Here is a 116,992-nt window from a genome sequence, read left to right on the forward strand (position 1 = left end):
CCCCTCCCCTTTCTTTTCTCAAAATGAAACTCAATTTTCCAGGGGTCCCTTTTCCTAGAAATTGCTTCCCAGAGCCAACAGTTCAGAAATAATACAATAGGTTGGGATAGTTCATAACAAAAAGACCAATGCTGAGTCAATAGCATCATCCAGTGGAAAAGCATGTGAGACTTGGTTCCTCTGCATTGGTTCCTGTTTAGCTTTAATCCTTAACAAGTCATTTATCAATAATATGCTTTTGGCTGCAAGTACAGAAAATGCAAAAGTGGTTTAAATAATAAGGAAATTTATGATCTCACATAAATAGCAAGACTAAAAGTGGGGAGTCCCAGAGTTGGTTAATTCAGAAGCTCATTCACATGATAAAGGATCCAGATTCTTTCCATCTTCCCCTCTGCCATCTTCAGTGTATTATCTGGGTGATGTGGCTAATTCTTCTCATGGTGCCAAAATGGCTGCTGAGCTCCAGGCATCACTCACACATGTGGCCACCATACTGAGAAGCAGAAAATAGGAAGTGTGTATTTGTCAAAACAAAGAAACCCTTTTTAGAATCCTTGCATCCACTTTCTCTCATGTCTCATAAGCCAAAAGTGTATCACCTACTAATCCCCTACACCAATCATTGGCAAAGGAACTGAAATTACTGTGATTGACTCAAATGCATCAAGACTTACTCCTGGGGCTAAGAGTAGCCCCTTCCCTGTGTGCATAGCTTGCCTGTGAATACCAGAACAAAATTTGGGACTTGCCAAAAGAAAGAAGGGTGACAGGGAATGGGAACAGGGCAGAATAGATTTGGGGAAGCAGCCACTTGTATCTGATGCACTGAACTTCTCTTCAGCTTGGTTTCTCCAACTACAAACTAGGCATGATGATACCTACTTCATCTATATGTAGAGATACTTTTAGAAATAAGATTTTGCAGGACACTCTCATGAAAAGAGTTTAATTACAAAACAGTGAGGTTCCTAGAGTAGTCAAATTCATGCAGACAGAGAGAATGGTAGTTTCCAGGAGCTTAATGGGGGAGGAACCGGGGAGTTAGTTAGTGTTTAACGGGTATAGAGTTTCAGTCGGGGAAGGTGAAAAAGTTCTGGAGGCGGGTGGCGGTGACGGTCGCACAACAATGTGAATGTACTTAATGCCACGGAAAGGTGCACTTAACAAGGGTTAAAATGGTAAGTTCTATGCTGTGTATATTCTATCACACACAAAAAATTAATAAAATAGTGAGGTTATTTAAGATATAGAGCAAAGAAATTGTGCTAAACTTGAAAAATGTACAATATAAATTCATGGTTCTAATAACCATAATGTTGAACTTTTACCTATTTTGATTTGTCGATGGTAGTCATTTCCCAGCCTCAGCTATCACTTCTGTCCAGATCATGTGCCATTCTCTCCTCTTTCCTCATATTCATTGTTATTTTGACCGAGGCGCGGATCAAGAAATTCTGTCTCCGAAAAATGCCCTGCAAGGGAATCCCCTGCCTGGAATGGAATCAACGACGATACCCATTTACTTTCCTCTTGAAGGTTACCTTCCCCTTCCTTCCTTTGTCTTCTGGTCCTTTTTCAATACAGCTGTCTCTCCCCACATCCATGCCCAGAGGCTTTGGGACAAGAAGGCAGAGAGGAAGACTCGGAGCCAGAGAGAAGCAAAAGCACAAAGCATCGGGGGGTGTTGGCAGCTCTCGCAAACTCTATTTACTGACAACACATATGTACTAATATTTACTGATCCCTCAGATGTCTGCAAATGAGGCAAAGCTGCTGTGTAGAGAAATGGCAGCTATGTATCCAACCCAAACACCCATTCCTAGAGGACCAGGTCATTCCCGCTGCAGCTACCAAAGCCCCTGCCCCCAGGTCCAGAGCCCAGAGCTGAGCCATTCTATTACATAAACTCGAAAACAGAGGTCTTCTATTCATATTTATTTGGGGTTTTTTTTGTTGTTTTTTTGGTTTTTGGCTGTGCCATGCGGCATGCGGGATCTTAGTTCCCCGACCAGGGATCGAACCCATGCCCCCTGCAGTGGAAGCACAGGGTCCTAAGCACTGGACCGCCAGGGAATTCCCATCATCTACTCATATTTAACCTACTCACTCTGGACAGTCTTTTCCAAAACATATCATAGATTATAAAGACCTTCAACATGGAACACTCACCGCTCCCTTAAATTCGTGTCCCAGAGCTTAGTCACACTATCAGAAGGTGTCTCCTTACACGTAATCTGCTGTAAATAAAATGGATTCTAGACAAACGGCCTCCATCAAGTTTTGAGTGATGTGTGCCCTCCAATGCAATTGAATGTTAGCAATCGGTTATATGTATTTAGCTCCTGATACTAGGCAAGTGCCCCAGGGCTCCCTTCAGGAATGATTGTCTTTTGTTCAGTGATCCTGGTCAGTCACCTTGCAAAACACCCTGCTGGTTACAGGAAAGAGAATCCATTTCCGTTCAGCCAGCATTGACTGAGCATGCACAGTGTGCCAGGCAATATAGGACTGAGGATACGGGGATAAATCATCAGCCCCTGCCCTTTAGGAATTCTCAGGTCTCAGGGGAGAAGCAGACATGAAAACAAACAATTACTGTACAATGTGATAAGTTTTATACCAGCTGCTCTGGGAGCACAGATGAAGGATGATTAGCTGTCTTCTCGGGATTCTCTGGGGAGGCAGGGAAGATTTCACCAGTATCATTGAGTGGGGTTTGGAAGAATGAGTACAAGCTTGCTGGAAAGATAAGGCAGGGAAAAGATTTCCAGGCAGAGGGAATCGCATATGCAAAGGCAGAGAGGTGAGGAAAGACAAGTCCTTCTGTTTTGGAAACAACTGGCAAGGTAGCAGAGGCTCAGAAATGAGGCTGGTTGAGTAAGGCAGTGGGCAGCTTAATCCCAACAATGACCCCTCCTTGGCCCTGGGAGAGGGGGACAAAAACAAAGCTCTAGCTCTATTGCTGGTGAATAAGCAATGTTATCTTCCAATATAAAGCTCATGGCCTTATATATCCTGTTCTGTGGGTGTTCTAGGTATTTTGCAAGATTATAATCTAATGGGAACTGTCTTCTCAAGGAACAGAGTTCTTTTATATATTTGAAAGGCCCTTGGGCAGGCCATGTGGAATCTTTGGGCTGTTGTGATGATCTGAAATGTGATTATTGCTGAGTGGAACTCTGAAGAGGATAAGCCAAGGCAGAACCCAGCCCTCCTTTCCACCCTCCCTGAGCTTCCTCTCCATCCTTTCAGACCCTTCAGGTGCCAAGGCCAGTGCCCTTCATTCAGTAAACACATGAAAATTTTGATTATTTTCATCCTCTCCTTAATTAATTAATTAATTAATTTAGTGTTGGTTTGGCTGAGCTTTCTGGAAACTTCCAGAACGAATTCTTTCTTAAGAGCTTATTAAACATGAGCAAAATGAACTGAAATTTCTCAAGGAACTCTGAGAAATGCTAGTCTAACACACAAGCCTTCCAAATGAGCTTTAAACCTTTCAGTCTGCTAAAATGTTTACTGGTCTGTAAAATACTCCCAGCTCTTCTCAAAGCTCTGCCTCTGATGATGTGAGCCGTAGGCAACTTAAACTAGGACAGGGATACGTTTTCAATTTTTCATAAAGTATTTATTTTTCTAGAATCCAATTTCTTTTTAGGCCTGGTCTTTCATCTTTCTGGTGCTAGACTTAATTTGCAAAACTGCACCCTTGTCTCACTCCAATCTGGCTGGCTGCCCTTTGCTAAATAAGTGAGTTTGGGATTTACAATAGGAAAACCCCGGGGGCCTAGGCACGGTCAGAGGAGAGAGCCTGCTTGTCTTCCTGTGGGGCCCACGGTAGGCACCTGCCCAGGTGCTCAAGGCCCTGCTGCCCTCTTGTGGCAAGCACCTCTGCTTTGCAAACAAAGAAACTCCTCTTGTTTTCAGGTTCACTGGCTGACGAAATGTGCTCTGAAACATTGCTGTGCCCCCCGCCACCCCCCAGCGCCAGCATGTGGGATCTTAGTTCCCCAACCAAGGATCAAACCCGCACCCCCTGCATTGGAAGCACAGAGTCTTAACCACTGGACCGCCAGGGAAGTCCCAGGACCCATGTGATTTTAGAACTGGAAGGAACCTTGGCCGAACCCCCTTTTTTTGGTGGTGGTGGTTGTTTTTTGGTGGAGAAGGAGCCTGAGGATAAGAGAGATATGGTCATTTAGCTAAGGACACACCCTAGTTAGAGAAGTCAGCAGGAATGGAACACCCACCCTCATGACAAGACAGGAAAGCAAAAGGAAACTGCCAGTTGAAATTTAGGAAAACAGAGAATGCTAAAAAGTTGCAGACCAGGTGAGCCAGCTGAGCCGGGAGGATCTGGTGGGCTTCTCTCCCAGAAGTGATCCGTCAGTGACCACTTCTCCCATTTTCTGCTTCCCAAGGAAAGCCACTTTGTAATTGCACACAGGTCTTGGATAAGGACCATCTCTCTTGTCTTTTTTGAACACTTTCTTAATGCCAAGGACACACCACTCCATTGTAGGAGATCAGGATTTTTGTCCAAGCTTCAACCTTTAGTTACTCATACCACACTCCCACTTTTGGGCCTCAGTTTTCTCCTCTGGAAAATGAGGGAGTTGGATTGGATGTTTTCTAAAGTTTGCTTTAGCACTGATAGTTTATGATTGTCTGTTTGCCTCTTGGCACACAAATATCTGGTGGTGTTATTAAGACTCGGAGTAACTTGAGGGCAGAGTCTTTTCCTCTTAATATCCCCAAAGCCCAACCCTATACCACTGACATATTAGATGCTCAAAAAGATTTATTAACAATAATTAGCATATTCAGTGTCTGCTGACACTGCCAGACACATTACATGATATTTAGATATGGTTTTATATTGGCGATCGCCACACCTGTGAAGTTATAGGGCACACCATTAAGCACAGGTGAAACCATGCACCTCAGATTGGAACTTGAACCCACATGCTGGGACTCGAACACGGCCAAAACCCTGACTGGGACTCAAACCCATGCGGCCGGGACTCGAACGCGGCCAAAACCCACAGTCTTCCAACTGAGATCACAGGACTTAATGAAGCTCAGGTTCTTGATGTCTCATCGCAGAAAGAATTCAGTGAGAGACAAAGCGATAGGTAAGAAGTGGACTTATTTAGAGAGAAACACACACTCCACAGACAGAGTGTGGGCCACCTCAGAAGGTGAGAAAGGCACCAGGGTATGGGTTTGTCAGTTTTTATTAGGGTGGGTAATTTCATAGGCTAATGAATGGGAGGAGTATTCCAGCTATTTCAGGAAGGGGTGGGGATTTCCAGGAATTGGGCCACCGCCCACTTTTTGATCCTTATGGTCAGCCTTGGAACTGTCATGGTGCCTATGGGTGTGTAATTTAGCTTGCTGATGTGTTACAGTGAGCATATACTGAGGCTCAAGGTCTAGTGGAAGTCAACTTGTCTGCCATCTTGGGCCCATTTGGTTCAAATCAGTTTATGTCATGTCCTCGGGCTATGTCGTTCTTTCAAAGGCTGTGCCCTGCCCCCTTCCCTCCTGTTTCACAAGGACTCTGGGACAAGATTTTCTATGACCGACTCCTGGTTCCACACATCTGTGCATCCTTTCTCTGTGTCTCAATTTCCTCATCTGTAAAATGGGAATTAAATGGCAGTAAGCACTCAGTAAATGTTCTTATTAGGTAGACATTATTATCTTATTATTATCGAAGACCCAACACAGCCATAAATAAATAAATAAACAAATACTTTAAAAAAAGAAAAGAAAAAAAAAAGAAGGCTAGAAATAAATACACCTAACTGCTAACCACGTTAGTGTTAAGGCAGGATTTATTTTTCTGTTGGTTTTTGTTACCTTTATTCTTCATTTTCCAAATTTTCTATAGTGTTCACTCTTCCCTCTCCAGCAGGGTTGTGTTCCCACACTGCCTTCTGTTCATGCCGGGATCGTTCCTCTCTTTGTACGTTTGCTGGTGTTATTTCCTTCACCTGGAATGCCTTCCTCTTTTGCCCTATTAATCCATCAAATATTTATTGATAATTGATACAGGCGTATCATGCAGCTTGTGGAATGTAATGTACATGAAAACACTTTGTAAACTGCTTTACAGATGTTAGTTGTTATTGTTAGGAGAAAAAAAAAAAAGATGAGGAGGATAAGGAAGAGAAAAAAACTATTATTTGTACAATAATGTGCCAGGTGCTAGGGGAGGCCAGGATGGAAAAATATAGAAAAGGGTTGCAGTCCTCCAGAAGTTTAGAATCTTGTCAGGTGAGTAGAGGAAAAAAATACCGCCATGTGGAATAGAAATCGATAGAAATGAAATGAATAGAAATAGATAATGGAACATGTGAAATGCGAATGTGAGAGAGGCAGACAGTGATATAAGAGGAAACAGAGAAAGGTGGGGAGAATGTGGAGCTAGAACCAGGCCCTGAGGGATTGGGGCAGGTAGGTTCAAAGAGAAAGGACATAAAGAAAGCTTGCACTGGGAAAAAATGTGGCGTGGTGGGGGGAGGGGGGCGATGATGAGCCCAGCTGAAGATCCTGCTGGAAAGTGGTAGGAGGTTAGGGGGAGGGGGAGATAAGTAGGGTGGGCCTTGCCACAGGTCTCTGCTGGAGTTTTTATAAATTTTTTTAAAAATTATTTATTTATTTATTTATTTATGGCTGTGTTGGGTCTTCGTTTCTGTGCGAGGGCTTTCTCCAGTTGTGGCAAGCGGGGACCACTCTTCATCGCGGTGCGCGGGCCTCTCGCTATCGCGGCCTCTCCTGTTGCGGAGCACAGGCTCCAGACGCGCAGGCTCAGTAATTTTGGCTCATGGGCCCAGCTGCTCCGCGGCACGTGGGATCTTCCCAGACCAGGACTCGAACCCGTGTCCTCTGCATTGGCAGGCAGATTCTCAACCACTGCGCCACCAGGGAAGCCCTAGCCTTTTTTTTAGAAACATTTTTTTTTCTTTTGCTAAGCTGTAATAAGTGTCCATAAAATTTTGTGTCCTACTTTTTTTCACTTAACATTCTAAGCACAGTTCCCTGATGTGACATAGTCTTCATAAAGGCCATTTGTAGTGAATGCATAATATTCTAGAGTGGCTGCATCTGCATGTACTTATCTATTTCTCTTTTGTTGGACACATGTTTCCCATTTTACACTATTATAAGAAGCACAGATCTCTTGTGCAGAGAGAAGAAATGGAACAAAACTGGGTCTTTGGTGAGACCTCAAATTATTCTATGAAGGCTCACCTGAGCCTAAAGCGTCTCTGGACTTTTTAGTCACCTGAGCCAGTCAGACTGATCCCTTATTGCTTAAGCCAATCGGAGCTGCATTTTCTCTGATTTGCAACCCACATTATCCCACCTAACGTAAGGGCTCCAAGGACAGGACTGAGCCTGTCTTGCTCACTGTCGTAAACCCACCTGAATCCTCAGTCCAAGGCACAGAGTAGGAGCCTAATAAACATGTGCAGAAAAAAGAATATGAACTCTTGTATGAACTATCCATTCTTATCCTGACCAGTGATCTAGAAGGATCTTAGTACTTTTATCAATATGAGCTTATCAACAAAAATGTTGCCTCTTCATCATATTTGCCACTAATAATTCCTCATTTTTTGGCCTTCTTTAGTTTTTCAATTTAGAAAGTTTACATTTTTATGAACTAAAATATTTTCCTTCATGACCTTTATTTTTATTTTTTACTGGGATATAATTGACATATACCTTCATGACCTTTAATACGAAAATTCTAAATGGATCTCCTCTCAGAGTTGATATTCATTTGTATTTTCTTCTAGTTTTTCTACAGTTAAGTTGTAGTATTTAATTTCTTTCATTTACGTAGAATTTATTCAGGTGTACTGTTTAAGGTTAGAATTCTTTTTTCTTTTTTTTCTAAATTCTTAACCAACTCTTCAAACGCCTTTTCCCCCATTGAGTTGCAATGCTTCTTTTATCCTTTTTTTAATGCTTATATAAAATTGAGTCTATTTCTGCCTAGCTATGTAATATTTCACTATCCGCCAAGGCCAATAATCCTCCAATTAAGCTCTGTCTTCAAAAGTTTCTTTGCCATCTCCCCTGTTTATTTTTCCAGATGAATTTTTAAAATAATTATATCCAATTCTAAAAGGACTCTTGGAATTTTCACTGTAAGTATACGAAGCCTAAAAATAAATTAAGGAAGAATTGACATCTTTACGATTTTAAACTTTGCCATCCAGGAAAGTTTTTCTTCATTAAGTTTCCCATATTTTTCAACAAAATGTGGTCATTTTCTTCACATAGATCACTGACATTTCAAATAAAGTTTATTTCTAGGTATTTTGTATTTGTTATTTTAGATTGTTTTCTAACTGGGATATTACTGGCATATGTAGGGAAACTTGCTAACTTGTCAAGACAGTCCAACTGACACTCTAATTGTCTGTTTGTTTCTTACCCATCTCCCTGCAGGTGCCAGCCACAAGTCTGAGTTCTGCCCTCTGGAGCTAGGTGGAGTGAAACTGCACCTCCTTCTACAGGACAGATTTTCATCTCTTGGAGACTGCTATCATGTTTCCGTCAGCCTTCTTTTGTCCTGGCTAAATAACCCCGCTGATGATAGGATGAAAATGTATCTGGGAGAAATTCAAATGACAGTGGTGAGGTGGGTGGATTTGGGGCAGGTTAGGCTAGAGGTGGGGTACCAGTGAAGACTGGCTTCTGTGGTAATCCAGGCTTAAAGAGATGGGCTAAGATGAGGCTGAGAACATGGGAAGGGGCAAGTCTGGGAGATATCTCAAAAGAGGAAACATTAGGACATATTGACAAACTAGATATAAGGAATAAAGAAATGCAAAGCGTCAAAGATGGCTCTAAATCACTGAAGAAAGTGATTCTCTCTACTAAGAGGAAGTATGAGAGTTGAAAAGGGAAGGTAGTTTCGAAGGAAGTCAATTTTGGTCCTCCTGACCCTGAGATTAAAATATATCCAAGGAGACAGATCTACAGACTAGTTGTGAGATAATAGAAAACCTATGTATTGGTCTGTGCCCTGGGTTCCTGGCACAGGGTTCCTGGCACAGGGTTCCTAACACCCTTGTCAATTCCTAAGTGATAAATGCACTAGGATCATCTTTTATTCTAATGAGGGGACTCCGGCCGGGCTCCTAGATGGGGGCTGGTCACCAGAAAGACCAAGCCATGATTAGAAGCTTGGAATTCTCAGCCCTGTCCCTCACTTATCCAGAGAGGGGAGAGGGGCTAGAAATGAAGTTCACGATTGATCATGCCTGCATGAGGAAGACTCCATAAAATCCCAACAGTATGGGGTTCGGAGAGCTTCCAGGTGGGTGAGCACATCCTTATACTGGGAGAGTGATGCACTCCAGCTTCACCGAGACTGAACCTCCTGCACTCGGGACCCTCCCAGGCCTCACCCTATGGATCTCTTCATCTGGCTGTTCATCTGCATCCTTTATTATATCCTTTAATAAACTGGTAAAGGTAAGTAGGTGTTTCCCTGAGTCCTGTGAGCCTCTCTAGCGAATTAATCGAACCCAAGGAGGGGGTCGTGGGAACCTCTGGTTTGCAGGCAAGTCAGACCAAAGTCCAGCTAGGGACCTGCTACTTGCGGTTGGCATCTGAGGTTGGGGAGGGACAGTCTCTTGCGACTGAGCCCTTAACCTTATCTCCAGGTAGATGGTGTCAGAATTGAGTTAAATTGTAGGACACCCAGCTGGTGTTGCAGAGAACTGCCTGTTACAGGGGGAAAAAACCCCACATACTTGGTGACCAGAAGTGAAGTGTTCTGTGTATGTAGTAAAGGAGACATACAGGTGAAAAACTGAGTTTTTCCTGAACATCAGTGTTTTTCCAATTTTCCCCCACAGTCATATGTTTTACATAGCAGGCCAGTTCAAACACAAACACATAGAAATAGATATAAAACAGATATAAGTGTCCTCAAACTCCTGCAGACTTATGCGAGTTTGGCCTAGAATGACCCCCCTGAATTGACAGATTAAGTCAAGAGGACAAATTACTTCCTTCCCCTCAGCTTGTGAGATCCTGTGGTCTAAGACTTGGCGACAAATACCTGGTCAGGAAATAAATTATCCTACCACCATCTACCCTCAATCCCATGTCCCAGAGGGCTCCAGAGGAAGAGAGATTCCAGAAGAAAGGCCACACACATTTTAGAGTTCAAAGTAGGTCTCACTGCCAACCCACAGAGCACACAGAGTTAGAAATTTCTCACCTTTTAAAAACACATCTCCTTTAGCCTCAGGCTAGATAAGGATTTTCCTTGGAGAAAGAGGGGCTAGAGAATATTTAGGTCTCCAACTTTGAGTTTAAAGGCCATGGGGCTTAGAACTGGGACAGGGAAGATAGGAAACACTTTCTCCTTGCGAAGTGAGAGTCCTAAATCGAAGCATGGAAAAGAGGCCAAGGGCCCTAGGCTAACATCTGCTGTTGGGTCAGAGCCTGAACAAACTCAGGCCCGAGCTCCGCAAGGCTTGGCCATGAGGAATGAGGGAGCCCACGGGATTAGCAGAGGCCCCACAAAAACCAGCAACACACATTGAAGAGCTGATTAAAGACAGAAATTTGCTTTTCTACCCCCAAGGGATATTACCCTCCTCAGTCAAATTAAGTTGCTTTAAGCCATATCATGTCAAAGCATCTTTACAGAGTACATCTTGGAACATTTCATAATACAAAATTTTTTTAAATAGAGTTGAAAATAAGCCAATCAATTTTTGGCTTTAGATACTTAGTTTTAAAAAAGAGGAAGTGAGAGAGTAGCACTGGCATATATACGCTACCAAATGTAAAATAGATAGCTAGTGGGAAGCTGCTACATAGCACAGGGAGATCAGCTCCGTGCTTTGTGACCACCTGGTGGGGGGGGATAGGGAGGGTGGGAGGGAGGCTCAGAGGGAGGGGATAGGGAGATATATGTATACATATAGCTGATTCGCTTTGTTGTACAGCAGAAACTAACACAACATTGTAAAGCAATTATACTCCAATAAAGATTTTTTTTTTTAAAGTAAAAAAAAAAAATAAAAAACTGAAGAAAAAAAACCCAAAAGAGGTCCAATGTACCATTTGGTTGAAATACCATGTCCCTGTCAGGCTTTTTTCTACTCAGGGAGGGGACAAATGAAGAGGTGGGAGGACAGGGGCAAGGAGTGCTCCTGCAAGCTTTTCCTACGTTGGGGTGATGCTCCGGGTTTACAGCAGCCTGCTGATGACGGCTGCGTGTCCGGGCAGCTCTAAATACCCAGCTCAAATAAACAGGCTGTCATGGCAAAGGTCCCAGGGAGTCAGACTCAATCTTCCCTCTACAACATATTCAAGGAGCACAGAGGAGTTGGCTTACAAATGACATAACGCAGGCAATAAACAGGCCGCTGAAGTCAGGAGCAGCTTCTTACCACGCCCTTTCTCAGGCCCTGGGCTCTGCTTCTGTCCTCCTCCAGTCCCCGTTCTCCATCTCTAATGGAAAAGTTGCCAGGATATAAACTACCTTTCCCTCAGCTACTTTTTCTTCCCATAGACCCTTCTTAGCCCCTGTTCCTTTCAGCAGTGGTACAACTAAACTCGGGGAAATATACACCAGGGGCACTTTTTGGTCCCAGAAATCTCTTAGAGCTCTAGTTTTGTTTTTTGTTTTTTTTTGGCCGTGCCACGTGGCTTGTGGGCTCTTAGTTCCCTGACCAGGGATCGAACCCCGGCCCGAGGCAGTGAAAGCGCAGAGTCCTAACCACTGGACCGCCAGGGAACTGCCGTTAGAGCTCTTGTTCTAATCTCCAGAACGTTTCCAGACCACCTCATTATCTCCAAGCCGAAGCTCTGCTCATCCCACCACGTCCTTGAGACCCAGCCCAGAGCCCCCCTCTCCTGTGCGGCGGCTCACTCGCTCCTGTCTCCTTCCAGCCACGCAAGTCGCCTTGGCACCTCAGGCAACCGCACCCTGCTTCCACCCTCTTAATATTCGGAGAACAAGCACAGTCTAGATACACCCAGGCCAAGCAAGACTTCCAGAGAAGGAAGAGAACCCAGGCTGTCAGAAGACAAACCCAGGTCTGGAATGGAAGGAGGTTTCCAGTGCATCCTGAAGCCTGGATGTGAATTAGCTGAGAAGCATTACCTGAGATGTGAATTAGCTGAAGCCTGGATGTGAATTAGCTGGGAAGAAAAGTCACAAGAGAAAAATTTACATTCTTTTGATTGAAGGAGAAAGGGGACTAGAGAGGAAATGCGGCCAGGGATGACGGGGGTTCCATTTCTTGTTTCTTTGGTCCAGGGAAGATTCGTGTAAATTTAGCTATGTCCCCCGTTGGGCCCTGCAGTCAACTACATTTTTTGGCAGAAGGAAAAAGATGATCAGTGGATTAATTGAATGATGCCTAGAGATAGCCCAAAACTAAAGCCTCAAACAGCTGCAGTCAGCATTTCCAGAGTACTTTTCATTTCTGCGAAGCACATGGAGTTAGTCATCTCCCTCCAGTGCTGATTGGTAAATCTCTAAGTAATCACAGGACCTCTGTCTGTGAGCAGATCTTTTCCAACTGAGGAAGACACGCAGTGGCCAACCTTAGGGATCCCACAAGGCCACCACCCCAGACAGGGTCAGAGCTCAAGTTAGGGGCTACCTCCTGCCATGGGGACTCAGACCATGGAGGTGAGCTGTTTAACAGAGACATGCTAACTCCTCCGAATGCCACAAAGTCCCCATATCATCGTGTTGGGGATGTCTCCATACCTCCCAGATGTGGATAGCAGGGTGCCCATCTGCAAGAGGCACTAAAATTATGCTCTTTCTTCCTCCCCGAAAAGTGGAAAGAAACCAGGCCAGGAGCTCGAAAAGACACATGAACATAATTTATTAAATTCACCACACAAAGAACATGCCACAGGAAAGAATATCAGAACTGGAAGGGCCCATGGAGATTATCTGGTCCAACCCCCTCGTTTCACAAATGGGAATGGCGTGAAGAACACCAGAACACCAGAACACGATGGACAAAGCCAGCATGGGAGCTCAGCCCTGATGCACAGAAACTGCAGACTTAAGGCTTCTGGTTTTGAGCCAAGTAGAACCTAAAGACTTAATGTTTATTCTTCATTTTTCTGTGTCCTACGGTACCACATTCTGATGCTTATCTCCTCCTTAAGGCTGCAGGAAGAGCCCTAAAGAAACTCGATGAGTGGCAGGTTCACGCAGAGCCAGGATAACAAACTGACTGTGGAGCAGAGGGGTACAGAGGGGTTAAGGGAAGAATTCAATCCCTCCTGATTGCTCTCTTCCCCCAAACAACAGACACTCAGACCCCGATGCTTCAGGGAGAATATATCAATCCTTGCCTTCCTGAGGTTTGGAGGAGGAAGGGAAAAGCAGCAGGAAAGAGAGAAAAAGACTATGACATCATTCTGAAATCGACAAGTCCACTGGGAACACTCTTTTCCCTCTGTCGAGCAAATCCAAACACTGCAAGAGAAGGCTGTAGAACTCTGAACTCTGGTATTTAATCAGTTGTGAGATGTAAGCAAAAACACCAATAACTTAGCAAAATAAATACCACGAGAGTTTCTTCACTGAGATGGATGTAACCCAGTGAAAACAGTTTTTAGGCGCTGAGTCGAGAAGAATGAGGTGTATCTTGCACTGCAACTTAGGGGGAAACCCTAAGAGATTCTGGGAGTCTTCACAGCAGACAGAAGTTACCCGTAACTGTCCATGGCCTCACAGAACCTTTCTGCTATGAGCTACTCCCTGAAGGACATTCCCCCTCCCCAAAAGACAAGGCCTGTCCAGTCAAAGTTGAGGTTCACAGGCCCCGACAGGTAGCCCCATTGTCTGTCTGCAGGAGGCCCGGGTCAGCATGGGGTGAGGGTGGAGCAATTAGAAAAACAAACAGTTCGTTGCTAAGAACTGAGCTGTGTTTAAGGAAGGAACTTCATGCCCCAGGGACACTCTCCAATCACTGCTGACGTCTGTGCCTCCAGCCTCTAGGGCTGAGGCAGATCTTGTCACCTCTCCCGATCTGATCTGCGGAGGGCCTGGCTTCTGGGGCAGAATAACCGGCCCGGGCTACAAACTCCAGCCTACAACAGAAGGGAGGCTCTGCTACAGAGAAAAATAGTAACTATGGGAATAAGGCTACTGCCCTGGCTCCTGCGGGCAGGATATCGCCGGCCTCCAGAGGCTGCAGTGTCCAGAGGGGGAGCTCATCCCCCGTCCGCCCAGCGTAGAGGATGGGCGTTCGGAACCATGAAGGGAGCAGTCGGGAAGTCAAAGTCAGGGCCGGCAGCCTCCAGGGGTGGTGGGCTCCTCCTCAGGCCAGAGGCACCAGCAACAGCAGCATCTTGTCTCCTGCAGCTCATGTTTCCACCACTCGGATGAGAGGCATGGGCTTTAGGCTGGGGGGCTTGGAGATCCTAACGCTGAAAAGAGAGTCGGAAGCGCTGCGTGCCCTGTTGTTGCCCACCCTTCACAGAGCCGCCCCTCCAGTTTGCCTCTGGATTCTACCCTGCAGGGCCCGCTGATCTCTTGGTTCTAATGCCTTGAAATAGTAATTGTCAGTGCTAAGAGATTAGGGGACTGGTACTTTTGTCCGGTGGCAGGGGTGGGGAAAAGAGAAGGCGCAGCTGAACACCTTAGGAGTGGGTATGGCTTTGATTCTTGATTTTTTTTCAGTCTTGGACCTTCTTGTGAATCTCTTGGAAACAAAAGGCCCTCTCCCTGGAAATATGCCCTTACTACACATTCACAGTTTTTGCATACAACTTCAGGGGGTTCAGATGCCTCTAGCATTGTTCATGGGCCTCTTTGGGGTTCTGGTATCAGGCTCTACTCTAACCTGGTTAGAAAGTGGTTCAGGTGGAGAATGGGTCAGATTCGAGACTGAGAGAATGAAGCTGGATTTAGAAGAGCCTCATCCTGGCCTTGGCACTAAAGGTCTCCTTCCCACGGCTCTGTCCCTCTCTCCTTCACTTCCTACCTGGGGCCCACTCCAGGCATGCCCACTCACCTGCCCAGGTTCTCAGTCTTGGTCCGGTTCTGGGTGCTGAAGTTGCCATGACTGACTTGTTTCTCTATCAGGTGTTCCATCCGGTCGTGCATCTCTAAATTCTGTAACACAAGTTATGAGATTAGAATTGGGCTTCCTCTGGTTTGCCACGTGCCACATTTAACCAGCTCATTCTGGTCTCCACCTCTATGCGCTGCTGTCACCCCCACCCCTACCGTGTGTGCCACCAGGATGCCCTCTCCCTCCAGTACTTGCCCCAGCCTCCTTCCCTGAAGGCGTGTTCTCTCAATAACTGTGCAGCACTGATCATCTCCTGTAAATCCTCTCTATACATTTCCTGCGTATAATTTCCTATAGTCCGCTGAGATATTTACTTATGTTTGTCCATATGCTTTTCTATAAAGTATTCTTAGGTATTTTTAAAATGTATTTTATCTATAAATCTAGACTGCAATCTCCCTGAAGATAAACAACCCTGTCTCCCATTTCTTTTTATCTCCCCCACTAGCTGGGACCCTCACACAATGGCTGCAAAGCAATCTCAGGTAGTCAGTCAATGGACAGGAAGGGCCCTGAGGTATGGCAGAAATCCGACCAAGAACTCATTAGCTAATCGAGCCCATTGCCTTAGCCAAAGAGAAGACTCCACCTGTAGAATGCATCCTCCTTCAAAGCTCAGCTCCACTGTCAGCTCCTCTGCCAAGCCCATATAGTCAGAATGAAGGGCCGGCCTCCATGCTGCTATGTGGCACAGGGCTTGCACCATGAGGATATATCCTTTTAGAGTGGGGACAGGTCTTACCATTGTTTGCAACTCCCTGAAGAGTCTTAGAAAATGTTCACTCAGCGGAACTGAAGATCATCCAACCACCCCAGCTACTCACTTCCAAGCAGCAGCTAGACAGGATCGAGACCCCCTCCAGAATCTCTCCCTCCCTATGTCCAGTTTTTTCTTCAAGAGTCTGCTCCCTTCCCAGGGCTGCCCAGAACACACACCTCGGCTTCCAGGTAGGCAATTTTCTCCTTGAGCTCCTGGATGGCAGTGTCCTTTGACTGTATCACAGCTTTTGAATTCTGGAGCTGCAAAGACGTGGCAGACACTGGAGCTTGTTCTGAAATGACTCATTACATACTCATCGCACTTCGCCCCGCTGCCGGGGGAGCCAGCAAAGACAAAGGGCAGAGTTTTGTACCTCTCTCGTGACTGGCTTAGCTTTTCTATAAAAGCCTTGTTTCAGTCACTGTTAAACTCTTGATTATCCCAGGTGTGAGGGCAGGGGTTTGAGGGGAACACCACCCTGATAATCCAAAATAATGGACGATTCAAAACCCATTCCATTTGACTTTGGGAAATACAAATTATGTATTGGTTCAAGAGATATTTATTGAGTGCTTACCATATGACAGGCCCTGTTCTAGAGAATGGGAAACAGCAGTGCACAAGACAGAAAAATCCTAGCCCTCATGGAGCTGACATGCAGCAACTATGCCCTCCCAATTAGGGTATCTTAAATTCTCAAAACGATTCTACAAAATAGCATATTCTGAGTGTGCTACCCTAGCTCAGGCAAGGGCAGGCAGAAAATGTGCATGAGGTGCAAAGGTTGAAAATCTACACACAGATAAGTGAGTTTATTGGGACTTAATTACTCATTTACCAGCACTCTTCAAAGTGTGGGAGAGAATAACCTTTTCCTTCTTTTCCCATGGGAATGCACAAGGCAAATAACCAAAAAAGTAGGGGGAAGATGGGAGAAAAGCAAATCCCAATCACCCTAACCTAGTAATCGGTTGCCATAAATGTTTTATGGGACACTTAATGAATATAAGCCAAGATACCCAAGAGAATAAATCAATAAAGGTGTAGACTTGATAGGAAAACAGGGCTAGACAATGTGGAAACTTCCAGAGGGGTAACCCAGAGCAGGGTAAGATCTAACCCTGCTTACCTGCTCTATCATTTGCCGGACTTTCCGCTGCTGGCTCTTAAGCATGTCATCCAAGTGGTGGATCTTCTCCCGCAACCCAGCCACTTCCTTTTCCAGGTTAGCAGCTCTGGGGATTAAGACCAGAAGGCTGAGGCAAGGGGAAAAGATGCTCTCTCCACCCAGTCACAGTAAGGGCCTTGGGCTCAGGGGGTTTCGATCAGGCATGATTCCCTCTGCCTGATTCCCCAGTGGTCTGCTGTAAGGAGGAGGTGGTGGGACACCTTAGAACAACACATCAGAAGCATCACTAGAGATCATCTAGTCCAAATAAGGGAACTGAGGCTCGGAAAGGTTAGAAAGGATAAGTCATTCTGGATAGTTCTACGGATAAAACTAAGGCCAATAGGTAGACGTTTCAAGGAAGGAGTTCTTATATTAACACGGGAAAGACTTTTTCAGTATTAAAGTTGTCAGAAAGTGGACTGCCTCGTGTGTAATGAACTCCTCCTTCCTGGAAAGATTCAAGTACAAGCTGGGATTATGATACCCTAGACCATCAAGCTTTGGCAGGGATTTTATATCAAGAGGGAGATGAGATTTGAGGACCCTTAAAGCCTCTTCACACAAGTCTGTTTCTAAGTCTCCTGATTCCTGCAGACACTGCTGTTTCCTTTGCCTCTTCTAAGCAAACTGGGCCAAGATCTCCAAAGGTCAGGCGGCTGGGGAGAGTGTCCAGGAGTTCAGAGCGCTGAAGAATTGCTGGTACCCATTACTCTCTGGGTCTGCCTGAGGAAACAGACAAGCGCCCACTGCTAGAAGATGGGCAGTGCTTGGCATGGGGGACAGTGCAATCTGAGCCTCCAAACTCATACTTCCTAAGCTTCAAACATTCTAAGTTGTCACCCTCAGCTCTCCAGTGCCCTATTACTCAGTCTCCTTTTATTTAGAAAATCAGCATTTATGATGCATAGCTGTCACTTGCCATCCCCAAGTCTCGGTTTTGGATTATCTGGTCTTTTGTGTTTCTCCTGCTCCTTCCACTCAGTCTCCTGCCCATGAGCATCTCCACCATTGAGGAGGGAGTGCTGAGTAATTTAAAGCAATTCTGGGGCTTCCCTGGTGGCGCAGTGGTTAAGAATCCACCTGCCAATGCAGGGGACACGGGTTCGAGCCCTGGTCCGGGACGATCCCACATGCCATGGAGCAACTAAGCCTGTGTACCACAACTACTGAGCCCGTGCGCCACAGCTACTGAGCCTGCGCTCTAGAGCCCGTAAGCCATAACTACTGAGCCCGCGTGCCTCAACTAATGAACACCGTGCGCCTAGAGTCCGTGCTCCGCAACAAGAGAAGCCACCACAGTGAGAAGCCCGTGCGCAGCAATGAAGAGTAGCCCCCACTCGCCGCAACTAGAGAAAGCCCGCGAACAGCAACGAAGACCCAATGCAGCCAAAAATAAATAAATAAATGTATAAAAAAATAAAAAAATTTTTTTTTAAATAAAGCAATTCTGCTGTGAAGTCTGAAAGAAGGCTACAATAAGATGTCTGCATTTTTCATGCCAGGCAGGCCTAGATCAAGGATATCCCAAAGGAGAGAAAAGGACCCCCCAGCAGACTGAGGGGTCTAAGAAGGCAAGGATTGTGTCTGTTTATCTTGGAATTCCTTAGAAGGCCCTTCAGGTAATGTCTGTTTAACTTAGAAAGGTCCAAATTATACAATGAAGTCCAGACCAATATACTAATGTTAAATTCGATGTACCAGGACTTCCCTGGTGGCGCAGTGGTCAAGAATCTACTTGCCAATGCAGGGGACACAGGTTCGATCCCTGGTCCAGGAAGATCCCACATGCCGCAGAGCAACTAAGCCTGTGCGCCACAACTACTGAGCCCGCGCTCTAGAGCCTGCGAGCCGCAACTACTGAGCCCGCCCGCCATAACTACTGAAGCCTGTGAGCCTGAAGACCATGCTCCGCCACAAGAGAAGCCAGCGCAATGAGAAGCCCACGCACTGCAATGACGAGTAGCCCCCGCTCGCCACAACTAGAGAAGGCCCGCGTGCAGCAACGAAGACCCAACGCAGCCAAAAATAAATAAATAAAATAAATAAATTTATTTTAAAAAATTTGATTTACCATCTGAGATCTTCTATATTATTTGCCAACAGCATAAAAAATTTCTAAATTCGTGAAGGTCCAAGAATGGCTCAATCTTTGCTCTGTAGGTTTCACTGGTCTGGGGCCTCTGATCCCCTCTGATCAGAGGGAAGTTGCAAAATCCTCTAACCCTGGAGTAGAAAGGATCTCAGAGATCCCCTAGATGCCACTGCGGACAGGTGGGTCTCAGTTTCTGAGTTGCTTCAGATGAAAGAAGTTCAGTATCTCTCCACGAATCTGCTCATTGTATTTTCATCAGCACAACTTGTGTGGAAAGTATTCAATTTTACCCTCAGATAGTTTACAGTTGGTTTTTGTTTAGGGGGGGAGTAAGCTGTGGTGTAATATTACCACTTCCACGTCCACTGTGACAACCACGGAATGATGTGCCACAACGGCAGACACTTTGTCAGCTCCTGCTTGACCCTTGCTCTAAAACTGTAGAAGCCCTTTCTTCAGGTTATTACTCCCTGGAAAATGAGCTCCTTGGAGATGGCAGCCTCCCCAACAGTATCTCCCTGGGCAGGGCCCCACACTGAGTAGACACACAGTGAGTCAGAGCTGGAAGATCTGACATCAGCACCAGCTTCCTCCCCAGGTCTGTGCCCTCCCCTCCCTGCACCCCAACCTCACGGTGAACCAGAGTCCTTACTTTTCTTGTTCTGCTCGGCAGTCAACCTTCTTGCTCCGAAGTTCCTCCAGAGCTGTCTCCCCTTCCCTGACCTTTGCCAATAAGGCCTGATGCTCCTGGATGGGCCAAAGGAAAGAAAATCTAAGATGAGGAGATGGCGACAGTTTCTGCGTTTGGGGTGAGATGGGCACTAGGGCTGGCAGTCAGCCCCTGCTGGGCCTGGGACAGCTGCCAAAGAGCAGCAGCCCAAGCTGGTTTGATGGGGCACTCTCCCCTGTCCGGGATAACCCTTCCCACCCCGGCGCATAGAAACTTCTCAGCCTCACCCAGCTGCCCAGAGGGAGGGTCTGGCCCTGCATTATCCAGGCCCCCCTGCCAACTATGGCTACCAATCCCGGAGAAACCAGCCTGAGTGGCTCCTGAAGAACCATCTTCAAAGGCCAAAGGGCAGCTATACAAGAACCCGCCTGAAATGGAAATGGGTTCAACTCTAGTTATCAAGGGCTAAGCTAGACAGAGAAAGACCTTCCCATTCCTTAAGGGCTAAGAGGTCCTCGAAGGTATTTGCCAAAGGAAGCTATGAAATGTGCTTTTCTGGAGCTGCTCAGAAAAGGACAGTCTCTGCAACCACCTCAGTCAATCCCCAGGCACCTTCCGACCCAGGAGTCTGAGTGCGGAAGAGCAAGACTCCAACAGTTACCGTCTCCATTCCCACAAAGCATCTCTGCAGCTCCCCGACTTCTGCCTCCTTCTGCTCCACTCTGTCCTCTGCTCTCTGAAGGGCCACCCGATTCTGTTCTGCTTCTCTCTGGTACCGACTGAGTGTGACCTGTGACACAGGATGGGGAGGCGTTAAGCATGCAGAGGAACAAACATGGATTAAAAACCTTAGAAAAGAAAACCCAGAGGGGGACTGCCCTGGTGGTCCAGTGGCTAAGACTCTGCACCCCCAATGCAGGGGGCCCGGGTTCAATCCCTGGTCAGGGAACTAGACCCCACATGCTGCAACTAAGCGTTCATAGGCCGCAACTAAAGATCCCGCACGCCACAGCTAAAAATCTCACATGCCGCAACTAAGACCCAGCACAGCCAAATAAATAAATAAATATTAAAAACAAAAAAACAGGAATCTGGGTGCAGTGATGGGAGGAGGGAGGCAACCCTGATGAGCACACCGCTGTCTCCCACTCACTGTTCCAGGACCACTCAGGAGACTAGCAGATTAACTCCACTGGCAGGGTTAACTGTCCCATAGTTGATCAAGCTCTACTTTAGAGTGACACCTGGAACCCACAAGCACCGCTTTCCAGATGGCTGACTTCGTCAACACCCCCACCAGCCCTCCAGTGCCACCCAAGCTTAACCCAGTGTTTCAGCTTTCCTCCTCGTGCAAACACAAAAAATCCAGGGGAGGAGATCTCCACGTCCTTCCTTCTGTCTCCCACTCTTCCTCGTCCTCACTTCCAGCAATACTGGAAAGGCCAAAATGGCACCCGGAAGGGCTACTAGCACCAGGAAGAATTTGCTCTTTGTCAAAGATGATAAGCCAACTTGGAAAGGAGAGAAGCAGAATTTGTAGTGAAAAAGTAAGAACTTGCCTCCTTTCCTCCCACGTGCATTTTGCCAACTCCAGTCATCCTTCAGGTCTCAGCTTAGACACCCCTTCTTCTAGGGAGCTCTGAGCTCGGGTGAGGAGCCCTTCCTTGTGTGTCCACAGAAGACACACAGCCCTTCCCTCTTATAGCACTGAGCAGATTTTGCCCGGTCACTTGTGTGCACCCCCAAGGAGACCATCAACTTCATGACGGCGGAGACCTTGGGCACCGTTACCTTTCCAGAGCTCAGCACAACACCGAGCACACAGCCGCCGCTCCATCATATCATGAATGGAATTGATGGTCATCTAGTCCAACCCTCTCCTTTCACAACTAAAGATCAACTGACCTATTCAAGGTTACACAGCCAATGAATGACAGAACCCGGTTCCTTCATCATCCATTTCAATGCTTCCCAGTTACCCCACACTGACTCCCCAGTCAGTTACTAAAAAAAATTCCAGGTAGCCTCCGGAAAGCCTAACCAGACCTGGTAAAACAGAACACCAGCAAGCAGTTTGTGTGGCTCCTCCCAAGTCAGAATCAAGGAGGAGAAAGCAAAGCACGGGATGATGTGTGATGGGATGTTTCCATGCTGCACACAGCTCTGTCCAGAGCGAACTCACGGCAAATCCTTCCTAACGGCCAGGAGCCAGCAGGATGGGAAAGCATGAGGTTTTCCTCATGGTAATTGACAGCCTTGCCCTTCCTCCCCCGCACGTTCAGAAAAGGAGACCAGAAAGTCTAATTCACCAGGAGAGACAGAGAAAAGCCTTCAAATGTCTCATATTAGCCTGGAACAGGCCAGCCCCATGGGCGGGAATGTAAAAATAAGGCCTCTCATTTCTGTACACAAACATTGCACCCAGGTTGATGTGTGCTCGGAGTACAGCATTAACGGGCCACAGATGATCCTCACACCCAGCTGCAGGATCACAGAGGAAAAACACACACACCCCTCTGCCACATGAGTCCCACAGCTCCAGCCAGCTCTGCCCTAAGGGAACCTCTTAATCATAAGAGGGTGTGGTGACCTACCCCAACAGCGGGAGAAACCCAAGGAGCATCTCCTATCGCAGGTGGGTGCTGCATGCCTTGGGGTTAAAGGGCAGCCCCCTGTAAGAAGCCATGGGCGTGTGGTTAACAGCTGTCAGGGGTCTTCTAGCCTTGGGCTTTTACTCAGGACACTTTTGCTCAAGCTTTGAAACCCAGGGCCAGCAGAGCCCCCCCGTATGCTGCCAAAACCAACCAGTACTTCACAATGTCTCTCAATGTAGAAATTTCTTTCTAAAATTCACAGTCTGGTCAGTGCTACAGCCTCGACCTCGCCTTCCTCCTGTTCTACTCCAAGAAGGTAAGGAACAGCTGGTCATTGAACCAATTCATTGTCAACCAAATTATCCAAATTGTGGAATCTGAAATAGATACAACAAACTCCTTTACTGCACAGCTACTCTGTTCTGAGACCAACTAATCTTAGTATTACCCTAAGCCCAAATTATTTAGGATAGGAAAACCCACATGTTAAACTGATCACTAAGAAAAATATAGGATATTTTTTGTTTCTAAAACCCTTTTGAGTAATAAATATACTTACATATATTACCTCACTCAATCCATACATCAAACCTGTGAGGTATATTTCATGACCCCTTTTTACAAAACTTGAAACTGATGGTTAGGGAGGTTAAACTACTCACTCAGGTAAGACTTCGACTACTCTTGAGGCAGTTGATCACTCGCACTGCCCTTCGTCCTCACCCTCAATACACCTCTCAAAATTCCCTCTCTTAGGGAATTCCCTGGTGGTCCAGTGGTTAGGACTCCACGCCTCCACTGCCGGGGGCCTGGGTTCGATCCCTGGTCAGGGAACTAAGGTCCCGCAAGCTGCGTGGCGTGGCCTAAAAAAAAATTCTCTCTCTTAGTCCATAAAACAGAAGAGTTCAGGCTGGGATTCCTCTTTCCACCAGACCCTAGCAAGCCTGGGCAGGGCAGAATCCTACCATGACATATTTCTGACCTAAAAAGTACTTTACGTGTGGGTGAACAATAGCACATAACAGATGGCTACTCTCACATAGAGCAGCTAGGAAAACTGCTCTGTTTGCCCAGTGTACCTCATCTTATACCCAAAGAATTGTCTGGAAAGCATGGAAGACATGACATACTTTTAATAGTGGGGGGCTTTCTCTATATAGAGATTTTTGTATTTTTTTTAATCTGCTACAATAACCTAGTATTACTTTTATAACAATAATTGAGATACTCACTCAAGAACACAGAGCTCTGGGCAGCAGTAGGGATAAACTGGGAATTTGGGATTAACCGATACTACTACTATATATACTGCAGATAAACAACAAGGACCTACTGTATAGCCCAGGGAACTATATTCAATACCTTGAAATAACCTATAATGGAAAAGAATCTGAAAAAGAATATATATATGTGTATATAACTGAATCACTTTGCTGTACACCTAAAAACATTGTAAATCAACTATACTTCAATTTAAAAAAAAAGATCACAGAGCTCTGTGTTGTAAAGCCAAGTCTTGATCTAAAGTCCCCTGACTCCATGGGCACAGTTCTTCCTAAGACCACACCAATTCATCCACTCCTCCTGTCCACACTTAAGAGGCACCCACCTGATGCCAGGTATTGTCCCAGACACTGGGGATGCAGTGGTGAACTTGACAGCAATAATCCTTGCCTGCATGGTGCCTAGAGCCCAGCAGTCCTTATAGAAAGGACTTCTGAAGTACCTGCTCTCCCAGACCAGCATCACCACTCTGCTCCAGTAGAGCACAGACTCAAGAGCTAGCCTTAGACAACAAAAACTATAAATATCCAGGAAAGGGCAAAGCAGACAGGAAGTGCTCCAGGCCACAGAGCCTAGCCTTTCCAGTTGATGGCACTCCAGCCAGGAAGACTTCATCTGCACCTGTATCCAGTGGCCCAACCCTTAGGGCACCTTCTCCCCAGATCCCAGATCTCACCTCAAAATCCACACGGTCTGACTGGTGCTGCCGCTCAGCCTCCTGCAGCTTGACAAGCAAGTCCTGCACGGTCCTCCTCAAGCTCTCGACATCTTCATCTCTATAGGTGTCCACCTGCAGCCAGAGCAGGGAAGGGAAGGTGAAGTTACTATGTTTGTGACTTGGTAAGAGAAGGTCCCCCCGACAACGCACACTTGTTTGGACCATCTTGCTCAGACCACCCTCACAAAAGAATTCACATCGCACAAGGGGAGAGTTAGTCAGTCATAGGCACCAAGGAGTTCTGAGTTATTCATACGAAAACACTCTCATACCCTAAAGAACTCAACTAGCTTCCAATCACCTGATTATTTTAGGACACACTAGTCATTTTTATACATGTATCAACTGATTAATGAACAGGTATGTTTATGCCGTTCTCATGTGTCTGTCCTGCTTCTGTCAGACTAGAGCTCTCTGAGAGCAGGGACCATGTTTCGCTTTGGACTACAGTTCCCCAAGGGCAGGGACTGTGCCACACTCATCATGAGGGGCATGTCCCAAAGGCAAGCCTTTTGTGGTTCTCTGCACTTAGCACAAAGATCAGCAGATAAAGGGTTACTGACAGATGGGCAGCTTAAGGCAAAAGCACCCAATAAGTCCAGGAATCTGATTCGATGGAGGAAAAGGTGTCTCACTGAGGTTACTGTGAGCCTCTCCCCCAGGCACACCCGAACTGGGGGTGGTTAGGGCTGAGCTGGCATGTACACTCTCGCTGCACTTCAGTTACCAGCTCCCTTGAGTCTGACAGAAAAGTCCCTCCCGGTCTTGCACAGCGGGAAGTAGCAGCACCTTCAAACAAGAGCACAGAGCTCAGCTGGGAGGAGGGGACAGGGTCCCTGGGTGGCTGTGTTATCACTGAGTCCTGTGGGCCTTGTTTCTCTATCTGGGAAGCAGGGAGAAGACTCCTTACCACGCCCTGCCTTACAGCCTGCCTCAAAACTAAGATAATATCCGGTAGGGCTTGGAGCTTGTGAGAAGAAAGGCTGAACAGATAGTGCCAGGTGTTATTATAACTTGTTGCCAACAGCATATTTGCCAAATATGGTGATTCGGGGAAGGGAAACATCCAAACTGCACATCTAAAGTAAGTGGCTAGAATCACAACATTCCAAATCCAGCCGTCAGTAAGTTATCTGGTCAGTTCCCCTATGTCTGCGCCTATGCCGCTGGGCAGGTGAGAATGTTTGAAAAGGCTCCTCCTGGAGCACAACTGTTATGTGTTTATTTCAAATGGCGTTCTCATAAGACTCTCTGATGACATGAAAAATTTAATGATACAGTATGAAGAGAAAAAAAGGGAGTTATAAAACTTTACATGCAGGAGCTAGAGACAACAAACCAGATTTTAACACAGCAACGTAGATAGAGCCTAAAACCATGGTGTTGGATAAAAAAGGAAAAAACAGAAATACAGCACAAGTCCATTATGAAAATTAAAAACGGGCTTCCCTGGTGGTGGAGTGGTTAAGAATCCGCCTGCCAATGCAGGGGACACGGGTTCAAGCCCTGGCCCGGGAAGATCCCACATGCCGCGGAGCAACTAAGCCTGTGCACCACAACTACTGAGCCTGCGCTCTAGAGCCCGCGAGCCACAACTACTGAGCCCGCGTGCTGCAACTACTGAAGCCCACGCGCCTAGAGCCCATGCTCCACAACAAGAGAAGCCACCGCAATGAGAAGCCCGTGCACCGCAATGAAGAGTAGCCCCCGCTCGCCACAACTAGAGAAAGCCTGCACGCAGCAACGAAGACCCAACCCAGCCAAAAATAAAAACAAATAAATTAATTAATTTTAAAAAACATATTTAATAGGCATATTTAAATCATATATTGAATATGTTAGAGTGAGTACCTTTTGGTTGGGGAGACAAAAAAAAAAAAAAGTGAAAGCAGTGAGAGGCCTTTATGGGACCAATGATGATAATGAGCCCTGAACTGATGGGAGGGTCTGATTCAGCTCTGCACTTGAGAGCCAAACAAACCTAATCCAAAAATATACCTGCCCAAGCAAAGAAACAAATGCAAAGAAATGCTATATACAGTCTAATCTCAGTATCATAAACATATATTTGCACTGAAGGAAAAACAAAGGAAATTTCACCAAACTGGTTTTTCTCTGGGTAGATTACAATTGATATCTTTTTCTTCTTTCAACTTTTCTGTGTTTCTGAATTTCCCTAATTTTCTACAATATGTGTGTCTTAAATTATTATGTAATCACAAAAAATATAATAACAAATGTCATTTAAAAAAAAAGTACAGCCATGTTTATTTGTCAATTATACTTCAATAAAGTTGGGGGGGAAAAGAAAAGTACAGCCATGGAAGGAAATATTTTGTCGTTATTCAAAAGAATGAGATAGGGGCTTCCCTGGTGGCGCGGTGGTTAAGAATCTGCCTGCCGGGGCTTCCCTGGTGGCGCAGCGGTTGAGAATCTGCCTGCCCATGCAGGGGACACGGGTTCAAGCCCTGGTCTGGGAAGATCCCACATGCCGCGGAGCAACTGGGCCCGTGAGCCACAACTACTGAGCCTGCGCGTCTGGAGCCTGTGCTCCGCAACAAGAGAGGCCGCGATAGTGAGAGGCCCGCGCACCGCGATGAAGAGTGGCCCCCGCTCACAGCAAGAAAGCCACGAGAAAGCCCTCACACAGAAACGAAGACCCAACACAGCCAAAAATAAATAAATTAAAAATTAATTAATTAATTAATTTTAAAAAAAAAAAAGATACCTTTAAAAAAAAAAAAAAGAATCTGCCTGCCAATGCAGGGGACACGGGTTCGAGCCCTGGTCCGGGAAGATCCCACATGCTGCAGAGCAACGAAGAGTAGCCCCCGGCTTGCCGCAACTATAGAAAGCCTGCGCGCAGCAATGAAGACCCAAAGCAGCCAAAAATAAATGAATAAATAAATAAATAATTTCAAAAGAACAAGATAGATTTACACATACAAATATGGAAAGAAGGCTATATATACTTTTCAGCTTAAAAAAATAAAAAAGCAAGCAAGAAATAATGTATTTATCATGACTGGAATTGTGAAAAGTATGTGCATATTATATACATACATTTATCCATGTATGTATATATAGTGCATGTGTATATATTAGTGTATACACACACACACATACATATGGCTTTTAAATATGGTTGTCTGTATATAGAAAAACACTCTAGAACTTTAGACTAGAATATTAGAACTAATAGAACTAATAGGCTAAATATTAGAATCACATGAAGAGCTTTTAAAAGTCCTGACGCGTAGGCCACACTTCAGACCAGTTAAATTACAGTCTCTAGGGATGGCACACAGATATTGCATCCTTTAAAGCTCCCAAGGCCATCCTAATGGGCAATGAAGGCTGAGAAGCACTGCTCTAAAAGGACCCACCCACGGGAATTCCCTGGCGGTCCAGTTAGGACTCTGAGCTTTCACTGCCAAGGGTGTGGGTTCGATCCCTGGTCAGGGAACTAAGACCCCACAAGCCACGCAGCATGGCCAAAAAAATAAAAATTAAATAAATAAATAAATAAATAAATAAAAGGACCCACCCACTTCAATCTGTTAACCTTGAATACTTACAAGGAGTGGGATTGGGGAAGGAAAATTTCCGCTTTATATATTTCTCCTTTGTTTGAATTTTTACAGCAAGTAAATATCACTCTCATATTTAGTGAGAGAGAGAAAGCAATAAACAAAGGATCAGGAAGGATTATTTCCTGCCTCTTGGCCAAGCAGTAGTTACCACTATTTTCCCTGTTACCTACCTTGGGTGGGCTGCTATGTGGAGTCAGGGGACCTTGACTAAAGCCATTTGGCTTTTCTAGCACCACCTATTCAAAGAAAAATAAAGTTGGTAGTGAAAACAGTCCCAAGCAATCAACTTTGAAACATTCTTCTCCTTTTTTTTTTTTTAATTGAAGTATAGTTGATTTACAATCTTGTGTTAGTTTCAGGTGTACAGCAAAGTGATTCAGTTATACATATATATATCTATTCTTTTTCAGATTCTTTTCCCTTATAGATTATTACAAAATATTGATTATAGTTCCCTGTGTTATACAGTAGGTCCTTGTTGGTTATCTATTTTATAAATAGTAGTGTGTATATTTTCATCCTAAACTCCTAATTTATCCCTCCTCCCTGATTTCCCCTTTGGTAACCATAGTTTGTTTTCTATGTCTGTGGGTCTATTTCTGTTTTGTATATAAGTTCATTTGTACCATTTTTTTTAGATTCCACATATAAGCAGTATCATGTATTTTTGAAACATTATTCTTCTAAGAGTTCAAATCTTAGATAGAAAGACAGAAAGAGGAGAGAGAGAGAAGGGGGGAGGAAGAGGAAGAAGAAAAAGAAGGAAGGAAGGAAGGAAGGGAGAAGAGAAAAGAAAAAAAGACATCTAGTGCTCTGTGGGAAAATGGAGAAAAGAGGGAGTGGAGAAACATGTGCAGCCTTGAGAGGGAATACTCTATCTAGCCTTGTTGGGAGGAGGAAAGAAACCCCAGGCTAAAACCTTTCAGCAGACTGGAAAATGTGCAGGCCCATTCCTCGCAGCCCAGGAAATACAAGCAGCTGTCTGCCATAAACAAAGGGTTTCCTTTGCCCCTCGGGGATCCTGACAAGGTCTGACAAAGCATAAATCAAAAGGGGAAGCGGCATTTGCTGCAGTTCTTTCCAACCCAAAGCCTGATTAGTCATCATACGACTGCCGTTTTGTGTAAACAAGGTGCCTGGACTTCTGGGCTCTGAACACATTAGGTTCTTCAGTCACCAGACAAAGCACCTCCCACCAGCCAGATGTGAGCTCAGGCAGTGAAAGTCTTACCTACAGCCAAAGCAAAATGAATTAGGGAGAATCCACCACACAAGCCTAGCACATGCCCAAGACGAAGGGTAATTTTGCTGGCACTAGCTGCTAGGTCACTGTTCCCCTTAGGAGAACGAGGGCAGGATCTACTGGAGAAAGACCACCTCAATCAAACCAAAAGCAAATGAAGGAGACACAGCTCGGAATCTAAGGGAAGATGAGGGTGAAGTCATGGAAGAGATAGTTCTGCTCTCCTGGGGACATTTCTATCCTCAAATTTTTGAAGAACTGAAAAACAGGATCCCAGGATCATCCATCCCAAGAGGGATGCTCCAATCAGTTTGGTCTAACAAACATTTACTGATGACCTTGTGCATCCCAGACCCTGGGCTGGGGTGTGGGGACACAGAGACGAGGGTCGGCGGGTGAACCCTAACCTGGAGGAGCTTCCTGTCCCAGGGTAGAGATAGCTATAGACACAGACAGTAATAATAGACAAGGACCAAGACTTCCAATTTACACCACAAGCATCACCAAATTAAGCAAGATCAGCTTATGAGAAGTTTGGATTTATAAGTTAATTGTCTCTTTATAAGACTTTGTATTACAAGAAGATTGATCACAGAATCCTTATATATAAGATGGCCTGCCATTGACTTAATAATTTTATTGATATAAATTCAATTTTTGCACATGCTTTAGGAACAGGTGTGCTTGTATGTAGGCTGATTAGTGTGAATACAAGTGTCCATCTGCTGGAGAGTCCTAACAAGGCTGTGAGTGCTCAGAGAAGCCAGCATCACTTGTATTCTCGCCTTTCCTGGCAGCGGCATTAGATTCGGCACCCACTGGGTGACTGGTAAATGGCACAACCCCACCTCCTCAGTGGGGACCCAACCATGGACCATTTCCTATTACCTGTATCTCCTGTTGATGGAGAGAATCTCCTGGATTTCCGTCGAGCTTCCTACTTATATCCTCCCGGAGCTTCTGCAGGCAGTTCCTGGCCTGGGAGGAGAGGGCAAGAGGCTTTAGCTTTGGGAAAGAGAGCACACCAACTCACCCACCGTTGTGCCTATCCACAGCCCATACTCCTATGAGTCAGGTACTGTTCTAAGTACTGGCTGGGAAAGGAGAGAGTCTAGTCAAGTGGGGCTGCAACCCAGTCCCTCCTATACAAGCAACAAAATAACAAAAACTATGCCCCGGTGTATCTAACATTTTAGTTGTGGAGACACACAACCCAAAAGACAAATAAGTAAAACATGTAATATGTCATGGTGACAAGTGCCAAGGAGAAACATGAGCCAGAGTGAGGGTTAAGAAAAGTGGGGAGGGGACTTCCCCAGTGGTCCAGTGGTAAAGAATCCGCCTTCCAATGCAGGGGACACGAGTTTGATCCCTTGTTGGGGAACTAGGAGCCCACATGCTGCAGGGCCCGTGCACCTCAACTGGAGAGCCTGCATGCCGCAAACTGCAGAGCCCACATGCTCTGGAGCCCACGTGCCACAACTAGAGAAGAGAAAACCTGCATGCCACAACTAGAAAGAAGCCCACACACCGCAATGAAAGATCCTGCGTGCCACAACGAGGGTCCCGTGTGTCGCAACTAAGACCGTACATAGCCAAAAAAATAAATAAAAGATAAATAAATAACATAAATATGTTTAAAAAAAAAAGTAAGGAAGCAAGGCTGGCAACTTTAGGTAGGATGACTGGGGGGACGGTGCTAGGTGCATGGTGCTTAATAAGTATTTGTTGATTAATGGATTGGTTGATTAATGGAAGGGTCAGAAATGATATTTACACATGAGGGGGCATGGTGCTTTGGAGATAACGAAGGGAGCAGAAGGGAGAAAATCAGAACTTACAAAAGAAGGGAGCCAAAAAAATGTGAGGTTCAGAGAAATGACCTAGGTCATTTCCACAAAGGGAAGGGGTTCCCACCTCCTGGATATACTGGACCTCACTCTTCAGCTGGTTAATATTCTTCTCATGGATCATCTTGTCTCCGGACTTCCCCTTCAAGTACACCTGAAATAAGGAAAACAACACTAATTAAGAGACCTCCAATGGAAGCAACCTAAACGTCCATTGACAGATGAATGGATAAAGAAGATGTGGTGTATATATATACACATACACACACACACAATAGAATATTACTCAGCCATAAGAAAGAATGAAATAATGTCATTTGCAGCAACATGGATGGACCTAGGATTATCTTACTAAGTGAAGTAAGCCAGACAAAGAAAGACAAAAATCATATGATACTGCTTATATGTAGAATTTAGAAAAATAAAATGATACAAATGAACTTATATACAAAACAGAAATAGACCCATAGGCAGAAAACAAAATTATGGTTAGCGAAGGGGAAGTGGGGAGAGGGATAAATTAGGAGGTTGGGATTAACATATATATACTACTATATAAAATAGAGGACTTCCCTGGTGGCTCAGTGGTTAGGAATTCTCCTGCCAATGCAGGAGACATGAGTTCGACCCCTGGTCGGGGAATATCCCACATGCCATGGAGCAACTAAGCCCGTGCGCCACAACTGCTGAGCCTGTGCTCTAGAGCCCGCGAGCCGCAACTGGTGAGCGCATGTGCAACAACTACTGAGGCCTGCGTGCCTAGAGCCCGTGCTCTGCAACAAGGGAAGCCACCGCAGGTGAGAAGCCCACGCACCGCAACGAGGAGTAGCCCCTGCTCACCACAGCTACAGAAAAGCTTGCACACAGCAACAAAGACCCAACACAGACAAAATAAATAAATAAATAAATAACAAGGACCTACTGTATAGCACAGGGAACTATACTCAATACTTTGTAATAACCTATAAGGGAAAAGAATGTGAATCAGTTTGCTGTACACCTGAAACTAACACAACATTGTAAATCAACTATACTTCAATAAAAAGAAATCTCCAGTTAAATTAACTCCACATAGGCAACCTCATACACTGCTGGTGGAAGGGTAAATTGTCACCATCTTTCTGGGTGGCAATTTGGTAATTCCGATCAGAAGACTTAAAACTATATTTACTCTTTGGGGGCTTCCCGGGGCTTCCCTGGTGACGCAGTGGTTGAGAATCCGCCTGCCAATACAGGAGACACGGGTTCGATCCCTGGTCCGGGAAGATCCCACGTGCCGCGGAGCAACTAAGCCCGTGCGCCACAACTACTGAGCCTGTGCTCTAGAGCCCGTGAGCCACACTACTGAGCCTCCGTGCCATAACTACTGAAGCCCACGCGCCTAGAGCCCATGCTCCGCAACAAGAGAAGCCACCGCAATGAGAAGCTCGCGCACCGCAATGAAGAGTAGCCCCTGCTTACCGCAACTAGAGAAAGCCCATGCAGCAGCTGAGACCCAACTCAGCCAAAACTAAATAAATTTTTTAAAAAAAACTATATTTACTCTTTAACCTATCAAATCTATTTCTGGAAATTCATCCTAATGAAATAAATTTAGCTAAACTAGCATAAATACTCACATACATATATGCAAATTCATGGAAAGGGGGTTGTAAAAGGGGATTTACACATTTTTCTCTGTATACCATGCTTGAATCTTTAACAACTGAGAAAGTATTTCTTTATCACTTGTATTATAAAGCACATTCACAAATTAGTAACATATATGCTCAACAAAGTATTGTTTATGGAGGCAAAAAATGGAAATAGACAAAATGTCCAACAATGGAGGATTAAAGAAATTATGGTATGTGTATACTAGAACACTCTGCACCCATTTATGGATACAAAGATGTTATAAACTACCATTAAAGGTGGGGCAAGCAGGGGACTGCCCTGGTGGTGCAGTGGTTAAAACTCCGTGCTCCCAATGCAGGGAGCCTGGGCTCGATCCCTGGTCAGGGAACTAGATCCCACAGGCATGCCACAACTAAGAGTTTGCACGCCACAACTAAGGAGCCGGTGAGCCGCTACTAAGGAGCCCGCCTGCCACAGCTAAGACCTGGTGCCACCAAATAAATAAATAAATATTAAAAAAAAAAAAGAAGAAGAAGAAAGAAAAAGTAAAAAAAGAAGAAAAACCCACAGAATGGGAAAAAATTAAAGATTTTTTTCGAAATCATATATCTGATAAGGGTCTATTATCCAGAATATATAAAAGAACCCTTAAATCTTAACAATTAAAACACAATTGAATTTTTAAATGAGAAAAGGATTTGCATAAATATTTCTCCAAAGAAGATATACAAACGGCATAAGCATTTCTCAATAAGCATAAGAAAAGATGTCATCAGGGAAATGCAATTAAAACCACAACAAGATATCAATTCACATCCACTAGGATGGCTATAATCAAAACGATGGACAATAACAAGTGTTAATGAGTATGTACAGAAACCAGAACCCTCGTACATCACTGATGGGAATATAAAATGGAGCAGATGCTTTGGAAAAAAGTCTCATAGTTTCTCAAAAGATTAAATATAAATATAGAATTACCATATGAGCTAGCAATTTCACTACTGCTAGGTATATACCAAGAGAACTGAAAACGTATGTTCACCCAAAAACCTGTACAAGAATATTCAGAGCAGCATTATTCATAAAAGATAGTGGAAACAACCTAAATGTCCATCAATTGATGAATGGGTAACAAAATGTGGTATATTCATTCAAGGGAACATGATTCAGCCGTTAAAAGCAGTGAGTACTGATGTATGCTACAACGTGGCTGAACCCTGAAAATACTGTGCTAAGTGAAAGAAGCCAGATACAAAAGGCCACACGTTGTATGATTCCATTTATATGAGATGTCTAGAAGGGGCAAATCCATGGAGACAGAAGGTAGATTGGTGATTGCCAGGAGCTAGAAGGAGTGACTGAAAATGTTCTGAAATTAGTAGTGGTGGTGGTTTCACAACTCTGTGAATATACTAAAAACCACTGAATTGTACACTTTAACCAAGTCAATTGTATGGTATGTGAATTACATCTCAAAAAGCTGTTTCTAAAAAAGAAATAACAAAAATTGTTGTAATTTTTAAAAATAAGTTCCATAAACACACTTCCCACCGGTCTCCACAACTTCCAGCAGCTAAACATGGACAGTGGATAAGCACCTAGAAAGGTCATCCCATCCATCCCCATGCCCAGGGCCGCGTAGCACCAAAGTCACTACAGACTGACTGTGGTCTCCTGGTGTTAATTAAGATCTTTCCAGGAGATGGCCAGGAGCTAGCATCGCAGGTCTGGTTCTTCCTAGTCAAACCACAAGGTCCCTTTGACGAAGTCAGCTGTTCCCTCTCCTGTGTCTATAGGGAGAAAGAGAGGAGGGAGAAACAGTGGAGGTGAACTAAGCTTACCTTAATGATCTCTTCATGTCCATCGTTGGACTCCACCAGTTCTGAGGCCAGAGAATGACCAGTTGAGCGGCCGGACACCATGGCATAGGTCTTCCTGCCGGCCTACCGGAGAGAGAGAGAAAAGTGGCTCAGAAACCATACGACAAGCACAGAACTTCTGCCCCTCAACCAATGCAGAAGAACTGCTCCTCAAAAGACTTGAAGGGTTAGTCCGATCTTCCCCTCCAAAAATTCATTTCAGAACCTCTACCAGAAGCCACAGGACGAACACAGCAGCAGCAAGAACATAGGATGGGGAAAATTAGTTGAAATTGCAGGTTAGTTTTAATTTTAATGGGGGTCTCTCCATCCCCCAAAGCAGTGCACAATGCTGAGGTCAGCTGGGTGTGTCTGAAAGGAGATGCTCCCGGGCAGCAGAGGAGATGGCTCCAGCCAGCACTGGGACGAGGGGTCAGCAGCAAGGAAGGAGAACTGGCGGAGGGGAGGAGGCCTTGCCCCACCAGAAACCTCAATACCTTCTGGGCTATGCGTTCAAGTTCATCTCCTGTCAGTTCACCCTGGAGAGTCAGCCTGAGAATGTCCACGCTGCCCTAATAATGACAATGACAGCAACAATAACCTCTTACCTTTATAGTCTGCTACCAGTACACATGCACTTTTGCCAGCCCTGTGGAGTGGGCCTTATTATCACCATTTCACAGACAAGAAAAGCTGAGGTCCGGGGAGGTGACATCAGCTTGTCCAAGATCAGTTCGCTCTTAGGTGATAAGGATGTCTCCGGGGACTCTGACAGTGCTCTTTACAATGCACAGAGACTACACTGCACACTGCTCCGTGTGGTTCCAGAGGGGCTACCCTGGTCCTTGGATTACAGGAAGCACATTGCATGCACTCTCCTTTCCCCAACCCTGAAGACGGCATCCCTGGACTGGTCATCCCCAATCCAGAATTTCTGCACCTGACAGCCAACCAGGTAGTTATTGATACACTTTATAAGACTAAGATATCCTTCCTGAACCAAACCATAGGAAGGTACATGAATCCAAACCCTTATTTCTATGAGCCACACAGAAATTATCCAAATGAAAGCAGGCACCTAACTTCAAAGGGAAAAGCAGATGTTCTTTCATAACTCAAAGAAGTTTTAAAAAACACATTGTGAGGAAGATAGAAAACCCGAGGGGGAAAGCATGCAATAAGAGGGAGAAGTGGGGGGCTGGAGATTTGGGGAGATAATAACATTGAGAGAGAATCAGCAAGGCAGAGTGGACCAAATCCTGCCAATAACCCATGTTATGTGTACAGGTGGACAAGAGGCTTAGCCACTCTGGGCCTCTGGATCTCACTGGAAAAATAAGCGTTGGACTAAGTATCTCTAAGGCTCCTTCCAGCCTTGATATTATGGCAGCATAAAAGAGGAGTATATGCCTCTCCCATCCAACGATGGGAAGATGGGTGCTGAACTAGCCAAGATGAAAGTGACCTTCAGGTCATCTGGTCATACCCTGCCATGAGGTCCAGAAGTATAAATGTCATCTTACTCTTAACACATTTTAAGGAACCCTCCTAACCTTCCAAATGTCTGTTGGAAAGAAAGAAAGAGGAAAGAATGGACTCTGCCCAGAGAGTTGGGAGAAGCTTTTCTGGGTAGGCAATAGTCCTACCTACACAAGAAAGAGTGAATTGGTGGAGAAGTAATCAGTCTCTGTAGTCAGATACTTAACTCTCAGTGTTCTCGCTATAAAATGGGAATACCATCCAACTGAGAGCTTTTTGGTTGAAGATTAACTGAAAATGTATGGAGGTTGTTCTCTGCCACATAAGAGGGAGGTACTCAAATATTAGCCTCCTCCCACTTCTTGTAATGAACCCAAATTTAAGAAAAATGGAAGACACTTCCACATGGCCCTTAAGCCTTCCCAATCCTGGCAATGTAGCTAGTTTTACAAAAACACTTAATTCCTACCAAATAAAAGCCAGACCCTTAGTGTGGCATTTAAGGCTCTCCACAGTCTGAGTCAACTCACATCTCCTGCTACTGCTCTTCACTGCCCCTGGTCCAATACGTCCCATGTCTTCCCACTTCTGTAACTTTGCTCTCATCATTTCCTTAGCCTTAAATGTGCTTTCCAATGACTATACTACCCAAAGCAATCTACAGATTCAATGCAATCCCTATCAAACTACCAATGGCATTTTTCACAGAACTAGAACAAAAAATTGCACAATTTGTATGGAAACACAAAAGACCCCGAAGAGCGAAAGCAATCTTGAGAAAGAAAAATGGAGCTGGAGGAATCAGGCTCCCTGACTTTGGACTATACTACAAAGCTACAGTAATCAAGATGGTATGGTACTGGCACAAAAACAGAAATACAGATCAATGGAACAGGATAGAAAGCCCAGAGATAAACACATGCACATAATGGTCACCTTATTTTTGATAAAGGAGGCAAGAATACACAATGGAGAAAAGACAGCCTCTTCGATAAGTGGTGCTGGGAAAACTGGACAGCTACATGTAAAAGAATGAAATTAGAACACTCCCTAACACCATACACAAAAATAAACTCAAGATGGATTAAAGATCTAAATGTAAGGCCAGACACTATAAAACTCTTAGAGGAAAACATAGGCAGAACATTCTATGACATAAATCACAGCAAGATCCTTTTTGACCCACCTCCTAGAGAAGTGGAAATAAAAACAAAAATAAACAAATGGGACCTAATGAAACTTAAAAGCTTTTGCACAGCAAAGGAAATCATAAACAAGACAAAAAGACAACCCTCAGAATGGGAGAAATATTTGCAAATGAAGCAACTGACAAAGGATTAATCTCCAAAACATACAAGCAGCTCATGCAGCTCAATATCAAAAAAACAAACAACCCAATCCAAAAAGACAGAAGGGCAGAAGACCTAAATAGACATTTCTCCAAAGAAGATATACAGATTGCCAACAAACACATGAAAGAATGCTCAACATCACTAATCATTAGAGAAATGCAAATCAAAACCACAATGAGGTATCACCTCACACCAGTCAGAACGGCCATCATCAAAAAATCTACAAAAAATAAATGCTGGAGAGGGTGTGGAGAAAAGGGAACCTTCTTGCACTGTGGGTGGGAATGTAAACTGATACAGCCACTATGGAGAACAGTATGGAGGTTCCTTAAAAGACTAAAAATAGAACTACCATATGACCCAGCAATCCCACTATTGGGCATATACCCTGAGAAAACCATAATTCAAAAAGAGTCACGTACCACAGTGTTCACTGCAGCTCTATTTACAATAGCCAGGACATGGAAGCAACCTAAGTGTCCATCGACAGATGAATGGATAAAGAAGATGTGGCACATATATACAATGGAATATTACTCAGCCATAAAGAGAAACGAAATTGGACTATTTGTAGTGAGGTGGATGGATCAAGAGTCTGTCAAACAGAGTGAAGTAAGTCAGAAAGAGAAAAACAAATAATGTATGCTAACACATATATATGGAATCTAAAAAAAAAAAAGGTTATGAAGAACCTAGGGGAAGGACAGGAATAAAGATGCAGACGTAGAGAATGGACTTGAGGACACGGGGAAGGGGAAGGGTAAGCTGGGATGAAGTGAGACAGTGGCATGGACTTATATATACACTACTAAATGTAAAATAGATAGCCAGTGGGAAGCAGCCACATAGCACAGGGAGATCAGCTCAGTGCTTTGTGACCACCTAGAGGGGTGGGATAGGGAGAGTGGGAGGGAAACACAAGAGGGATGAGATATGGGGATATATGTATATGTATAGCTGATTCACTTTATTATAAAGCAGAAACTAACACACCATTGTAAAGCAATTATACTCCAACATAGATGTTAAAAAAAAAAAAAAAGTTCTTTCCTCCCATTTTCACCAGGGGCATCTGCAAGTCCCTCAAGAGTTTGCATTCAATTGCCACATCTTCCATGACACTTCCCTACATCCTGTGGGAAACACCTACTCCCTTCCCTGAGCTCCCTCTGTATCACAGGGCCTCCAGTGGCACGTGCCTCTCACTTATTTGTGATCCATGAGGAATTACCCCTTCTAACTGTTAACTCCTTGTGGGCAGCTGTCTGCCACAGCCCCTAACAAAGGTAAGTATTTTCTGAATGCATAGTGAGTGTTCCATGACATCTAGGTCAAGAGAACGTTAGAAAAGAAAGAAGAAAAAATAATTTCAAAATAGCCAGAGTGGCTGCCGACTCCTTTTCCCTACGACACAGGCATGCATTCTGATTAAAACACAATCTCGGGAGTTCCCCGGTGGTCCAGTGGTTAGGATTTGGCGCTTTCACTGCTGTGGCCTGGGTTCAACCATGGTATTCTAATTGGAAGAGCACAGACAACTAGGCTGGATTTGGGCCCGGAGAGGTCATCTCCTCTGTTCATGTCATCAGAATCCCAGTTGGAGACAAGAAAGAGAGCAAGTTGAAGAAGTACTCAAGGAAATAATGGCTGAACCATCCCAAATTTGGCAAAAGACGAATTTGCAGATTCAAGGAGCTCAGCAAACATGATAAACCCAAAATTCATGCCAAGATATATTGTAATTAAACTTCTGATAACTAAAGACAAAGAAAAAATCATGAAAGCAGCCAGAGAAAAATGACACCTTACCTATAGGGGGAAAACACTTTGAATAACAACAGATTTCTCATCAGAAACCATGAAGGCCAGAAGAAAATGGGACACTATTTTCAAGTGCTGGGGAAAAAAAAACCTCTCAATCAATTTTTTCCCAGGAAAAATATTCATCAGGAATGAGGGGGAAATCAAGACATTCTCAGGTAAAGGAAAATTAAGAGAATTTCTTACCAGTAGACCTACACTAAAAGAATGGCTTTGAAAGTTCTCTAAACAGAAAAGAAACAATAAAAAAGGAATCTTGGAACATTAGGAAGACAGAAACAACATGGATAGCAAAAACGTGGGTTAATACAATAGGCTTTCCCTCTCTCCTTGAGTTTTCTAAATTATGTTTGATGATGGAAGCTAAAAATTATAACCCCGTCTGACGTAATTCTAAATGAATACACAGGAAATATTTAAATTAATTATAAATGGGAGAGGGTAAAGGAATGTAAAGGAAGGCAAGGTTTCTATACCTCACTTAAACAGGTAATACTAGAGCAATCACTACGAAGTCTATACAAAGAAATAATACTCAGAAACACTATAAATGAATCAAAATTGAATCATAAAAAGTGCTCAAGTAACCCACAGAAAGGCAGGGAAAAGAAAACAGAGAAATGAAGAACAGAGAGAACAAACAACAAACAAAAATAAAATAGCAGACTTACCATACCAATAATTACACTAAATGTACACGGTCTAAATACACCAATTAAAAAACAGATTGGCTGGAATTCCCCGGCAGTCCAGTGGTTAGGACTCCACACTTCTACTGCAGGGGGCCTGGATTCAATCCCTGGTTGGGGAACTAAGATCCCGCAAGCCACATGGCCATGGCCAAAATAAATAAATAAATAAAATAAAAATAAAAAACAGATTGGCAGAATGGATTAAAAAAAAACATGACTCATTATATGCTGTCTATAAGAAAGATACTTTAAATATAAAAATATAGGCTGGTTGAAGTAAAAGAATGGGTAAAGATATATCATGCAAATATTAATCAAAGGAATGCAGGAGTGCTGTATTAATATCAGATAATTTAAGCTCTCACTACAAGAATTTAGAAAAAGAACCAAACTCAAAGCAAGCAGGAGGAAGGAATTAATAAAGATAAGAGCATGAATAAATAAAATTTAACACAGAACAACAATAGGGAAAAAACAATGAAACAAAGAGCAGTTCTTTGAAAAGATCGATACAAATCATAATCTCTAGCAAGACTGACAAAGAATAAAAGAGAGAGACATAAATACCAATATCAGGAATGAAATAGGATATTTCTACAGACCCTGCAGGTATTAAAAGTATAAGGTAATACTATGAAAAACTCTATGAACGTAAATTTAACAATTTAGACAAAATGAATCAATTCTTCAAAAAATACAAACTACCACAGCTCATCTAATATGACATAGGTAATATGAATAGCCTTATAACTATTAAGGAAATTAAAGTCATAATTTAAAAATTCTCAGGAGTTCCCTGGTGACCTAGGGGTTAGGATTCCAGGCTTTCACTGCCGTGGCCTGGGTTCAATCCCTGGTGGGGGAACTGAGATCTCACAAGCGTGTGGCGAGGCCAAAATAAAATATTCTCAAGAAGAACTATCCAGGCCCAGATGGCTCCACTGAGAATTCTACCAAATATTTAAAAAATTAACACCAATTCTATTTCTACATAATCTCATCCAGAAAGTAAAAGGAGGGAACACCTCCAAATTCATTTCATGAATCTATTCCTATTGTGTGGCACCAAGACCAGACAAAGACAATTTTAAAAAGAAAAAAACAAACAGACTACAAACTAACATCTCTCATGAATACAGAGATTTTATTCTCTAACATTTTGTTAGAACACGGGTAAAAGACATGAAAAGATATTTCACTGAAGAAGATATACAGATGGCAAATAAGCACATAAAAAATGTTCAGCAACATTAGTCATTAGGGAAATGCAAATTAAACCCACAGTGAGATACCACTACACACCTATCAGAATGATTAAAACAAAAAATACGCCACATGCTGGCAAGAATGCAGAGAAACTGGATCACTCACACATTGCTTGTGGAAATACAAAGTGACACAGCGACTCTGAAAAACAATTCGCAATTTCTTTAAAAACTAAACCTACAACTACCATATGACCCAGCAATTATACTCCTGGGCATTTATCCAAAAGAAATGAAGACTTATGTTCACACAAAAACTTGCACACTAATGTTTATAGAAGCTTTATTTGTAATACCCCAAAACTAGAAACAACCCAGATGCCCTTCAATAGGTGAATGGTTAAACAAACTGCGGTACAGCCATACCATGGAATGCTTACCATTCAGCAATAAAAAGGAACAAATTATTGATGCATGCAACAACAATTTCCAAAGAATTATGCTAAATGAAAGAATTCAATCACAAAAGGTTACATACTATATGATTCCATTTATGTATTGATAATAGTCTTGAAATGACAAAATTATACAAATGGAGAACAGATTAGGGGTTGTCAGGAGTTAAGGAGAAGATGGAGATGGGAAGGAAGTGGGTGTGACTCTAAAAGGGCAACCTGAAGTATCTTTGTGGTGATGGAAATATTCTGTCCCTTGACTGTATTTACGTCACTATCCTGATTGTGACAGTGCACTATGGTTTTGCAAGATGTTACCACTGAGGAATGCTAAGTAAAGGGTACAGAGAACTCTATTATTTCTTATAACTGCATGTGAACCTACAACTGTCTTTTTTAAAAAAAGTAATACTTCCAGAGATAAAAATTAAAGAATATAATGAAAATAATTATAATCCTGGACTTCCCTGGTGGCACAGTGGTTAAGAATCCACCTGCCAATACAGGGGACATGGGTTCGATCCCTGGTCCAGGAAGATGCCACAGGCTGTGGAGCAATTAAGCCCGTGCGCCACAACTACTGAGCCTGCACCCTAGACCCTGCGAGCCACAACTACTGAGCCTGCGATCTAGAGCCCGCGAGCCACAACTACTAAGCCCGTGAGCCACAGCTACTGAAACCCATGCGCCTAGAGCCCATGCACTGCAACAAAGAGCAGCCCCCGCTCGCCGCAACTAGAGAAAGCCTGTGCACGGCAACAAACTCAATGCAGCAAAAAATAAATAAATTAAATAAATAAATACATTTATTAAAAAAAATAATAATTATAATCCTACTACTCCAAAATAGCCACTATTAAAATATTAGTGTATTCCTTATAATTTTTCTATGTATATTTTTGAAAGGCATACTACTATATACAGTTATATACGTGCTTTTTTCCCCATTTAATATTTCATCATTAATTTCCATCACATTAAACATTCTTCAGGGACTTTCCTGGTGGTGCAGTGGTTAAGACTCCGCACTCCCAATGCGGGGGGCCTGGGTTCAATCCCTTATCAGGGAACTAGATCCCACATGTATGCCGCAACTAAGTGTTTGCATGCTACAACTAAGAGCCCGTGTACCACACTAAGGAGCCCTTGGGCCACAAATAAGGAGCCTGCCTGCCACAACTAAGACCCAGCACAACCAAATAATAAACATTTTAAAAATAAATAAATAAATATTCTTCAAAATTTGCTTTTAATGGCTACTAGTATTCCACGAATAGATCAGACTAATTTATCCAGCCTACCCCCCCACCCCAGTACAGGTTCTTATCAACTTTTTGCATTTTATTTTTTATATATTTATTTTTTTATTTTAGAAAATATATTTTATTTTGATAGAATGACATGATACACAGCAGTACCTAGATCACCACCAGATTTACTGCCTGGTCCATTACTCCTCAAGCCCAACTTGATTTTCTCTCTTCTTTGCAGAAAAAGAATAGCATTTGGAACAGTTAGACCTTGGCTCAGGCACTGGCTCCAGCTTTTATTTGTTGTGTGTATTAATTTTATTCTCCCTCAGCCTTAGTTTAGTAGTTGGCAAGATGGATAGTACAACATTTAAGTGAGAACACAGTGACTAATACACATAGACATACAAAAATGCCAGTTCCTCAAATTTGACATAATGCTCCTCTTCCACATATTTTCCATAAGCATATTCCATATGCTTATAGGTTAAAGTAATATGCCTTGTCATGGAAAAAGATGCATATTAACTCCTACTTCACACTATATGCAAACATTAATTCCAAGTGGATTGTAGATGTAAGTGTGAAAAGCAGAACAATAAAGGTTTTATAGGAGAACATCTTTACGGCCTTGGAAAGGCAAAATTTTTCTTAACCACAGCACAAAAAAATCCTCCCCATAAAAAACTGATACATTAGACTATATTAAAATTTTGAACTTTTGTTCATCAAAAGACTCCACTAAGAGAGTATGACAACCCACAGAGTAGAAGATATTCACTCTATGACTATCTGACAAAGGATATTCAGAATACATTAAGAATTCCTACAAAACAAAAAGACAAAAAAACGATGTGGTATCCTGGACTGAATCCTGGATCAGAAAAAGGACATTAGTGGAAAAGCTGGTGAAATCCAAATAAAGTCTATAATTTAGTTAATAGTATTGTATCAACATTAATGTCTTAGTTATGACAAATGCACCATGGTTATTAAGATGCTAACATTGGGGGAAATTGGGTGAAGAGCACATGAGTATTATCTTCGCAACTTTTCTGTAAATCTAAAATTATTTCAAAATAAAAAGTATATTTAAAGAAAGAAAGAAAGTGGGGAGGGAGGGAACATGAGAGGGAGAGAGAGTGGTACCCAACAGAAAAATGGGCAAAAGGCTTCAATAGATACATCACATAAGAGGATATCCAAATGTCCAATAAACATATGAAAAGGGTTTCACCTTATTAGTCATCGTTATCAAAGAACTAGAAACTAAAACCATAAGGCGATACAACAAACTATCCATCAAAATGACTAAAATGAAAAAAAAAAATACCAAGTTTCGGGGGCTGTGGAACAATCAGAACGGATGGTGGGTTTGCTCATTATCACAATCACTTTGGAAGTATCTACCAAAGATGAACACATGCATACCTTATAACGCAGCAATTCCACACCTGGTTATCTACTCAACAGAAATGCATACATACTTTCCCCATAAAAACATATACTAGGGGCTTCCCTGGTGGCGCAGTGGTTGAGAATCTGCCTGCCAATGCAGGGGACACGGGTTCGAGCCCTGGTCCGGGAGGATCCCACATGCCGCGGAGCAACTAGGCCCGTGAGTCACAATTACTGAGCCTGCGCGTCTGGAGCCTGTGCTCCGCAATGGGAGAGGCTGCGATAGTGAGAGGCCCGCGCACCGTGATGAAGAGTGGCCCCCACTTGCCACAACCAGAGAAAGCCCTCGCACAGAAACGAAGAGCCAACACAGCCATAAATTTAAAAAAATTTTTTTAATGAATAAAAGCGCAATGTACATACAAAATATATATATATATATATACACTAGAATGTTCATAGTAGCATTTTTCATAATAGCCAAAAACTAGAAATTACCCAAATGTTTTTGGAGTAGAATGGATAAACTGTGATACAGTCATACAACAGAACACTGTACAACAATGAAAAAGAATGAACTAATGTACATGCAACATGGATGAACTTTACAGAAACGTTAAGCAATAGAAGTCATACACAGAAGTATACTATATGATTCCACTTATATAAAAAGTATAAAAGCAAGCAAAACTAATATATGCTTCAGAAGTCAGGACAGTGGTTACCCTTGAGGGTGGAGGGTAGGTAATGACTAGAAAGGGACAAGAGGGGGCTTCTGTGGTACTGGTAATGATCTGTTTTTTGATCTGGGTGATGGTTAGAGAAGTGTATCCAGTTTGTGAAAATTACTTGACTGTACATATATGATATATGCACGTTTATGTATGTATGTTATTGTTTAACATACATAAATGTATGCTTTTTTTAAAAAAGCAAACAAAGAAATTTAAAACGCCTTATTGCAGCATTAAAGTCCCCTTATGATCAGACCTATCACAGTATATATCACATAATGTCTTGACTCCCACCAGTATCCCACCTGTACCCTACATTAGCTATCCCAACGTTCCTGATCCAATTGCAGGAAGGCATCCAAATCCAAATTTCTATTTCTGTTGATGAGTTTTCCAATGCAATACACGCTCCCACCTCCCCACAAGTGTACATGTCGTTTTCTCCTCCAGGGATACGCTTCCCTCCCTTGCCTCCTTGGAGAATTCCCAGTCAACCTTGAAGGCTCAGCTCTAAGAGTCCTACCCTAGCACTCCTTAGTCAGAGCCTGCTCCTGCACCCCCTGCACCCTACATATCCTACACTGTAACACTGGCCCCCTTCCTTCATAACTACTTATTCATTCATCTCCCCAATAAAATCATAAGCTCCCTGAAGACCTCGATGGCTTATTTAGTACAGTGCCTTGCTTAGAGCAGGCATATCAAAGAATATGTGTTGTGTGAATTTCAGGTACTGTGGTCTGGGATTTTCCCACTTCTCTTTCTTTTGAGAACATAAGACTCCTCAGTTTAGAGAAATGGTATGGAATACTGGAAAAAGGCAGACATGAAAAGGGGAAAACAAGAAAAAAAAAAAAAATGAGCGAAGACCAAGAAAGGCAACACTAAGAAGAAACATAAGTGGCTAATAAATATATGAAAGATGCTCAACCTTACCAGTAATCAAGGAAATGCAAATTAAAATAATAATGAGTTATCATTTGGGGGGAATTTCATTAAATTTTGATTTAAAGAGTGTAAGATAAGACACATAGAAGTATGCTCACAGCAGCACTGCTTGCAATGGCAAAACACTGGAAACAACCCAAATGATGCACTGACAAGTAAATGGATGAATAAAATCTGGCATATTAGTACAGTGAACTACAGCTACATGCATTGACATGAAGGAATCTCAAAATTAATGTTATGCAAAAAAGTAAGCAGTAGAATATAGATGATACCATGTATACAAAGTTCAAAACATGTCAAACTAAGCAATATATTACTTGAGCATGTAGTAAAAGTATAATAAAAAGCAAGAAAATAAACACAAAATTCACAAATTCTGTGGAGGAAGCAGAGGGGTTATGATCCAGAAAGGACCCCAGGGGGCTTCAAAAGTATTGGTAATGTTCTGTTTCTTAACCTGGTTGTTCAGTACACCAGGACCATTTTATTGCTATGCTTTAAAACTTCCCATATAGGGACTTCCCTGGTGGTCCAGTGGTTAAGACTCCGTACTTCCACTGCAGGGCGCATGGCACGGTTCGATCCCTGGTCATCAGGGAACTAAGACCCCACAGGCCACACGGTGTGGCCAAAAAAAAAACTTCCCATATACACAAGAATCCTTTCTTGCTTTTCAGTAAGCGAGTGAGTTACTTCACGTGAATCCTACAGAAATATCATTTTTATTTTTATTTTTTTAAATATTTATTTATTTGGCTGCGTCGGGTCGTAGTTGCAGCACGTGGGATCTTTTTTTTTTTTTTTTAATTTAGCCTTGTCAATTTTTTTTTTTAATTTTATTTATTTATTTATGGCTGTGTTGGGTCTTCGTTTCTGTGCGAGGGCTTTCTCTAGTTGCGGCGAGCGGGGGCCACTCTTCATCGCGGTGCGCGGGCCTCTCACTATCGCAGCCTCTCCTGTTGTGGAGCACAGGCTCCAGATGCGCAGGCTCAGTAGTTGTGGCTCACGGGCCTAGTTGCTCCGCGGCATGTGGGATATTCCCAAACCAGGGCTCGAACCCATGTCCCCTGCATTGGCAGGCAGATTCTCAACCACTGCGCCACCAGGGAAGCCCTAGCACGTGGGATCTTCGTTGCAGCGTGTGGGCTCTTTGTTGCGGCGCTCGGGCTCTAGAGCACGTGGGCTCAATAGTTGCAGCGCTCAGGCTCTCTAATTGTGGTGTGCAGGCTCAGTAGTTGTGGCGCACCGGTTTAGTTGCCCCGCAGCTTGTGGGATCTTAGTTCCCCAACCAGGGATCAAACCCCGGTTCCCTGCATTGGAAGGCAGATTCTTAACCACTGGACCACCAGGGAAGTCCCAGAAATATTTTTAGATCAAGTGACTGGCAAATTTTAAAGATACTGATAATACCTAGGGTTGGTGAGGATGCAGGGAAAAAGACTAATCTCCCATGTATATCGTTGGAGATTATAAAAGTATTTTTAGAAACTAATTTGGCGATATTAATAAAGAGTTTGCATATTTTATAAACCCTTTGAGTAATTCCACTTTTACGAATATGACCTATGAAAATCCATGCACATTTGCCCAAAGATATGTGTGTAAATCTGTTGACTGCAATACTCTTTGCAATAGTTAAAGACGTGGAAACAGCATAAATATTCATGAGTAAGTGAGTGTGTGAATCAAGTATGGTAACATCCACACCATGAAATACTACACTGCTGATAAATAAATCTCTATAAATTGACAGGAAAAGACCTCCAAGACATATTAAGTGAAAAAAAAGCAAGTCACAAATTCATTCATAAAATATGACTTCTTATTTATTTAAGTACATACATATGTTCATAGTATTGGTAATTGCTGGTTCCTAAATAAAGCAATTACTACATGCTGAGCCCTATTGGGCGCTGTTCTAAGTGCTTTACATGTATTAACTCATTTAACCCTCACAACACAACTATATGGTAGGTATAAATTCCCATTTTATAGACAAGAAAACTGAGGCACAGAAGTTAAGTATCTTGCCCAAGGTCATATAACTAGTAAGGAGCAGAGCCAGGATTCAAACCCAGGACCTGTGGCTCCAGAGTCTGTGCTCCTACCCACCATGCCACGTTGGCATTTCTTGAAAGTAAGCACAACAGAAAAGCAATGAATTCATATACACTAAGCTAGAGAAAGTCAAGGGACTTTCAGTCCATATACTTCTATAGTGTTTTAAACTTCTGCAACAAACATGTATTTGTGTGACATTCCTATAATAAAATATATAAAATAAAGAGAAGGAAAGAAAAAGTACTAAACTTAGAGGTGGGATCTGAGTCCGACCCCTACTAATCCTTGAGCAAATCATTTTATTTCTCTGGGCAATTTTCCGTCTACAAAATGGGGGTAATAATACCTACCTTGCTTACACTTTAGGCAGGGTAGGTAGATGTGTAGGAACAGTGTGAAAGTGCTTTGCAAACCATAAATCACTTCACAAAAGTAAGGCAGCATCAACTTTCCCAAGGAGCTCTGGAAAGACTGCAAGGGAGGAGAGTAGGTGAGACAAACTGTCTAAAAGAAGCCTATGAATAAATCTAGGGTTCTCTCTGGCACCTCATCCTCTAGAACCAGAGGATCCAGTCTGTAAGGCCACAGACTTCACCCCACAACCCCAAACCATAGCCAAGAAGGAAAACCCAGGCCCCTCTCTGCTTGGTGCCATTGGTTGTTTTCTGGGGCTGGAGTGACCCCAAGGCTGCGAGCAGGCTCCAGGAAGCTTTAGGAATACCCCAAGATGTCTAGCAGGGTGGTCCCCACTGGGTACTCTCTGAACAGCAAGATAGGAAAGGGAGCCATCTTCTCTAAGGAAAAAGGAACAGAGCTAATCACAAGGTAAGCAGTCTCTAACCTCATAAACATTCTTGGGGAGAAGCCCAGCCACCTTCAAATTACAGGCAGCCTCTCCACTCTGTTCAAACAAATCTCCAGCTGTGACTCACTCCTCAGAGCGGGGAGGGGGTAAACACATAGCTGAGGGCTTAGAGATCAAGACGCTAAGGAGGAGTGATATGGAGATATATCAGGGAGGCCCCAGAGGTTCTCACATCACTGGCTCATGTGAATAGGGGAAAGAGCTATGGGAAAATACGTTTCCCCAGCTCCCACTCCCCAGGCTGCTATGAGGGCCATGAGGACTGGATGGCAGGTGAGGATCAAGGGACTCCGAGAAGGAAGTAAGGGAAGTGGAAGATTGCCCCTGAGCTGGAAACCAGCATCCTTAATTTACCCTCTCCCTATAACCCCCTCCTCCACCATTTTGTCCCTCAATCCTGTTCCCTGGTCCCACCGGGAATGTACATGGTCTCTCAAGCTGCTACAGCAGCAGCCACCTCAACTTTCCCCTTCTGAGAAATGGGAATAGCCAGCACCTTGAAACAATGGTTCCCAAGAGGTCAGGATGAGGAAAGCCCCAATAAAGTCAAAGAGGCCAGATGCAGAGGTTGGGGGATGACCCTCTCTTGGCTAAGACTCCTAACCCACTCAGCTCACAGATCTCAGGTATCCTTGGTCCTGCCTTTCACAGGGTTCTCTAGGTCAGAGATGGCCCTTTGTTGGGGATGGCACAAAGAATCATTCCTGCTCCTCCCCACAGATTAACCAACAGAACAGATATTTGCTTTTTGTCTGGCTACCTGCCCAGAGGCATGGGCTGGACAAGCTCTATGCAGAGGGCTGACCAGGGTGACTGGGAGGTGACATGAGAAAAAGGGATTTAGGGTGGCACCCTAAATGGGGCAGCCCTTCTCATTCCCTGGATCCCTAACACAGGGAATCACCAGGGCCTGGAAGTGAGAGTGTGTACATAGAGGGAGGTGGGCTCCTGAACTCTCCACTCTGAGGAAGACACCCTTTTGCTCAGCCAATCTCCCTTCAAGAAACCCACCTAGTGCCCAGCCAGCCTGGAATTCCCAGTTCCCCAGCACCCTCTCCCCTCTCTAGTCTCTGATTACCTTGCTTTGCGATTTTTGCTTCTTTGCCTCCAGGCCCTAGAAGACCATTTCCTCTTCTTACCCCGGTATTTTCTTCTCCTCTTCCTGCCCCTGCTGGCTAGGCTTAAATCTGGGCCAACAGCCTCCCTGGCACATACCTGTTCCCTCAACTAAACCTCCCCACCCCTAGGAGACAAAGGTGTTTCACAAGACTCTGCATCGTGACGCAAAGAGGCACATACCATAATTACCAGCAGGCGAGGAAGCCTGCCCCACCTGCTCTGAGCACGCGTGTGTGGAACCAAAACCATCTGCGTGCACACACCGCCCCACTACTCCCACCCGGGAGAAATATGGGCAAACTCTGGCGCCCAATGCCTGGTGACTGGGTAAGCCTCCTCACCCAGATCCTCCCACAGAGCCCAGGATTCCCCAAATTCCTGGCAGGCTTGGAGACATCAGCTGTAGTGCTCCTGAAGGTGAGAACTTGGCAATGAATGGGGGAGATGGAATGGGGTGAGGAGGAATTTATGGGCTGAGCTTGAGGCAGGTCGCATGAGTGGAAGGAACAGGCAGTCACCAAACTTGAATGGTTCCTCCGCCCAGGAGTTTCTTCCCCACCCAGGTATGACAGAGCCAGGGCTTCCACCGTTTTAGAATTCATTCATTCCTTTGGAGTAAGCATCAATGACTCCAGATGAATCCCCTTTTAAAATGCAAACATTCTGACCCAGCAATTCCAATCCTAGGTATTTCTTTCCAAGAGAAAGTAAAATGTAAGTCCACATAAAAACTTGTAAACAAATGTTCATAGCAGCATAATTCACAATACACAAAAAGAAGAAACAACCCACTAATAAGGACCTACTGTCTAGCACAGGGAACTCTACTCAATACTCTGTAATGGGCTACATGGGAAAAGAATCTAAAACGAGTGGATATATGTATATGTATAACTGATTCACTTTGCTGTACACCTGAAACTAACACAACATTGTAAATCAACTATACTCCAATAAAAATTAAAAAAAAAAAAGAACCCCAAAGTCCACTAACATTTATTCACAATGAACATGTCATAATATATCCATACAATGGAATATTATTCAGCCATAAGAAGGAATGAAATACTGATTCATGTTACAACATGGATCAACCTTAAAAACAGGCCAATTGAAGGAAGCCAGTCACAAAGGATCACATATTATATGATTACCTTTAGATAAAATATCTAGAATAAGCAAATCATAGAGAAAGAAAGTAGACTGGTGGGATTTGGGGGGTGTTGGAAGAAAATGGGGAGTGACTGCTAATGGGTCAGGATTTCTTTCTGGGGTGATGAAAATATTCTAAAATCAGTTGTGCTGATGACTATACAACTGTGAATATACTAAAAACCAATGAACTGTATACTTTAAATGGGTGATATGTACAGTATGTGAATTATATCTCAATAAAGCTGTTATAAAAAGAAATGAGGCCCATAGTAAGCCTTCAGTAAATTACAGCTTTAGTTTTAAAAAAAAAGAGTCGGGCTCAGGAAAGACTTGGCATGTAACTAATGCAGCTTCTGAGGTCCTAAAGGAATGACACCTATTCCAGGGTAAAGACAAAGGTTCAGACTGCAACTGATATAAAATTTCAGATCCACTCAGGCATTGAGAGAACCTCTCTGGCCTAGACTGACCAATATAAAAAAAGGAGAGGGGACTGGTGGTGGGCGGGGGAGGGGAGAGCAAATATTCTAAGGAAGGGTAACACTGATAGGATACTTAAAGGGAATCACTTTATCAGAGTCCAGTGCATCATGGGATACCAGCTGCCTTGGCCATGATTTCAGAAAAAGGAGGAGGAGGAAAGGAGCCCAGAGTGGGATGCTAAAATATGAACCCTGACTATCACTCTAAGACAGTCCTGGCTGAGTTGGGACTAGCGAAGGTTACGCAGGTCTTCACTCTGGGTCTACCTATAGGTCCCTTCTAATCCTCAAGACCCTCCACTGGCAGAGGAAAGGGGAAAGGAACATGTAAGAGCAAACATCAACATAATGAGAAGGAGCAAACCTTGACCAGACCACAGAGTTCCCAGACTCTTTCTCCATCCCTTGACCAGGGGAAGATAAAACACTCTAGCCAGTAAGTAACAGAATATAACAACTAACATCTGAGCACCTACCATGTGCCAGGCATTGTGCTTAATATTTCATATGCATTCTTCACAACAACCTTATGAGAAGGGTGCAATTATTATCCCCATTTTACGGAGGAGGAAACTGAGACTGAAGAGATAAAGTAATTTACCAAAGTGATCTTGGGCAAAGCAAACACTGAAGCCCTGACTCTAGTCCACTGGGTCAGATTCCCAGAACCAGGCTCTTAACCACAATGTTATTAATAGAATCATAGTTTAGTCAAAAATTGTGATATACCAAAAATGGGCAGAAGACCTAAATAGACATTTCTCCAAAGTAGACATACAGATTACCAACAAACACATGAAAAGATGCTCAACATCACTAATCATTAGAGAAGTGCAAATCAAAACCACAATAAGGTACCACCTCACACCAGTTAGAATGGGCATCATCAAAAAATTTACAAACGATAAATGCTGGAGACGGTATGGAGAAAAGGGAACCCCTCCTGCACTGTGGGTGGGAATGTAAATTGATACAGCCACTATGGAGAACAGTATGGAGGTTCCTTAAAAAACTAAAAACAGAGCTACCATATGACCCAGCAATCACACTACTGGGCATATGCCCTGAGAAAACCGTAATTCAAAAAGATACATGTACCACAATGTTCACTGCAGCACTATTTACAATAGCCAGGACATGGAAGCAACCTAAATGTCCATTGACAGATGAAGGGATAAAGACGATGTGGCACATGTATACAATGGAATATTACTCAGCCATAAAAAGGAACAAAACTGAGTTATTTGTAATGAGGTGGATGGACCTAGAGTCCATACAGAGTGAAGTAAGTCAGAAAGAGAAAAACAAATACTGTATGCTAACACACATATATGGAACCTAAAAAAACGGTACTGATGAACCTAGTGGCAGGGCAGTAATAAAGATGCAGACGTAGAGAACGGACTTGAGGACACAGGGGGAAAGGGGAAGCTGGGATGAAGTGAGAGAGTAACATTGACATATACACACCACCAAATGTAAAATGGATGGCTAGTGGGAAGCTGCTGCAGAGCACAGGGAGATCAGCTGGGTGCGCTATGACGACCTAGAGCGGTGGGAGAGGGAGGGTGGGAGGGAGGCTCAAGAGGGAGGAGATATGGGGATATATGTATATGTATAGCTGATTCACTTTGTTATAAAGCAGAAACTAACACAGCGTTGTAAAGCAATTATACTCCAATAACGATATTAAAAAAAATTGTGATATAATTTCTTTGGGAAGATGAGAGAAGGAAAGGGGAGCATGTAAGGAGTGGGAGTATAAACCTTCCTATAATTCCTACAATAGGAAGTCAACGATGTCTAAAACTGATAAATCATAAGCATACTATTTAGAAACATGGCAGCAAACACTAGAAAGAGCTAAACGAGTTAAAAGTGGTAACTTCCATGGGGCAGGCCTTGCGTAGGGAACTGCTTACAATTTTCTTTTAAAGGCCTTTTGATATTAATAGATCTTTTAAAAATCATACACATATATCCCTTTGATAAAAAATGATTAAAAAGGAAAAAGAAAGAAAATCAGAGATCATGCAAATCAAAGTCTACTGTTGCTCTTGCCACAGTTTCCATCCTCCTCCACTGATAACAGCACTTGGGTTTGGCTTTGGAGAATCTCCCTCCTTCACTGGGCAATCTGGTGGGCCTGTCAATCAAGGAACCCCAACATGCCCCGGCCAAGTGGGGGAAGGGGCCAGTGACACCCTCTTGGAATCTTGAGCAGAATGGCAAAAAGACCTAAAACAGCTGGAACCACTTCACCCAGAAGTAGAAACCCTCTATTAGTACCTTCCACTTACCCAGGCCCCAGGACTCCCTTGGTTTGGACTTTTTAAGCTCTCCCTTAAATCCTCTGAGTTGGCCATTTCCATCTAATAAATTCCTCTTTTGCTTAAGTTAGCTGGAGCCACTCTGTTGCTTATAATAAGGGAACTTAATGGGAATGTCTAAAAAAAATGAGTTTGAGGTTAATCTGTGCTTTTATTTGCCACTACAGTGGCTTGCAAACTTTTTTGACCTAAAAAATACATTTTACATCACAATCAAATAAACACACACACACATATATATAATACGTATACACAGATATAACTGAAACAAAAGTTTTGCCAAAATGTCTACCCTAACACTCTAAGAGTGTTAATTCTATTTCTTTTTTTAAAGACTTTATTGTTTTTAGAGCAGTTTTAGGCTTACAACAAAATTAGCAGAAAGGTACAGAAATTTCTCATATACCTCCCCACACACACGCATTATCAATATCATTCACCAGAATGGTACTTTTTAACCAAAGATGAACATACATTGATACATCGTAATCACCCAACATCCACAGATCACCTTAGGGTTCACTCTAATGAAGTGAATGGTGCTGCACATTCTATGGGTTTGGACAAAGGTATAATGACATATATCCATCGTTATAATATCATAAAAGCATTTTCACTGCCCTAAAAAACTTCTGTACTCTGTGTATTCATCTCCCCTCTCCCCGCAGACTCCTGGCATCCATTCATCTTTTTACTGTCTCCATAGTTTTACCTTTTCCAGAATGGCATATACTTGGAATCGCTTTCTTTTTTTTTTTTTTTTAATAGATTTATTTATTTATTTTTGGCTGCGTTGGGTCTTCGTTGCTGCCCGCGGGCTTTCTCTAGTTGCAGCGAGCGGGGGCTGCTCTTCGTTGGCCTCTCGTTGCAGAGCACGGGCTCTAGGCGCGCGGGCTTCAATAGCTGTGGCGCGTGGGCTCAGTAGTTGTGGCTCGTGGGCTCTAGAGCACAGGCTAAGTAGTTGTGGCACACGGGCTTAGCTGCTCCGCAGCATGTGGGATCTTCCCGGACCAGGGCTCGAACCCGTGTCCCCTGCATTGGCAGGCGGATTCTTAACCACTGCGCCACCAAGGAAGCCCTCTTTCTTTCTTTTTGAAAAGAGAGTTTAAAGCCTTTATGACTATAAGACCACTCATGGCCCACCCATGCATGGACTAGACAGGATCTAAAGGACAAACTCTTCTAATACTGCAACTTTTCATCTAATATTGAGCCCTGTCCCACTGGTCCTGCCCAGTGGAGGTACAGGGGGACATGTGTAGGGTATTTGTTCATAGGAAGGCCACAAGTTTTGTGCCCCTTGTTACAATGATTCCTGTTGGGTGTGTTGTAAACAGAGGAACCATTTCTTCAGGCCTCCTGCTCTGAGCACATCTATTTCTTTTTTAACGCTGGTTCTGACCCACTAAGTTGATCTCAGTGATTATGTGATTATGATCAGCAGTTTGAAAAAAAAACACTGGCTCCCTATACCTGCCGCATCTGCCTCCAACAATAAAAGCAACCCAGAGAATGAATTAGCCATATTTCCATGTCCATGTGTAGTGCACTGAGGCATATGGCCTGGCTGGTGGAGAAATACCAACACAGTCCCAGGGTCCTGACATTCACTAGGACACACCAGACAGTTAAACTGTCTACGCTGCGGACACCAGAAGAAACATCTGTTCGTTTATTTATTCACTCACTCACTTTACACATGCACTGAGCACTCCTTCAATGGTGTGAATATACAAGAGGTTCCTGGGGACTGTCCAGAGCCATAAATTCTATCTGCAGGATGGCTCAGAGGAGAGGAATCCAGGAAAAAGCTTGTCTCCTGACTGATAGATTGTTCACGATCTCCTCCCCTTCCTTAAGAGCTCAGGAATGTCTCTAACACCAGATCTCAGCAATAGTTATGTCATTCCCACCTTTGAAGTCAAATAACTCTCAAGCCCAGCTTAGAAAGAAGGGATAAAAGGGAATTTCTGTCTCCCCCTCATTCTAGAGGTCTCTGATAAGCTTCAAACTAATCTATGGCTGGAGATTGTCTGAATTCCTTGCTATATTTCAATCCACTATTTTCCCCCGCCAGACAAGCAGCAAAACATCAAGTGATAGAAGAGAGTGTCAATTCATTCTCAACACTGCCAATGCCTTAGACTTAAGACTTTTCTGGATCTCTTTTCTACAGCAAGCAAAAAGAAGCCCAAACACCCCTCTCCTTTATTTCCGTCATACCCCGTTCCCTGCCTCAACCATCCCAAGACAGTGAGCAAGCTCATGGGGTAGGACTTGGGGCTGACACAATAGAGGATGGATTTTTTCCATCTACTGAAGATGAGGGATGGAGGTACTGGGGTTGGGCAGTAGCAAGACCTGAATTGTAATGTGGTAGAAACTCTCACAGCCTGGGCAGAAACAGAGAGGGGACTGTGAACAGAATTAAGTGATCATCTATACCCTAAACTTGAAATGAGAAACTATTCAACAAATATTCTTTGAAGAGCCATAATTCAGGTGCACATGGGTTAGCTCTATCTCAAGGGCATGCTGAGAGAGGAAGAGGGGAAGGGAATCAGAATCGGAGTGGAGTGGGGGAAAGGGAGGCATACAAACGCCCCATCACCTTGTCTCCCATTTCATTCTCCCCCCACAATAGCTTGGAAATTGATGAAATAATACACACCCATTCTGGGTTAAGTTCCGCAGCAGACCTAGAAACACTCAGCCACAAGTTACCCTCCTCTGCCTCTGGAGAGGAAGAATCCTACGGTCTGCTGGGGTGGGGAGGAGACCAGGTACTGGGAGCCAAGGGAGTGAGGGGAGCTGGGCAGATCGGTTAGCCCTGGAGCAGACGGGTTAGCACTCCTCTCTCCCCCACTCATTCCGTCCAGAAGCTCTCGCGTAAGTCACTTCCCTTCCCTTCTCAGCCCAGGTTCTGGCATCCCCTCCATCCACTTGCCCCGGGCTTGAAGGCTGGAGATGGAAGCAAAACCAACAACACGTCTCAGGAAGCTATCAGTTAGCCGATGGGGGGAGGGGAGCAGGAGACCCTCCATGGGGGAAAGAGGAGAAATCCTCTTTCAGCAGAGAGATGGCCCCCAAGCAGACAGCCCTATACCCCCTAGCGAAAGATAAGAGTCCCTGGCCAATCTCGGCGTACCTGGAGTTCTACCGCCCCCACCCTCCAGTCCAATCCCTAGGATTTCACTCTCTACCCTTTGTCTTGCTACTGCTCACCCAAAGCCCCATGAAGTTCTTTGAAGGGCCCCTGAGGTCACCAGGACCCACAGAAAAGCCTAATCCCCCTCGTTGGGAACCAAAGTCCAAAAGAGCACAGGGATCCCCTCCCTGGAGCTCATTCTCCTACGACGCAATCTAGCGGCGCACAGGACGCCTGAGCAGCGCGCACCCGGAGACCCGCGCTCAGTTCCGGGCAGGAGCCGCAGTGTCCTCCCAAAGGACAGGGACGCCCCTTGTCCTCGAGCCTCAAAACAGTCTTCATCCCGCAACTCCCCAGGATTCCACCGCCCGCCGCGAAGCGGCAGAAAAAGAGAAGCGCCGCGAGGAGCTGACCGCTCCGAGCGCTGCACCAGGTGATGTCAGCAAACTCCTCGCTGGGCACTGGAAGGGCGGAATTAGAAACCGAGAATACCGCGCGAGGGAGGCGGTGCGGACGCTTTTTCTTACCGCGGTCTGCCCCTCCGGGTGCACATCCGCCACTGTACACCAGCTATGCGTCCCGTTCATCTTCTGCTGGGGTAGCAGCTAGGACCCCAACGCTGGGCCCTGCTGTCCGGCTTCTCCTAGACTGGCGCGCTCCGAACCTTCCCTTGTATAAGCGCGTCAGGGACTGAGGCACGATAGGACACACCCCTAGGACGCCGTTCGCCAACGAGCGAGCAAAGGGATGAAGTGGGCGTGGCCTAGACTTTTCAGGGCACGCCCGTCTGCGCTCGCTCAGATTTACCTAAAGGTGGGGCTTGGGAGCTGTTTATCTGCTTAACTGAAGTTTTGCCTAGCGTTATGTATGCTTGTACCTCAAACATTAGTCTTGCCCTCCCCTTTCAGCTCCAAGACCAGTATTGGTAAGACAGAATCACCCTGCCTGCCCCTAGAGGATGAGGAGTTCGAAAAAAGCTTCCATGCATTCTCCTCTCCCTATACATAGGCCAGCCTGTAGGCTTTGTGGAGCTGAGCAAACATTTCCTCCACTGTACAGGCTCCCAAGACCAGCTCACTCAGACTGGCCTAAGCCAGTCTGGCAGGTGCCCTTCCCTGGCAGGAAGCCCAGGACAAAGGCAAAGCCAGCTCGGCTCTGGGTGGGGCTTGTTTTGCAGAAGCTATTATACCAAAGCTGCCCTTATATGGATGGGAGAGGCGGGACACATTGCCTTAAAAGGAATTTGCATTCTTGAGAAGGAATGAACCTCAACTTCTCCAGTGGTATTTGCTCTCTAAGCCCAGGTTAGCATCTTAAGGGCCTAGAATAGAGGATGGCCAAGCAGGACCTTGGAGCCTCTTCCAGCCCAACTGCTCTCAGCAGGTGGCTTCTCCACTGGGCTATGGTCCACATGGACACCAGACAAGAAGAGGTCTGACCCACTCTTGAGTGGGCAAAACCCCTAAATCTGGCAATAGGCTCTGGTGAACAGCTAGCTCCCTCTTCAAGGCAACACAAGGGCAGGGATGACAGAAACTTCCCCACCTCCCATGTAGGGACTGGGTCCCATGCCTGGTAAGAATGGATGGGTATCTTTGCACCTGGGAGGTGCATGCTTGGGCTATCCCTATGCCCCAAAGGAATAAAACCCGTTTCTGGTCTGTCTCCTTTAACCCTCAAAGAAGGCATTTACTTGCCTTGCTATTCCCAGAAGTTTCCTCAGGAAAGAATGGAGCTGCTATAAACACTTCTCGGCTCCCTAAGTTCCATCTGATCTGTTGTAAAAGGCCTCTAAAAGTGAGGTGAAGAAAACCCCAGCTTCAGCCTCTAAGCGGTACAGTAAAATGGTTTCTTCATAAAATTTAGACCTCCAAATAAGTCAGGAAAAAGAATGAGAAGACAAGTCAAGGATTTCAGTATAGATATATAATTTTAATATTTAATTTAAAATAAATTCAATGCTGGATTGGATTGGGAGATAATATATGATTTGCAGAATAAAGGAAATTTTTTTTAATCATGAAATTACAAGTCATTGGTGAGAACAGGCTTCTCCCTCCTCTAGGCTTCTTACAGAGTCTGCTTAGAAAATAAGAGAGGTGAATCATCTCCCTTACCTCCTCCTACCAGAACGTGGCTCTCCCCAAATCCCAAAGGAGGAATAAGTCCACCATTGCCTCTTCCCATTTCTACCAAGAGTTGGCCTCTAGCCCCTCTGTATCAGATCCAAGCTCCTGAGATAATGAGGGTCCCTCGGTTCCCTACTGAGTTTGGGCACATCTGATCAGAGAAACCACAAGTTAAGGCCCCGGAAACCAAAACCTTTGCTTTTCAAACTTGCGTAGACAGTTGTCAGGGTTCCCAGGTGCAACCATCTTATAAGCACATCCATGGTCACAGAGGGAGAGGAGGAAGGATGGAAACCCTGAGCAGAAGCAGCCCCACCACCTTATCACGGCCCTCCCAAAGTCCCCTCACAGGGCTTCATAGGCAGGGAAGCCGGTAGGTCTCTCGACCAGTCATTGGAGCAGCAGGGAAGGCAGAGGGCCCCGGTTGGGGAAAGGGTGGGCCTTGGAGAGGTATGAATGTGCAGGTAATAAAAGGCAAGAAGAGCATCCTTATCTCCTCACCCCGCCTAAGGCACTGAGAAGAAAGAAGGAACATAGAAATGGTAAAGACGGGAAGAGGAGGAGAAAGGGTCCCTTGGATCCTGGCTTGGGGAAGACAAAAAATACAGGAATGGAGATAGGTGGGGACTACCACATGGGCCCCATGACTGTGCAAAGAAGAGCCTCTGAGAAGTGGGTAGATCCACGCCAGCATGTCCATTACCCATAATGTTCCCCTTACCCTGCTCCAGAATGGGAAGGAAATGAGTTGCAGGAGTCAAGGGGGCAGAATCACATAGGGTATTTCCCTGAGCCTGGGGTTAAGGGCTAAAGAAATAAAGCTTTATATACATGGCAATTTCTATCCCTTCCTATCCTGCTCAATCCCCCTCAGCCTATATGCTGACCAACCTACTGCTGTGAGGGAGCAGAGGAGGGGGTCGGCACTTAAGGAGGGGGCTCAGTTGGCCTAAAATGCCCACTCCTCCAGAGGAAAGGGAAAGTCCGTCTACCGGCTTAGCGCTGATGCCTTTTTTATCACCATCACTCACACCCCTCCCTGTCTTAGGTCTGAATAACTGGGTCTCCCACAGGGATGAGGAATCTGAGGCTGGGCAGAGCAGAGCAGGACTGGCCAGGATAGGCCTCAAGTGTGGTTCATGGGCCCTTGTGGACCACGAGCTAACAGGAGCTAGTCTGCAGGTTGCTCTCCGTAAGCAGTGAGGCGATGGAGGAAGGATTGTAGACACTGTCAAATTCCTCATCTGAGCTCAGCCCTTCATGTTGGAGAGTTGACTCAGCAGCTGAGCGGGAAGTTTTGCGCCTAAGTCAAAGAGGAATACTGGTCAGGGAAGGAGACAGAAAGATTTAAACAGCCTCCCTTTTCATGCTAAGGAAACTCCCAGTTCTCCTAAGGCCTAAAGCTACTCACAAGATTCCCCCACTAATTAGAGATACGGGGAGATGGGGTACAGGATGGGGACTGAGATACTAAAAGACAATCATACTGGCTTTCATCCAGGAATGAGTGCCTGCGAAGTCCCTTCTTAGAGATCCTCCTCCCCATCCAGTTCAGGAGAGCCCATTCCCTTATTGTTCTGCTATCCCGATGGAACAGGGGGCAGAAGAGCAGCCCGTACCAGGAGTCCTTCTCCAGGACTTTGATCCGGGCCTGGAGCTGTTCATTGACTTCATGCTGTTCCTCCACCTCACGCTGGGCCTTCTTCCTCAGGCCATCCAGTCGCTCAATTTCCTCTTCGGCTTCATCCACCTGCCGCTTCAAAGCCTTCACCCTCAGGCTTAGCTAGGCAGGATACCAAGTCCCCACATTAGAAAAGGAGCTGCTGCTACGGTGGCCTGGGATCCTCCCCTGCAGCAATCTTGACAAGGTATATACAGTTGCCCCTAGCAAAATGTTGAGACCACGGGCGAGTACCCTAACCTCTTAGGTTTGTCTTGGGGATTAAATAAGTTAATACATCACTTAGAAAGAGAGCCTAGCACATCATAAATGCTCGATACCCATGCTTACTATGACTGCTCTAATCTAGTCCTTTCACTCTAGTCTCTCTGACCTTATAGAAGGAAAGTCTAAGTTTAGAAGACATATGAGATGGGCCCTCTCTTGGCCTTCAAGCAAATGCATAGTATATACTCGCCATATGGTTGCCTGGCCCTAGCTGCCATCCTTACCTGGTCTTTCTGGTCATTCACATGCTGTCGTTCATCATCAATCTGGATGGACAGCTCTTTAACTCTCCGCTCCAGTTTTCGGTTGGTGGACTGCAGAACTGTCTTCTCCCTAAAAGGGTGGGGTAGGGGGATGTCTATGGCTGTTGTCATTTCTAAAGAAACTCCTACTTGGCCCCATATTGCCTCCAAGAACTCCAAGGGCTCAGCCACGAGCCCAGCCATTAGACTGGGGAGGACCCAGAGCAGATCCAAAGAACCAGGTAGATAGAGGTCATTCACATTTCGAATTTCTGCAACTCTCTCTTCTCCCTATCAAGAGAAGAGGCCTCCCAAAAGATCAAGCCTGGTTGGCCATGTCTGAAGCAGAAGATGGAGGGACACCAGAGGAGAAAAGCCCAGAGGGAGAGACAGAGGATGGGCTCATGTCACCTCTCTTCAGCCTGCAGCCGCTCCTGCAACTCCCGATTCTGGGACTCAAGCTGAGAGAGGCTGGCGCTGGGCTTCTGGAAGCCTTCTGAGCTGGCCAGCCGGCTCTTCAAGTCCTTGTTCTGAGAGGGACAGGAAGCCTCCTTGGTTAGCACTCAACCTGCGATTGCTTCCATGGTCATTTTACCCGCCTCCTGAGGCCTATCCCCAAGACTCCCCCCCTCCCCCTCACCTGTCTCTCCAAGGAGATTTTGTCACACTCCAGGTCCTGCCGAGCAGACCTCTCCTGCATGAGCTCTGTCCTCAGCTGGTCCACCTAGGGGGGATGGGCCAGAGGAACCAGACTTAGGGAGGACTAATGATGAACCAGCAAGTTGACCCAAGTGGGGCAGAGTAGCTGGAGGGTGCTCTCTGAATCCCCCAAATTCCCAGGCAACTGAGAAATCACAGCCTACTCAGATGGGAGGGGCCACAGAATTTAAACAGGGCCTCCTCAGTCTCACCAGGAACTAACGTCCCTTCTGAATGGAAGCGGCCCAGACTCAGATCCGCAGCCCAGGCCACCAGGATTCCTCCTCCATTCAAACTCCCGGCTTCTTTCCACCTGAGGAAACCCGCCAACCCCTCCCGAAAGCAGATGAGACCCTGCAGTAGAGCTGGCCACGCACCGATTCTGCAGCCAGAACTCCATATATGAAAGATGGGAAGGTAGGTTTGTTTTTGAAAGGGCCAAGAGGTTCTGTCGTCGGGGTAGACACGGATAAGGCATAAGGAAGGGGTTACCTGGTCCCGACCACGATTCATCCGTTCCGTCAGCAGCTCCACAGTGCTCCTCTCCTCATCTAACTCCACCTCCAGCCGTGAGACTTTTTCCTGTGGCAGAGGGCCAACAGGTTAATTCTGCCCCAAATGCTGGACACCAGAACGTCATACTCTGATCAGAAGCCTCTCAGACACCAGCCTCCACAGGTTCTTCTCTCTCCCACATCCCAGAACCCATTGGTCCCTGCCCCTGCCCAGAGCCACCACGGAGCTAGCGCCCTCTGCTGCCCAAGTGAGGCATCAAGGGGAAGGGGTGGGCCCGCTCTGACCTTGGCCCCTTGGCAGGATGACAAACCCCACAGTCTATTTCTCACTGGCGCAGCCCTATTTCCCAAATGGGAAAATAGAGAGAAACCCAAGTGCCCAGGCCAAGGCTGAGATAAAGAGAGTCAGAAACTGAAGCATCAGGGTACAGATTGGGGAAGCAAATTCGAGTCAGGCAGTACCATGTAGAGGCTAAGACAAGACTGCCTGGATTTAAAACTCAGATCGACCGCTTCCTAGCAAAGGGGCCACGGACAAGTTGCTTAGCCTCTCTGTGTCTCAGTTTTCCTCATCTATAAAATGGGGAATGGGGAGGGGGTGGGGTGAGATGTGACAGGGTGAGAGAGTGTCATGGACATATATACACTACCAAATGTAAAATAGATAGCTAGTGGGAAGCAGCCGCATAGCACAGGGAGATCAGCTCGGTGCTTTGTGACCACCTAGAGGGGTGGGAAGGGGAGGGTGGGAGGGAGGGAGATGCAAGAGGGAAGAGATATGGGAACATATTGTATATGTATAACTGATTAACTTTGTTATAAAGCAGAAGCTAACACACCATTGTAAGGCAATTATACTTCAATAAAGATGTTTAAAAAAAAAAAAAATGGGGAAAACAAGCCTACGCATGCCATATGGTTATTCTCAGGATTAAATAATTCTTAAGTACCTGGCACACAGCACAGTATGTAAGTGTTTGCTGCTGCCACTGCTGCTCTTATTACTGTTGTTGTTATTGCCAAATATAGCAAACTGAAGACCACTGTTGACTCTAAAGGGGAGAAGCCACTGCTCAGCTCCAGCCAACTGTTGCCATGCGGACAACTCAGGACTCAAAGCCCAGTGTTATTATATTTTCTAAATGTATAAAAAAAGCCAGAAATCCAAAATTTTATGTGACATCTATAAATTTCTAAACAGTGGCAATTAATTCAAAGTTGTTTACAACACTGCAGTCAAACAAACCCCATCAGCTGTCGGCTGCCAGTTTCCTATCCCAGAGGCTGGAGTGTCCTGGCTCTTTTCCCCACAGAAGTCCCACCTGTGCCAGGATCCACACCCCCTCACGTTCCCCATCCCACCCACCACCCGTCACCCCCTCACTGTCCTCACCTCAAGGCCCTTGAGCTGACGGCTCCTGTCATCCTGGGAGCGTTTTTTGTTCTCTGCCTCTTGCTCCAGCCCCTGCAGTCGCTGGACCAGCAGCTCTTTGTCCAGCCGGGCGGAGTCCCGCTCAGCCTGGGATGCCTGCAGGCCCTGCCGCAGCCTCTGAGTCTGGTCAGAAGAGAAAAATGCAGCAGCTCAGATAAGGTAAGATGGGGGTTGAAGGGTGGGAGCAGTCCACCCCGTGGGGGAAAATTCTTCAACTCTGACATTCTTTAGAATTGCCAGAGCACGGTGATGATAAAAAGACTTGACTTTTAGCCCATATTCTTTATCGTCTTAAAATTCTCTACACAAGTTTAAATCACCTGAGGAGTTTTTAGACGACTGATCCTGGATCCAAGCCCCAAGGGTTTATGATTTAAGTGTACAGGAGGCATCTCGGGTGTTGAGATCTTAAAATTCTCCCCAGGTGACCCTAATGTGCAGCAGAGTTTGAAAATCACTGCTGTGCAGACAGTGCGTCCTCTAATGTCTCTGCCTACAGTGGACAACTCCCCCCACCCTCCCCCACCGAAGTGATGAGACCTAAACCCAGGTCCCAGGATCCCCTGGTCACAGGTTAAGAGGTAATGACCTTCAAACCAAGGACGTTGGGACTCCTGCCATTTAGGCTCCTACCTCATCCTGAAGCCGGCTTAGCCCTCCAGCGGTCTTCTCAGCCTCACTGGCCCACTCCTTGGCCTGGCGCTGGGCATCTGCCACCTCCCGCCGGGCCTTTTCCTTGTAATCCTCCATCTGGGCCTGGAGCTGCTGCAGGGCTTGCTGAGAGTCATCCCCAATCTGCTCCAGCTGAGACACAGAGAAAAGAGATTTTTCAGCACTGCATCTCTTTAATGGATGCCTCTCTCCCTTCTCTGGGCCCAGACTCCCAAGACTCTCCCAGAGCCTCCTTCCTGCCAAAGTAGCCCTCTCTTGCTCTTTCCTGGACCTAGGTCCCTACTATGGCTGGGAGTAATATATAGATTTCCTGGGTTCAAATCCTGGCTCTACCACTTATTAGCTGTGTGACCACAGGCAAGTTATTTACCCTCTCTGTGTCTCAGTTCCCCATCTGTAAAATGGGATAATAACAGTGCACCTACGTCACAAGGTTGTTGTGAGAATTATGTTAACTAATTACGTAAAGTACTTACAACAGTGCCTGATACAAAGTAAACCTTAAATGACCATATTTCAGCAAACCCAAGGTACCAATGATTATTACAAAGAAAAAGAAAAATTTGCCAATTGAACTATAACATACCATCAATTATAAGACACAAGTCAATTTCAGAGATGATAAAATGTACATTTTAGAATTGATGAAATATATTAGGTGTTTGCTCCTGTTTTATAAATAAGCGATTAGGAGGAGAACCTTACCTGAAAAAAGCAATTTATCTCTTCTTCCTTTCTCCTTCCCTCCCCCAAGTATAAAATTCTACCAATGAAAATTCCTGCTTTTAGGTCTTACAGACGTCTAAGGAGGGATTATAGGCCTTTTTCCTTCCCCTAAATATAAAACTCTACCAACGAAGATTCTTATGTTTGGGTCTTACAGACTTCTAAGAGGAACTCCAGGAGACATTCTCCAAGGATCAAGATCATAAGGGAATGGGGTGTAGGGGGAGGTCAAGAACACTGAGGGGAAGTAGGAAGGATGCCACTCTGCAGATGCAGACTTGGCCTCCCCAACAATGAACTTGAGGAAAGCAAACACCACACGTTGTGACCCCGCTCCCTCCCCTGTCCACCCCCACCAGGCAAGCTTCTGTATGAGCTGAGCCTCTTCCTGAGCCCAGGCCACCCCGCGCCCCACCTCCTTGTTCAGCCGGTCCACAGTCCTGTCCAGCAAGCGCTTCTGCTCCTCCAGCTCAGCCTTGCTGCGCCGGAGCGCCTCCCGCTGCTTCCCCTCCTCCTCCAGGGCCCGGTTCAGAGCCTGCTGCTCCTGTCCCAGGCGGGCCAGCCCCCGCTGGGCCTCTTCCAGCCGTGCCTCCAGTGCCCGCTTGGCTGCTGCCAGGCTCCCCTCCTCTTCCTGAGCTGTGTTCAGGGCCTCCTCTAGCCGCTGTTTCTCTGCCTGGGAGTGGGGAAGGTGAGGGACGTCGGACTGAGAGGATGCAAAGCTTGGGCTCAAGCCATTTGGAGGTGAGTAAGTGGGAGGGAGGAGGAAGAGATATTTATGAAAAAGGTGGGTAATGAAAACAGGCTCAGAGGAACCAGCAAAGATCAGAGAACATGCAAAGAGTGGGAAATGGACAAAAATACCAGTGCAAAGGCTGAGACATTCACACTAAAGCACACTCCAGGAAATAAACCCAAGGTTAACAGAGGACTAGGGAGGCAAACAGAAGCACACTACAGGCAAAATCAAAGTGATGGCTGAGTATTTAGCCAGGGATGAGAGGAGAGAGGGCCAGGAGGAAGCCAACAATGTCAGCAAAAGCACTGACCTCTAACCGCTGCACCTTGTCCCGCAGCCGAGCCTCCGCCACTTCCCCACCCTCCGCCAAGCCTCGTGCCTCCTTCAGCTGCTGCTCCAGACCCAGGATGCGCCGTCGGAATTCATCATTTTCCTCCTGGGTCTCCCGAAGCGTCGTTTCCACTGCTGTCCGACGCTGCCCCAGCACTGCCACTTCTGCCTCTGCTGCCATCTGAGCCTGAGGCCGGTTCAGGGAGAGGTGGCTCAGACCCCAGGGCTCAAGGTCATTGACGACTCCCAGGAAAGCCACCCCAAAGAGAGCTCACACGAACCCAAGTGTGAAGAGGGGTAGTGCCACCAGCCAGAGGCTTCCCTGAGCATCCCACCCCTATAGAGATGCAATGGGTATCACCAGGTACAGCCCAACCTCCCCCTGCCACATCCTGGCTACTTTTAACCACACACCTAGGACCAAGGTATTTGGTCTATACATACCCATGATAGGTAATTTTCCACGCCCTCTGGCTCCTCAGCCCTCCAGACCCCTCAGCCTCCACCTCCTAAGCCCTGTGCCCACTCCCCTTGCCTTGGAAGCCTCTTCACAGTCTTGTCTCAGTTGCTGGAGGGTCTTTTGTAGCTGGAGGTTCTGCTGTTCCAGCCCCCGGCCTCGTTCAGCCTCTACCCTCAGCTGCTTCTCCAACTCCCGCTCCCGGTGTCGCCCAGTCACCTCCTGGCTCTGCTGCTCTGCCTGCAGCTCCTTAAGTTCCTCCTGTGTCCGGCGCAGCTCCTAGAAGGGAAGGGAAATGGTGACAGGGCAGAGAGAGCCAGCCTGGGATAACAGAAAGTGGAGAAACTGAAACTCTCATACACTGCTGGTGAGATTGTGAAATGGTATGGCCACTTTGGAAAACAATTTGGCAATGTCTCAAAAAGTTAACCATAAAGTTACCATATGACCCAGCAATTCCACTCCTAGGTATATACCCAAGAGAACTGTATAAACATATGTTCACAAAAAACTTGTAAGTGAATGTTCATAGCAGCATTATTCATTACAGCTAAATACAGAAATGACCCAAATATCCATCAGTTGATGAACAGATAAAAAATGTGGTATATCCATGTAGTGGAATATTATTCAGCCATAAAAAGTAATGAAGTACTGATACTTGCTACAACATGGATAAACCTTGAAAAACATTATGCTAGGTGAAAGAAGCCAGACACGAAAGGCCACATATTATAGGAGTCTAATTATATGAAATGTCCAGAATAGGCAAATCCATAGAGAGAGAAAGTAGATTAGTGGCTGCCAGGAGTGGGGAGGGTGACTGCTAATGGATACGGGGTTCTTTTTTGGGGTGATGAAAATGTTCTATAATTAGATAGTGGTGATGGTGTTGGTTGTACAACTCTGTGAGTATACAAAACCCCACAAAGTAAATTGTATACTTTAAAAGGGTGAATTTTATGGTATGTGAACTAAATCTCCATTAAAAAAAATTACATGGAGTGAGAACAGATGAGGGTATGCATAAAACAGGATTGGCTATTTTTTTTAAATGTTGAAAACCAAAATATGTGACACAATAAATATTGGTGCTGCTCTGATTTCTTTTTAAAAAAATTAAAATATGATTTCTCATTCTAATTCTTTATCTATTAGCTACTTCTGAAATTCAGAAAGTATAATTAGGCTGAAAGGTTATATGTATATAGTGAGTCTTCAGTGTAAGACACTAACATACTAATTACAAAGAAAAAGAGGGGACTTCCCTGGCGGTCCAGCAGTTGGGACTCCACGCTTCCACCACAGGGGGTGAGGGTTCGATCCCTGGTCGGGGAACTAGGATCCCACATGAGGTGCGATGCGGCCAAAAATAAATAAATTTTTTAAAAAATTTTTAAATAAAGAAAAATAGCACAGTGTATGGTCTACAGTGGACTGGGTTAGTCTATTTTCCTAATGTATATCTTATTGATTGATTAAATACTTAATAAAATTAGCTTAATATATGAGATAAATGAAACACTAGTTATTATTCTTTTGCTTTTTAGCTTTACCCAGCATAATAAGTCAACTGAGATTGTCCAGAGGAATGTCCAAGTTCACTATGTCAGCTAATACAGTTAACAGACTTCAGACTATCCTTGATATTTGTTAACTTAAAAACAGTATAGTAAAAATTAGGAGTACTTTTGATTTCACAACCACCAAAGTATGTTTGGTTAACATTTATTATCTTTTTCTCCACCAAATATTTTGCATAAGCTCAGGCTTTTATTTATCCGGAAAAATCATCATTCAGAGCTATATTTCTTTACTCATTTAAAAATATGATTACCTCGATTACAATTAGGTAGTCTTATAGTAAAAGCATGATAAACAAGAATTGACTAATTAATACTTGTTTACTGAGCACCTACTAAATATCCAGCATAGCAAATGAAAGAATATAAACCCAGAAGGATTCTCAGGAGGCCACAAATGCCAGTTCCCTATAATTAATGAAACTATTTTCTAATTTTCAAATCATCTGAAATAATTCACTGCTTTCTTTTCCTTCATAAACTGATACCAGGAATATGAAGAAATTATTTATGTGTTCACTTCAATTTTATGACCTTATTATTCATAAAATATCCATGCATGATAAAACATTTAGCTACCTGTGTCTAGATTCTATACTCTCTAAGCAGCCTTCAAATTACAATTTGGCTTCCCATGTAAGTCAGCTGGCCATGCCACTGCAAGTGTTCCAGTCCATGTGACAACACTACTCATCGTAAGTTAATAAACTGGCATTCTAACTATAAATGTTTGTTTCATAAGTGTAGTTAACGAGTCCCCTCTGAGAGACAGAGCAACTCCTGCTATGCTGACCAAATTAGGTTTCCAAGCTTGCAAAAATGACCCTGGAGTTTCACAAATCCACCTCAATGCTGCTACCCATGAGGTCTCTTGGGAGGCAGCCAGCAGCCTCTGGCTATAACCCAACCTGGTCACCGAGAGCCCTTTCCATTAGAAACTTCTATACTGAATGAGGAGACCAGTCCTGCTAGAGTGTGTGCTGGGAAGAGATAAGGCTGAGCAGGCAGGATGAAGCCTGAAAACCAAGCACACGGGAGACAGCCACACACGTGTGGAGGCCCTCGTGGATAGGTGAGGCAGATGCCCATCACCCCAACCTGCCCTATTGCCCCTCCAACTCCCAAGTACCTTCTTGAGCTCCTCCACCTGGCGAGTATCTCCAGCACCAGCTCGGGCCTGCCCTAATTCCCTCTGCAAGACCTCTATCTTCTCCACAAGTTCTTCTTCCATCTCCTCCTTCTCCATCCGCAGCTGCAGGAGTCTGAGCCCAGAAAGGTGAAATAAAAGGGAAAGGGAACAGGGTGAGGCCGCCTGCCTGGGAGAGGTTAGCAGGACAATGACAATGAAAACCACCTCCCTGGAGGCTGTACACTGGGCACCCACCCTCAAGAGGGCGGAAGGTGGGGATGCAGAAGGGCAGTTTGAGAAAAGGGAAAGGAAGGAGCACAGCACTGGCAGAAAAGAGGGGGGATATAAGAATCATGGATAAGCATCCTGGGGGGCAGTGTCCTTACTCTTGCTTGGTGGCTCTAAGCTCCTCCTTGTTCTTCTGAAACATGTTCTGCCAATGCCCTGTCTCCTCTGAGGTCTCCTCCAGCTCCCTCTGCAGCTCTCGCACCAGGGCTGACATCTTCTGCCTCTCAGCCTCCAATGCTGCGTGATCCTAGGGAAGGGGAGAGTCAGGGGCCAGGAGGCTCGGAGGGAAGAGCTCACTCTAAACCAAAGTGTGAGTGTGTAGAAGGGGAGGCTCAGGTCCAGAGGCACCATGCCCACTGCACACCCTGACACCCGGGGTACCTGGTGCAATGCTAGCAGAAGGCTCTCTTCCCAAGACACAGTCTGCCCCTCTGTCATCTACAGGAAGCCTCCCCCAGTTATTTCCCCATGGGACTTCTGTCACACATCCTCATGGGACTTCTGGCCTGCACTCCTTCCCTCTGCCCTTGTAGGTTTCCTGAGCAAGGTTTTCATTACATCTCACATGTGTCTTTTAGGGGGAGTTCCGGTTATGACCATGAAAAAAACCCCAAATACCAAGACCTCAAGGCAGCCCCCTTCCCTGGGGGCGCTCTCTTTTCCCAGCCCTGCTCTTGTCACGTGCCTGGGTTGCATCCTGCATGCTCCGGCGAAGCTGCTCTGCGTCCCGCTGGTACTGCTGCCGCACGTGCTCTACCTCCTGGTCATGGGAGGCCACCTCCTCCTTCAGGGCACCCTTCAGTGCTGTCAGCTCCCGCTCCCGCAGCCTCAGATGCTCCTCTACCCGCTGCTTCCCCTCTAAGACCTCTTCCAGAAGCTCCCGGGTCTCTACCAGGTCCTGGGGAAAGCGAAGGTGGAAGTACAGAGGTGACCATATTAGGATCCACCTGTCCATTCATTCATCCAGTCAATCAAAAATATTTATTGAGCACCTCCTATCTGTTAGGCATGGTACCAGGTGCTCTCTGCCCTCTAAGATGCCCTGTTAGGATAAAGGAAATCTACCATTCTGGGCTCTAGTGCCACCCCACCATTGAGTCGGCCTGAAAGCACCCTAAGGGATACCTGTAATCAGCTACCTACTCCCCATACTTTAGGGAAACTGCAGATGAGCAGACTTGAGGATGATCTAGCTGAAAGGAAGCAGAGGCTAAGGTACCCCAATCCTACTCCCTACCTTCATTAGCCCCTCTTTAGCAGGCTCAGGACCCTGGGCCTGTTTCAGCTTATCCTGCAGCTCCATCACCTGCGTCTCCAGCCCATGTCGTACCCTTTCACCCTGGTCCAGGAGGAGCTTCATGTTCTGGAGCCTAATAATTAATTATAGACAACATTATTGAGCACTATGTGTAAGGCCGTTTTCTAAACACTTTACTTACATTAGTTCCTATAAACCTCCTTCAAGTCTTTGTTCACATCTTAACAAGGCCTCCCCTGACTACTTTGTTTAATATTGCAACCTGCCCCTGTACAACCCAGCCCTCCTGATCTGCTTTAACCTATTCTACTTACCACCTTCTCATATGTAATACGTTTACTTATACAATATGTTAATTGTTTACTGTCTGTGCCCACTCACTAGAAGTTATGCTTCATCTTTATGGTTCACTGATGAACCCCAGGAATCTAGATCAGTGCCTACTACACAGTACTCATTGCAAAAACTTCTGCTACATGAATGATTAAATCCTCACAACAATCCTGTGAGGTAGGTACCATTATTAATCCCATTTTACAGATTAAGAACCTGATGCACAGAGGCAAATCCAGGGAGCCTAACTCATGCGCTATTAGCATTACTGATAGAGAAGGTAAAGAGAAAGGTCCTGTCTTTAACCTTCTCTGTCGGCCCCTTTCAGCTTCTGGAGATTTCCCTGTCTCCCCCAGCCCTGGGGGAGCCTCTAATGCTGGCTGAGGCCCTCGTGCAGCCCTGCGAGCACCGTCAGCTGCACTCACTCCTTGGTGCTCTGCTGGGCTTCCCCATTCCTCCTCTCCAGCAGCTCCTGCAGTCGGCTGCACTCTTCTGCCTTCTCCTCTAACTGCCGCTCCAGCCCAACCCGGGATGGCTCTAGCTTCTGCCGTTTCTGGAAAGGGAAAAGAGAGTAAAACAGAGTAGGTGGAGAGGAGGGAAAGCCTCTCAGAAGGACCAGGAATAATGGGAATACCTAACATCTCTTGACACTCACTATGTGACAGGCGCTGTACTAGGGACCTCATGTATATTATCTGCATTTAATCCTCATAACAAGCCTCGGTATTTGTAATGGTTTAAAATATGTTCACAAATTCTTTGACATTTCTTTCAAAAGGTGAAGCTCTCTCCTTGAGTATAGGCTGGACTTAATATAGGCTCCCCTTGAGTATAGGCTGCCTCTTCTAACAAATAGAAAAAGGGGGAAGTGATGTGTAGCTTCTGAGACTAGGTCATAAAAAGGCATTGCAGCTTCCTCCTTACCTTCTCTCTTGGATCACTCACTCTGGGGGAAGGTACCTACCATATTGTGAGGACACTCAAGCAGCACTATGAAGAGGTCCACATAGCAAGGAACTGAGACCTCCAACTAACAACCATTGAGTAAGCCATTTTAGAAGTAAATCCTCCAACACCTGTCAAGTCTTCTAATGACTACAGCCCCAGCCAATACCTTGACTGGAAGCTCATCACAGACCCTGAGCCACAACTACCCAGTTAAGTGGCTCCCAGATCCTGGGCACTCAGATACTGGGTGATGTTTGTTTTGAGGTAATTTGTTACACAGCAAGAGATAACTAACACAGCACAATTATTATCCTCACATTACAGTTAAGGAAACAGAGGCTTAGAACATTTAAAGAATTTGCCCAAGGTCAGTTACATAGCCAACAAGTAAGAGTACCAGGATTTGAAGTCAGTTTGACTCCACAGCCCACCGCTCAACCAGTACATGACACTGCTTTTCAGGAAACAAGGGGAGTTACAATCTAACACTTACTGCGCACCACCTATATACAAGGCAATGCTGTGACAGGTGGAAGCAGTATAAAAAAAGAGGAGTACGTAGGCTTGAGCATAAGACTCACCTGAATTTTAACATTCCTCCTCTACAACGTACCACCTTGAGCAATTCACTTAATCTTTCTGATCTTCAACTTTCTCATCATACAAGGGTCCAGGATGCCTATTTTACAGGGTCACTGTAATTATTACATATTACTCGGGATAGTACCTACTACAAAAATTAAACTCAATAAATGACAGCTACTATTACTGCCATCATTACTATGATGACGCCAAGAACTGAGGTAAATAATTTGCTCAAGATTTATACAGCCACAGTGAGTGGCAGAGCTAGGACAGGAACTTCCAAAGGAAATGGAATGAAAGGTAGTTAGACCCCTGATGAATGTGCTCCTCCTCTCTAAGCTCCAGAGAACCCCAGAAGTCCTTCCTGCGACTAGCACATACTCTTGTCTCACAGGACACGCAAGTGCTCATTCCATTGCTCGGAAGGGCCGGCCCAGGCCAAGGTTCTTTCCCCCTGTGGCCCTTCATCCCTCCTGCACCTCTAATCTCTCCTCACCTTCACTTCTTCATCCAGCTTTTTCTGTAGCTCCTCCACTTTTTGGCTGAGTTCACCCTGCCCTGCCTTAGTGGGACCAGAAGAAGCCATCTGCCAGAGACACGGGGGGAAGGAAGTGAGTCCACATCCAGATCCCAAGGCCCACAAGGCCCTAACCCTGCCCCCTGCCCCACCGTGAGAAGGGGCCACTCACCACCAGAGGCTGCATCTGCTCCAGCACCAAACTGACCTTCCTCCTCACAGAGGTTTCACTTTCTGAGCTTCTGGAGGATAAAAGGACAGATGCAAACGTTAGGGGGGGAAAGGGGTAGCAGAGATGAGGGAAGGAAGGGTTAAGAGCAGGGAAGATGGGGAACAAAGCTAGAAGGAAAAGAAGGGAGGTGTGTAACTCTGCTGTTGGGAGGGTCCCCACTCACCCCTCTCTCAGGACGCCGTAGATGGTGGCCTTCACGTGGTCCACACTGCCTGGTGGGACCGCCTCCTGCTGGTCTCGGAGAAGGTCTGGAGTTGATTTGAACTACAAAAAAAGTAAACCCAGAGCAATAGGAAGACTACGAAGATTACGCCAGAAGCGTGTGTGGGGTTCAGATGGAAGAGAAGTGGCAGTTGGGAGACGAGGCCCTTCGAGCACGACGAACAAGCCTGAAGTGGGGTAAAGAGGCAACACCTCTGAGGCCGGAGCAACAGGCCAGGAAGGGGTCCAAGCAAGGTACACCTCTCACTATTGCTGCAAACCAGATTTTGCTCGACAAACAGATCTCGACCAGTTGTGAGCTGTGTCACAGGTTATTTGTCACTAATGGCAGTTAATGTACTAGAATTTGTGAATGATTTACTTTTAGGATGGGCTTAACTTTGTCTCAGAGTAAAGTCACTCCCCCACTCACTCGCATTCCTGAGTGGGAGACAAAGGGGGGAGTTTTGGCAAGAGCACCAGAGAGCCACTCATATCCTCCAAGCCTGCCTCACATTTGCTGCAGACCTAGCAAATGCTGGTGACTGAGGCACAGTTAATGGTCAGGCAATGACAAGTAACTCTCCATGCTTGTGAATGGTGATTTCATAGTTACTTCCACTTCCTTTAGAATTTTGCCCATGGAAGTGTCTTGTACATGTGAATACCATCTATTAAGTAGACGGATAAAGTGGAGGACAAAAAGTAGACTTTCTGCCATAGGTCATTTGAATCAACATGGAGACCCAAGTAGGTCAGGGCTGATGAGAAGGGGCCAGGGCTTGGAAGCCACAGAGGGGTGAGGTCTGACCTGTAGCATGGGAGGGTCCTGTGCTCTCCCCCGTGGCTCCTCAAAACTCTGAAGGACCCAGTCCTGGGTCTGACGGGAACGGCTAAGGCCACCAAGACAGCTCTGGGCTGACTGTTTCAAGCTGCCCGTGTGCTGGTCATGCTTTGCGCTTGGGGTCCCGTGGTTGGGGGACCGGTGCTCCCGTTCCTCAACGGTGTCCCGTGGGAGCCGGTTGTCCAGGCTCTGGCTCCGCTTGCGCTGTTCAGGGGGCAGCACCCGCATGCGGCGGCCAGTCCGGCCCCGGGCCTGGCCCCCATGGTGACTGTCAAACTTGTTGATGAGGGAGTCCACCGAAGACAGGGGGGCAGTGTCAATGGTGCTGCCCGGGTAAGCTCCTTGGGGGACTAGCTCCAGCAGGCTGGTGCTCCTGTTGCTTGGACCCATAGGGGCAGGGCCTGCCAGTGAGGCCTGGGACTGGGAGCGCGGTAGCCTTCCATTCCAGTGGGCCCCGGGCTCCTCATCAGATGTGCTTCCCTGCGAGGGGGCAGGAAACTCCTTGGCCTGAGAGTAGGGGCTCTCGGGAACTTCTGAGTCGGAGCTCAGAGCTCCTGGGGCCCCTCGGTTGTTGGCCCCCTTGATCTGGACTCCAAAGGAGTCGTCACCTTTCTCTCCACTGTTGAGCACCACAAAGGGCTGCCCAGCGATGCCCTGCACACGCACGGCAACCCCATAGGTATTGGCTCTTGCATCCTTAGCTGGGCGTCGTCCACCACGACGTAGGGTGCCCATCTCTGCATCACACACTGGCTCTGTGATGAAGCGAATCTGGACTCCATGGTCTACAGGACCCCGGGGCTCGGCCATGGTGGACACCTGCTCCATGGGTAGGAGGGGTCCTAGAAGATGAAGAGTTTAAGCTGAGAGACTAGAAGTAGAAACCCAGAAACCTCCACTTGCCCAGCTTTTTTTTTTTTTTTAATTTATTTATTTATTTATTTATTTATTTATGGCTGTGTTGGGTCTTCATTTCTGTGCTAGGGCTTTCTCTAGTTGCAGCGAGCGGGGGCCACTCTTCATCGCGGTGTGTGGGCCTCTCACTATCGCGGCCTCTCTTGTTGCGGAGCACAGGCTCCAGACGCACAGGCTCAGTAATTGTGGCTCACGGGCCCAGTTGCTCCGCGGCATGTGGGATCTTCCCAGACCAGGGCTCGAACCCGTGTCCCCTGCATTGGCAGGCAGATTCTCAACCACTGCGCCACCAGGGAAGCCCTGCCCAGCTTTCGTGAGGCTGATTGCCCTGCCAATCCCTTCTACACAAAATAGTGGTTCTCATACTTCATCTGAGCAGCAGAATCACCGGAAGGACCAGTTAAAACAGACTGCTGGACCCTGCCCCCAGAGTGTCAGATTCAGTAGGTAGTCCCACACTGAGGATTTACAGTTCTAACAAGTTCCCAGGTGATGCCGACGCTGCTGGTCCAGATTCCACATTCTGAGACCCACTGACCCAGAAGAATCCATTTCCTCTAATACAGTCCTGGGGAGCTTGGTTTTGTCAAGAGTTTAAAGAGTTTTCTTGACCTTCACACGTACACATAGAGCACTACCATGTGCTTCTCCCACCCCCAGGGAAGGCAGAACCCAAGCCCCACCTGCAGACACCTCCAACCCAGTGGAGAATAGGGGCCTCCAATCCCAGAGCTCATTTCAAATACAGAAGACCTCAAGATAGGTCATCCCATTTCTGGGAGGATCCTCAAAGAAACCAATAGCAGTGATGCATCAGGGTTGGGGGAACGGAGGGCTGGGGACAGGGATGGGAGAATGACTGGCTTTCTATTATGTATCTTTTTGTCCCTTTTGAATCTGGAACCATGTACTACCTATTCAAGAAAAGATTTAAGTAACATTCAAGAGTACCAGTCCAGGAGTTAGTTCCCTGGCGGTCCAGTGGTTGGAACTTGGTGCCCTCACTGCCGAGGCCTGGGTTCCATCCCTGGTTAGGGAACTGAGATCCCACAAGCCGCATGGTGCAGCCAAAAAAAAAAAAAGAGTATCAGGCCCCAGGACAGGCAGATTTGTCCCAGCTGAGGGCCAGAGCCAAGACCACCTACAGGCCAGCTCCCTGGGTCTACATTGCCTAAGCTCAGAGTCAGCAAATGGAATGTGTTCCAGGTATTGCTTATTGCTCTGGCTCCAGGAACTTGGGGGGAGGTTCTCCTCTAAGCAAATAAAAATCCAGCTTCCCCACCCCTTCTGCTAACCTCCACCAGGGCCTAGCACCAAACTGGAGGAGGAGCCTCTGATATGCCAGAGACACAAACATACCCAGCTCAACCTCCCAGTGGAGCTCTGGGCCAAGGAAACTTGGCAAGGCCCCTTTCAGGGATTGTAGAAGTGCCAGGAAGCTCAGGAACCCAGGAGGGGTGGGGAAGGGAGGGGCGGAGCTCCAGGTGAGAAAGGAATTGGAGTAAGAGCATTCCTAGTCGCATTCCCAGCCCCTCCCCTACAGAGGAAGATACAGGGGGGAGGAACCCCTTATCAGCAATGGTTCTTCACCTTTTTTGGTGCCTGAGAAAATGATGAAAGCAATGCACCCTTCCCCCAGGAGACAGCCCATCCAAACTTTTACCACAGAATCTCAAGAGGTCCTTAAGGCCCACCCATGAACCCGAGGACCCGATCCTTCCACTATGCAGACACTGGGGAGGACTTTAACCAACCACTGACTCAGATACCCCAGAAAGCAATATTTTTAGTTGGCAGGGCCCTATGTTGGAATTCAAGTAAGAAATGGGACCAGAAAAGAAGCTACAAGGCAAAGGGGTAAGTTCTCCAAGCCACTCATCCAATAGAAAAGGCACTGGACTACAGTCGGGATCTGGCTTGGAATCCCAGCTTCTGACCTTCACTTGATGTATATAACCTTGGGCAAATCACAACTTTCCCAGCCTGTTTCCTCATCTGTAAAATGGGTATAATAATACCTCATGAGGTAATTACCTGTGAGAATTAGATAATAATAATTATGTGGGTATACACAACTGTAAAAATGTATCATGTTATACACTTAAGATTTTTGCACTTTATTTACTTAGATTCTACTTCAATAAAAAGAGGGAAAATGTCAAGATATTGAACATGAACGCACCTAGCAGCATAAGCCTGTCACAAAGCTGACAACAAATGTTATCCTGCACATATGCTGCTCCTTCCAACAGGACCTTCCTGACTTCACCTGGTTTACAGAAGGATGTCACTTCCTAGAGAAGCCTTCCTTGACCATTCCTTCCCACAAACTAGATCAGATTCACATTATACACTCTACAGTTGGCCTTCAGTGAGTGTGCCTCAGTTTATTTATATATTTATCAGAGTGATGATTTGTTTCCTATCTGTCTCCTCCACTAGATTATAAGCTCCTGAAGGGAAAAAAAACATTGCTCTCAGCTGACTCCTGTGTCCCCAGGGCCTGGCAGATGGTAGATGTTAATATATATCTATTAAAAGTTGTATCCCAAACCAAGGCAGACTCAACACAGCAGTGGGGAGATTTCCCAAGGATCCCGCACAGCCATTTCTTGTTTGTCCTAGTAACAGGACCTCTTCCTGGCCTGGACTCCCTGTCCTATTCAGTCATAATTTTGGAACCAGATGTGCCTAGAAGTCACATGATTTATTCATGATGCAGCTCTACCCTGACAGTACATCTACTGATCTTCCAGATCCAGGTCAAGGAGTTCCCAGCCTAGTCCCAGAGAGTGCATAGCCCTTGCCCGCCCAAGAGCACCAAGCTGCTCAGAGGCGGCACCAAGTGTACCCCTAGGTCCCAGTGACTCCCTAACCTCAACCCCCTTCAGTCCCAGGACATGTAGGTCAAGGGCCAGGAGGGCTAAAGGGATCTTTGGGGTGGGTCAGAAAGCAGGGCTCTAAATGATTCAACATGGAAAACCCGAAACCTATCCGCCTTCAGTTACAGAGGACAGTGGGGCGGGGCCAGGGGAGCAGGGCAGCTCCAAGGCCTTTCGTAAGCCCCAGAGGCAGGTAAATAGTGATCTAGTGCCAGGCAACAGGGAGCCCAGAGCCTTTCCTCTCACCAGATGCCTGACCCTGCTTTTCCCACCAACTGTACTCTGGGAAGAGACTAGGACACAAGTTAATTCAGCTTCATCTTTCTGTCTCTGTCATTCCTGCCTGTAAGGAGAGGGAGAACACGGCACCTGTATCAGGCAGCTACTTCTCCCTGAGTTACTCATTAGCCTGCCCTGCCCCAATTCCATCACCTCTGGCCCAGCCATAAGCGTCTGGCTTCCAACTAGGAGTGACAGGGTCTCTGGACTCCTGGCAGGAAGTGGGGGTGGGGTGGCTTCAGGTGTGCCCAGGAAGAACTGGTATACGTAGGGCCTGGCAATATGCTAGATGCTATATAATTGGCAGATGCAGAAAATGGGTGAACTAGAGGTACAGAGATTAGACTCCCCTCGGAGGTAACAAGGAAAGCAAATGGTGAAAACAGAAAAGGACAGTTCAGTGACCTTGCTCTTTCGGCTCCTATTTTCTCATAAAGAGTTAGCAAGATAAGGTTGCCCGAGGATCCAAAAAGAACCCCCCGTGTGTACTCCTGGCTCAGTCCACTGGAAAAGTCAAACCTGAGCACCAGACTAGAGCTGCTTGGCCAGTGGGGAAAAAAACACAATGAGGAACTGGGCCCCTGCAAACTGGCTGGACTGGTTTGAGAGGCAAGGGGAAGGGGAGGGCCGGGGAGACTCCACTGGCAGCTTGTGAAGCAGACCAGAGAAATTCCACACCACAGAGGAGGCAAAGGGGCAAAACCATGGGCAGGGACTCTGTCCAGCTTAGATGCCAAGGCTCTGAAGGAAGAGGCAGAAGGTGGGGAGGGAACACGCAGGAACAGATACACAGTGTGCCTGGTGACGGACAGACAGGCCAGTGTGTAACAGAAGACTTTGTCTCCCTCTACCCCTCCCTCTAAAGTTCCCAAGGTTGCATTCCAGATCCCACACTTAACCTGGGCCACCTCCCTGGCCCTCAGTTCTCCCCTTCCCTGGCGTGAAGAGAAGCAGCAGCCCTACCCCCTCCTCACCTCCCACAGGGGTGATGGCATGCAGGTCAGCCTGGGGAAAGCAGGAAGGGTTCTAGGAAGCCAGAATCCTCTTAGGGTCAGGCAAATCTCTGGATTAGCAGTCCCCTGGAGCCAGCCCCCCATTCCCGAATATCCAGGATGAAAAAAGAGGTAGAGAGGCATGTGCAGGCAGCCTGTCGACAACATAGCGGTTGCTAATTATTTCCCAATTACAACAACTCTCCTCAGGCAGGGCATCAAAAGGGCCAAGCTAAGGCTGGCTCTGGTTCCCTCACCTGCCTAAGGCAAGGAAATCTGCCTCAGAAATTTTGTCTCGGCTCTGATGTGCACCTCTCATCCAGCTTGGAGACTTAGAGGTGCTGAATCTCCTAGTCCGGTGGTCTCCTGAGGAGTCCTGCTTATTTCCTGCACCAGTGCCTATGGCCAGTCTGACAGCCATTATGGTCCAGCTGTCAGGGATGCCTGGGTTTCAGGGAATAATGGGGAATTTCTGAGAGGCATCAAGGAAATTGGTTAGGCTCCCGAACCTCACCCAGTGGCCCCACCTAGAACCACAGAAGTATGTATGCTTGGGGGGAGGGTTTGACATTAGCCCCCAGAAAGAGGCCTCATTAGAAAGAAGTATTTCTACATATTTTGTAGGCCTAGGGATCTAGGCTTACTCAAATCCCCCTCTTGTAGAGCACTCTCTCAAGAGGAAGAAGGAAACTTTCTCCCTGGCAAGAAAGCAAAGGAGGACAAAAACTGAAAGACTTAGCTTCACACCTGGCAAAGAGATGGGGGTGCCCTCTCGTTCTACCTCTCAGTGTCTATTAATTGCACCTGTCTTGCCCTATAGATGAATGGTTAGAGAAAGAGTCCACACCTCAGAGCCACCTCAAAGCCAGAAGGGAGGTATCAGCACCGGCTCAGACTGGCAGTCGGGTAAAGAACCTCAGGGAAACAGCACCTTTCCACGCCCTCTCCCTTACGTGTCTGAACCTCAGGCAGCAGTTCCCTTTGCCCAACTGAGACTGACTCCTTCCCCCCACCATTCCGGTCTCCAAGAGAAACTCTGCCCCGGGGACTGGCGTCTGACCTCCAGAGATATATTGGCCCTGAAACGCTTCCATGCCCTGGGAATAGCCTTAGCCTCAGGTGCCCCTCACCTGGCACCTTCCCAGGCACCTGCGTGTGGCATCTTAGAGTAGGAGCCAGCTCTTAATCAGTACTCCCACCCTAACTTGACCTCCCCTCCTCCTCTCGCCAACTCAGCACCTGTGCCCTGGGTATCTCTGATCGCCTGGACTCCCGCCCCTCAGGGGTACACCTGAGGGCTCGCCTGCCTCTCAGGTGCCCTTGCGCCCGCCCGGTTCACTCACCCCAGCCGGGCTCGGCGCTCCCGGGCTCGGGCTCGGGCTCGGGCTCGGGTAGAGCTGCACGCTCGGCTCCCGGGCCCTCCCCCTATGTCCCTCGGCGCTCCCTCCTTCTTTCTCCCCCTCCCACCAACCTGTTACTCCCCTCCTGAGCTCCACCTCCATTGGCCGTCACCACCCGCCCCGCCTTACCCTTCCTCGGTTGGTCCGTTTCCCGCGAGGGGCGGGGCCACCGCCGCAGGGACCCGGACCCGGGGTCGCCTGCCCGGGTGGGCGGGAGGGGCCGGCCGGGTCACGTGGGCCGGCGGGCGGTGGAGTGCGGGGGCGGGGGTGGGGCTGCGAGGGGCATCGGGAGGCCATTTTGGGGACGTAGTGGTTGGCCGCCCTTGACCGGCCCCCGCCCGGCCCCTGGACCAGGAGCCTCCAGCCAGAGCATCTTCTCTCCTCAGCTGCTGAAGAGTCCCCCGCCTGCCGGGTTCTCGACGGGAATCTCTGTCCAGACTCCTTTCTGCCCTTCACCTACCTCCGCATAAGCCAGAATACTCTTCCGTCGCATTCTGCGGAAAATATCTTCCCGGTCCCCCGACGTCAGCACCTCCTCCACTTCAGCTCCGTCTCCCTTTTCCCCAACCTGAGCTGGATCCCAATCTTGGATTCTCCTCCCCTGTCTCCTGGCCTCCACAAATCATTCAGCCTGGCACCTTTTTCTCGGTAGTATGTATCACTTTCCAAATCCTATAATTTAATCTAAAATTCATAGTCGTCGTTTGTCTCTCGCCCTACGCTAAGTTCTACCAGGGCAGAGATCTCTTGTTTTTTTCTCTGGTTTATCCCAAACGCCTGCAAAGGGATCGGCATATGTTAGGCGCTTAATAAATATTTGTTGAGTGAATGAATAGGAAGGGGCGGGGTGAGTTTACAGGGAACGGGAATGACTCTTATTCTAAACAGAAGGAGGTCTCAACCCCAGATTGTAAATCTATTTTAGGGTTTAGCCTTTCAAGAAGTGGGGAAATTGATCCCAGTGCCCTGAAGAGTAAAGTCAGGGGTGCTCAGCAAACTGCAGGCACTCCGCTAATCTACTAGGTGTAAACAGCGGTAAAGCTGACTTCCTAGATTTTAATCGTTAAGGTATGTAAAAAAGAGATTGACTTAGTTTACGTTGTTGGGTTCTGATATTCTCATTTATTCAACAAATATTTATTGTGTACCTATTTGGGGTTGAAGAGGACTCTTACATGCTGCTGACAGTCTAGTGCTTTCTCGGGAGCTCATTTCCTTCCCCTCCCCCCAAACTTCGAAGGCTAGATGTAGGTCCTGGAGATTAAAGTCCACCTCCCAGTTCATAGGCTGGGACGCAAAGTCTCTGCATTCCAAAGGAAGCTTTATGTAGGGATCTGAGCCATCAAACCGGCCCATGCCCCAGGGAGGAACAGCGGGCGGTAGAGTGCAGTTCCTTGGGGTGGGGGGTGGGGGTGGAGGGGGGGTGTGGAGGATCGGAAATGTCTCTCCAGGACTATGTTATCTCCAGACCACTGGGGTGGTTTTTTAAGAGATTTTTTTTTTTTCTGAAATGTGAGATTGTTTAATTGACCCAAATATTGGAAAAGTGGAAACTCCTAACTCTCCTAAGTTAACACCTCAATAATTAGGACATTTCGTGTATTTGTAGTAAATACAAAGTTAGAGTGGCAAAGGAGACACCCCACCCCACCACTATGAACACAGATTACAAGAAAAAACCAGGAGGCTTCTGAGTCACAGTCATCATCATCTGTTCCTCAGGGAAGTACTCAGTCTGAGAGAGACACTATCATCAGGCACAGATGGTAAAGATGACACTAATGCCTTTTCCAGAGTTTGTGGTCCGTCTCCTTAAGAAATGTTACAATTTGGCAAAATTGACCAGTTTATAAATAGAGCAAAGGTAGAAAATTAGAGCGAACTATAGTATCCAGAAAGAAGAAATGAATTACATTGATACGTACTCAAGAGAGTAATTTTACTTTTGTGAAATGGTATAGGAGAGAATGTTCTAAGTATATTGGAGACGGCTTCATGAAAGAAGTGAATTTGGAGCCAAATTCTTATCCTGCAATTCTTTCCTCAGTTCTTTCCTGAGTTCTCCAAGACTATCACCACTACCACTAAAAACTCTACCGAAATCATCTCAGAGATCACCTATTATTCTGTGGCCAATTCCTAAATGGAGCAGCAGGAAGCTACACAGGAAGAGTAATTAAAGATAAACAAATAACTGAAAGGGGGTGATGCCACTGGCTGAGATTGAAAGGACAGGAGACAGAAGAGATTTGGGGATAACCTGGAAGAGGAAGAATAAAATAAATTAACTTTGGAACTTGCCATCTTGGAGAAGTAGGTGGGACACACACATACACACACAAGTCTAGCAAACAACTGGAACTGAAGCATAGAAGAGAAGCTAGGGCTAGAGACAGATCTAAGAATCATCCCCACAGAAGTGAAAGTTTCTAAAGAGGACCAAAGAACAAACCTTGAGAAATATGGGACAGAGGGAGAAAAACAAAAACCAGTGATGGAGTAGTCAGAGAGGTAGATGAAAAAGTCCATAGAAGGGATGTGTTCAAGTAGGAGAAGAGACTGGAATTTGGCATTTAGAAGTTATGGTTGATCTTCCAGATGTCAGTTTCAGCAGAGTGGCAGACCCTTAGGTCAAACCGCAGTAACAGAAGTATATCAAGAAAAGAGGAGAAAAGGTACCTTGACTTAAAGAAAAACGGGGTGAAAGGGGAAGTTTTATGTTGGTTTTGTTTTGTTTTCAGGGAAGAGAGACTTGGTTGTATTTTGAGAATAAGCAAGAAGAGTGAGCAAGATTCAAGAAATAGAGAGAGAGAGCACTCAAAGCCTGGACATAGAAGAAAAGGTAAATTTTGTGTTCTAGAACTTAAATTGGAAGACCAGGTATGAAGGAGTGGGGAGTTGAGGAAGTTGAGTCAGGTAACTTTAGTTTACCAGATAGATGGACCTGCCAAAAAGAAGAGTGATTCTGAGGGCCGGAGACTGTGTTAAAAAGTTTTGAAGCTGTTGGAATTACCTATGAGCCTAAAAAAGGATATGAAAAGTGCCAAATGAATGGCACAAATGAAATAGTACTGAAAAGTCTTCCTTCCAACTAGAATGAGGTGGTATCTAATGTGGACCTTGAAAAAACAGGTAGGTGAAGAGGAGAGGTGGGGGGAAGGCCCTTGGGGCAGGAAAGCACAATGTTTATTTTGGAACTGGAAGGAGATCCCACAGGCTGAGCACAGGGACAGGCGAGTATTGAGAAATAGACTGGAAAGGTAGATTCTGGGATGAATTTTACAAGGCCTTGAATATCAGGATAAGGAATGTGGGCTTTATTGGTAGGTCATAGAGAGCTACTGAAGGTTTTTGAACAAGAAAGTAGCAGTACTTCAGAAGGTTCATCTAGGTTGGGATGATAAATGCCATGGCAAGGCTTGACTGAGGTGGCAAGCCCTGCACTAGAGTGGTGACCAAGGAGGGGAAAAGAAAGGGACCTGTCACCCTGACGTCCTTTGAGCACATTACTCACCATTTCTTTACAAGTTCCATTACAAATACTCTGCTCTTCAACGGCAGTCACAACCTGTAATTATGCTAATGCTTGGGGCTTTTCCCGGTTGAGTAAAATCTCTATTATGGGTGTTGTTAGGGAAGATAATAAGAAATGGTCACATTATATACTCGCTTGATATACTCTTCCAATCTTTGGATTCAGGATCTCCAAGTCCCCAAATGCTCTTTCATTTTTTCTGACCCACGTCCTCCACTCTTTCCACAAGAGACTTTAGGAGTGAACATCACTGAGGCAGAGTACTGAGTCAGGAGTCAAGAGACCTATATTCTAATTTTACTTCTGAGAAAGCTGTAATCCTAGCCAAGTTTCCTAAAATCTCTGGAACTCAGTTTCTTCTGAGAAGTTAAGGAGATGATGGGAATTCCCTGGCAGTCTAGTGGTTAGGACTCTGCACTTTCACTGCCGAGGGCCTGTGTTCGATCCCTGGTCAGGGAACTAAGATCCCACAAGCCGCACGATGTGGCCAAAATAAAAATTAAAAAAAAAAAAAAAAGATGATTGCAGATTCCGTAATTATATTGTTTCCTTTGGCTTCTTTGGGGGCGGAAGTCATGTTCTGTCTTCCAGCTTCTCTTTTTATTATCAGTTAGAAACATGAGTAAGTGTAACCATATCTGACACAAGATAACTGTTTGGGACAAAGAATTCCAAGCAACATTTTCAGCCTAATCAGAGTCACTCCCTGACAAGGGGAAGACTCCTCTCCCAGCTCCTCAGGTGACCCCATACCCTTCGATAGGTCCCAGCTGCCCCACCTCTAATGCTCTGAGCAACTAAATTCCATCATGTTCAGTCTCCAGCATACATTCAAAATATGAGTATTAATTAAAGGAAAAAAGAGCAAGAAGGCTACATACTTCCAATTCCAATGGTAATTAAAAGGAACAGATTCCTTCTGCATAATTTTTTTTTCCGAGTTGGTAAATTGCCATTCTGAGGAGACAGCCAGCTTTCCTCCACACAGCCAAACGAGAGCTGATTGTACCTCACACCCCACTTTCCTTTCCTCATCGGTGAAGGAGGCAGAAGCTAGGCAGCTTAAACCTATTCACACATTCTCTCACAGTCCATTGTGGCAAAGAATTCCAGCAGAGTCCCACTCTGATTTACTTAGGTTCTTTATCTGACTGTTTCTCAAAGTTCATGTCTCAAATACAGAGGCAAGATGATATATGGACACAGCACTGGACTCGAAGACAAAATACCTGATATGGCAGCCACAGAGATATGTAGCTCAGCTCTCCCTTTAAGAAAGACTCTGGGGCTTCCCTGGTGGCGCAGTGGTTGAGAATCTGCCTGCCAATGCAGGGGACACAGGTTCAAGCCCTGGTCTGGGAAGATCCCACATGCTGCGGACCAACTAGGCCCGTGAGCCACAACTACTGAGCCTGTGCGTCTGGAGCCTGTGCTCCTCAACAAGAGAGGCCGCGATAGTGAGAGGCCCGCGCACCACGATGAAGAGTGGCTCCCACTTGCCACAACTAGAGAAAGCCCTCGCACAGAAACGAAGACCCAACACAGCCAAAAATAAATAAATTAATTAAAAAAAAAAAAAGACACTGCCATTCAACTGCCAGAGTGCTGTTAGCTGTTAGCCTCCAGCTACATCACCTTTGGGATTTGTTACAGTGTTAGAGCTGAGGCCCCACTCTCACTGAGCAGCTATCAGCCTATGACTAGGCACCATGTGGACATTAGGGCTTGGCCATTTCTGCCCACTGTTGGACTCCTCTAGAGGACCCTTTTTGCTCTGGAACTTTCACTGGGTCAACTGCAACTTGGGAGGATCTGTCTGCATCATGACTTGAGATTCTCCTTGCCCAATTTTGTATCACTATCCAAACGCTTTACTTACCCATTCCTGCTTCCTTTCCCTTGATCTTTCATAGGCATTACTACCCAATAAATCTCTTACACTCCTAATTTTATCTCAGCATCTGCTTGCCAGACCACCTGAACTGACTCAGTTGGTTCCAGGAGTGGTCTGAGAAGGCTGGCAGTAAGATGGGGTTTGGGAACTGCATTACTCACCGCCTGCCTGGCAATAAGAACCCCTCCTGGATAGTATGTGGGGTACAGATAGTCACTGGGACAAGATGGTGGCGCATTTGCTAAAACTTTCACTGATGGTGAAGTGGGAAAATATTCCTATGGTGCAACAATTCGGACATATGTGGTAGGTGGAGGGATAGCAGCAAATACAAGGACAATGGAATTGGCTGACTGTTATTAAGTTGCATTGAGTCCTGCCAAGAGATAATGAAAAGCTGAGAGCAGTTACCAAACACTGAAAATTGACTGTGAAGGCCAGAGAGCCTCTTTGATGGGTTACAAAGAGGCCCTTATCTATAACAATGGGAGAGGGGGGAAAAAAAAGCTGAAGACCAAATTCAAGACTTGAGAGTTCCAGGAGGCAGATCTGTAATCAAGGTCAGGATCCTGGTTAGGAAAACCCAGGACCCTGACACATGGAATGGAGGTATCTAGGTGGTGCCCCCAAAGATTTTGGCTCCCTACACTCTTCTGAGCACCTCAGAGCCTTAAAAGGGGGCCCACCCTTTCCTGTTAGGAGCTAGCACTCCCTCCATGTGGGAAGACACTGCAGAGGGCTCTCCCCCTCAGAATTTGCCTCCATCTCCTCTCCTGACTGCCAGGATCTTAATTAGGGTTAAGTCACAGCATAGTCCAGTAAGAACATGCTGGTCTTGATAAGGGAAGAAAAGGACATACCCCAAAGTAGCTGCAAGAACTGACCAATATGAACTGGTAAGAGTTGGGGAGTATCTATGGGATTGGGTTTTTCTGTTTTTTTGGTTTTTTTGGCCTCTTTGGGTCTTCCTTGCTGCTCTCGGGCTTTCTCTATTTGCGGCGAGCGGGGGCTACTCTTTATTGCAGTGCGCGGGCTTCTCATTGCAGTGGCTTCTCTTGTTGCGGAGCACGGGCTCTAGGCGCGGGCTTCAGTAGTTGTGACATGTGGGCTCAGTAGTTGTGGCTCGTGGGCTCTAGAGCGCAGGCTCAGTAATTATGGCGCACGGGCTTAGTTGCTCCGCAGCATGTGGGATCTTCCCGGGCCAGGGCTCGAACCCGTGTCCCCTGCATTTGTGGGCGGATTCTTAACCACTGCACCACCAGGGAAGCCCCTGGGATTGGATTTTTGGTGATGCTTAATCAAGGGGCTAAAATACAAGACTGGATAAGGAAGAGTTTATTGACTGGGACCCCCTCCCCTGGAATAGAATTTAACTTCCTTGTAAGGACCTGCCTGTGTGGCTCCTAGAAACCTGGAGGATGTGATAACTTTTGCTGAGTGAAGTTCAATTGCCTGAATTGCCACAGCAATTGTGAGGAAGAAAGGATTAAATGGCTCAGTGAAGTGGCCATGCTAGAGTCAATTATAAGAGGCCAGAAACCCTACCAAAGGATGTTCCCTGGGAGGTCTAGAACAACCCCATTTACCAGTGCCATCAGGAATGTGCTGGTAAGAGGAGTACCAGCATTACTAAGAAGTTCAGTGTTGGCTTTCTTCTGCAAGCCAGAGCTAACAAGAGGAGATGCTGTCACAGTTTGGCTCTTCTATAGCAACAGCGATAGAGGCCAAGTGGCAGCATTTAACTGCCAGAGGCCTGGGGGTTATTAATGATCCTAATGACTGGCAAGGTCAGAGTGACAGCCCAGGAGCTTGACACAAAGAGTTGTGAAGATGAGTAATAGAACATGGCATCCCTAGGGGCAAAATAGATGGGCAGGCAAAACAAGGGTATTGCTGAATATATCAAAGGAAAGCAAAAATAGATGAGCAGAAACCTCAGGATGGAGGTCCCAGTAAAAAATCATGGTCCCTTGTCTAGTTCCCCAGCCTCAGTCAGTTTCCAGACCGAGAATTCATTGATAAAAGAGGTGGCCATGTCTCCAAGACCGGCAACACCACAGTAAGTGTATACTGTAGTGATTCCCCAGTCTTTCCAAAAAGGGACTTAGGACTATTTCCTCAAGTAACTGTAGATATAGGAGAGAACACCCAGGCATTCTGAGGACTGTTGGACACAGAATCTAAGTTGACATTGACACCTGGAGACCCAAAGTGTCATTCTCACCCCTCTGTTGGAGTGGGAGCCTGTGAGAGTCGGGTGATAAGTAGAGTCCTAGCCAAAGTCCAGCTTCCAGTGGATCCACCCTACCTAGTCAGAAGCAATCTGCACTGTGTGGACATCCTGCACAACATCCCTCTGGTCTGTTACATTGATGACATCATGCTGATCAGTCAGGATGAGCAAGAGGAGCTAGCACCCTAAAAGCCTAGGTAAGACACACACACTCCAGAGTGTGGAAGATAATCCCTACAGAAATTCTTACATCAGTAAAGTCTTACATCAGTTGGTCTTACATCAGTAAAGTCTTTCTTACATCAGTAAAGTTCTTAAGAGTCCAGTGTTTAAGAGACATGCCAGGACATCCCTTCCAAAGTAAAAGACAAACTACTTCATCTTCCATCCCTTACCACAAAGAAAGGATCACAGACCTGGGAGCCCTCTTCAGCTTGTGAAGGCAATACTTTCCACGCTAGGAATACTGCTCTGGCCCACATACTAGGTGACAAAAAAAAAGTGCCAGCTCTGAGTGGGTCCTGGAGCAGGAAAGGAGTAGCCCCACAGTCTTAGCTCGTGCTGTTACAACAAAATGCCACATATCAGGTAGCTAATAAACAACAAACATTTATTTCTCATGGTTCTGGAGGCTGGGAAGTACAGCATCTTGGTATTTGGTAAGGACTTCCTGGTTCTTAGATGTCTGTCTTTTCACTGTGTCCTCACATGGCAGAAGCAGGGAGGGGTCTCTCTTGGACCTCTTTAATAAGGACACTAATACCATTCATGAGGGCTCTCTCTGAGGGCCTAATCACCTCCCAAAGGCTCCACCTCCTAACACCATCATATTGGGCATTAGGATTTCAACATACGAATTTTGGAGGGACACAAGCATTCAGACAATAGCACCCACTTACCATCATTCTCAGTGACCCACTGGGGACTTTGTGCTTCCTGTTCCTGCAACTCTGGGCTCTGCAGGGTTTGAAGTTCTAATCCCCAAAGGGATATATTCTTTCCACAAGGGTAACATTGAGTTTCATGCAGTGGCTGCCACCTGGGCACTTTGCACTCCTTGTATACAGAGAGCAGCAGGCAAGAAAAGAAATTACCATGTTGTCAGGGGTCATTGGCTCTGATCAGGGAAGAGGTAGACTTCCTTCAGTTACCCAGTTGGGGCAGGGAGGAATGTGTGCGGTGACCCACCTGGGCACCTCTTGGTACTCCCTTGCCTAGTTGTGACCATGAATGGACAAGTGTAGCAACCCTGACCTGAGAAGGTACCTCAGACCCCTCAGGAATTAGTGTTTGGGCTGCACCACTGGGTAAGCCACTGAGACCAGTAGAGGTGAAGGCTGAGGGCAAAGGGGATTTAGAATGGAGGAAGGAAACAATGAGCACCAGTTGCAGCCCTGAGACCAACTGCAGCAATGGAGCTGTACATTATTCCACTAACCTCCCTCAACTGAGTTTCTCCTGAGAAGAGGTCCAGGGAACACTTACCCAATATGTATGGAGAAGTGAATCCACGTGACACAAGGTGTGGACTGTAGCAGCTGTGGAGGTGCCCCACTTGGATCCCCTTCAGGAAAGTATTTCTGTTCACCTACCAGAATGCAGTGATCTCACAGCTTCCAGTTGCAACACCTTCAGGATTCACTATTATATTCCAGTTGAGACCATACTCTTCCCAGACAGCCCCCAGCCAATGACTGAGCCTGATGTGGGTACCAGGACTGGCCATTTCTGCTCCATGAGACTCCTCTAACTGGCGATCTTTATCCCAGATCTCCGTGTTGGGCTGGCTGAGACTGTCAGAGCTGCATCATGACTTGGGGCTCTCCACACCCAATCCTGCTTCCTCTCTCTTTATCTTTTATAGGTGTTACCCCCAATAAACTTCTTATATTGTTAACTTTGTCTCAGCAGCTGTTTCCCAAAAGACCCAAACCAACACACCCAGGCAGTAAAATAATATTAACCAGAAAAATGAAAACTACGTATATATGTAACACATACTATAATTACAAAGATTTTTTACATTTACATAGATGAGACCTGGAAGAAGACATAGAAAAATAAAACTAGTTGATCTATTAGAGTAAAAGGATTGTGAATGAAACTTTTTTTTACCTGTCCTTTACTGTTAACATTGTTTATACATTACACAAAAATAAGGAGAAAATAAGGATATTGGTTCTGAATCTACTTTCTGCCTCCATGGGAAATTGACAACTGAGTTTTAATTTCCTTGTCTGTAATATAAGGATAATAATTGTGAAAATAAAATGAGATTAGGATTATGATCTCATTTTGCTATTGTACAACACTATGAAGTTGCAAAGTATTGTTTTTATTGTAGGCTGGGGTCTCAGATATAAGGAAGTTGGTCAATCAATAAATGTTTGTTGAGCATCTACTATGCATCAGGTACCATTTGTCTTCGTTTTCTATGGCTGCTGTAACAAATTAGCACAAATTTAGTGGCTTAAAACAACACAAATTTATCCCCTTACAGTTCTGGAGATCAGAAATCCTAAAATCAAGTTGTCACAGGGCTGCACTCCTTCTAGAGGCTAGGAGAGACTCTATTCCCCTGTCTTTTCCAGCTTCTAGAAGCTGTCTACATTCCTTGGCTCATGGCCCCTTCCTCCATCTTCAAAGCCAGCAGCACAGCATTTTCCAATCTCTCTCCCACTTTCTCACTGCTGTTGCTGTTGTCATATCTCCTTCTCTGACACTGATCCTCCTTCCCTCTTATAAAGACCCTCGTGATTACATTGGGCCCACCTGGATAATCCAGGCTACTCTCCCCACTTTGAAGTCCCCATCCTTAACTTAATCAAATCTGTAAAGTCCTTTTTATGACATGAGGTAATATATTCAGGAGTTCCTAGAATTAGGAAGTGGCCATTTTGGGGAAGCCATTATTCTACATTATTGTGGTAACACAGAGATGAACACAGGATGTGAGATCCCTGCTCCCATGGAGATTCTCTTCCAGTGTAGGAGAGACAGAAAATAAACAGGTAAATTAATTGATAAAATGCTAATAAGTGCTATGAAGTCAATTTTATTTATTTATTTTGTTTATTTATTTTTGGCTGTGTTGGGTCTTCGTTGCTGTGTGCGGGCTTTCTCTAGTTGCCGTGAGCAGGGGCTTCTCTTGTTGTAGAGCACAGGCTCTAGGTGCACAGGCTTCAGTAGTTGCAGCACACGGGCCCTAGAGTACGCGGGCTTCAGTAGTTATGGTGTGCAGGCTGAGTAGTTGTGGCGCAGGCTCTAGAGCACCCCGTGTCCCCTGCATTGGCAGGCAGATTCTTAACCACTGCACCACCAGGGAAGTCCCCTGAAGTCAATTTTAAAAGGGCATCATGACGGTGACAAGGTTTGGAGAGTGGTCTGACCAAGAGAACTCCCTCTGAGGAACTGGCTTTGGAGCTAAAGCCTGAAGGATTAGAAGGCAATTACTAACACACTTGGCTCTGTTCCCCTTGGAGTCCTTTGGATATTTTTGGTGAATTTGGGGCCTGTTAGTTCAGGAAGTGTGTTGACTTTTACCATCCTCACTTATGAATGAGCTTTATTAAGCAGACCAGTTCCAACTCACAAAGTAAATATGGATTTGTGACTCCCCACCCCGGGGATTTTATTCTCTAGGCTTTCTGAATTTCAAGTCAAGATCAAGAACCAACCCTGTCTCTTTAGGATTAAGAACAGCACCCAGCACTGTTTCATGCATATTGTCCGGCATAAAAGCCCTAAGGCTGCAATGTGATGGCAGAGCCCAAAGTGGGAGTAATTTCAGTCCTTACCCAATTAAATTTAATTCCTTTGGAAATGATTTTCAAAACCTCTTTAGAAAAGTTTAAAGTAAACTGGCCTCAGCTAGGATTTGGTTCACCACTGAGTCCTGGGGGCAGGGAAACCAGGTCCCAGATCCACCTATTTGGTAAGTTGTACTGGTGTCTCTCAAGTTCTGTAGTGTATCAGGAGGACGAAGAAATGGGACCCTTGGCACCAGCAGAATGGCAGAGCAACTGGCTTCCCTAGGAAAAAGCCATCTTTCTCTCCAGGCTGTGAAAGGGAGGGTTTTCTATAGATTGAAGTTTACAAGGAGAGCATGGCCTCAAGGAGAGCTAAATAAAGAATTATAAAAAGTTTATAAAAGGAACACAACATTCTCACCCCAGCTAACCAAAGACTTTTTCCTCTTCAGTTTTCACCCGAGGAGAGGGAGTAGCTAGTTTATCCTGGGATGTGGCTGGAACTCTTACAATGACCCTCTTTGTATCTTGTCTCCCTGGGTTGACCTTTGTTTTCCCCCCAAATAATTACTTTATTTCAAAATGACTTTTTCTTTGATTGTAAAGATAAATTAGATAAATTTATACATGCAATTAAAAAAATATAAATATATATGAAAATATAAAAAATATGTGTGTATATATGTGTGTGTATGTATATATATATATTCCAAACTCTGTGATCAAAAAATATTTACATTTAAGATTCTGTTTTCCTTTTTCTAAACAGCTTGATGGAGGTATAATCGACATACAGTGAACTGCACACACGTAAATATATAATTTGATAGTTTTGACACACACACACACACACACACACACACACACACACATATATATATATATATATATATATATATATATATACATCTGTGAAATCCTCACCAAAATCAAGAGGGTGAGCATACCCATCCACCAGAAACTGGGGGGAATGGGATGGGGTGGGGGTAGCTATGTTCTCTCTGGGTTTTAACCTCTTGTTATCAGCTCACAAATTTGTGCTCTGAGTAATAAGACATGAATCATTCATAAAAAAATGTTTTCTATAAAAGTGGGCAGACAGAAAAACAACTTCCCACCCACTTGGCAGATGATCAGTAGTTCATTAACCTAAATCATGTCACTGCACTGTCAGCTCCATTTCTTCATTGTGTATGGGACTCTGCTGGAATGCAAGGGCTGGGAAAAGTGCCCAGCTGGTGTCCCAGGCCAGCTCTTGGCTGCCCTGCATGGGAGCAGGAGGGGATTTTTGCCCTCAGTTCCCTGCCAGACCTGCCTTCCTGCAGTCCACCTTCACTAGGTACCTTATTATTCAGCCTAGGGCTTCAGGCCTGAGTTCCTTCCTCCCCCTCTGGCTCCTCAGTTTTCCCTACGATCTCAGAGGAAGAGATATTTATTTATCCTTCATTCTAAAACCAGCCTCTCCTCTTAGTGTCTAGACTTAATAATTCCTGTTCCTCTCCACTATTCAGCAGTATTTATTGAATACCTACCAGGTACCAGACACTGTTCTAGGCTCCTGGAATATAACAGAAGTCAAAACAGACAGAAATCCCTGCCTTCATGAGCTTCATCCTAAGTGAAGCAGGGAAACTAAAAGCTAGAATCTTACTTCCACCAATCTCCCTTTCCTCTTTATCATCTTCAATAATTCCCTCCCTGAGTTACTTTCCTTATGCCCTGAAAATGTATAAGAGAAACTTATCCTCATCCTTTTGCAACTTGAAGCTGCTCTCCTATTTCTTTCCTTTCTATTTACTAAGTCTGAGTCAAGCAGTTTATTATACAAGGGTTCCAAGTCCTCTGGTCCCTCCCCTGCACGTGAGCTGAGAAACTGAAGACCTTTTTTCAGTCCTCCCCTTTACTGAGTGGCTCTTCTTCCTCTGCTTCCTGGTTTTCCACACTCTCTTCTCCTTGGGTTCCTTCACCACTGCTCTGTCCATGGTCTTCCATAGCTCCAGCCCCTCCCCTGCCTCCTTCATGGGAACTTCTTCCCCTGTCTCCTAACTGTGGACAAGGTTCTTTCCTCTGCCCCCTGCTCTTCTCCCTCACTCTCATGCTTTCTGCTGCCACCTCCAAAAGCAGACATCTCTCCAAGCTCCATTTTAAACACTGACCTCTCATTAGTGTACGAAATCTGTATGTCTAAATTTTTCCGGGCCTTCTGCACTTGCGCAGCTCACCTGTACTTAGGACACATACAAACCAGGTGCACTAAGTTCCCCAGTACCCCAGCTCTCCTTCCCAACTTCCTTGCCTCTACTAATCGTAGCCCTTATTCTCTCCAATATCAGGAGCACCTCCTTTCTTAGAATTGTACCAGAGACTAGCTACTAAGAAAACCAGCCAGCTACTCTGATTGAGGGGATAAACAAACAAATAATTCTATAACTAAGCAAATAAGGCAAATTTATGGGACTATGTGGGGGGTTAATCCCTACCTTTGGCAAAGAAGGTAGAAAACAGCCTTTGATTTCAAAGGAAGACTTAACCATTGCTAGGTTAAGTCAGAGGTTAAGTCAGAGGGCAAAGAAGGAATGCGCAGGGCACTGGAGTGAATGTAGGGGAAGTGGAGGGTGCCTGAGAGACTCAGAAAAGGGGGATTGGAAGCAGGAGGAGAGTGGGGATAGGGATCTAGAGTCCGCTATTTGCTGATTCTGTATCCTGGGCATGGCTAGTTCAGATAGGCTTTTGCTCCCATTAGTGAATTGATGTGGAATGACAATGACAAAAAGCAGGAAACTCAATTGTCACAGTCAAGAGGAGGCTAAGAAGACATTACTAATAAATATTATATGGTATGCTGGAATAGAAAAAGGTTATGAGACTAAAAACTAAGGAAATCTGAAGAAAGTATGGACTTTAGTTAATAATAATGTGTCAATATTGGCTCGTTAATTGTGATAAATATACCATGTTAATGTAATATTTTAATATATAGTAGGGAAAACAAGGTGTAGGGTAGCTGAGAACACTCTCTGCTTACTATCTTTGCAACTATTCTGTGAATCTAAAATTATTCCTAAATCATTTATTAAAAAATAAAAGCAGTAAACTCTAATGAATTGTTGATTTTGAAACTTTGGCTCCCTAAGCTCACAGGGAAGACCTATCGCTGGGAGGATTCCTGCTGGAGGAGCCTGTACGGACACTATTATTATTCCCCAAACCTAGAAACACTGGTGTTATCTTTGATGTCTTCCTCTCCCAGGCCCTTTATATCTAAGCTATCATGAAGTGATATTGATTTAATTTTTTTTTTTTTTTTGCCACACTGCGCAGCTTGCAGGATCTTAGTTCCCATTCCAGGGATTGAACCCAGGCCCCTGCAGTGAAAGCGCCAAGTCCTAACCACTGCACCGCCAGGGAATTCCCTGATTGAAATTTAAAATATCTCTCTTCTAGAAGTTTCAGTGTATAACATGAAAAGCTTTGTTCCTGTACTGGAAATAAACAATGCTGCAAATAAAATCAAAAGACTCATAAGTCAGGGATAATATTTATAATTCATATAATAAGCAAAGGGTTAATTTCTTTCATTTATATAAAGAAGTACTAAAGACAACCTAATAGGAAAATGAACAAAGGATAGCAACAGGAAATTCAAAAACAGAGAAAAAATGATTAATAAATAAACATACAGAAAAAATGTTCAACTTCACACATGATTAAATACATGCAAATTAAAACAACTACAAAATACCTTTTTTGCTGATCAGACTGGCAAATTTTTTTTAAGTTTGGAAACTTATGGAGTCGGCAAGCTGTATTTGAGAATAGGCATTCTCAAACTTTCTTGGTATGAGTGAAAATCAGTACAAACTTTTTAGAGAGCAACAAGGCAATAATGATCACTATTATACTAGCAGCAATATTATTATACTAGCAGCAATATATACAAGGCAATAATGATCATATTATACTAGCAGCAATTCTACTGCTAGTATAGTGTATGAATATAATTTGAAGATATGCCAAAGCGTTTGTATATGTATAACAAAGATGGTCTTTTCAGTATAATTTCTAAAAATTCATAAACAAAGTAATGTCCAGCAATAGGAGACTTGAAAAATAAATCATGATACACCTATACTATGGATGTTAAAAGGAGGAAAGTAGACTTCTATATGTCAATATGAAAATATCTCCAAAGATATAATACTGAGTTTTTAAAAAAGGAAAATATAAGAAAGAAAAAAGGAAGAGTATTTATAATATGATCTCATTTATGAAATTAAATATGCATACACAAACATATATACAGGACCAGATACATAACTTGTAGCCTAGTGCAAAATGAAAATGACGTGCGGTCCCTTGTTCAAAAGTTAAGAATTTTGAGGGGTGGGGGGGAAGGTATGGCATTAACAGATACATACTACTATATATAAAATAGATAAGCAACAAGCAACAAGGGTTTACTGTATAGCACAGGGAACTATATTTGATATCTTGTAATAATCTATAATGGAAAATAATCTGAAAAAAATATATATATATAACCAAATCACTTCACTGTACATCTGAAACTAACACAATATTGTAAATCAACTATACTTCAATTTTAAAAAAAGTTAGGAATTTCAGGACAGTAACAACAGCAGAGCATTAAACCAAGCCTGGGGCCCTTCTGAATGTAGTCTCTGTGTGACTGGACAGGTCACATGACCAAGAAGCTGGTCCTCTCTCTATGTATGGTTCATCCTCATGATTTACAGTTTCTATACTTGTCAATTTTGCCTACTTGCTAAAATTTATCTGTAACCCCCCAATCAATAATCATAAGGCTTTCATGGTCATTCACAGATGTGTTCAGAGCAGCAAAAAATTTGAGTCATGGGATAGTGACGTTACCAACTGAGGTCCAACAGGGCAACGCTCTACCTCCTTGTTTCAGCTCTCATCCTGTAAATAAGTGTCCTATTCATGGTCTGTTTAGTGACATGTTTTTTGCTTTTGTGTGTATGCTTTTTGTTGGTGATTTTGCTGTTTACAATGGCCCCCAACTGCAGTGCTGAAGTGCTTCCCAGGTGCAAGAAGACTGGGATGTGCCCTACAGAGAAAAATGGTGTTAGATAAGCTTCCTTCAGGCATGATTTAGAGTGCTGTTTGTCATGAGTTCAATGTTAATGAATCAACAATAGATATTTAAAAAGGTGTCTTTAAACAGAAACACACACAAGGTTATGAATTTATCAGTTGAAAATGCTCTGATCAGAGGCTTGCAAGCACCTACCCTGTCTACTGTCTGGCATGCCTTCTCACTCCCCACCTCATCTGTAGCCCTGACCATGCCAGTTTCTGCCTCCATATTTTTGCCTGGATCCGGGCCACACCTCTGCGTCTTCCCAAATCCTGTCCATTATTTGGTTTCACTATTTTAGTGAAACCCTTCTTAATTTCTTTTCTCCTATGACTTTTCCCATTTCTGAATTTTTGTGGAGTTAAACCACAAAAGGAGTGTTTCATTTATAGGTTATCTATAAGTCTCTTAAGCATTTACTATATGCCAGACACTAGTCTAATTACTTAGGCATTTACTATATGCCAGACACTATTCTAATTACTTTACAAATATTACTTCATTTAGTCTTCATGATGATCTTATAAAGTAGGTGGTATTATCACCCTTGTTTTAAGTGTGGAAACCAGAGCTCAGAGAAGTAAGTTGCTCAAGGTCACACAGTAAGTAGCAGAGGCAGAATTCACACCCAGACAGTCAGATTCTAGAGTCTTGCTCTTAACCATATACAATTCTGTCTGCTGATTGCGCAAATGGATTAATTATATGATGAGTTCATTGAGGGAGGGGACTATATCTTCCATTTCCTCTCTTGAGAGCCCCATATCATGCTTAAGAAAGTCTTATCAACTGCCTAGAGTTTTCTGGGCCTCATTTTTATGGGAGGCTGACACTCCTAGCTCTGGGGATGGACTTGGTACTGGGAAGTCAGGCTAAGCATGGTTCCCTTGAACTTGGTAGCCGCCTTCCTCCTCCTTGAATACCCCATCTTTCTCCCATGGGTGTGCTGAGCTAAGCCCTTTGCTGACTTGAGCCCTCCCGGTGGGACTTCCTATTCACTGCTTGCCAAGAGCAGTGGGTCATGTGGCCACAAGAGGGCGAGATGGATGTCGGCTCCATGGGTAAGACTCAGGGTTACAGGAGAGTAAAAGGCAGGATTTCATTTATCCATCTGGTATCCCGCCCCTTCACCCTGTAGTCTGCCCACATTGGGTCCTTCCAAAATGCATGGGGAAATGCACAGTTTGGGTTTTTGTTTTGTTTTTGTTTGTTTTTGTTTTTCTGGCCTCACCGTGCAACTTGCGGGATCTTAATTCTCCGACCAGGGATCGAACCCCGGTAGTGAAAGCGTGGAGTCCTAACCACTGAACTACCAGGGAATTCCCAGAAGTGCACAGTTTTAAGATTCATGCGGGCCCCGGTCTGAATCTTGGCTCTACCACTTACTGTGTCACCTTAAACAAGTTACCGAAGCTTTCCGAACTACAGTCAGGCCTCTGAATGCGATTATGTTATTGCTAATATGGTAATGGCTAAGAGTGGGCACTGGGACTTCCCTGGTGGCACCTCCCAATGCAGGGGACACGGGTTCGAGCCCTGGTCCGGGAAGATCCCACATGCCGCGGAGCAACTAAGCCCGTGTGCCACAACTACTGAGCCTGCACTCTACAGCCCGCGAGCCACAACTACAGAAGACCGCGTGCCTACAGCCCGTGCTCTGCAACAAGAGAAGCCACCGCAATGAGAAGCCCGTGCACCACAACGAAGAGTAGCCCCCCGCTCGCCACAACTGGAGAAAGCCCGCGCGCAGCAACAAAGACCCAACGCAGCCAAAAATACATAAATAAATAAATTTATACAAAATAGGCAAGACAGGCCAGGTAGGGTGGCTCCATCCTATTAGGGACTCAGGCTGCTTCTACATTTCTATTCTGCTCTCCTTAGCTCACGGCTTCCATCCTCAAGGTTGCCTCCTGGTAGCAAGATTTGCAGCTGTAGATACTACATCCATATTCTAAGCAGCAGAAATGAGGCTGAGGCAAAGGTAGAAAGGGAGACCTCTCAGCGAAGTCAGCCACCTTTAAAGGTCTTTTCCAAGAAATTCCATCACATCTCATGGCTCCTCCTAGCGACAACGGTCTAAGAGATGTCGTTTCTCAGCTAGGCCCATTGCCACTTTCAATAACATAAGGGCTCTGTTAGTAAGGAAGGATGAAATATTGGGTACTGAGTAGGCAACTAGCAGTCTCCTCTCTCTAGGCATTGAGATGTCACATCCAGTCCAAGACACCAACATTTCAGAGTCCTCTCATTTGACAGTCTTTCTGAGATCTAACTTTCGTTTCTTCTGTTTTTGTGTCAACTTCTTGTCCTATCTTCCTCAAACCCTTTATTCTTAGACAGGGGGCAGACAAGAAAGAGCTTAAATGGTCCAAAGGTTCATCCTTGAATTGTCCAAAGGTCGAAAACCATTCATTCATTCACCTGACAAATCTTCACTGAGTACCAACTCTTTATCAGAAACCACAGGAGGCACTTGAGATACATAAATGAGAACACATGTTCTTGGGCCTCATTTAGCTTATAGTCTAAGGTGGGGAGAAATACATTTTTTAGAGCGATAACTATTCTTTACCAAACAATTATGAGTTTCCTGAAGGAAGGGGTGCATCACCAAGCTGAAGGGAATCAAGGAAGGTTTCACAGATGAAGTAACATTAAACTGAGAGCTGAAGGACAGGTGGGAGTGGGCCCAGGGAGGCTGCACGTCCAAAGCAAGGAGGCATGTTAGTGCATGGAGTGTGCCAGGAATAGAGGAAGTCTGTAAGGCTGGGCACAGAATGCCCAGAGCACAGTGCCAGGAGATGAGGCCTAAGAGGTAGGAAGGGACTGGAATGTGAATGCCCTCATGGGATTTTTATGACAAAAGTTAACTCAGGCTTGTGAGTGACAGGGAAACTACTAAAGCATAACACAGTGAGACTCACATGTTAGATGGGGCTGAGGTGGGTAAAGACAGATGTAGGGGCCTCTGATAGGAGGCTATTTTGATAGTTTAAGAAATAACGAACTAAGTAAGGCATGGCAGGGAGAATGGAAAGAAAAGTTCGAGTGTGAGAGAAATGAGCATAGCAAATAAAGACAACATTTTTCCTTCTGACCTTAGCAGCCAAATCCTTCTGAATTGTAACTAATGCCAATAGCCGTCAGTGGTCTCCAGCCTGGACGAAAGTAGGATGGATACATTCCCCATAGCTCACCCTCATCCTGGGGGCTCAGTCCTCTGTCTCCGTTTCAAACTTCAAGTTGTGTTTCCAGGTGTGTGAGCTACGTGTGCCAGAGTCTTCTAGTGCTCACCAACATCTGCCTTCTCCCCTTTTCCCTTTGCATACAGCTAGACCACGTTCCCAACCTCCACTACGGTTAGACATGACCATGAGACTAAGTTCTGGCAGAAGGTACATGGAGGGAAGGAATGTACACTAGTGCTTCTCATAACACATGTGGCAAAAAAGACAAGATTTTTTTTTTTCTTTCTAATCCATTGTGGACCAGAACTTTTGATAAAATATACTAGCAATAAGTTAATGGAAAAATGAAATTAAAAAATGAAGATATAAATTAAGCCCCAATTTTTTATTAAATTCAGCAGACATAAAATTACTCTATCAAAATTGCTATAAAATTTTCTAAAGGCTTACTCTCCATTTCCGTACTTATCTTGTCAGGCATCAGTAACAAACTGTTTGCAAACTGACACCCATCAGTGGAGCCCATTTAGGGGGATGAACCCTCCTTCAAGGCCCATAAAACCTCCCATGTGTCTCCTCCGTGCTTTCTGCAGGCCGTCATTAACCTGGGTTCCTAAACGGCTGCATGGAGGAGGGCGGCTCTGCCACCCTAGAAGCAAGAAATAAACTACTGTATGTGAGCCATTTTCCTTATTTGGATCTGTTATAGCACTTATCCTAACAAATACAACATGCTTCTACTATTTCTTTCACGAGAGTAATTCTGTTCAGAAAGAAATTCTCAGTAAATCTTTGTAGTGGGAGGTTAAGAACAAGCTGTTAGGATAGAATGTGGTACAGCCTCTGGAAGCGCATGGAACAGTGGTCAAAGTTAGGAAAAATGTTTCAGGTTGTGGAGGTCCCTTAATACTAAAGTATTTATTTATTTATTTATTTATTTATTTATTTATTTATGGCTGTGTTGGGTCCTCGTTTCTGTGTGAGGGCCCTCTCCAGTTGCGGCAAGCGGGGGCCACTCTTCATCGCGGTGCGCGGGCCTCTCACTATCGCGGCCTCTCCTGTTGCGGGGCACAGGCTCCAGACGCGCAGGCTCAGCAGTTGTCCAGGGCTCGAACCCGTGTTGCCTGCATTGGCAGGCAGATTCTCAACCACTGCGCCACCAGGGAAGCCCAATACTAAAGTATTTCTGTAGTTGGTCCTCATGCTGCAGGATCTCATTTCAGGATAAAATTCCATTTGGGAAAAAGCTGAAGGGTTTCTCTTAGATTAACATATTAAAGTGGTGTAGTAGAAAGATGTACATGGAGCTGCCTTGTATTTTGTAGTATCTATCTATTCAACAAATGCTTGCTGATTCTGACTCTGAATACCCAAGCATTCCCGGGGGCAGGGCCTCCCTCAGGCCAGGCCTGGGATGTGGGGGGGTCTTTTCTACACTTGATCTTAGCCAAAAGGCCGAGAAGCGATGGGGGGTCTTTTCTATAACAGAAACATCTTTTCTAGGCTAAGATACTCCCTCACTTGTTTTGTGTTGGTGTTGATTATGCCTTGACAGCCGGAAGTCCTTCTTGAATTATAACTTCCTTTCTTCCTTCTGCAGTTGCAGGATCTCTCCTTGTTCTCAGTGGAGGTAGAAAGAGTGTTGGCAACTGGCAGAGTTGTCTATGTCAGAGACATAAACAGAAAGATGAGTACACAGACGGTCGTAAATCCACTTTCTCAGAAGTACAAGGGAAGAGCCCATATGCCTGGGTTGGCTGTTCCTTCAAACAAGAGAACTGATCCTCCAAAGAAAGTGTGCAGTTAAGGAAACTGCCAGCTTTCAGCACCCTGAAGGTTTATTTAATTAGGTAATTCATTTATTTATTTACTTCCACTGACACTGAATAATTAACTTGCCTCACTGCCCTACTGCCAAGAGGCAGCAGCGATCCACCCAGGAGAGGCACAGCTACGGGCAGGTACCTGGGTCCTTCTGACTTGTTTCACATCACTAGAGGAGGATGCTGTGTAAACAGCCGCACCATTTTCTCCTCTACCAAACATGAAAGGGGATTGTTTTCCTCCCAAAAGAAGATAATACGTATTTTTCTATAGAAGCTCTCTATAAGAAGAGTTAACTGAAGACCATGCTGAAGTAAAAAGCATTTTAATTTAATCCTGATACAAGGCCAAGCTTTTCTGACTTTTAAAATGAAGAACTTGAGCCACAGAAGTACATAACTACGGCACAGATTTTGTTTGTTTGTTTGTTTTTGTCAGCTGCTCTGTGCAGCTTATGGAATGGGATCTCAGTTCCGACACCAGGGATTGAACCCCGGGCCATGACAGTGAAAGCCCAGAATCCTAACCACTAGACCACCAGGGAACTCCCTACAGCACAAAATTTCAAACCTATTTAAATTCTATACTGTAATAAACTAAAGCATGAAGGAGAGACAAGAAAGAAGAAAGGGGAAAGCAAGAAAGAAAAAAAAAAATTCAGATGATAAGAGACTGATAAGTGATAAGAGGAAGGAGGGGGTGAGAGGCAGATGGTTTTTTCCAGAGCCAGAGAGGGAAGAGGCAGGCAGAAACAAGAGAGTGAAGGGAGACGTGGGGAGAAGTAAACTTAGTGAGCAGAAGTCTTGTGCCAGGTGCTTTACGTCCATCATTTCACATTTGCTCAATTCATCATCTAGTTAAGGTTTGAATCAGGGGAGTGATATGATCAGATGGGCGTTTTTAAAAGATCACTCTAGCTGCAGAGAGGGCCATGGGTGGATGCAGGTAGACAGTTTTGGATGCTGTTGTGGAAGTCAAGGACAGAGATGATGCTGGCTTGGATTAGGGTGGTGGCAGGAAGAACGCAGAGGAGCAGAGAGAAGTATGAGATTTTTAGGCAGAAGAACTGAAGGAACTAAGCCCTTTTTATATGTTCTTGTTGTACCTTATACTTCTCTCGTCATTGCCTTTATTACATCTTATTGAAATTACCTTTTTACTCATCTGTATTTCCCTCTAGACCTGCGCTGCCCAATATGGTAATCACTAGTGGCATTTGAGCAGCTGAAATGTGTCTAGTGCAATGTGAGATGTGCTCTCAGCGTAAAATATACACTGAACTAGAACAACAATTCAAAATAAAGAATGTAAAATACTGTATTAATAATTCCTATATTAATTACATATTAAAATTATAGTTTAGCTATATTTGGTGGAAATCAAATATCTTACTAAAATTAATTTCATTGGTTTCTCTTAAATGTTTTAATATGGCTACTAGAAAATTTTAAATTACATACGTGGCTCACATTATATTCCTACTGAACAACACTATTAGACAATATAAGAACTGAGGTGTCTCCAAGGCCTAGCACTTAATAAATATGCGTTGAATGAATAAATGTATTTGGCCAAGGCACATTCAAATTTTGACTGCAGGTATGTATTAATGCTGACGGCTCTCAGCTTCAGTGTTGGTTGATATTGTTGACACTGTTGGCTAAAAAAGAATGTAATTTTCTAAACCAGTTAGACCCAACATTGCCTAGAATTTGGCTAAAAATTTTAGAATACTTCTGCAATTCATCTACTTGTCTTGGATATCTGTCTCCTTAAAAACGTAGTTCACTTTCAGCTCAGTCAGTCGCTCGGGAAACCAAGAGGCGCAGACATGGCTCTATAATTGAGGACCATCTTCAAGCGTGCATTCTAAAAGCAATGACTAAAACATGAAACATAATACCTACATATCACAATCTGTGAAGCTCTTCTGAAGCTGCGACTTCATTTTCACCCAATAGTTCAGCACCTTGCCAAATCTGTGCTTCTGTTGAGCTCAGGTGCTTGAGCCAAAGGAAATAAGCACAGTGTCCAGCTGACCCCGTGGTCACAGCTAGTTCAAGTGGAACTCTTACATGTCTTTGAACACATCAGCACTACTCTTGTTTTATTCTCCTGCAGCTTTACATGCACTGTGCTCAGCTGTCACGTCACATCAATCAGAAAGAACAATTTTATGAGCCAGTAGGGGTCTGGCATGTTGTATCTCTCAGAACCCTTTTAATTAATTCACTGAAGTCTTTAATCTAAGGAAACAGCTTGGTAAATCTCTTCAACAAGTTTCCACCACTTAGCAGTCTGACAGCATTAAAATAAACTAGATCTCCATGTTCTGCTTTAACCTTTTCCAAACATGCTTACCACTGGATATGGCTAAGGGCAGAAACACAAAAGAAAATTCAGTCTTAATTCCTCCATCGAATCATGTGACTTGCAGAGCTCCCAGCCCACACTCTCCTAATGAATGATGTAATGGAAGCTGGGGCCCACTAATCACTTTTGACATGAATAACTTGAATAACATGTAGAAACCTTTTTTTCCCCCTGATTTGTGTCAAGTAAGCTTAGCTTTTCCATATTTAAGCAAACTTCTCAAGCTCCATACTGACAAGAGGTTAGGGCCTACTAGTTAAGTAAGTACACTTTTTTTCCCCTGAAAATTTTAAGTGATCCACATTCCAAGGTCAAGAGAGCCTGCATCTGGTAAAAGGGCTGTAGGATAGACACCTCCACACTAAGCTTCATTGGTGAAATGAAGTCATTGTGCTAGAGGGTCCCCATCCTGGTATTTTCCCTATGCGCATAGTAAGGAACATGCCATGTTCATTCATTCAACCAATATTTATTGAGTGTTTGCCACGAGCAAAGCACTTTGGAGGATATCAAGGTAAGTAATACTAATGGCTATCATTTAATAGTCCCTATTAAATCCTAGATCCTTTAAAATACACGACACTGCAAGGAGATCAACTCCATTTCACTGCAGAATAAAATAGGGTCTCTACATATGAGGAGTTTACATTTCACAAAGATTTCTAGTATATAGCATGGTACAGACTATATGTATAGATAAATGCTGTTTCGGATGATATTGACAGGTATGTCAGATTGTTTAATCTGTAATACCCAACAGTATTCTGAGCTAAGCACTCCTCGAATGTTTGTTGACAGTACCAACCGGGAAAGCGAGAGACATTCTACCCACACTAAGAAGAGCATGGCAAAAGACACTTAAAATGCATGTAGCAATAAAGCAAAATTTCCTAAATCTGAATAAGGAGAAACTAGGTAATTTACCTACCCATCAAGAGTTTTCAAAAATAATCCGAATTAAACCTGGGCTGAGTTAGGTATAATCTTACCCACTTTTAGACGGGACATCTATTAGCATGAAGTAAAACAAAACCTCAAAGTCATAACCCATGGAAATTGTTCATTACTTACCAGGGTGATGGTTTGGGGAGTCGGCCTCCATTGGCAAAATTACTATCACATCAAAATCTTATTCTGTGTATCTGGTGAGGGCAGAGGACAGAGACTTGGAGACCGATCTTGGGACCTTTCAAAATGTACTTTACATCTAAATTAATTTGAGAGAGAAAGGAAGTAAGAAAAACTCTTTTTTTATATCGCATTTTAATTTTTCCTCCAGGTCACCTCTTCTTCTGCACTCTTAATATGGCTCCCTTCACGCAGTCTGAGGCCAAGAGAGCATCATGACAAAAAGAAATGATCAATAAAAAAGAGGGTTCTTGACAACCCAAGCCGACTCTAGGGTTCGGGAGACTAAGGCCCCATCCTCAACTCCCCGGCAGCCAGCGCCCCCTCCCGGGAGGCGGGTGCGCAGCAAAGGAGCGCAGGCCGCCTCTGTCCTTTGCTGGACTTCAGCGCTTTCTTCCCACCCCCGCGCCCGGGTTCCTCCTGCCCCGTCCCGCCCCCGCCGCTGGCGCCTCCGCGTCCGCGTGCCGCCCAGCCCCGGGCGTTCGCCGCTCCAGCTGCACCGGCCGGCGCTGCCCACCCACCCACACGTCAAACGCCCTCTTTTCCCCTGAAAAGTTTCTAGACTATAGGGACTATTTTCTTCTAATGTAACCTTCCACCAAACTGGAGGGAAAAGTTGGAGGCCGGAGAAGGGCTGGGGCGCTGGGGGAGGTCCTGGATTTTAAAAAAGAGGTCACTCTTCCTTGAAAATGAATAATTGCGCCTTCAAGCCAGAGCTTGGTTTGTTGGGTTAATTGTAAAAGGTGCACGATGATGCTAAATATTTAAGATGGAGTTGTTGTTTTTTAATTAATATATAGTAAAATAGATTGCACTAGACAAATGGTTCTTGTCTTCGGACCTTGCAGTTCTTTCTATTGATTCTCATCTGTCCCCTTCCTCCCCGCCCGCTCCCAAATCCTTATGTTCAGCTATAGACAAAACAAGGTCCCCTGGGAATGACTTCTTAAATCCAAGAGACAAAAGTCAAACCTAGAAACTGCTCTTCTGGGAAGTTGGCTGAATTCTGTCCATATTCTGGATGGGTAAATTCACCTGCAGAAATATTTAATGATTAGGAAAACCCAATAGGCCTGTATTTTTCAGATTATGAGTGGCAAAATCAGTTTGGCAAGGAGTATTAGGGAGGGAGGAAGGGAGGAAGAAAGAAAGGGAAGAAGGGACAAGGGAAGAAAGGAAGGAAAAGAAAGGAAGGAGCCAGCATAAAAGAATAGAAAAATATTACATAACTAAGGATCAATATTCTTTCATGAGAGCTTCCCTGGTGGCACAGTGGTTAAGACTCTGCCTGCCAATGCAGGGGACACGGGTTTGAGCCCTGGTCCAGGAAGATCCCACATGCGGTGGAGCCCACGTGCCTAGAGCCCGTGAGCCACAACTACTGAGCCTGTGCTCTAGAGCCCACAAACCACAACTACTGAGCCTGCATGCTACAACTACTGAAGCCCGCGCACCTAGAGCCCATGCTTCACAACAAGAGAAGCCACCACAGTGAGAAGCCCGCGCACTTCAAGGAAGAGTAGGCCCCGCTCGCCGCAACTAGAGAAAGCCCGCCTGCAGCAATGAAGACCCAACACAGCCAAAAGTAAAATAAATAAATTTATAAAAAATATATATATATTCTTTCGTGAAACCAGTATTATGAGAGAATACTGTCTGTTTGCATGTACCGAGTCTAGATGTAGAATATATTTCTTACTCTGTGTTATGGTCAAAAAATGTTTGAAAACCACTGCACTAGACATTGGGATTATTTTAGGAGGCTCTGATTAGAAAGGTTTGAAAAGTCATGTAATTTATTCCTCTATACTTAGACGGTATTTTATTTAAAGAATAGGCCAGAATTAATTACCCTTCTTGCTTATCATCTTCCCATCTCAACATATGCTATTAATGGTTTGTGAATAATTTGTTTCTTGAAAGCTATTATTTCAGTAAAGAAAGCTATAGCTTAAAATATGAAGGCAATTCTGCCAAGCTCCTCTTTTCTCTATGGCTCCTCTATTACCCTGTGACCCCAGGGCCACGGACACATTCCGCATGTGTCTGAAAGCACTGTCTGCAGTGCAGTCCTGGAAGCTTGGGTTGCTGGGATATCACGTACTCAGATACTCCTGTGGATCTATTTTATTTTTATTTATGTTTACTTTAAAGTAAACATTTTTCTCTTTTCCCTAATTGTTTATTAAAAAATTTTTATCATCCTGTTTAGGTCATATGAAAGCCTCAAGTGATTGAATTTGACTTTGTCCCTTCTCAGTAGGGGAAGCTCTCTTTTGTGCTAATCAGGGCTGTGGTCTGTGACTGAATTTTCTATCTTTGCCCCCATGACACACACTCACTTCATTCCTGCCATTTTCATTTGTTCGACATTTGGATCAGAAGGCCCACGTGAATATGCGGGTGAAGGTGCCGATGGTAGGGAAACACTTTTCATTGTCAATAGTGGGCCACTGGCCCAGTGATAACAACAATAAAATAATAATAAAAATAATTATTATTAACACTTATATTTATCAACATTTATTTATCAACACTTTGCTGTGCTAAGCAAATTACATGCATTAGGTCAGTGAATTCTCCTAATAACCCTATCTCACAGTTGAAGAAACTGAGCTTAAACAAGGGTAAGTAATGTGCTAGTTAGTGCCTGGCAGGACTCTTTACCCGCTGCCCATCTCTCCTTTCATTTCATTTCACTGACTCCCTGAATATTGGATCTGAGTGTTTTCCTCCAAAGACCTCTTGCCTAAAAGGCGATTGTGATATCAGTGAGACAGTTTATGTTCCTTGAAGTCATGCCTTGTTAACTGGCATCTGAAGTGCACCAGACACACTCCACAGATCTTGTTTACCAGGCAAGGGGGGTCATTGCAAACGTGGATGGAGGAAGGGCAGCCCCTGGGTAAATTGTTTACAAAGCTGTGCACAGATATGCTTTGGGAGAGAAGAAGAGCAAACACTGCGAACTTACTTAACTGGTTGTTATTTCCTCTACATGTTCATCATGGGCCAGGGTTGCTATTCAGCTAGTTGTTCAACATTCTGAGTATCAACCCTGGCAGTAAATCTTGGCGTTTGACCTGTCGGGGTCATGGGGCAGTTGTTGGAGCTCTATGAAGGAGAGGAACAGGGGATGGGGAGAATTTTAGTGCAATTAGAAAAGTAATCTTTTGAAAAATAGCATGCTTTCCTTTTTCCCTTTCTGAGAAAATGACTTTATCCTTAGTTGGCCCTTGGCATCCATCCGCCTGGGGGAGATAAAGATTTGTTACAGAAGGAATGGGGAAAAAAATACTGAGATATTTGGCTTCTGACATTCAACATAGGATTTTATAGCAAGACAAGAACTTTGTAAGCCAGGTTAGTGGCTTGAAGGAGGATTTCCTAAATTCCCTTTAAAAAAAAAATTCCTGTACCTCCCTGAAGAGCCCAGCTTGGGGAACTTAACTCAGGGAGTTCTCCCAAAGGGTATGACTGCCAGGTCATGATGCCTGTGCTCAGTGGTAGAAGGACGTGAAGAAGAGGAAGGCAGGCAAGCCTGTGTTTTTGACCCTGGGGGATACTGGGAAGAAGAAGGGGAATCGAGAAATAAGGGGAAGGGGAAAACTGTCAGATGTGTGTCCCAATTTCTCCTCTCCAGGCTTCTGTGTAGAGATGACAGAGGTGCATCATATAATTGGAGGGAATAACAGGGACTGGTCCTATTTGGGCCCCTGTGAGGAGGCCCAGAACGCTCTCTTCTCCTCTGTCACACCAGGTAAAGGTGTAGTCAGGCAGGAGGCCTTGAGGTGTAGCTTTCCTGGGAAACCCACAGTGAGAGCCATAGTGGCTGAATGTCTGACTAAGGAGCTGGCTGGAGGGGTGACCTTAAGGGGCAAGGTGACACTGCAGTGAAGACTGCAAAGGGAACACCCCCCTCTGCCACCCTGCGGCCACGGCCAGATGGGCCTCATAGACAAACGGGAGAAGGACCCGTAGAGTCAGAGAGCTGAGGTGGGGTAGAGGGAGAGCCACGAGGCCTGAGCACCCTAAAGGAGGCCAGGTCCCTTATATCCACACGGTCTCGAACCACAAATTTCAGCTGCAAGCACCAGCAGGGCAAGCAGTGGCCAGGTGGAGAGGGACATTGCCCCAAAGGCCAGAGGAGTCAAAGAACACTGCACTTGGGGGATCTCTGGATTCTCTCCTTTGTCATGTGGTTGCATAAGCTATGCTGTCCCCTGATATACTTGGAGAAAAGCTGGGGAAGAGGGTGAAAGTCTGAGAATGCTGAGAAAACTGAGTGTTATCTTCATCAAGAGAATGAGGGTTACCTAAAGGAGTCGTTTACATTATTTGATGAGACTTAACTTTCTTTTTTGCTTTTCGTTAAATTATTTTAATAATTGTGAAATACTTAAGAACCACAAGAAGTAAGAAGTCATATAAGGAACCTATGTACCTACCACTCAGGACAAAAAATAAAACATTACAAATACAGTTAAAATTTCCAGTGTATCACTCCACAAATGCCACTTTTATTAGGTTGAACAATATGAAATTGCCAATATTTGATTGTTTTTTTACCTACAAAAAACCCCCCAGTAATGTTATACGATTCAACCTGATTATTTATCCTTTATGGGTTTGATCAGTACCTTGATCATTCTGTTGCCCACTTAGAATGTTTTTCTTCCTTTCTCTTACTTATCCACATCCTACCTGTGCTTCAAGACAAGATCTGAGCCCTACTCCTTTCAAGAAGTTTTCACTGAAGACTTGAGCCTACATAGAGCTTTCCTTTTTCTTTCCAGAAAGTACTGTCTCACACAGCATTATTTTATATGTCATATTCTTTCATTGTCTGGATCACATGGACTAGCACCTGGCGATATTATTTTACCTGTTAACACTGTTTTGTTAATTAACGTGTCGAAGAAATAATAGGGTTTGACTCAATGTTGGTGGATTAAAGACAATATACAGCTTACTTCTTGGAAGTTATTAGTTCCAGTAATTTTATAAAAGATGCTTGAGCCCAACACCCAAACTATTTAGGAGAGATACCTTAAGGGGAGAATCTGGGAAAGAATCAGAATAGGGAGTCTATCATCCATGAGTGTAGTCCAGTTTTATCATGTCCCATAAAATACTTATAGTATGCTATAGGACATCTTAAGAACTAATAATAGGGACGTCCCTGGTGGTCCAGTGGCTAAGACTCCACGTTCCCCATGCAGGGGGCCTGGGTTCAATCCCTGCTCAGGGAACTAGATCCCACATGCTGCAACTAAGAGTTTGCATGCCACAGGTGAGACCCGGCGCAGCCAAATAAATAAATAAAATAAATATTCTTTAAAAAGAACTAATAATAAAAGCCACTATTTATGAAGTAACTAATATAAGCCAGGTGCCATCCTAGGTATTTTATATACTATCATATCTGTTATACAATAACCCTGCAATATAGGTAATATCAAGCTGTATCCAGTTAACCATAATGATTCCCATTCTTAGCCATAAAAGTGTTCTGGGGTAATTTCTTTCTTTTTTTCAAATCCAATCTTTATACCAATGTATTTGTCAGTATAGTTAGGCCATGCTGAATTAACAAATTAATCCTGGAATCTCAATGGCTTAGCACAATAAAGGTTTTTTGTTGTTGTTCTGGTTAAGTCCAATGTATTTTGGGAAACTCACTAGTTCAGCTCTCCTCCCTGGGGTGACTCAGGGATCTAGACTGTTTCCATCTTGTGGTTCTACCGTTTCTCTAAATGGGAAGAGAAGAGCCACACCAGCCTTTAAGTGCTTTAAGTGGGCTGGGAGTCACCAATCACACTCATACTCCCATTTGTCAGGACTCAATCTTGAGGCCCTACCTCAAGGCTGGGAAATGCAGAGAGTACATGAATATTCAATGAGTCACAGCCAATGAATCAGGTAAATGAGGCCAGGCATCCCATGAGGGTCACTATATTTGCAGGGTTGGAGAATCAGAGATAACCTCCTCAATTCCAAAGGTATCAGTTCAACTGGATGAGGTAGCTAGACTATCTGATCATCTTTCAGGTCTTAGAGGTTCTTGGACTTTCACAGATATTGAATAACATTTTGGGCAAAGGTAAAGGAAGAAATAAAATTATAGTAGTAACAATAGTAATTAATAATAATAATAATAAGCCACTTGTCAGAATGAGAAGAATCTCTAGTTCTTTGGGCATACATGTTCATATGATTATTGAGAGGCTATCGTTTCTTTGGCAACACAGGGAGTGAAGCATCTTGTCCAATGAGCCCAGGCCTGAGGCTCTTTCCCTGGGGTTCATGCACAGGCACATGAATGGGCTTTAAGCCTGAAAGTGTTTGCAAAATTTTGTGTATATGCACAAATGTGTATCTTTCTGGGGCAGATTATCCATAGCTTTTATAGAGATTTTCAAGGGGTTCATAATGCGGAAAAGGTTAAGATTCACTTCTCTAGACTAGGTATAAGATCTCTGAATAGGAGAAGCAGAGATCAGAGGCTGCCAGGAAGCAGGTGCATAGGAAAGAGGAAACTCATATTCGCACTTGACTCATAGTACTTACACACCAATGCATTTACACACAAACCTAGAAGCGAGAATTATTTCCTGGATGAATGAAGGTTAAATCATTTTCCTCCTATAAAATGATTTTAAATTGGTGAATCTTGGCACTCTCACATTTTCAGATTTTATTACCTTTATGTGTCAGGCAATAGAAACGGCATTAAAAAATGAATAATTGGCTATCACAGGAGATGGCCTCCTTGCTACCTCTAACTCTTACTGTACATACTCAACAATAAGAAGAGACCCAAAAGGATCTGACCACTTATCTACACCAGAAAATTTTTTAATTTAATTCTGGAGGATACCTCAGTCTCCTCATCTGTAAAACAATGATATTAATCTTCACGTCCTTCAAAAGAATGACTCAAGTTGTTTAATGTCCACAGTTGTGTTCTGGAAATTATTTATGACTACAATAAAATACAAACACCGTTAAATTAGAAAAAGAATGTATCCTAGACAAAAAAAATTTTTAATTTTACTTTGCAATCTCTTATAATGAACAAGCCACATAAACAAGTGTGTCCATAAAGTAATCCAATTCATTTTTCCGTGAAGTTTTATGGAATCAGTTTAATTACTTGATAATCATACCTGCTCAACTCCAGTGCAACAACCTAGATGAAACAAGTATAGGTTTGCTTCTGAGTATCTCTTAAATAATATTAATTTAATTCAAAGTTTAACTAAATTATTATCTTCCATGAAATCATATAGCAACTCACTGAGAAGTCTTGATGACGGATGACATTGCTGCTCATGCATTTCTTGAAAAATATATTTTGAAGACAGAAACCTTCAATTGCTTCTTGCTGAAAGCTAATGAGGAATTCTTCTTTGAGAAACCCAGGCTGAAAACTTCCTCCAGCTATTTCTCACCTCCTTAGAATTTTCTGAGCCCCTAGGAAAGTCCTCAGCTCCTCTAAACATAAGGAGTTAGCAAACAATATTCTTAAATACAATCTACAACAGCCTCCAAGTTCCCCATTTTTTATTTGACACTGGTCATAGATCTTCACTTGTCCTTTATTTCACAATGATTTCCCTACAAGCTAGGCATTTCCATGTCTCCTTCCTACTCCACACGTTGACTTCTTTAGACTCCCGGGCTTAGTGCAATCAGTTGTCAATCTTTTTGAGCTGGGAGATGCTCAGGTGGTGAAAATGTTTCCACTGTTTTTCTAGCTGTTCCAAAATGAGTAGCTCCCTTTGAGCTCCTGGTTTTGATGACCTAAGTGTGTTCTGTAAGAGCGGGATGCTCATTTTTAAGGAAACCTGGCATTGGCCCCCACGAAGCTGCTTTCTGCCTGGACTGACCTTACAATCCTCTTCAATCCCCACCCTGAGACATACCGTTCAGCCTCACACTGAACCTGAGGAGTCAGTGATTGGGTCTGTACATTAACAAAGTGACAGCAGAGGAGCACCCATGGCTCACTACTTCAGAAGACATGTTGAAATCATTTGTGTCTCTGCCTTGACACTCTGCAAGTTACAGGTGGTTCCAATTTTCAGCTCGTGGCAGAAACCATAAGCCAAGGAAGCAAATAAGTGTTTCTATAAACTGTTGAAAAGAAACACTCTCCTGCTACCTAACTGTGAAATGCCCAACTTGGGACTTCCATTAACTTTTGACCTTCTTTCTTAGAAACCCATATGGAGAGGATTCAGTTTTTCTAAGTTGGCTACCGAAGACTTGGGTCGCTTTTTAGCAGCAGTATTAGGGTCCCAATTTCTTCAATATACCAAACTGGATTGGCTTTCAGACCCCTCCCCAATATGTTATAGAGGTACATGTGAATTGATTTCTAGGGATTTAATCCAGGTTATTTGTTCTGCTGCTTTGGTTCTCCCATCATCATCAAGATGGTTCAAATACAGGAGACCACAAGTATCAGTTCTATTATTTCACTCTAGAAACTTGTGTTAGCAGACGACAACAAAATGTTCCAAGACTGTCCAAATTAATACACGCTCTCCCTCTTCAGCTAGGAGAATATGTTTCTGGAAATGGGAACGCTAACTATAAAGCCTTTTTTGACATGTTGCTCTGGTGTTGCAAGGTGGTAGAGTTTTCTTCAAATGCTCTGCTCTGAACTTATAGATTTCTCTGCCCCCGATTTCTTCCAGCTATCAGTCGTTCAACTGTTGATCAATCCTCCCAGGCTGTGGCATAGTTAGGATACCTTTTACAGTGTCAAAGAACTTATTCCATTCCCTGATTATCTGTTGATCTTTACCCTTGTTTCCTGAATTCTTTCCTCAAAGATGCCTCCAGTCCCTGCAAAACTCCCATGTTAACATTCAGCAGGATATTCTTCCTTTATTTTTTTTGTGGCAGGCATAGCGCCATCACTCACACACATTTTGTTAGCCATTATGGGTCAAAACTGTCTCCCAGGGCACAAACTAAACTACAGAAAAATAGGTCACAGAGAAGTAAACAACGTACTGCAGAACTCACTCAGCAGCTCCACAGCTCCCACCATGGTCCAGGCCACCATCATCTCTCACCTGAAAATTGCAATAGCTTGCTAACCTTGCCCCTACCAGTTATTCTCTCCAAGCGGCCAGAGTGTTCCTTTAAAGATGTTTCTCAGGTCATGTCACTCCTTGGCTCAAAATCCTCCAGTGACTTCACTTTCACTAAGAGTAAAACCTGAACTTGGCTCCACCTTCTTCAGGTCTGTGCTCAAATGTCACCTTAATGACAAAGGCTTCTCCAACCACCCTCTACCCCTGTACCACACTCCCAATTCCCTGTCCTGCCCTTTTCCCCACCATAGCACCTATCACCATATCACATATTATATATTAATTTATTTGTGTGGCAGATCGTATTCTCCCAGATGACCACAACAAGATTTCACATTCCACATACTTTTCTTACAATGTGATGTTTCTACTGCTCCCTTTGAGAGATGTTTCCCATCCCCCTTGAATCGAAGTGGGCCTGTAACTGTGGTGGAAGTGATGCTATGTGACATCTGAGGCTAGGTCACAAAAAGCCAGACAACTTCTGCCTGGTCCTCTTGGGGCACTAAATCTTGGAACTCAGTCACTATGATATGAGGAAGCCTAGGCCACATGGAGAGGCCAACAGCTCACTGTTTTGACCAACAGCCCCAGCTTCAGTCCAAGCCAACAGTCATCATCAACTTCTAGACTTTTGAGGAAGCTTTTGAGATGACTTCAGCCTCAGCCACTGCATGAGACTCCAAGTGAGAACTGTTTAGCTTAGTCTAATCACCTGCCAGAACCGTGAGAGATAATAATAAAATTGTTGTGCTAACCCACCAAGTTTTGGGACCATTTGTTATTCTGTAATAGATATTGGAACAATTTATGTGTATACTGTATGTCTCTCCTCATTAGAGTATAAGTTTCATGAATTCAGGGATTTTGTTTTCTTTGTCATTCCATTCCCAGCATCTAGAACAGTGCCTGGCCTATAGCAAGTACTCAATAAATATTTGTTGAATAAATGAATACATGCATGATGCATTTTCAGTATGGTATGCTAATGGTAATTGGTCAGTGGTAGATGGTACAATCTGCTGGGCTAGACCTCACTGGCAGAGAGCATAAGCTGGCACTTAGAGCATGGCAAAATATTTTTCACCAAGAATATTTCAGAGGCAAATGACATTATAATGAATTGAATTATTGCAGGAAAGCATAAAATAGGATTAGAGCTTTATGCAGAATGTCTTTTGATGATTGATTCCATAATCCCAGCATGGGCTTTTCCAGATCAGGTCTGGAACGGTTTCAGAAGAATTTTCAGAAGGCTCAGTGATTCTTCCAATTCAAGTAATAAAGCTCTTCCTAAGAATGACTAGTTGAAATCCTTCACGTGTTTTTGAAATGTATGAAATAGGATGATGAAAATGGGTGGTGGTGCGTGCATGCCCATGGGTGCACAATTTGGAATGCTTACCTCCACTGCCTATTTTCATCGTCTGGTGGTTTGGAGTGTGTACCTAGAGAAGGAATAAATGTGGTTCTGCATCTCCCCAGTCTTGCACCAAGTACTTTGACTTA

At 44.8% G+C, this 116,992-nt stretch overlaps 2 protein-coding genes and 3 long non-coding RNA genes across 11 annotated transcripts in view; 2 read left to right on the top strand and 3 right to left on the bottom strand.

Annotated features, from left to right (window-relative positions):
• Positions 1-11,088, top strand: part of LOC309608088 — a 16,532-nt gene extending 5,444 nt beyond the window's left edge. The window contains exon 2 of the long non-coding RNA XR_014232641.1: positions 1-11,088. This exon is cut by the window's left edge and continues 4,926 nt beyond it. This is a non-coding gene — a long non-coding RNA (uncharacterized lncRNA).
• Positions 11,089-12,876: 1,788 nt separating this feature from the next.
• On the bottom strand, positions 12,877-57,716 carry TUFT1 (tuftelin 1; the record flags this gene model as incomplete). Of its 7 annotated transcripts, none has more annotated exons than XM_082346920.1 (13): positions 57,580-57,716; positions 34,538-34,639; positions 31,999-32,038; positions 31,144-31,230; positions 30,115-30,204; positions 28,154-28,219; positions 24,349-24,462; positions 20,456-20,584; positions 19,777-19,871; positions 16,991-17,096; positions 16,038-16,121; positions 15,042-15,142; positions 12,877-14,454 (listed from the first exon to the last, which is right to left on the bottom strand). In XM_082346920.1, the coding sequence occupies exons 1-13, from the start codon at positions 57,603-57,605 to the stop codon at positions 14,391-14,393; spliced, it is 1,104 nt and encodes a 367-aa protein (XP_082203046.1). In that variant the 5' UTR covers positions 57,606-57,716. The 7 variants fall into 7 exon arrangements, with proteins under 7 accessions (XP_082203046.1, XP_082203044.1, XP_082203050.1 ...); XM_082346918.1 differs by lacking the exon at positions 31,999-32,038 and adding an exon at positions 35,053-35,127; XM_082346924.1 differs by lacking the exons at positions 31,999-32,038; positions 57,580-57,716 and adding exons at positions 35,053-35,127; positions 35,357-36,758.
• A 1,247-nt stretch (positions 57,717-58,963) lies between these two features.
• CGN (cingulin) lies at positions 58,964-81,379 on the bottom strand. Its single transcript, XM_082346424.1, has 21 exons — positions 81,268-81,379; positions 74,824-75,698; positions 73,975-74,075; positions 73,752-73,821; positions 73,559-73,648; positions 71,955-72,082; positions 71,176-71,308; positions 70,624-70,836; positions 70,037-70,185; positions 69,651-69,783; positions 67,017-67,217; positions 66,462-66,668; positions 65,831-66,088; positions 64,651-64,821; positions 63,979-64,140; positions 62,563-62,652; positions 62,012-62,095; positions 61,783-61,901; positions 61,354-61,462; positions 60,801-60,964; positions 58,964-60,484 (listed from the first exon to the last, which is right to left on the bottom strand). Exons 2-21 carry the CDS (start codon positions 75,682-75,684, stop codon positions 60,343-60,345), a joined length of 3,585 nt encoding a protein of 1,194 aa, XP_082202550.1. The 5' UTR covers positions 75,685-75,698; positions 81,268-81,379; the 3' UTR covers positions 58,964-60,342.
• Positions 81,380-81,593: 214 nt separating this feature from the next.
• Positions 81,594-86,438, top strand: LOC309628845. The gene is made up of 2 exons (XR_014244746.1): positions 81,594-81,975; positions 84,066-86,438. It is a non-coding gene; the product is annotated as an uncharacterized lncRNA (long non-coding RNA).
• Positions 86,439-101,958: 15,520 nt separating this feature from the next.
• On the bottom strand, positions 101,959-104,654 carry LOC309628847. Its single transcript, XR_014244748.1, has 2 exons — positions 102,570-104,654; positions 101,959-102,172 (listed from the first exon to the last, which is right to left on the bottom strand). It is a non-coding gene; the product is annotated as an uncharacterized lncRNA (long non-coding RNA).
• Positions 104,655-116,992: the final 12,338 nt, after the last annotated feature.

This window comes from Balaenoptera borealis (assembly GCF_965194805.1).
Source record: "Balaenoptera borealis genome assembly, chromosome: 1".
In the NCBI taxonomy this organism is placed as follows: domain Eukaryota; kingdom Metazoa; phylum Chordata; class Mammalia; order Artiodactyla; family Balaenopteridae; genus Balaenoptera; species Balaenoptera borealis.

Coding starts and splice junctions, on each gene's coding strand:
- CGN (XM_082346424.1), bottom strand. CDS start 75,684: ATGGAGCAGGTGTCCACCATGGCCGAGCCCCGGGGTCCTGTAGACCAT. Junction 72,083..73,558: donor AGCTGGATGAAGAAGTGAAG/GTGAGGAGAGAT, acceptor TTCCCTTTCCAG/AAACGGCAGAAGCTAGAGCC. Junction 64,141..64,650: donor TAAGCCGGCTTCAGGATGAG/GTAGGAGCCTAA, acceptor TCTTCTGACCAG/ACTCAGAGGCTGCGGCAGGG.